At 47.1% G+C, this 142,720-nt stretch overlaps 5 protein-coding genes and 1 long non-coding RNA gene across 15 annotated transcripts; 1 reads left to right on the forward strand and 5 right to left on the reverse strand.

The window, feature by feature from the left end:
* Nucleotides 1-48,100: 48,100 nt before the first annotated feature.
* Nucleotides 48,101-49,320, reverse strand: LOC118475594 (uncharacterized). Its single transcript, XR_004855034.1, has 3 exons — nucleotides 49,250-49,320; nucleotides 48,982-49,176; nucleotides 48,101-48,897 (listed from the first exon to the last, which is right to left on the reverse strand). It is a non-coding gene; the product is annotated as an uncharacterized lncRNA (long non-coding RNA).
* Nucleotides 49,321-62,397: 13,077 nt separating this feature from the next.
* LOC103635275 (uncharacterized) lies at nucleotides 62,398-64,006 on the reverse strand. Its single transcript, XM_008657768.3, has 3 exons — nucleotides 63,733-64,006; nucleotides 63,654-63,680; nucleotides 62,398-62,660 (listed from the first exon to the last, which is right to left on the reverse strand). Exons 1-3 carry the CDS (start codon nucleotides 64,004-64,006, stop codon nucleotides 62,506-62,508), a joined length of 456 nt encoding a protein of 151 aa, XP_008655990.1. The 3' UTR covers nucleotides 62,398-62,505.
* A 5,569-nt stretch (nucleotides 64,007-69,575) lies between these two features.
* On the reverse strand, nucleotides 69,576-93,941 carry LOC100304336 (uncharacterized). 5 transcript variants are annotated; one of them, XR_002261841.3, is made up of 21 exons: nucleotides 93,492-93,941; nucleotides 93,285-93,347; nucleotides 92,800-92,889; nucleotides 92,655-92,714; nucleotides 92,501-92,566; nucleotides 92,266-92,331; nucleotides 92,105-92,180; nucleotides 91,960-92,024; nucleotides 84,885-84,977; nucleotides 84,731-84,811; nucleotides 84,508-84,592; nucleotides 84,395-84,438; nucleotides 84,260-84,322; nucleotides 84,129-84,188; nucleotides 77,786-77,945; nucleotides 77,123-77,529; nucleotides 76,828-76,956; nucleotides 70,542-70,595; nucleotides 70,269-70,328; nucleotides 70,078-70,192; nucleotides 69,586-69,905 (listed from the first exon to the last, which is right to left on the reverse strand). XR_002261841.3 is itself a non-coding variant. In XM_008683165.4 (18 exons), exons 1-18 carry the CDS (start codon nucleotides 93,849-93,851, stop codon nucleotides 69,787-69,789), a joined length of 1,620 nt encoding a protein of 539 aa, XP_008681387.1. In that variant the 5' UTR covers nucleotides 93,852-93,941; the 3' UTR covers nucleotides 69,576-69,786. The 5 variants fall into 5 exon arrangements, 2 of the variants coding, with proteins under 2 accessions (XP_008681387.1, NP_001159247.1); XR_002261840.3 differs by lacking the exon at nucleotides 76,828-76,956 and having other exon boundaries at nucleotides 69,583-69,905; XR_004849346.1 differs by lacking the exons at nucleotides 70,542-70,595; nucleotides 76,828-76,956 and having other exon boundaries at nucleotides 69,583-69,905.
* A 1,180-nt stretch (nucleotides 93,942-95,121) lies between these two features.
* On the reverse strand, nucleotides 95,122-99,440 carry LOC100281158 (uncharacterized). 2 transcript variants are annotated; one of them, NM_001367608.1, is made up of 18 exons: nucleotides 99,054-99,431; nucleotides 98,688-98,750; nucleotides 98,362-98,451; nucleotides 98,214-98,273; nucleotides 98,064-98,129; nucleotides 97,855-97,920; nucleotides 97,695-97,770; nucleotides 97,545-97,609; nucleotides 97,244-97,336; nucleotides 97,083-97,163; nucleotides 96,901-96,985; nucleotides 96,775-96,818; nucleotides 96,638-96,700; nucleotides 96,493-96,552; nucleotides 96,235-96,288; nucleotides 95,970-96,029; nucleotides 95,748-95,862; nucleotides 95,122-95,572 (listed from the first exon to the last, which is right to left on the reverse strand). In NM_001367608.1, the coding sequence occupies exons 1-18, from the start codon at nucleotides 99,321-99,323 to the stop codon at nucleotides 95,451-95,453; spliced, it is 1,533 nt and encodes a 510-aa protein (NP_001354537.1). In that variant the 5' UTR covers nucleotides 99,324-99,431; the 3' UTR covers nucleotides 95,122-95,450. The 2 variants fall into 2 exon arrangements, 1 of the variants encoding a protein (NP_001354537.1); XR_004857504.1 differs by lacking the exon at nucleotides 95,970-96,029 and having other exon boundaries at nucleotides 95,182-95,572; nucleotides 95,748-95,920; nucleotides 99,054-99,440.
* Nucleotides 99,441-100,675: 1,235 nt separating this feature from the next.
* LOC100280902 (uncharacterized) lies at nucleotides 100,676-102,714 on the reverse strand. The gene has a single exon (NM_001153822.2). The coding sequence runs from the start codon at nucleotides 102,654-102,656 to the stop codon at nucleotides 101,016-101,018; it is 1,641 nt and encodes a 546-aa protein (NP_001147294.1). The 5' UTR covers nucleotides 102,657-102,714; the 3' UTR covers nucleotides 100,676-101,015.
* An 81-nt stretch (nucleotides 102,715-102,795) lies between these two features.
* On the forward strand, nucleotides 102,796-108,203 carry LOC100272550 (arginine/serine-rich splicing factor SCL28 transcript II). 5 transcript variants are annotated; one of them, XR_561638.3, is made up of 9 exons: nucleotides 102,796-103,149; nucleotides 104,188-104,265; nucleotides 105,392-105,556; nucleotides 105,674-105,735; nucleotides 105,814-105,853; nucleotides 106,111-106,177; nucleotides 107,172-107,442; nucleotides 107,641-107,808; nucleotides 107,908-108,203. XR_561638.3 is itself a non-coding variant. In XM_035964589.1 (7 exons), the coding sequence occupies exons 1-7, from the start codon at nucleotides 102,944-102,946 to the stop codon at nucleotides 107,909-107,911; spliced, it is 699 nt and encodes a 232-aa protein (XP_035820482.1). In that variant the 5' UTR covers nucleotides 102,796-102,943; the 3' UTR covers nucleotides 107,912-108,203. The 5 variants fall into 5 exon arrangements, 2 of the variants coding, with proteins under 2 accessions (XP_035820482.1, NP_001353432.1); XR_002266916.2 differs by lacking the exon at nucleotides 107,172-107,442; NR_159074.1 differs by lacking the exon at nucleotides 106,111-106,177 and having other exon boundaries at nucleotides 102,859-103,149; nucleotides 107,908-108,202.
* Nucleotides 108,204-142,720: the final 34,517 nt, after the last annotated feature.

Consider the following 142,720-nt stretch of genomic DNA (forward strand, 5'->3'; position numbering starts at 1 on the left):
GCCCTCGGACCCCGTCGCCAGGGGACCGGGTCCGGCAGATCACCCGCAGGTACTTTTGGGCGTGCCTCTGGGCCCCTAGCTGACCCCTAACGAACGGGGCACGGACGTCCACTCGGATTACCCGCTTGCAGCTCACCGGAGACACCATGTTCGGCGCCCATCGGGGGCAACATGGCGCTTCCCCCCTCCTCCTTGCGGAAAGGCGACGCAGGGGCGTATGTAAAAAAGCCGAGTCTGTCCTTGATCACCCTCTTGCCCTGTGTAGAGGCTCGGGGGCTGCTCTCGCAAACCCGGCTCCGGCCGAACCGTTGACAGCGTCAACATACCAGCCCGAGAACTTGGGACCCGACCGTACACCCGGGCTACGGCCAGCTCGCATGAGGGAACAACCAGACCAGCCGAAGCATTACGCAAGGCATTAAGACCTTGAAGGAGTAAAACCACTCCTCCGAGGCCTCGAGGGCTACACCCGGCGGGTGCGCTCGCGCGCACCCACCGGAACAAAATGCAACCGAGAAAGGCTGGTCCCCTTGCAAAAAAGTGCGACGAAAGCCTCCAAGCGAGTGCTAACACTCCCTTCGAGGCTCGGGGGCTACTGTCGGGGACCATAATTAGGGGTACCCTCAAGGCTCCTAATTCTCAGCTGGTAACCCCCATCAGCATAAAGCTGCAAAGGCCTGATGGGTGCGACTAAGTCAGGGATCAGTCCATTCGAGTGACTCGATCACGCCTCGCCCGAGCCTAGCCTCGGACAAGGGCAGCCGACCCCGGAGGATTTCCGTCTCGCCCGAGGCCCCCCTCCAACGGCGAACACATTTCCGGCTCGCCCGAGGCCCTGCCTTCGCTAAGAAGCAACCCTGACCAAATCGCCGCACCAACCGACCAAATCGCAGGAGCATTTAATGCAAAGGTGGCCTGACACCTTTATCCTGACGCGCGCCCCCCAGCCGGCAGAGCCGAAGTGACCGCCGTCACTTCGTCGCTCCACTGACCGGCCTGACAGAAGGACAGCGCCGCCTGCGCCACTCCGACTGCGGTGCCACTTGACAGAGTGAGACTGACAGGCAGTCAGGCCCGGCCGAAGGCACCATAGGAAGCTCCGCTTCGCCCGACCCAGGGCTCGGACTCGGGCTCAGCCCCAGAAGACGACGAACTCCGCTCCGCCCGACCCAGGGCTCGGACTCGGGCTCAGTCCCGGAAGACGGCGAACTCCGCTCCGCCCGACCCAGGGCTCGGACTCGGGCTCAGCCCCAGAAGACGACAAACTCCGCTCCGCCCGACCCAGGGCTCGGACTCGGGCTCAGCCCCAGAAGACGACGAACTCCGCTCCGCCCGACCCAGGGCTCGGACTCGGGCTCAGCCCCAGAAGACGATGAACTCCGCTTCGCCCGACCCCAAGGCTCGGACTCCGCCCTGGCCTCAGCCTACGGCCTCCGCCTCGCCCAACCCAGGGGCTCGGACTCGACCTCGGCCACGGAAGACAGACTCGACCTCGGCTTCGGAGGAGCTTCCACATCGCCCAACCTAGGACGCAGACCAGCCACGTCAACAGGAGGCGCCATCATCGCCCTACCCCGAGCTGACTCGGGCCGCAGGAAACAAGACCGGTGTCCCATCTGGCTCGCTTCGCCAGATAGGCAATGATGGCGCCCCACGTATTTAGTGACGACGGCGGCTCTCAGCCCCCTTACGGAAGCAAGAGGACATCAGCAAGGACTCAACCGCTCTGACAGCTGTCCCTCCGCCAGGCTCCATCGCTCCTCCGACGGCCACGACATCACACCAGCTGGGTGCCAAAATCTCTCCGGCTGCCACAACGGCATGTACTTAGGGCGCTAGCTCTCCTCCGCTAGACACGTAGCACTCTGCTACACCCCCATTGTACACCTGGATCCTCTCCTTACGCCTATAAAAGGAAGGACCAGGGCCCTCTTAGAGAGGGTTGGCCGCGCGGGGATGAGGACGAGACAGGCGCTCGCTTGGGGCCGCTCGCTCCCTCTCCTGCGTGGACGCTTGTAACCCCCTACTACAAGCACACCCGACCTGGGCGCAGGACGAACACGAAGGCCGCGGGATTCCCACCTCTCTCACGCCGGTCTCCGGCCGCCTCGCTCTCTCCCCTTCGCGCTCGCCCTCGCGCTCGACCCATCTGGGCTGGGGCACGCGGCGACATTCACTCGTCGGCCCAGGGACCCCCCGGTCTCGAAACGCCGACAGTACGAGACCAGACTAAGTGGCTACCCAGCTCCGGACCGCCCCTGAGAACATGGACCTTTCCCTTAGACTAAGTTCCTAGTAATCTGATCCTCATTCATCTTCAAGTGGGGGTCCCAAACCAGGTGCAAGGCTAGATACATTGTCCAGATTAATTTCATGATTACAACAGAAAACGAGGCCTGCAAGGGAGGATGATACTTGTAATCTGAACGAAGAATCGAATGCAAATATAGAGTTTGAGAGTAAATTCTTCCTTTATAACAAGATATATAAGAGTTGTATGAGGGCATGCCTCACCGGAGATCTCGTTTATGAGGGCATGCCTCACTGGACTGGTTCACAGGCAGAAGCTATCTTATTACAAAGGAAGAATTCATTCTCATGCTACCTCATGGGTTGAAGATGTGCATGTGCTCCTCCATCTGCTCGAGCGGCGTCGGTCATCAGACTCAAACAATAGTCTATGCTGCCTTTGAGATGGTTAAGGACGGAGCTAGGTTGGGGATGACTACTATGGGTCGAAAAAGGCCTTGGTCTCACCTTTGAAAGGCCACTGATGCGCATGGGGGTGCTCCCACAGCCCGTGGCCGCCTTTGACATTGTGAAGTTGATGAAGGCGTAGCCCTTACTGGCCTTTTTGTTGGACCTTACTGGCCCCCCGTAGCTGACGTTGGGGACTGAGCACACCATAGGGCTTGACCGGCAGCAGATGATGACCACTCCATACGCCAGGGAGCCAGGGCGTAGTCCAGTGCAGTGGACTGCGTGGTCCTTGGTGTGGCCCTTGGGATCCTGCCGATGAATTTCAGGAAGGAGGCCATGTTGACGAAGGCATAGCCCTTGTTGTCATGGCTTCATGAAATCCATTGACAGGTAGAAGAAGTCATCCCCCGAGGCCGGGGGCAACAACTTCACATACCATGGAGCATAGTGGGTTGTCGATGGAGGCAGCCTCGCTTGTGCTTGGCTGTTTACCGACAGTGGCAACCTTGGACGCCACTTTACGTGGTCGGAGGTCAACGGGAGCGACCTCAAACGTGGTGGAGATTATCGGGGGGGGAGGGGGATGGTGGCAACCTCAATCGCCATGGGTGAGGCTCCCATCTCCTTCCGCTTGATGGCGGCTGCATGCCTGTTGAGACGCCATTTGAGATCAACAATGAGCCCCTTGAGGCATTGCTTTTCTACCTTGCGCCAAATGTCGACAGATTCGGCCCGGGCGAGACTACCGGTGGATGAGTGGGATGTCATATTAAGCAAGGGGATAGGCTATGAGCCCGCGCCCCTATCCGGCGTGCCAAATGTCGAAGGTAAACTCTAGCGCGTGGTGGAATGCACCCGCCCTAATCCTAAGATGAGGAGGGGGTTTGAGGTTAGCCTATGGTAGCCCCGGACCTCCACTACTCGAGGATTCAGAAGTCACTTGTGGAGATTCGGGCCTTATTCGAAGTAGCCTGGATACATGGCAACACCGGGTTGCCCTTGATTGGGGGGCCGAATTGCACACGTAGGGGTCCAGGAGCGACATGTGGGGGTTCACCCCTGATTGTAAACCACAGAGTGATTCTTCTCTAGGGACACGTGGCTCCTATGGACCTCCTCTCTCTAGGGATCTCGAGGCCTTATGTGGAGGCCTGAGAGCCTTCTACGAGGCACATACATATGGATGGAGTTATCAAACAACTTTAGCTCTAGGATACCTAGTGACACCGCGCTAGTACAGTGGGGCAAAGACTCGGGAATAGGCTCGACGGCTGATAGCCCAGCCGGTCGGGCCCAGACTCTGAGTCGGGTTGCTTAGATCCTTCACACGTGGCTACAGATCGCCACGCAGGTCCTCACCTGGACCCTACAGTAGTGGGTACCCCAGTTCCAGGGTACCGACACTTTATTCTTTGATTTGTTTTTTTATAAGGTGTTGAATGACCCCTTGGATTTCATAACTCGAGATCGTTTACAACAAACTATTGGCTCGTTTGGTAGATTCTCAACTAGGAGATCAATCAAAGATTCTTGGGCCATGTCCTTATCCATGCTCGGGTGATTGATCTTAGTTTAATTTCATAATTCATTGTTTCAGAATGTGATAATTTCAATGGGTGTTTATGGGTTGTGCAATGTGAAGTCATTCAACACTCTTTGCTCTACCAAGATGCTCAGGACCCAATCCCTAAACTCCCAGCTGATAGAGTTTTACTGTTTGATTTCTTTGGGTTGGGGTAGCAAGGCCATGGCCTCCTTTGAACCCTATCGCCCCGACTCTGGCCTAGCCCATTAACTTTCAACAACAAGGGAATGGTGGGGACATTCAGGAGAATGAGGGATGGGGAGGATGGCTAAATCTTAATGCCCTCGTGGAAAATCATCTGCCTTATCATGAAGATGAAAATATGCGACTTTTTTGATTTACGCCCCAACAATGCCCCCAATAATGTCCCTCTCCCTAATCTCAATGGGGAAGATCAAGTTTTTGATGAAGCATGTAGTTTTGGCCATGTTTCGGATGAGGAAGGTCCTCAACTTTCAGTTAATATGGAGGTTGATATTGCTCTTGACATCCCGGTAGGGGTCCCTCTTAATGGTGTTTCCTTCTTGAAGAATTCCCTCTTGAAGAACTAGATACTATTGCTGAGGCAGAGGAAGTAGATGTGGGGGATAGATATCCCCCGGGTCCACTAAAGAGTAAAAGACCTCACGAAAGGTCCAAGGGCCCAATAAATCATAAGGTCATTCTTTCGTGGGCCTGGGGAGAGACGACCAACAGAGCAGATCGACATGAGGCCAGATTGATGTAAACCCGGACGATCCACGACGTCGAACGACTGACCACAACAGAGATCTGACTTTCCCGCGCTGGAGCCCCCATGCAACGGAGCCGTGCGAGGATAAGTCGGCGAGGGTTATGCGGAGGTAAACTCAAGAAGTTCACTATCTTTTAGCTACTCGTTGTTATCATATCCACATGTATTGCCCCACAGTCGTGTATATAAGGCCTAGGGGGCACCCCTTCAGAACGATCGACACTACTACTTAGCCACCCACTCCAGCTTTCCGCACTCTCAATTCAGAGAGCTTTCTTGTAACCTCATTCACCAGACATACTCACCAGGACGTAGGGTGTTACGCATCTCTAAGCGGCCCGAACCTGTAAACATTGTCCACTGTCCCTCGTGCATCTGGCACGAACCATTTTGCTACAGTTGTCGACACCGTCCTACTCCTAAAAACACCTTGAGGGGCAACCCCGGATGTGCGGTCGGACCCAAAACACCGACAGCTGGCGCGCCAGGTAGGGGGCGTGTCGACGATCCAAGCTAGCTCAATGGCCATCACCTTCTACAGCAAGATCACCCTGCGTCCCGGATCCGTATTCTGCTTCGGAACAATCTCATCTGTAGCGGATGAAGAGGGAATTCTACACCGTATCGCGGATCCGCCGGAAAAGAAGTCTCCTCCAACGAACTTCGAAAATACCGGAGAAACGCAACCTCCAACTCTTCGGAAAAAGATCGTCTTCGGAAAGTCGGGGGCCGAGGGTTCGCTGACCCGGAAAACTCCACTGTCTACTTCCCCGACAAAAGAATGGACATGGATCGCGAAGAAGAAGGAGACCAAGGGGAAGCAAGTTGTTCTTTCCGTTCCTCCGGCCTCAAAGGAGAACGGAAAGAAGATCACCACGACAGCAGCACCATTCTATCCCGACGTCCTCTTCATCGGGAGGGTGGAGTCACCTACCATCTCCGACGATGAGCCGACTGCACCCGGAGAAGAACCGCCTCAACGAGAATCCCGCCGACGGAGGAATCGGCGCAGGAACGTTCGACGACATCACGCAGCCGGAGAACGGGACCCGGAACAGCCTGTCTCGCGAGACGAGGTCTCGGAGATAGGGGAAACTCCGGAAGAATGCGTCTTCAGAGAACGAAGGAACTCCCGATGACGTGATCGCCGACGGGCTCAGGAACAAGCCGAGCAAGACGCAAGGCAACGTCGGGAGAATCCATTCTTCGGGCGCAACCTGAATCCCGACTTCGCCCGAGCTATGAACACGCCGAGCGAAGTCGGAGGGGTACTAGCTCGGATAGCTGATGGACTTCCTCGGACTCCCGACGCTGAGGGCTACCGACGCCTGTTCACCCAGGCAGCCAACCATCTTCTACCGCTTGCTCACCCGCCGAACGATCTACGACACGCCATCAACAGTCGCCGAGATGCGCGAAGCTCCATCAATGCTTCGCGCGAACGGCGGCATGAGAACGAGATTCGCCGTCGGGAGGAGTATGACAGGGATCATGGCATCCCGGCTCAAAGCCAGGCCACCAGAACTGAGTCGGCAACGGCCTCAACTGGCGGAACCACCCGGGGACGGTCGAGGAACCACAACCACAACTTCCCTCCCCGGGACAGACATCGTCCCCGACGACAAGAGGACACGTGCGGAGTATCCGCTCTTACTCCACGCCTTAGGGCCATTCAATGGCCTCCCAACTTCAAGGTATCCAATGTCGACAAATATGAACCTAAGCAGGATCCAGGGGGTTGGCTAGCCGTCTACACCACCGCTGCTCGAGCTGCCGGGGCGTCCGAAGACGTGATGATCGCGTATTTACCCATCGTCCTTGGGCAAGACGCGCTGCAATGGCTGCGACATCTACCCCGGCATTGCATCGACGACTGGGGGGACTTCAGTCGACGCTTCACCGCCAACTTCCAGTCCCTCTCCGATAAGCCAGCGCAACCATGGGACCTCAAATCCATCAAGCGCCGGGGGGATGAGACTCTCCGGTCGTACCTCAAAAGGTTCCAGACCATGAGAAATCATATCCCCGAGGTCACGGAGGCGGCCGTGATCGAGGACTTCTACAGAGGATCCAACGACTCGGCTTTCGTCCGAGCCATACTATAGAAGGCGCCGACTACCTCCGAGGAGCTGTTCCGGGAAGCCGACCTCTACATCACCGCCGACGAGCGGGCCCAGGACCTCATCGGAGGAACGAAGCCCGCACCGGCAGCACCACGACGCGACGCAAACCAGCAACCCGACAAACGATGGGAGAAGAGGCCTCGCGAAGAAGTACACGCCGCCGGACCTCCTGCCTCTCGCGCCCGAGGAGGACCTCGCGGAGGCGAACGCACGCTGGACGACATCCTCGACACCCAGTGCCCGTACCACAAAGACATGCGCCACACTCTACGTAACTGCCGGGACTTCAAGCACTCCATCGGGCACGACCGACCCTTCCAACCTCTACCTCCTCCTCCGCCGAGGGGAGGACCAGATGAACCACGACAACCCCATCAGCAGGAGGAGGGGGGAGGAGGAGGAGCTTTCCCGCGCGCGGACAGAGAAGTCAACGTCATCTTCGGCGGACACGGATCACAGGAGAACAAACGACAACAAAAGCTCAACGACCGCTAGATACTGGTGGCGACCACCGGACCTCCCGCTCCATACCGGTGGTCGGAGCACCCGATCACTTTCACTCGGGAGGATCAATGGCTTAACTTCGACCATCCAGGCAAATACCCGCTCCTCGTCGATCCGGTGATCCGAGAGAGCCGGGCGAAGAAGGTGCTAGTGGATGGGGGGAGCAGCATCAACGTCACCTTCCCCCGAACACTCCAAGGCTTGGGGGTTCACCTCAAAGAGCTCCACGAGTCGGACACTCCTTTCTTCGGCATCGTGCCGACGGAAGGGGAATACCCGCTGGGCCACATCTACATGCCAGTCACCTTCGAAACTCCAGAGAACTACAGAACCGAGTTCCTGAGGTTCGAAGTGGCGAACTTCGACTGCGGGTACAACGCCATCATCGGAAGGCCGGGATTGGCCAAATTCATGGCCATTCCGCATTACATGTACATGATACTGAAGATGCCAGGACCGCAAGGGATCATAACTGTGCGCGCCGACTTCCAAGGCGCCGCAAAGTGTTTCCGAGTGGCCATCGAAGCAGCCCTCACCGCCAAGCCGTCGACGTTTCCTTCTACACTGGCGAACTCTAAGTCTGAGGAGGACCTCGCGGTACCGGCAAACGAAGCTCAGGCCGCGACCTCTATGCGACCGACCGAAAATACTAAGAGGATCAACCTGGGGTTCGCTGATGAACGCAAGACTGCCATCATCAGCTCCAGCTTGGACGACAAATAGGAAAGCGTGCTCGTCTAGTTTCTGCAAGATAACCGAGACGTATTCGCATGGCAACCTGCGGATATGCCGGGAGTCCCAAGAGAACTGGCCGAGCACAAATTAAAGGTCTATCCCCAGGCGAGGCCGATTCAGCAAAAGCTACGTCGTTTCACACCCGATAAGAGAGAGGTCATTCGCGCCGAGTTAGCTCGCTTGGTCGCGGCTGGATTTATTAGAGAAGTATTACACCCCGAGTGGTTAGCCAACCCTGTTCTTGTACTCAAAAAGAATAAAGTGGATTGGCGCATGTGCGTCGACTATACTGATCTCAACAAACACTGTCCGAAGGATCCCTTCGGGCTCCCAAGGATAGATCAGGTGGTGGACTCCACCGCTGGATGTTCTGTGTTGTCTTTCTTAGATTGCTATTCCAGGTATCATCAGATTAGTTTGGCGAAGGAAGACAAGGAAAAAACAGCGTTCATCACTCCGTTTGGTGCTTTCTGTTATACCTCCATGCCGTTCGGCCTCAAAAACGCTGGAGCGACTTATCAGAGAGCCATTCAAACATGCTTAGCCGATCACTGGGGCAAGCGTGTGGAGGCCTACGTAGATGATGTGGTAATCAAAACGGAGAATTCGGAAGACTTCATCGAAGACTTACAGCTGGTTTTCAACAGTCTGAGACGGTATAGATGGAAGCTTAATCCTGAAAAATGTGTTTTTGGGGTACCAGCTGGAAAGTTACTCGAGTTTATTGTCAGCCACCGGGGAATTGAGGCTAATCCAGATAAAATTGAAGCTATCATGAAGATGGAAGCTCCTCGATCACAAAAGAAGGTTCAACGACTTACTGGATGTATGGCAGCTCTGAGCAGATTTATATCCAGGCTGGGAGAAAAAGGTTTGCCATTTTACAAGCTACTCAAGAAGGTGGATAAGTTTCAATGGACTTCAGAAGCACAAGAAGCTCTAGATGCACTGAAAAAATTCTTGACAACACCACCAGTACTGAAACCACCCCGGCGAGCTACGTCAACTCAACCAGCTGAAGATTTGCTGCTGTATATATCTTGCACGACTCACGTGGTAAGCACCGCGTTGGTAGTCGAGCGAGAAGAAGAAGGACATGCCTATCCAGTACAACATCCAGTTTACTTCATTAGTGAAGTTCTAGGCCCCTCAAAGAAAAAGTATCCTCAAGTTCAGAAGCTATTATACGCAGTACTTCTAACTGCCCGCAAGCTGCATCACTACTTTGATGACCACAAAGTCATAGTAGTCACTGGTTTTCCGATAGGGGATATTCTTCACAACAAGGAAGCCATTGGCCGAATAGCCAAGTGGGCTTGCGAGCTGGGATCTCATGACATCGAGTTTCGACCTCGCACTGCTATCAAGACTCAAGCGCTGGTTGATTTCGTATCAGAGTGGACTGAACAGCAAGTACCAGATAACCCAGAGACTGCAGAAGTATGGCGAATGTATTTCGATGGCTCGCTGAAACTGCAGGGAGCGGGAGCAGGGATTCTCTTCACCGCACCTGGAGGCGAACACCTCAAGTATGCCCTCCAGTTGCTGTTCCTAGCCTCCAACAATGCAGCCGAGTATGAAGCTCTGATCCATGGATTGAACATTGCCATATCGTTGGGCGTCAAGAGATTGATGGTCTATGGGGACTCTCTGGTAGTCATCAGCCAGATAAACAAGGAGTGGGATTGTTCAAACGATTCGATGGGAAAATACTACGCTGCCGTCTGAAAGCTGGAAGATAAATTCGAGGGTCTGGAATTCCATCATGTAGAAAGAGATCGGAACACAGCAGCCGATGTACTGTCCAAGCTAGGATCTAGTCGAACTCAGGTCCCCCCCGGAGTCTTCGTGCAAGAAATCCTACAGCCGAGTATCTCAATGGATCAAACAGAAGAGTGCAACATCATAGATCCACTCGAGTCAGACTCTGATGACTGGAGAAGGCCGATCATTAAGTATATAAAGAATGAAGAAGAACCAGACGACAAGAACTCGGCAGAGCGCATCGCCAGACAGTCGGCTCACTACACGCTCATTGGGGAGACATTGTATAGAAGGGGCGCGTCAGGCGTTCTCATGAGGTGCATCCTCCCGTCCACTGGAAAGCAACTTCTGGAGGAGGTCCATGCTGGGCAATGTGGAATACATGCAGCATCCAGAACACTAGTCGGGAAGGTCTTCAGGTTAGGATTCTATTGGCCAACAGCAAAGAACGATGCAGCCGAGTTAGTTCAGAGGTGCGAAGCTTGCCAATACTTGTCAAAGCAACAACACCTGCCAGCACAGCAACTGCAGACCATACCAGTAACTTGGCCCTTCGCGTGCTGGGGACTGGATATGATTGGACCTTTCAAGAAAGCTCAAGGAGGATACACTCATGTACTGGTAGCAATCGACAAATTCACTAAATGGATAGAGTTCAAACCCATTGCTTCTTTAACCTCTGCTAAGGCCGTGGAATTCATACAAGACATAATATTCAGATTCGGGATACCAAACAACATCATAACTGACTTAGGATCCAACTTCACAAGTTCAGAGTTCTTCGACTTCTGCGAGCAAAAGAGCATTCAGATCAAGTATGCATCTGTAGCACATCCAAGAGCCAACGGGCAGGTTGAGCGAGCCAACGGGATGATATTGGAGGCACTCAGGAAAAAGGTCTTCGATAAGAATGAAAAATTCACAGGAAAGTGGATAAGGGAATTGCCTTATGTCGTCTGGAGCCTAAGAACCCAACCTAGCCGAGCCCTGCATGGAAACACTCCTTTCTTCATGGTCTATGGGTCGGAGGCAGTGCTACCCGCTGATCTCAAGTTCGGGGCGCCCAGGTTGATCTTCGAAAGCATAGCAGAAGCTGAGGCCACCAGGCTGGAGGACATTGATGTACTTGAAGAAGAACGGCTAAACGCGGTAATCCAATCAGCACGGTATCAGCAGACTCTAAGGCGCTATCACGACAAGGCTGTGCGACAACGATTCTTCTCAGTAGGAGATATCGTCCTCCGCCGAATTTTAACGGGGGAGGGACGACACAAGTTATCACCCTTATGGGAAGGACCCTTCATGGTAGCAGAAGTCACTCGGCCCGGATCGTATCGCCTCACTCAAATGGATGGCACAGAAGTTGGGAACTCCTGGAACATAGAACACCTCAGAAAGTTTTATCCCTAGCTGTATTTCAAAACTGTTGGGACAACGATGTACTCTGTAAAGTGGAAATATATCATCAATAAAGAAGAGGTTTCAAAGATACTCAGTTCATTTACGATTGACTTGCATTCTTACTTAACTCGGGGTGACCACTATGCCCTACTAACGGAGCAATCGACTTAAGTCGGCGACGACTTAAGGCGGTGCAACATGCTCACGCTTACTTAACTTAGGGTGACCACTATGCCCTACTAACGGAGCAATCGACTTAAGTCGGCAACGACTTAAGGCGGTGCAACATGCTCACGCTTACTTAACTCAGGGTGACCACTATGCCCTACTAACGGAGCAATCAACTTAAGTCGGCAACGACTTAAGGCGGTGCAACATGCTCACACTTACTTAACTCAGGGTGACCACTATGCCCTACTAATGGAGCAATCGACTTAAGTCGGCAACGACTTAAGGCGATGCAACATGCTCACGCTTACTTAACCCAGGGTGACCACTATGCCCTACTAACGGAACAATCGACTTAAGTCGGCAACGACTTAAGGCGGTGCAACATGCACAGGCCTATGCAATTTGGAGGGTGACTTCTATATCCCGCAAACAAATCTCATAATCATCGTGCGTCGTTTCATTACTGTAAATTTACGAACTGATGAATTCTGATACAATAAGAGAGTAATTATATCATTCGAATGCTGAACTGATGTCCTCTAACAAATACTCGATCATGCTAACCGCGCGCTCAAAGCACACAAAATGTTTCTCTATTTCGCAATGTCTTTCTCAGGGGCGACCGACGAAGAAGGGCGACTCGAGGAATCAGGGGCAGCATTCACGTCAGCCCTTATGTCTTCAGGAACAACCACGCCGGGTCTCCTCATCAAGATTCGTCCCGCCCGAATAGCCTTGTCCATGGCTCTGTCGCGCTGGGCCTTGAGAGTAACAGAAGTTTCTTCAGCAACTTTAGCAGCCAGTCGAGCAGTCTCTAACTCCTGGGCAATGGATTTCTTGGAAGCTCGGAGTTCTTTGATGGTGGCATCCTTTGCTGATATCAACTGCTTGAGGCGGGTCACTTCGTCCGTGGATTCCTGCAGCTTACAACGTTGGTTGTCCAATTCCTCCATTGTAAACCGGTGACTCCTCTCCAAGATGGTCAGCGAGTTGCTAGAATCACGATACAATCTGTCAAGATTGTCACGAGAAGCAGCAAGGATACGCTTTTCTTCCTGCGAGCAAAAATCAACTCCTTCAAAAACCAAGCAAGTAATAGGAACACAACAAGGCAAAGCACAATTTTGTAAATTACCTTTTCAGAATCGAGCTGAGCATGAAGAGAAGAACTCAGTGCATTGGCGGCATCCAAGGCAGCAGAAACTTGACCCAGTTCAGTTTGGCTCTGAGAGTACTTCTCCTCGAAGTCAGCACACTGCTGAACCAATTCAGCCTGATCTCGGGAATGTTTTTCCTCAAGAATTGAAATCTGCCGAGTCATTCCTAGCAAGAGATAATCAAACAAAACGGGGTCAGAAGGTAAAGCAGTCCACAACAAAGGAAAAGAGAAGCAAAAAAGCACTAACCAGCGTTGGTTGCCTCCAATTCAGAGACACGATGTTGAAGTGACACTGGATTCCAACACGCAAGAGACGAAGCCACTTCTGGGACGGAAGCACCCTGCAATCTCAGCTGGCTAGCCATCCCATCCACCAAAGCCTGATGAGGAGAACAGACGAATGTAATAACAGCAGTTCAAGCAATGTAAAAATCAAGCTAAAATACGTCACAGTACCTGGAGGTTGGAAAAGAACGAAGGGATCCCCAAATCAGGAGAGATCAGTTGATAACCAGGCGTAAGGCCACCACCCGAAGCAGCTTGCAACGAACCAGTAGGAATCAGCTCGGTGCCTTCAACAGAGCCAAACACCTGATCAGCGGGGACGCTGCCCTCTAAAGCGACTCCCTGGTCCAAGGTTTGAGCTACCACCATACAGCCAGAGTGTGGAGGAGATCCCGCATGAACGTCCATGGAAGTACAGGAAGGAGACCCTGCTCGGGCACCCTCGGGGGCTGGGTCATAGTTTGCACTGCCCGTTTGAGCCGGATCATCCCCGGCAGCACCCTCGGGGGCTGGGCAGTGGCTTACACTCTTCACCCGAGCTAAGTCATCCCCGGCGACACCCTCGGGGGCTGGGCATGTGTTAGCACCATTCTTAAGGTCCAAGCTCTCTGCAGTAACCACCTCTAAGGTTGACGGGCCCTCCGCTACTTCCATAGGACTAGGACGATCCAAGTCAGTCTCCCGGCCCTCGAGATCGCGCTCTAAGGTCGACGAGGCACGGGATGACCTCAACCCAACATCGGGCACGTCAGCGCAAGCCACCGTTGCACCATCATCCACTGGCTCCGATAACAAGTCCTCTGGGACCATATCCTCCAGAGTCTGATCAAAGTTGGCCAGGGACAGTTCTTGCAGACCAATGAGAGCAGACAAAGCAGGAGAGGGAACTCCACTACTTTCACCACTGGCGATGAACTGCCGACTGTTTTTCCGAGTCAAAGGAATCTCATTTTCCTCTTCCTCATCATCCACATTGGCAACACAAGCAGCACCCCCATTGGGATCAGCAACAGACGGAGCACCCACATTGAGATCAACAGCAGATTGGGGACACCCATTGGGGTCAGCATCAATAAGTCCAGTCGCAGACATTTCTTCAGTAGCAGGAACCGAGGTGCCAGCGTCCTGATCAAAGCTGGATACTCGCCGGAGGCGTCTTCTTTTCTTCTTCTGCTCGTCAGCAGAAGGATCAGGCTGATTGGCTCGGCAAGGGCGCCTCGGGCGAGCACTAACAGGTTTTTGAGCATCCAAAGTCGTATCAACCTCTAGGAGGGGCACCACTGCCAATGCCCCAGCAGGAGCAGCATCGGAAGAATCTTCAGCTAGCAAATCAAGCATAGCGCTTATATCTGCATCACTAGGGTTCAGGGGCACCTCAAAATGAACCTGCCGTTCGTCATCAGGAATCTCCCCAAGCGAGGCAACCAAAGCACTGACTTCTTCAGCAGAGGGTCGCACTCTAAGGCCCAAACTGCCATCAGTAACGGGTGGATTCGACACGAAAAGGGTGAAGGCTTTGGGAGGAGGCAAGTTCCAGGCCGAGTACGCCACTGGAGCACCAACATTTGACACCTTGCCCCTGAGGATCATTTCAAGTCGGCTCACCAAGTCTGCAGAAGGAATTCTCCTGTTGGTAACCCGAGTTGAGTCGGCTAGCCCTCGATACAGATAAGCTGGATAGACCCTGTCTTTCAGTGGCTGAATATTCTTGAAAACAAAGTCAGTAACCACAACTTCAGCAGTCAGACCCCTCTCTTTCAGCAGTCCAACTTCAGCTAGCAACACACCTGCCTCAGCTACCTCCTGATCTGTGGGGACTCGGTCCAGCTGGGGGTGCGAACGTCCGGCTGTCTTCCCGACCGGGAGGGGAGAGAATTCCCATAATTCTCAACTATAAACCACTCCAGGCGCCATCCCTTAATACTGTCCTTGAGGAGGATTTCGAGATATTCAGTTTTCCTCCCACGGCGCATCTCCAAGCTGGGACCCCCGACCAACTGATGTTGTCCCCCGGCCATCCCAGGGCGACAATGATACAAGTATTTCCATAAACCGAAATGGGGCAGCACGCCAAGAAAGGCCTCGCATAAGTGAACGAAAATGGAGATTTGCAGAATCGAATTGGGGTTCAGATGGGTCAAGTTAATATGATAGAAATCAAGGAGGCCGCGGAAAAAGGGAGAGATGGGAAGGCCAAGGCCGCGGAGAAGGAAAGGGGCGTAAACAACGGACTCATGGGTATCCTCTGTCGGAACAGTAAACCCATGGCAAATCCGCCAAGAACAGAGTTCTCGCGGAGGAAGAACCCCGATAGATACGAGGTGGAGAAGTTCAGTTTCAGAAATGATGGACATGTGGTTACCTGCGAAAGGCAACTGGCTGTTGGGGTCGATTGGAGGAATCACCACAGCAGACGAGCTCGCGGTCTTCCTCTTGGGTGCCATCTTGATTCTACCAGCGAGCAGAGTGGGAGGCGAATGGCAGAGAGGATTCGGAAGCGGGAAAGCAAGAACTAGGGCACGGAAAGCAAAGGCGGCTAAAAGCGCAGCTCTTATGGGATATTCTCGAGCCAGATACCGTTTCAAAAAGTGCCCAGTCATCACCCGGCGGTTATTTCCAAAACCCCAGCATGCCACGTGGAAACCCGGCAGTTATCTCCAGAACATCGGTGCGCCACCTCATCACTCGGCCATCGTCCTCAAAAGTGGCTCGCTTGGCCTGCTATCACTCGGCGTTGCCTCCAAAACGCCGATTTCGTGTTCAGTCGCTCGGCATTACCTCTAAAAATGCCGACGTCGCCTTCCAGTCAGTCGGCGTTACCCCTAAAACGCTGATATCGCGTTCAGTCGCTCGGCATTACCTCTAAAATGCTGACGTCGCTTTCTAATCACTCGGCGTTGCCTCTAAAACGCTGATATAGTGTTCAGTCGCTCGACATTACCTCTAAAAATGCCGACATCGCCTTCCAGTCAGTTGGCGTTACCCCTAAAACGCTGATACCGCGTTCAGTCGCTCGGCATTACCTCTAAAATGCTGACGTCGCTTTCCAATCACTCGGCGTTGCCTCTAAAACGCTGATATAGTGTTCAGTCGCTCGGCATTGCCTCTAAAACGCCGACATCGCCTTTCAGTTGCTCGGTGTTACCTCTAAAACGCGGACGTCGTCTCAAGTCGTTCGGCATTACCTCTAAAATGCCGACGTTGCTTCCCAATCACTCGGCGTTGCTTCTAAAACGCTGATACAGTCTTCAGTTGCTCGGTGTTACCTCTAAAACGCCGACACCATCTACAAATTACTCGACAGCTATTTCTGGAAGCATCAGTTTGATCCCCAAGTTATTTATCTACTGTCTCAAAGGAATCAGTTTTACAAACAAGCAAGACGAGTCATCAAGTAGAAGCCAAAGTCACTCTTTCATTAAAAGGGAAGATAATAAACTTACAAATCAACTCTTCACGAGTTGATACTCCCCTACTATTACTACATTACATTACTACTACTACTACACTACGCTATACTACTCTACATTACTACTACATTATTCTAACTAAACTATACTAATATCTAAAAGACCAGTGGCATCTAGCCACTGGCCCTGCTGTTGCCGCCGCCGCCGCCCTTGGTGCTGCCCCTACTGCTGCCGCCCCGGTTGCTGCCCCTGCTGCTGCCGCCGTCACCGTCCTTGCTGCTGTCGCCGCTGCTGTCGCCGTCGCCATCGTCGTCCTCGTCCTCGCCGCCGCCGTCCGAGTCCTCATCCGAGGAGTACTCCGACTCATCCGAGCCCTCGAGCCCGGAACGCTCGACGGCCCGGATGTACGTCCAGACCTCCGCCGCGAGCCCCTGGGAGTCATCTGAGTCGTCAGACGACTCACGCAGGGGGACGGGGGCCGGAGACCCCTCAGACTCAGAGGAGAACACCTCCTCTGAGTACTCCGAGTCACCAAACTCCTCCGATGGAGGAGTTAGCTCACACTTGCGCTTGTTGTTCTTGCCCATGGTGGAAGCAGACGGGAGAGAAGAGAGGGAAGCAGCAGAGAACAGCGAAGAGATGTAAAAAAGCCAGAGAAGCAACGACGATATTTATAGAAGGAGAAGGCAACCGCTCACCTCCAACCGCGGTCACTGAACAGTCGCAAAGCATTCAATAAGCACTTCAACTCGTCTGAAGACACGTCAGGCGGCTGACGCCGTTTCACGCAACACTACACCCATTGGGACTCCAGTCAACAGCGCGGAGGATATGATTACACTTGCCGTCACATCACATTACTACTCAGAAGCAGCCGGCTAAAACACTCAGCGTACCAAGCCATCCCTTGCCCACACCCATTGGGGGGGACGCCCAGGAATTATCAGTATATTTTTCAAAACGGTCACATCTGTGCAGGGCATGCAGTGAATGCCTCAAGACAAAAATGAGATATCAGTAAGGATCAGAGGAAAGCCAAAAATAGCCAGCGAAGTACAAAATATGGCCGACAGAAGCGACGTGAAGACTAGACAGAGAACGTCCATCAGATGTCCAATCAGTCGCAGTGCAAATAAATTGCACTACCCAGCAAGATATGGATAGATTGCGAACTCGGCTGCTAAAGACAAAATATGTGCTGACCTCCGAAGCAAAATATTGATGACGTAATGCTGACCTCCAAAGCATAATGCAAATAGCTTCATGCCAATTTCTACAAGCAAAAAGGATAATTTTCAGCAAAGAGGCACGAAAGGAAGACCTTCGAAAGGATTATCCTTAAAAATCCATTTGAAGGTCGGGGGCTACACCCATTGGGTGCACCTCCGGTGCACCCCATGGACTATCATTCCAAGCCAAGATAGTGCGGACTTCTAAGGCGTGGGACAAGATTAAAAGGCCAGCCTTCAACCAAAACGCAGGAGCACAAATGGAAATAATTTCTGGGGAAGACCTTCGAGCAGATTATTTTCTAAAATCTACTCGAAGCTTGGGGGCTACACCCATTGGGTGCACCTCCGGTGCACCCAATGAAGTTCAAAATCCTACAAATTGAAATGCTGACCTCTAAGGCACAAGCACGAAACTAAGCCTCGGTCGACGAGTGATCGAAGCAGGAGAAGACAACAGGAAGTCATTTTCTTCAAAACACCTACAAGCTGGACCTGGGATCTTCGGGCTGATTACCTCTAAATCAACCCAAAGATCAGGGGCTTGTGGGGGATAGATATCCCTAGGGTCCACTAAAGAGTAAAAAACCTCACGAAAGGTCCAAGGGCCCAATAAATCATAAGGTCATTCTTTCGTGGGCCTGGGGAGAGACAACCAGCAGAGCAGATCGACATGAGGCCAGATTGATGTAAACCCGGACGATCCACGACGTCGAACGACTGACCACAACAGAGATCCGACTTTCCCGCGCTGGAGCCCCCATGCAACAGAGCCGTGCGAGGATAAGTCGGCGAGGGTTATGCGGAGATAAACTCAAGAAGTTCACTATCTTTTAGCTACTCGTTGTTATCATATCCACATGTATTGCCCCACGGTCGTGTATATAAGGCCTAGGGGGCACCCCTTCAGAACGATCGACACTACTACTTAGCCACCCACTCCAGCTTTCCGCACTCTCAATTCAGAGAGCTTTCTTGTAACCTCATTCACCAGACATACTCACCAGGACGTAGGGTGTTACGCATCTCTAAGCGGCCCGAACCTGTAAACATTGTCCACTGTCCCTCGTGCATCTGGCACGAACCATTTTGCTACAGTTGTTGACACCGTCCTACTCCTAAAAACACCTTGAGGGGCAACCCCGGGTGTGCGGTCGGACCCAAAACACCGACAGTAGAAGCAACTCTTGCAGCAGCTCAAGACAATTTTGTGGCTGGTAATCCTAAAGGTATCCCTAGTCAGAACCTTGAACTCATACTAGGAAGGTATTGTTCTACCTCTTCCCAGACCCCTGGTTTTCATAGTAAGCAGGCCTTTTGATAGGAACGGGGGTGCCCGATCTTCCGTCAGGTGAAGATAACTATCGATTTGGTGGAGATGTCACACAGACGATTCGGCTTCCAATCAACATGACTAGAACCCTGCAATCGCAGCACCACTTCTCCTCTGGTTATCAACCGTGCGCTGCGCGATTGACCTCGCCACGAAGGCTAATCCTTGCCTGCGAATCGAAGACACAAGCAAGAACAAGAAAGAACACAATCTAGAATATTGCGGATGAACGATTAAGCTCACAAGTTGGGGTCTCACAAACTGATCTACGGCGGCTGTTCTCGACAGATCTAAACTTAAGCAAAACCCAACCCTAATGTGACGGCGGCTGCTGAATAAATAGAGTATTAGGGTGTGCGTGACCCCTGGACTCGCCCCTAATGGGCTCCGACGCGATACACGGCCCAACGACCCAACAGACGGTGTCGCAACACCAAAACAGAATCTGAACTCTGACTTGTTTCGACGATTCCCTTTGACTCCGGATGAATTTTAGGGTGGAACTAGTTGGGTTGGTTAGATAATCTCCGTATCTTTCCAACCATATCAAGTCTGTCACAATCGGAGTCCGGATTCATCTTGGGCGTCCATTTTAGTGCAGACTGGTCCTGGAACCTGAGATGGAGTCGCAGTCGAGTCGGACTTGATCTCCTTCCTGTTGTGGCGCCCTTGCTGCTCCTCCTCAACACCTAGGCCTTTCCCAAGTCCTTGCTGGTCCTCTCCAAGGTTCTTAATCATCAAAACATCCATGGTCCCAAGCGTAAGCTCTGAAACTGAGAGCACCTAGAGGGGGGGTGAATAGGTGATCCTGTGAAAATTTAAAACTTAAAGCTCCAAACTTGATTAAGTGTTAGAGCAATAAAGCCAAGTGGCTAGAGAGGAGTTCTTGCAAAACACAATAACCACAAAGATATCAACACAGAGAGGCACAGTGGTTTATCCCGTGGTTCGGCCAAGTCCAACACTTGCCTACTCCACGTTGTGGCGTCCCAACGGACGAGGGTTGCAATCAACCCCTCTCAAGTGATCCAAAGATCTACTTGAATACCATGGTGTTTCTCTTCCTTTCACTATATCCCGTTTGCGAGGAATCTCCACAACTTGGAGTCTCTCGCCCTTACAAAAGATGATCACAAATGAACACGGAAGTAAGGATGGGATGAGCAACACACACAAGTCCACAGCAATACGCACACACACAGCCAAGACTTGAGCTCAAATGAATATCACAAAAGTTCTCACTAGAACGGAGCTCAAATCACTAAGAATGTCAAACGAGTGCGCAAAGACGAAGTGTGAATGATCAAGAATGCTCAAGGTATGCTTGGTGTACTCCTTCATGGTCCTAGGGGTCTCTTTTATAGCCCCAAGGCAGCTAGGAGCCGTTGAGAGCAATCCAGGAAGGCAAATCTTGACTTCTGTCGACTGGTGCACCGGACAGTCCGGTGCACCACCGGACACTGTCCGGTGCAGATTTCTTTCCTTCTCTGACGCAGCCGACCGTTGACGATTTGGAGCCGTTGGCGCACCGGACACTGTCCGGTGCACACCGGACAGTCCGGTGCCCCCTTCTGACCGTTGGCTCGGCCACGTGTCACGCGCGGATTGCGCGGCCGACCGTTGGCTCAGCCGACCGTTGGCTCACCGGACAGTCTAGTGCACCACCGGACAGTCCGGTGATTTATAGCCGTACGCCGTCGTTCAGTTCCCGAGAGCGGCCTTTTCACCAGGGCCAGCCTGGCGCACCGGACACTCCAGTGCACCCAAACTGAGCAGAGTCTTGGCTGCTCGAGCCAAGTCATTTCCATTTATCTTTTCTCTGATTCTAGCACTTAGACAAATATGTTAGTACACAAAAACCAATGTACTAAGTCTAGAATCATACCTTTGTATTGATTTGCACTTTGTCCACCATTTGGCATAGTTTAATACATAACCATTTGTGTTGGACACTTAATCACCAAAATACTTAGAAATGGCCCAAGGGCACATTTCCCTTTCAATCTCCCCCTTTTTGGTGATTTATGCCAACACAACAAAAAGCAACATATAGAAGTGTAACATCAATGCAAATTAGAACAAGAATTTGTTTAGATTCAAATTTGGCATATTTGGATCATTCTTTGCCACCACTTGGTTTGTTTTTGCAAATCAAACTCAATTTCCTATCTCTAAGTCAAATTCACTTGTTGAGGCATAGCGAGAGGTATTCCAAGAGAAATTGATCAAAGATTCAAAAACTCCCCCTTTTTCCCATAATCAAACATTCTCCCCACAAGAGACCAACTTTTGACAAGAAGAGACATTAAGAGGATTTTGACAAAACAAAAACTCTAACTCTACTATTTTCAAAATTCTCAAGTGGTAGCTGATCCATTTCTTGCTTTGGCCTTATTTTCTCCCCCTTTGGCATCAAGCACCAAAATGGGATCAATCTTGGCCCTTTTAACCTCATTGCCTCACCAAAATTGTCAATTAAGAGCAAAAGGCAATAAGGGACATGGAGATGAACTTGGAGTAAGTTACCCTCTCATCGGAGTGCAGTGGAAGTCTTTCATGGTCCAAGTCCACCTTTCCCTTTCAATTCACCTTTGAGACTCCTTTGTTGAGGTCGACGTGTCCGTCAGTTCCCATTGGAGTCTTTGCGGGTTTGGCGTCCTTCATCCCAAACCGCTTGATCAAGTCTTGTGTGTACTTCGTTTGGGAGATGAAAGTGCCGTCCTTGAGTTGCTTCACTTGGAACCCAAGGAAGTAATTCAACTCGCCCATCATCGACATTTCAAACTTTTGAGTCATCACCCTGCTAAACTCTTCACAAGACTTTTGGTTAGTAGAACCAAATATTATGTCATCGACATAAATTTGGCACACAAATAAGTCACCATCACAGGTCTTAGTGAATAAAGTTGGATCGGCTTTTCCAACCTTGAAAGCATTAGCAATTAAAAAGTCTCTAAGGCATTCATACCATGCTCTTGGGGCTTGCTTAAGTCCATAGAGCGCCTTAGAGAGCTTACACACGTGGTCGGGGTACCGTTCATCCTCAAAGCCAGGGGGTTGCTCTATGTACACCTCCTCCTTGATTGGCCCGTTGAGGAAAGCGCTCTTCACATCCATTTGGAACAACCTGAAAGAGTGGTGAGCGGCATAGGCTAACAATATGCGAATTGACTCTAGCCTAGCCACATGAGCAAAAGTCTCCTCAAAGTCCAAACCTGCGACTTGGGCATAACCTTTTGCCACAAGTCGTGCCTTGTTCCTTGTCACCACCCCGTGCTCGTCCTGTTTGTTGCGGAACACCCACTTGGTTCCCACAACGTTTTGCTTGGGACGTGGCACCAGTGTCCAAACTTCATTTCTCTTGAAGTTATTGAGCTCCTCCTGCATGGCCAACACCCAGTCTGGATCTAGCAAGGCCTCTTCTACCCTGAAAGGCTCAATAGAAGAGACAAAAGAGTAATGCTCACAAAAGTTAACTAATCTAGAGCGAGTGGTTACTCCCTTGCTAATATCACCCAGAATTTGGTCGACGGGATGATTTCGTTGAATCGCCGCTCGGACTTGGTTTGGAGGTGCTTGAGGTGCTTCTTCGTCCATAACATGATCATCTTGTGCTCCCCCTTGATCACACGCCTCTTCTTGATGAACTTGTTCATCGTCTTGAGTTGGGGGTTGCACCATTGTTGAGGAAGAGGGTTGATCTTGCTCCTTTTGTTCCTGTGGCCGCACATCTCCAATTACCATGGTGCGTATTGCGGTCATTGGAACGTCTTCTTCATCTACATCATTAAGATCAACAACTTGCTCTCTTGGAGAGCCATTAGTCTCATCAAATACAACGTCGCTAGAGACTTCAACTAAACCCAATGATTTGTTGAAGACTCTATACGCCTTTGTATTTGAGTCATAACCTAACAAAAACCCTTCTACAGCTTTGGGAGCAAACTTAGAATTTCTACCTTTCTTCACTAGAATATAACATTTGCTCCCAAAAACACGAAAACATGACACATTGGGTTTGTTACCGGTTAGAAGCTCATATGACGTCTTCTTGAGGAGGCGATGAAGGTAGACTCGGTTTATGGCCTAGCAAGCCGTGTTCACGGCTTCCGACCAAAATCGCTCGGGGGTCTTGAACTCTCCAAGCATCGTCCTTGCCATGTCAATGAGCGTCTTGTTCTTCCTCTCTACCACACCATTTTGCTGTGGTGTGTAGGGAGCGGAGAACTCGTGCTTGATTCTTTCCTCCTCAAGGTACTCCTCCACTTGAAGGTTCTTGAACTCGGACCCATTGTCGCTCCTTATCTTCTTCCCTTTGAGCTCAAACTCATTTTGAGCTCTCCTTAGGAAGCGCTTGAGGGTCCCTTGGGTTTCTGTTTTATCCTGCAAAAAGAATACCCAAGTGAAGAGGGAAAAATCATCAACAATTACTAAACCATACTTACTTCCCCCGATGCTAAGGTAGGCGACGGGTCCGAAGAGGTCCATATGCAGCAGCTCCAGGGGTCTTGATGTAGTCATCACGTTCTTGCTGTGATGAACATTTCCCACTTGTTTACCTGCTTGACAAGCTGCACAAGGTCTATCTTTTTCGAAAGTCACATTTGTTAGACCTAACACATGTTCTCCCTTTAGAAGTTTGTGAAGGTTCTTCATCCCCACATGTGCTAAACGACGATGCCACAGCCAGCCCATGCTAGTCTTAGCAATTAAGCATGCATCTAGATCGGCCTCCTCTTTTGCAAAATCAACTAAATAAAGTTTGTCGTCTAGTACACCCTTAAAATCTAATGAACCATCACTTCTTCTAAAGACAGACACATCTACATTTGTGAATAAGCAATTATAACCCATATTACAAAGTTGACTAACGGACAACAGGTTATACCCGAGCGACTCAACTAAAACACATTAGAAATAGAGTGCTCGGAAGAAATAGCAATCTTTCCTAGTCCTTTAACCTTGCCTTGGTTCCCATCACCGAATATGATTGAATCTTGGGAATCCTTGTTCTTGACGTAGGAGGTGAACATCTTCTTCTCCCCCGTCATGTGGTTTGTGCATCCGCTGTCGATAATCCAGCTTGAGCCCCCGGATGCATAAACCTACAAGGCAAATTTAGGCTTGGGTCTTAGGTACCCAACTTGTGTTGGGTCCTACAAGGTTAGTAACAATGGTCTTAGGGACCCAAATGCAAGTTTTATCTCCCTTGCATTTTGCCCCTAATTTCCTAGCAATCGCCTTCTTATCCTTTCTACAAATTGCAAAGGAAGCATTGCAAGCATGATAAATTGTAGAAGGTTCATTAATTATTTTCCTAGGAACATGAGCAACATTTCTCCTAGGCATATGATGAATGACATTTTTCCTAGGCATATCTCTACCATGCACATAGGAAGAACTTGAAGCAAACATGGCATTTGAATCATAAGCATCACAACTCCTATCATGATGAACATTTCTAGAAAATTTCCTATCATAAATAAATGCATGATTCTTTTGAACAATATTAGCCATAGGGGCCTTCCCTTTCTCCTTTGTGAGAGTGGGAGCCCTTTGGCTTGTTAAGTTCTTGGCTTCCCTTTTAAAGCCAAGCCCATCCTTAATTGAGGGGTGTCTACCAATGGTGTAGGCATCCCTTGCAAATTTTAGTTTGTCAAATTCATTCTTGCTAGTCTTAAGTTGGGCATTAAGACTAGCCACTTCATCATTTAATTTGGAAATGGAAATTAAATGTTCACTACAAGCATCAACATTAAAATCCTTACACTTATTACAAATTACTACATGATCAATGCATGAGCTAGATTTATTAGCTAAATCTAACTTAGCATTCAAGTCATCATTAATACTCTTTAAGTTAGAGATAGATTCATGGCATGTAGATAGTTCACATGAAAGCATTTCATTTATTTTAACTTCTAGAACAAGATAATTTTGTGCACTAACAAATTTATCATGCTCTTCATATAAAAGATCCTCTTGTTTTTCTAACAATCTATTTTTCTCATTCAAGGCATCAATTAATTCATTGATCTTATCAATTTTAGTTCTATCTAAACCTTTGAATAAACTAGCATAGTCTACTTCATCATCACTAGACTCATCATCACTTGAAGAAGCATATGTAATAGTACTTCTAGTATTTATCTTCTTCTCCTTTGCCATGAGGCATGTGTGATGCTCATTGGGGAAGAGAGCCGACTTGTTGAAGGCTGAGGCGGCGAGTCCTTCATTGTCGGAGTCGGACGAGGAGCAATTCGAATCCCACTCCTTTCCAAGGTGTGTCTCGCCCTTCGCCTTTTTGTAGGTCTTCTTCTTTTCCCACTTTCCGCTCTTCCCTTGTTCCTGGTCACTATCATTATCGGGACAGCTAGCAATAAAGTGACCAATCTTACCACACTTGAAGCAGGAGCGCTTCCCCTTCGTCTTGCTCTTGTTAGGGTGCTCCTTGCGACCTTTGAGCGCCGTCTTGAAGCGCTTGATGTTGAGGGCCATTTCATCTTCATTTAGCCCGGCCGCCTCAACTTGTGCCACCTTGCTAGGTAGCGTCTCCCTGCTACTTGTTGTTTTGAGAGCAAAGGTTTGAGGCTCGTAGATTGGGCCATTCAATGCCTCATCAACGTACCTCGCCTCCTTGATCATCATTCGTCCGCTTACAAACTTTCCGAGTATTTCCTCAGGCATCATCTTGATGTACCTAGGATTCTCACGAATAGAATTTACAAGATGAGGATCAAGGACAGTGAAGGACCTTAGCATGAGTCGGACGTCGTCGTGGTCCGTCCATCTCGTGCTTCCGTAGCTTCTTATCTTGTTGACCAGGGTCTTGAGCCTATTGTACGTTTGAGTTGGCTCCTCTCCCCTGATCATTGCAAACCTTCCTAGTTCGCCTTCCACCAACTCCATCTTGGTGAGCATGGTGACGTCGTTCCCCTCATGCGAGATCTTGAGGGTGTCCCAGATCTGCTTGGCGTTGTCCAAGCCGCTCACCTTATTGTACTCTTCCCTACACAAGGATGCTAAAAGAACAGTAGTAGCTTGTGCATTTTTATGGATTTGTTCATTGATAAACATGGAGTTATCGGAACTATCAAATTGCATCCCATTTTCTACTATCTCCCATATACTTGGATGAAGAGAAAACAAGTGGCTACGCATTTTGTGACTCCAAAATCCGTAGTCCTCTCCATCAAAGTGTGGGGGTTTACCAAGTGGAATGGAAAGAAAATGAGCATTTGAATTAGGCAGAATACGAGAGTAATCAAAAGAAAAGTTCGAGTTAACCATTTTCTTTTTCTCCTCGTATTCGTCGTCCTTTTGAGAAGAGGAAGATTCATCGCTGTCGTAGTAGACAACCTTCCTGATGCGCCTCTTCTTCTTTCCGTCTTTCTTCTTTTGACTCGAGCTGGAGTCATTGACTTTGTCGTCCCTTGGCTCATTGAAGATGGACTCCTTCTCATTGTCGTTGACCACCATCCCCTTTCCATTAAGATCCATCTCTTCGGGCGATTAGTCCCTTTCTTGAAGAGAACGGCTCTGATACCAATTGAGAGCACCTAGAGGGGAGGGTGAATAGGTGATCCTGTGAAAATTTAAAACTTAAAGCTACAAACTTGATTAAGTGTTAGAGCAATAAAGCCAAGTGGCTAGAGAGGAGTTCTTGCAAAACACAATAACCACAAAGATATCAACACAGAGAGGCACAGTGGTTTATCCCGTGGTTCGGCCAAGTCCAACACTTGCCTACTCCATGTTGTGGCGTCCCAACGGACGAGGGTTGCAATCAACCCCTCTCAAGTGGTCCAAAGATCTACTTGAATACCATGGTGTTTCTCTTCCTTTCACTATATCCCGTTTGCGAGGAATCTCCACAACTTGGAGTCTCTCACCCTTACAAAAGATGATCACAAATGAACACGGAAGTAAGGATGGGATGAGCAACACACACAAGTCCACAGCAATACGCACACACACACAACCAAGACTTGAGCTCAAATGAATATCACAAAAGTTCTCACTAGAACGGAGCTCAAATCACTAAGAATGTCAAACGAGTGCGCAAATACGAAGTGTGAATGATTAAGAATGCTCAAGGTATGCTTGGTGTACTCCTTCATGCACCTAGGGGTCTCTTTTATAGCCCCAAGGCAGCTAGGAGCCGTTGAGAGCAATCCAGGAAGGCAAATCTTGCCTTCTGTCGACTGGTGCACCGGACAGTCCGGTGCAGATTTCTTTCCTTCTCTGACGCAGCCGACCGTTGACGATTTGGAGCCGTTGGCGCACCGGACACTGTCCGGTGCACAATGGACAGTCCGGTGCCCCCTTCTGACCGTTGGCTCGGCCACGCGTCACGCACGGATTGTGCGGCCGACCGTTGGCTCGGCCGACTTTTGGCTCACCGGACAGTCCGGTGCACCACCGGACAGTCCGGTGCACCTAAACTGAGCAGAGTCTTGGCTGCTCGAGCCAAGTCATTTCCATTTATCTTTTCTCTGATTCTAGCACTTAGACAAATATGTTAGTACACAAAAACCAATGTACTAAGTCTAGAATCATACCTTTGTATTGATTTGCACTTTGTCCATCATTTGGCATAGTTTAATACATAACCATTTGTGTTGGACACTTAATCACCAAAATACTTAGAAATGGCCCAAGGGCACATTTCCCTTTCAGAAACACAACTGACTAGGGTAGAACGTACCTGGAGATTTAGCTGTCATGCACGCGATCGTGTTATCGGTCCATTCATTGTATGTATAGAAGTGATGTCCACATCATCCTCCTCCTCTTGAATTGGAGTCGTCCTCGACTCGATCTCATCTTCGTCACCCATATATGGCTTCAAATCTGAAATGTTAAAGATGGGACTAACCCGAAAATCTGGAGGCAACTCAGGTGGTAATCCAGGGGGTATCTCAGAGGGAAACACATCCATGTCCTCATCATCCTCCCCCTCTTGAAGTGGAGTCGTCCTCGACTCAAGCTCATCTTCTTTTCCCAAATATGGCTTTAAATCTGAAATATTAAATGTTCCAACAGCACGGTTGGGCAAGCTCGCTCCAGGAATCAAATCAATCTGGTGCTCAATCCCACGAATGGGAGGAAGTCCTGGAGGTAACTCAGAGGGGAAAACATCTCGGAACTGCTGCAAAAGGTTAGTCACAGATGCAGGCAAAGTGCTAGCAATATCATCAATAGAAAAGAAAGCATCTTTGCAAACCAAGGCATAGCAACAAGCATTAGTAGCATGAGGTTCAAGAAGATCAGATTTAGTAGCAAGCATGACAGTAGCTTTCAATTTAATTTGTTGCTGAATTTTTGTCTCATTAGTTGGATTCTTATGGGTACTTGCAGCTCTATCTTTATCAGCTTGTACAATTTCAGTTAGAGTCAAAGGTAGCAAAATAATGTTTTTATCTTTATGCCTAAAAGTGTATGTATTACTCCTACCATGGTGACATGCATCAGTATCATATTCCCAAGGTCTACCCAACAAAAGAGAACAAGCTTCCATAAGTACTACATCGCAATCCGCATAATCGGAATACATACCAATGGAGAAATGCACTCGTACCATGTGTGTTACCTTAACCTTGTCTGAATCATTGATCCACTGAATGTGGTATGGATGTGGTCGTGTACGTGTGGTCAAGCCAAGCTTCTTGACCAAATCTGAACTCACCAAATTATTGCAGCTTTCACCATCAATAATAACATGTGCATGCCGATTCTCGATGGAGAAGAAAGTCTGAAACAAATTATGGTGTTGCTGCTTCTCTGATGATTCAGGCTCAGAACTAAGAACACACTGCACCATGATGCTTCGAAGGTTCACCGTAGCATCAGCAACAAGCATGGCATCATCATTAGCAGCAACATCACTGGAGTCATCATCGTCACCCTCACCCTGCACCATGAGCGTCTTGTTCTTCCTCTCTACCACACCATTTTGCTCTGGTGTGTAGGGAGCGGAGAACTCGTGCTTGATTCCTTCCTCCTCAAGGTACTCCTCCACTTGAAGGTTCTTGAACTCGGACCCGTTGTCGCTCCTTATCTTCTTCACTTTGAGCTCAGACTCATTTTGAGCTCTCCTTAGGAAGCGTTTGAGGGTCCCTTGGGTTTCTGTTTTATCCTGCAAAAAGAATACCCAAGTGAAGAGGGAAAAATCATCAACAATTACTAAACCATACTGACTTCCCCTGATGCGAAGGTAGGCGACGGGTCCGAAGAGGTCCATATGCAGCAGCTCCAGGGGTCTTGATGTAGTCATCACGTTCTTGCTGTGATGAACATTTCCCACTTGTTTACCTGCTTGACAAGCTGCACAAGGTCTATCTTTTTCGAAAGTCACATTTGTTAGACCTAACACATGTTTTCCCTTTAGAAGTTTGTGAAGGTTCTTCATCCCCACATGTGCTAAACGGCGATGCCACAGCCAGCCCATGCTAGTCTTAGCAATTAAGCATGCATCTAGACTGGCCTCCTCTTTTGCAAAATCAACTAAATAAAGTTTGTTGTCTAGTACACCCTTAAAAGCTAATGAACCATCACTTCTTCTAAAGACAGACACATCTACATTTGTGAATAAGCAATTATATCCCATATTACAAAGTTGACTAACGGACAACAGGTTATACCCGAGCGACTCAACTAAAAACACATTAGAAATAGAGTGCTCGGAAGAAATAGCAATCTTTCCTAGTCCTTTAACCTTGCCTTGGTTCCCATCACCGAATATGATTGAATCTTGGGAATCCTTGTTCTTGACGTAGGAGGTGAACATCTTCTTCTCCCCCGTCATGTGGTTTGTGCATCCGCTATCGATAATCCAGCTTGAGCCCCCGGATGCATAAACCTACAAGGCAAATTTAGGCTTGGTCCTTAGGTACCCAACTTGTGTTGGGTCCTACAAGGTTAGTAACAATGGTCTTAGGGACCCAAATGCAAGTTTTATCTCCCTTGCATTTTGCCCCTAATTTCCTAGCAATCGCCTTCTTATCCTTTCTACAAATTGCAAAGGAAGCATTGCAAGCATGATAAATTGTAGAAGGTTCATTAATTATTTTCCTAGGAACATGAGCAACATTTCTCCTAGGCATATGATGAATGACATTTTTCCTAGGCATATCTCTACCATGCACATAGGAAGAACTTGAAGCAAACATGGCATTTGAATCATAAGCATCACAACTCCTATCATGATGAACATTTCTAGAAAATTTCCTATCATAAATAAATGCATGATTCTTTTGAACAATATTAGCCATAGGGGCCTTCCCTTTCTCCTTTGTGAGAGTGGGAGCCCTTTGGCTTGTTAAGTTCTTGGCTTCCCTTTTAAAGCCAAGCCCATCCTTAATTGAGGGGTGTCTACCAATGGTGTAGGCATCCCTTGCAAATTTTAGTTTGTCAAATTCATTCTTGCTAGTCTTAAGTTGGGCATTAAGACTAGCCACTTCATCATTTAATTTGGAAATGGAAATTAAATGTTCACTACAAGCATCAACATTAAAATTCTTACACTTATTACAAATTACTACATGATCAATGCATGAGCTAGATTTATTAGCTAAATCTAACTTAGCATTCAAGTCATCATTAATACTCTTTAAGTTAGAGATAGATTCATGGCATGTAGATAGTTCACATGAAATCATTTCATTTCTTTTAACTTCTAGAACAAGAGAATTTTGTGCACTAACAAATTTATCATGCTCTTCATATAAAAGATCCTCTTGTTTTTCTAACAATCTATTTTTCTCATTCAAGGCATCAATTAATTCATTGATCTTATCAATTTTAGTTCTCTCTAAACCTTTGAATAAACTAGCATAGTCTACTTCATCATCACTAGACTCATCATCACTTGAAGAAGCATATGTAATAGTACTTCTAGTATTTACCTTCTTCTCCTTTGCCATGAGGCATGTGTGATGCTCGTTGGGGAAGAGAGCCGACTTGTTGAAGGCTGAGGCGGCGAGTCCTTCATTGTCGGAGTCGGACGAGGAGCAATCCGAATCCCACTCCTTTCCAAGGTGTGTCTCGCCCTTCGCCTTTTTGTAGGTCTTCTTCTTTTCCCACTTTCCGCTCTTCCCTTGTTACTGGTCACTATCATTATCGGGACAGTTAGCAATAAAGTGACCAATCTTACCACACTTGAAGCAGGAGCGCTTCCCCTTCGTCTTGCTCTTGTTAGGGTGCTCCTTGCGACCTTTGAGCGTCGTCTTGAAGCGCTTGATGATGAGGGCCATTTCATCTTCATTTAGCCTGGCCGCCTCAACTTGTGCCACCTTGCTAGGTAGCGTCTCCCTGCTACTTGTTGCTTTGAGAGCAACGGTTTGAGGCTCATAGATTGGGCCATTCAACGCCTCATCAACGTACCTCGCCTCCTTGATCATCATTCGCCCGCTTACAAACTTTCTGAGTATTTCCTCAGGCATCATCTTGATGTACCTAGGATTCTCACGAATAGAGTTTACAAGATGAGGATCAAGGACAGTGAAGGACCTTAGCATGAGTCTGACGACGTCGTGGTCCGTCCATCTCGTGCTTCCATAGCTTCTTATCTTGTTGACCAGGGTCTTGAGCCTATTGTACGTTTGAGTTGGCTCCTCTCCCCTGATCATTGTGAACCTTCCTAGTTCGCCTTCCACCAACTCCATCTTGGTGAGCATGGTGACGTCGTTCCCCTCATGCGAGATCTTGAGGGTGTCCCAGATTTGCTTGGCGTTGTCCAAGCCGCTCACCTTATTGTACTCTTCCCTGCACAAGGATGCTAAAAGAACAGTAGTAGCTTGTGCATTTTTATGGATTTGTTCATTGATAAACATGGAGTTATCGGAACTATCAAATTGCATCCCATTTTCTACTATCTCCCATATACTTGGATGAAGAGAAAACAAGTGGCTACGCATTTTGTGACTCCAAAATCCATAGTCCTCTCCATCAAAGTGTGGGGGTTTACCAAGTGGAATGGAAAGAAAATGAGCATTTGAATTAGGCGGAATACGAGAGTAATCAAAAGAAAAGTTCGAGTTAATCATTTTCTTTTTCTCCTCGTATTCGTCGTCCTTTTGAGAAGAGGAAGATTCGTCGCTGTCGTAGTAGACAACCTTCCTGATGCGCCTCTTCTTCTTTCCGTCTTTCTTCTTTTGACTCGAGCTGGAGTCATTGACTTTGTCATCCCTTGGCTCATTGAAGATGGACTCCTTCTCATTGTCGTTGACCACCATCCCCTTTCCCTTAGGATCCATCTCTTTGGGCGATTAGTCCCTTTCTTGAATAGAACGACTCTGATACCAATTGAGAGCACCTAGAGGGGGGTGAATAGGTGATCCTGTGAAAATTTAAAACTTAAAGCTACAAACTTGATTAAGTGTTAGAGCAATAAAGCCAAGTGGCTAGAGAGGAGTTCTTGCAAAACACAATAACCACAAAGATATCAACACAGAGAGGCACAGTGGTTTATCCCGTGGTTCGGCCAAGTCCAACACTTGCCTACTCCACGTTGTGGCGTCCCAACGGACGAGGGTTGCAATCAACCCCTCTCAAGTGATCCAAAGATCTACTTGAATACCACAGTGTTTCTCTTCCTTTCACTATATCCCGTTTGCGAGGAATCTCCACAACTTGGAGTCTCTCGCCCTTACAAAAGATGATCACAAATGAACACGGAAGTAAGGATGGGATGAGCAACACACACAAGTCCACAGCAATACGCACACACACACAGCCAAGACTTGAGCTCAAATGAATATCACAAAAGTTCTCACTAGAACGGAGCTCAAATCACTAAGAATGTCAAACGAGTGCGCAAAGACGAAGTGTGAATGATTAAGAATGCTCAAGGTATGCTTGGTGTACTCCTTCATGCACCTAGGGGTCTCTTTTATAGCCCCAAGGCAGCTAGGAGCCGTTGAGAGCAATCCAGGAAGGCAAATCTTGCCTTCTGTCGACTGGTGCATCGGACAGTCCGGTGCATATTTCTTTCCTTCTCCGACGCAGCCGACCGTTGACGATTTGGAGCCGTTGGCGCACCGGACACTGTCCGGTGCACACCGGACAGTCTGGTGCCCCCTTCTGACCGTTGGCTCAGCCACACGTCACGCGCGAATTGCGCGGCCGACCGTTGGCTCACTGGACAGTCCGGTGCACCACCGGACAGTCCGGGGATTTATAGTTGTACGCCACCGTTCAGTTCCCGAGATCGGCCTTTTCACCAAGGCCAGCCTGGCGCACCGGACACTGTCCGGTGCACCACCGGACAGTCTGGTGCACCCAAACTGAGCAGAGTCTTGGCTGCTCAAGCCAAGTCATTTCCATTTATCTTTTCTCTGATTCTAGCACTTAGACAAATATGTTAGTACACAAAAACCAATGTACTAAGTCTAGAATCATACCTTTGTATTGATTTGCACTTTGTCCACCATTTGGCATAGTTTAATACATAACCATTTGTGTTGGACACTTAATCACCAAAATACTTAGAAATGGCCCAAGGGCACATTTCCCTTTCAGAAACACAACTGACTAGGGTAGAACGTACCTGGAGATTTAGCTGTCATGCACGCGATCGTGTTATCGGTCCATTCATTGTATGTATAGAAGTGATGTCCTCATCATCCTCCTCCTCTTGAATTGGAGTCGTCCTCGACTCGATCTCATCTTCGTCACCCATCTATGGCTTCAAATCTGAAATGTTAAAGATGGGACTAACCCGAAAATCTGGAGGCAACTCAGGTGGTAATCCAGGGGGTATCTCAGAGGGAAACACATCCATGTTCTCATCATCCTCCCCCTCTTGAAGTGGAGTCATCCTCGACTCAAGCTCATCTTCTTTTCCCAAATATGGCTTTAAATCTGAAATATTAAATGTTCCAACAGCACGATTGGGCAAGCTCGCTCCAGGTATCAAATCAATTTGGTGCTCAATCCCACGAATGGGAGGAAGTCCTGGAGGTAACTCAGAGGGAAAAACATCTCGGAACTGCTGCAAAAGGTTAGTCACAGATGCAGGCAAAGTGCTAGCAATATCATCAATAGAAAAGAAAGCATCTTTGCAAACCAAGGCATAGCAACAAGCATTAGTAGCATGAGGTTCAAGAAGATCAGATTTAGTAGCAAGCATGACAGTAGCTTTCAATTTAATTTGTTGCTGAATTTTTGTCTCATTAGTTGGTTTCTTATGGGTACTTGCAGCTCTATCTTTATCAGCTTGTACAATTTTAGTAAGAGTCAAAGGTAGCAAAATAATGTTTTTATCTTTATGCCTAAAAGTGTATGTATTACTCCTACCATGGTGACATGCATCAGTATCATATTCCCAAGGTCTACCCAACAAAAGAGAAAAAGCTTCCATAAGTACTACATCGCAATCCGCATAATCAGAATACATACCAATGGAGAAATGCACTCGTACCATGTGTGTTACCTTAACCTTGTCTGAATCATTGATCCACTGAATGTGGTATGGATGTGGTCGTGGACGTGTGGTCAAGCCAAGCTTCTTGACCAAATCTGAACTCACCAAATTATTGCAGCTTCCACCATCAATAATAACACGTGCATGCCAATTCTTGATGGAGAAGAAAGTCTGAAACAAATTATGGTGTTGCTGCTTCTCTGATGATTCAGGCTGAGAACTAAGAACACACTGCACCATGATGCTTCGAAGGTTCACCGTAGCATTAGCACCAAGCATGGCATCATCATTAGCAGCAACATCACTGGAGTCATCATCGTCACCATTACCGTCGGAAGTACTAATGTAGCCATCATCTGTAGCAATGTATGTTCGTTGACTCGGGCAATCCTTCTTCACGTGACCAATCCCATGACAGCGGTGGCAAACAATACCCGAAGAACGACCATTGGAAGGTGCTGCAGGTGCTGGTGAATTCTGTTTCTTGGTGGGCACCTGCAAAGGAAGGTTACCAACATGTGCAACAGGTGTCGAGGGAGTATGACTCGAGGTAGGTGTGTGCGTCCGTGATGTAGAGGAGGCACCAAAAGTAGTCCTAGGTCGATGTTGGTGTCCCTGCAATTCCTTCTCTGCAAGCATAGCAAACTGGAACAACTTGTTGATAGTGTTAAATTCTTTGTAATCCACAATGTCCTGAATGTCACGCCACAAACCTGAATAAAAACGGCAAAGAGCGTCCTCATGTCCCTCTACTATCCCACAACGCTGCAATCCCTTCTGAAGCTCAGCATAATAATCTTGAACAGATTTATCCCCTTGCTCTAAACGCATCAATTTCTTACGCAATTCTCTATGATAAGATGGGGGAACAAATCTATCGCGCATAGCTACCTTAAGTTCTTCCGAAGTCGTAGATGTTCTACCATCCCCAACTAGACCAGTCCACCAGACAATAGCAAAATCTTTAAATTCACTAGTGGCTTGTCTAACTTGATGTCGTTCAGGTACAAGGTGGGCAGCAAATTTCTGTTCTATCATCATCTCCCAATCAAGATATCCCTCAGCATCATAATGACCCGAAAAAGATGGTATAGAAAATTTAATCTTAGCATAAGGGTCATCAAGAGCACGATTGTTATTACCTTGCTAGCGGTGTGGCATACCTTCTGTGTTTTGATGAAGACGACGATGGAGGCGCAAATCTCTGCTGGCCGCTTCATCATAATTACCTTCTTCATCAATCACCGCATCATCGGGAAGACGTGGACGAGGAGGTGGTGGTGGCGGTGCTTGTTGTTGCGTCTCCAACACAACAAGTTTGTCGACGATCTGGGACAATCGTCGATCCAACCCCTCGTAAGTCCTGCCAAGGTCCATGTTAATGAAGGCAGTATGCACTGACTTGTGTACCGTCTCCTCCATTTGCTCCTTCAGGAGCTTGTTGTTTGCCTCAAGATCTTAGCGACTAACACATTCATCGAATGTAGGGATCCTTGCTTCCTCGTCGTCGCCTGCCATCGAAACACAAAAACAGGAAACAAACGGTGTCGGTTATCCCTAATAATCTCACTACACGCTCCTCTCAGGTGGAACACAGGAATACGCTCTAATGTATCTTACCAAGCTCTTACAAGTGTCTGACAAAATACAAGCAAAGAATGGTACAATCGGAGGCTGGTTCGTGATACTTACCAAGAGGTAGTGAAACCGCGATTGCAAGGTCAAATCTGTATTGATCAGAAGATAGTATGTGGAGCTTGGAAGGCCAAAAATTAATATCAAGGATTAGCAAAAATCGAGTGCAGATTAGTGAAGTTCAATAAGTGTCCAAAGCACAAGTCAAAATTGCTGGCTAAGACGTGTCCTATCGAAGCACAACAAGGTAAAGGTAACAAGGAATGGTGGACAAAAACTTAAATAACTAGCAGAATGGCAGTTCTGTAAATAGCGCAGATTTTTCAGCACTAGTAGAAATCAAAGGCGCGTTTCCAAAGGAGTACCAGCAAAAGAGCTCGAAATATTCTGAATTTTTTATCACTGATCCAAAATCACAAATGATGGAAGCACACAAAATTTCACTTGAAACAGAGTTGTATTGTGGCCTAGAGAAAATCACAAAGGATCTCTGAAATTCCTTAAAACACTTTAACAATTTTTTTTAATTATCTTCCAGATTTTTTTGAATTTTTTGACCGAACCAAATAGGCCCTAGGCCAGTTTGGATCACCCCAGAATGGAGTCAGGAATCTGCTGTAAAAATTTGAGCTCAAACGGAGCACCGAGCGAAAAGTTATGCCCGTTTTATGGAAGGTACCTCAAGTTATGGTTTTCCAGGGCACAAATTGGTAGAAACCGTAGCGGCGGCTATAGAACACAGGGGCACAAACCTCCCTGGTATAAGCAATAGGTAAGCTCCAGATGATGAAACAAGGAGAGGCTGCAATGCAATGCAATGCGGCTTGCAACCTAATGTAGGGCTAGCGTGGCGAGAGTTCACACAAGGCGGCTAGCGAGGGCAAATCGAGTAATGTGGTGTCTCGACTTGTAATTTGGGAAAGGTGTATGGGTTAGCGGCGGAAACAACTAACAGCGACGGAGCGGTTGAACTACGATTACGACACAAATTCAAATTTTTGCTAATACGGACGGTGATACTTTCTCACTAGCAAAAATTTGGGATTTTCTTTATTTAGAATGGCAAGCTTTGTGGTTTTCGTATATTAATCATCTTGGGCAGTCCCTTAATTCTAAGGACTTCATACCATCAACACCAGTTTCTAGAAAGAAAAGTCTAATACCTTATGAAAGTGCATTCATCCCTTTTGTGGGTTTTGGTGATTTCGATAACAACACATTTAAAGGTCTAACAAGTTTGCTAAGTGTTGGACAAGAAATTCAATATGATGAACATACTTGAATAGTGTATAATGATCAGTGAACAAAGGTTCAACACAACGTTAAATAACCAGTGAGACAATGCAAATGGTTATAATATGGTATCTATATTGGTTTGAATATATGGACAAGACCTGAGAAATCAATGTGCATAAATATGATCATAATATAGGTTGAAGTGATTAAGAGGATTGATCAAGCCAAAGTGAATAAGATATGAGAAATCGTGAATTGGCTTGACCATATTACTATTAGTCCATATATGCTTCTACGAGAATCAAACTAGAGCTTGATTGATCTTAGCATTTATATCTAGATGACATTCAAGCAAGGTTCAAAATATCGAAGAAATGATTCTCTCAATGGATGCTCAATATGATGTGACTCAAGAATGGCTTCATAGGGTGAGGATAGCAAGGAAAGGACTTCGAGGAACTAAGCGAAGGTGAAGGCCAAGCGATGGCTTGTGGACCGAGGTACCATGGCTAAGGTGAAGAAGAGAGTACTTGCACTAAGTCACCAAATTTGATCTAATATGATGTATCCCATGATATACATCCCAAATTAGCCAAGTCACCAAATTTCCCGTATGACCTTCGGTCCACTCACTTCCCTTTCGGGATCCAAACCTTCTTGGTGCTTTTCATGGTTGAAATTATTTCCTTTGGCACCCAGATGCGTTTGGCCCCCTTTCCTTTGTTGGCTTGCTTGTTGGCCTTGATTGCTATCACCTTTCCATTATTTTTCTTCTTGATCAAATATGGTGTAGCAGCCTTTTTGTCCACCTTTTTGATGTAGGTGTTGGAGATTTTGCTTGATGGCTTTTGCTTGAGCTTTTGCCTTTGCTTATCCCCGGTCATCGCCATGCATTGGAAAGACTTGTGGCCTTCCTTGTGGCATAATCTATAAATCACATTTTCACCCTCCATAGGCTTGTTCACTCCCGTAGTGGTGTTATCCTGTGGAGGTTGGATTTGTTTGGCTTTGCCTTCCTTGTTATACAAGGCTTTTCCAAGGCGAGCCACTTCTTGCTTTAATTGCTCATTTTCCTTTGCAATCTCGTCAGAATAGGTTTCTATAATAACATTCTTAACAAGAACTTGATTACAGGGGTTAGAATCATCAATTAAATCAAAGCAGGAAGTAGAAGCATCTTTCTTAATAATTTCAGGTATTTCAATCAAAGATACTTCTGGGGTGCTACCAATGTTTTCTAGCTTAGTAGTTAGCTCATTGTTGTGTATGCTAAGAATTTCCATTTTCTCTAGCAAATTTTCAATAGCTTCTTGAGAGCTAGCTAACTTAGCCTTAAGTTTTTCATTCTTTTTAATAAGGCCATCATCGGTAGCAGTGGATGGAGCACTAGACTCTAATAGCTCAATTTTAGTTGACAGCTCACTATTTAAATTTGTAAAAGTTTCAAATTTTTCTAGCAAATCTTTATAATCATTTTGGGAGCTAATCAACTTATTTTTCAAAGTTTTAAGTTGAGTTTTTTGCTTAGTGCAAACATCCTGAAAAAATTTAACGGCTTCCGCAAGCTCATCTATAGAGGGCTTTCCCTCACCTTCATCATCACTACTACTTTCATCACTAGAGAATGGAATGCTTTTGTTACCTCTTGCCATAAGGCATTTGTGTGATGACCGTGATGAGCGTGATGAGGATCGGTGGCCGCGCGTCCTTGGAGGTTCATCATCACTTGAAGAATCATCCCAAGTTATGACACTTGTTAGCGCCTTGCCTTTGCTCCTCTCCTTTTTGGGTTCGGCCATAGTTGGACAGTTGTCCATGAAGTGGCCCTTCTCCCCGCATGCGAAGCACCCTCTCTTTCTTTGCTTTTTCCTGTCAATGTTAAAGAGAAGATCTTCGACCTGCAGAGGCACGGCCATTAGATTAATCTTGCGGATCATCCCCATTACCTTTCCGACGCGTCGGATTGTTTCTTCGTCCTCGGAGGATGATGTGCACGGTCGATTATCTTCATTATCATCACTTTCTTCTTCCTCCTCTTCTTCACTTGAGGAACTTGGAGTGGGAGCCTTCTTTTTACCCTTCCTTTCATCACATGCAAAAGCATATGGCCTTGAGGAAGTTGGCTCCTCTCCTCGACACATTTTTCGCGACATCTCAAAAGCCGCGATTTTCCCAATCACAATGGTTGGGGTCATGGTACTCAAGTCCTCCATGTTGTGAAGAATGGTGATGATGCTCCCATATCTTTGTTGTGGTAGTAGGGAGATAATCTTCCTCACAATGTCTGCATCACCTAGCTTACTTATTCCAATAGAGTTGAGCTCATTGATGATTAGATTTAAACGAGAATACATATCTCTAACAAGCTCATCATCTCTCATAGCAATAGAATTATACTCATTTAAGACTAGGCAATGTTTTTGCTCACGGACATTGGATGTGCCATCATGGAGCTCATGCAATTTTAGCCAAATCTCATTAGCATTTTTCAAGGTAAATACTTGATTAAAAATATCCATGCTAAGAGATTCATACAAGCAATTTTTGGCTCTAGCATTTAAATGAATTTCTTTTTCCTCACTCGTGGTAGGTTTCTCGGGATTCTTGGGGGGTTTCATCCCGTCACGAGTGACTCTCCAAACACCTAGATCAATGGCCTCTAGATAACAAGCCATTCTAGCACTATAATATGGGAAGTTAGTGCCGTCAAAGTGTGGAGGCCTATGGGTGTCCATCCCTTCCTATAAAAAAGCATCGGCTCTTTTAGCGGTGAAGCTAAAACATTTCAAATGAGCCAAACCAGGCTCTGATACCACTTGTAGGAAACGAGTGACGCCTAAGATGGGGGGTGAATTAGGACTTATAAAACTTTTACTTAACTAGGCCACAAATAAATCCCTAGAGCAAAACCTATGCAAATAATCAAACTAGAATGTGCAAACTAGGTTTTTTCTTAGTGTTGCTATCTCTACCGCAATGGCTAAGTTTCAATCTACATTATATAAGTATGAAAGGAAAGATTGAAACTTAAATGCTTAATATAAATGTAGAAACTTAAAGAGCAAGGTAGAGATGCAAACTCTCGTGGATGATGCCGCTATTTTTACCGAGGTATCCGGAACCACACAAGGTCCCGACTAATCCTCGTTGGTGCCCCTACGCAAAGAACCGAGGGGTTGCGAGGGCCAAGCACCTCGGTCAAGCACAAGGTCGCGAGGTCAAGCACCGAGGTATCCGGAACCACACAAGGTCGCGAGGGCCAAGCACCTCGGTCGAGTAACTCCGTAGAGAGCCGCGGGCCTTCTCCACGCGCAAGTGATACTCCGCTTCTGGCTCCTCTCGGACGCTCCCTGCTGTCTCCACTATGGAGCTTCCGGCCGAAAACGCCGCGGGCCTCGTTCCCTCCGGTACACGGTGGCGGCCGTGACACAAACAAAGTTGTCACGGTCTCGCAAGACTCTCGCCCCACTTGGTACAATTACAACAGCTCGCGCAAGAACCGAGGGGTTGTGTGGTTTTACAAAACTCACTCAACTAACTAGGGTTCACCTAGAGCAAGCGCTAAAGCGGTCTAATTAACTAACCTAAGCACTTCGCAAAGCACCTACGCTAATCACCGAGTGATTCTATTAAGCACTTGGGTGTTTGATCTCTTGGAAATATGCACTATATGTCTTGGTATGTTGCTTGGGCTCCCACACCTCCAAATGGCCGGTTGGGTTAAGTATATATAGGCCCCAACTCAAATATAGCCGTTGGAAAGCAGTTCTGCAGCTTTCTGCGGCGCACCGGACAGGTGCACCGGACTGTCCGATGGTGCACCGGAATGCCACGTGTACTAGCCGTTAAAAGTAGCCGTTGGAGCTTTCGAAGATGGCGCACCGGACGGTCCGGTGTGCACCGGACAGCCCGTGCTCGCTTGTCGTATTTTGGCCATAACTTTTAGCTCCGAACTCCGATTTCGATGATCTTGTACTTTTTGGAAAGCTTATGAAATTCTCTACATCGCAGAGTTGAAGCCATACCAGTTTGAGAAAATTTGGCACACCGGACAGTCCGGTGTGCACCGGACATCCCATATGCTGCTCTTGTTTTTCAGCAATTCCGTCTTCGTATTGTGGGCATAACTTTTAGCTCCGAACTCCGATTTTGATGATCTTGGACTTTTTGGAAAGCTTATAAAATTATCTACATCTCAGAGTTGAAGCCATGTCAGTTTGAGTAGATTTGAGTTTGTGAAACACTTCCAATTCAGTCAGCCCTTCCTCTCAACTTTGTCAAGTTCACTTTTGTTTTGCATCTTTGTATCTCACTTCTACTTCTTGATGTGTTGGACTCTTAGCATGTATAAAGTGTCTTCAATATGACTTTGCAATGTCTTATATGGGTATTATAATGTCTTATTTGAGGTGTTGCATCCTCAGAGCCTCAGTCCAATCCACTTCGCATCCTATGAACTACAACACACAAACACTTGGAAAATACATTAATTCATAGGTTGTGTTAATCATCAAACACCAAAATCTGTTAAGCCAAATGGCCCGGGGTCCATTTTCCTTACAGACCTAAGCTTACACAGAATGAAGCAGAAAAGAACTTTCCCTAGTGCTACTCTTTGGAGAGATCTTCTTTCTTGATATCTTATTTCCTCTCTTAATTTTCTTTTTCTGTTTCTAACCTATTGTAAATATAGTACCTTTCAATCTTTTTAAATAATTTTAGCAAGGGCTTTTGCCACTCCTATTCCTTCAAAAAAATATGCATGTCCTTTCAATGGACACGATGGCACCGACACAGACTTGCGCTGTGCTGATGCTGATCATGGAGGGAGTGGATCAAGAACACCTCGTAAGGCAAGGGCCAGTAGATCGTACATATAACCGTGCAAAACACCGTTGTGCACTATAGACGGTACTTTTTGTATAGTGGAGTTTGAAATGAGAAATAAAAATAAGTAAACTACTAGAGATAGCCTAATGTGGGGACATGGTAGGATTGTACACAAGGTATTTGGATTCGGTCGAATGCTTACTATTTCTCACCCCCTTCAACTTCCAACCTTCCCATTCTCCAACACCGTTGGTCTTGGTCGTCGGGGCAGTCGTGCCCACTACCGCCTCACAGATAAAGCTCGTGTGGGTCTAGTGTAAGGAAAATGGATCCTAGGCCATTTGGATCAATAGGTTTTGGTGTTTGATGATCAACATAATCTGTGGACTAATGTGTTTGCTAGTGTTTATGCTTGTAGTTCATAGGATACGAAGAGGATTGGACTAAGGCAATAACGATGCAACACCTAAAAAGAAGACATAAAAAGAGCTTAGAAGTTCAAGACTCAAGATCAAAAGAAGCCCAAAGAATCAGTGAAGAAATCCATGAAGTGGGCAGCCAGCCAGCACCCTGGTGGCGCACCAGACAGTAAACAGTACTTGTCCGGTGTGCACCAGACTGTTTGGTGGGACACCCGGACAGTCTGCACAGAGAGGACCACAACGGGCGCTCTCGGGCTGTAGCACTGGACTCTCCGGTGTGCACCAGACAGTCTGGGTAACGGTCGGATCCAACGGTCGACTGCTACAGACCCCAACAGTCGGCTGACATGGCAGGCACCAGACAATGAACAGTGTATATCCGGTGCGCACTGGACTGTCTGGTGTGCTCGTCGACAGAAAGTTGCTGCTTTCTGTTCAATGGCTAGAAGTGAGGGGGAGGCTATAAATACCCTCAACCAGCCATTTGGAGGGGTGGGAGCCCAAGCAACATACCAATGCATAGTATAGACATTCCCAAGTGCTCATACACCCAAGTGCTTAATAGAATCACTCGGTGATTAGCATAGGTGATTTGCGAAGTGCTTAGGTTAGTTAGACCGCACTAGCGCTTGCTCTAGGTGAATCCTAGTTAGTTGAGTGAGTTTAGAAAAACCACACAACCCCTCGGCTCTTGCGTAAGCCGTTGTAATTGTACCGAGTGGGGCGAAAGTCTTGTGAGACCGTGACAACCGAGTTTGTGTCACGGCCGCCACCGTGTACCGGAGGGAACGAGACCCGCGACATTTCAGCCGGAAGCTCGATAGTAGAGACAGCGGGGAGCATCCGAGAGGAGCCGGAAGCGGAGCACCACTTGCAATTGAAGAAGGTCCACGGCTCTCTATGGAGTTACTCGACCGTGGTGCTTGGCCCTCGTGTGGGCTTCCCTTTGTGTAGGGGCACCAACGAGGATTAGTCAGGACCTTGCGTGGTTCCGGATACCTCGGTAAAACTACCGGTGTCATCCACAAGAGTTTGCATCTCTACCTTGCTCTTTAGCTTCCGCATTTATATTAAGCATTTAAGTTTAAATCTTGTCTTTATACTTAGATTGTTTAGGATTGAAACTTAGATATTGCGGTAGAGATAGCAACACTTAGACAAAACCTAGTTTGCAAATTCTAGATTGTTTATTTGCATTGGTTTTGCTCTAGGGATTTATTTGTGGCCTAGTTTAGAGAAAGTTTTAGAAGTCCTAATTCACCCCTCTCTTAGGCGTCACATGTTTCCTTCAATTGGTATCAGAGGCTGGTTTGGCTCAATTGAAACGCTTTAGCTTCATCGCTAAAAGAGCCGAAACATTTTAGAGAAAGGGGATGGATACCCATAGGCCACCACACTTCGATGGCACTAACTTCCCATATTATAGTGCTAGAATGGCTTGTTACCTAGAGGCTGTTAATCTAGGTGTTGGAGAGTCACTCGCGATGGGATGAAACCACCCAAAAATCCCGAGAAACCCACCACGAGTGAGGAAAAAGAAATTCATATAAATGCTAGAGCCAAAAATTGCTTGTATGAATCTCTTAGCATGGATATTTTTAATCAAGTTTTTACATTAAAAACTGCTAATGAGATTTGGCTAAAATTGAATGAGCTCCATGACGGCACATCCAATGTCCGTGAGCAAAAACATTGGCTAGTCTTAAATGAGTATAATTTTTGCTATGAAGGATGATAATGAGCTTGTTAGAGATATGTATTCTCATTTGAACCTAATCATCAATGAGCTCAATTCTATTGGCATTAATAAGCTAGGTGATGCGGATGTTGTGAGGAAGATTATCTCCCTACTACCTCAACAAAGATACAGGAGCATCATCACTATTCTTCACAACATGAAGGACTTAAGTACAGTGACCCCAACCATTGTGATTGGCGGCATTTGAGATGTCATGAAAAATGTGTCGACAAGAGGAGCCAACTTCCTCAAGGCCATATGTTTTTGCATGTGATGAAAGGAAGGGTAAAAAGAAGACTCCCACTCCAAGTTCCTCAAGTGAAGAAGAGGAAGAATAAGAAAGTGATGATGATGAAGATAATCCGCCATCAACATCATCCTCCGAGGACGAAGAAACAATCCGATGCGCCAGAAAGGTAATGGGGATGATACGCAAGATAAATCTAATGGGTGTGCCCCTCCAGGTCGAGGATGTTCTTTTTAACATTGACAGGAAAAAGCAAAGAAAGAGAGGATGCTTCACATGTGGGGAGAAGGGCCATTTCAGGGACAACTGTCCAAATATGGCTGAACCCAAGAAGGGGAGGAGCAAAGGCAAGGCGCTTACAAGTGTCAAAACTTGGGATGACTCTTCAAGCGAAGATGAACCTCAAGGACGCGCAACCACCGATCCTCATCACACTCATCACAGTCATCACGCAAGTGCCTTATGGCAAGAGGTAAAATGATAATTCCGTCCTCTAGTGATGAAAGCGGGTGATGATGAAGGTGAGGGAAAGCCCTCCGTAGATGAGCTTGCAGAAGCCGTGAAATTTTTTCAGGATGTATGTACTAAACAAAAAGCTCAACTTAAAACTTTGAAAAATAAGTTGATTAGCTCTCAAAATGATAATAAAGGTTTGCTAGAAAAATTTGAAACATTTGCAAATTTATATTGTGAGCTATCAACTAAAATTGAGCAATTAGAGTCTAGTGCACCATCCACAGCTACAGATGATGGCCTTATTAAAAAGAATGAAAACTTAAGGCTAAGTTAGCTAGCTCCCAATAAGCTATTGAAAATTTGCTAGGGGAAATGGAAATTCTTAGCATACACAATAATGAGCTAACTATTAAGCTAGAAAACATTGGTAGCACACCAGAAGTATCGTTGGTTGAAATAACTGAAATTATTAAGAAAGATGCTTCTACTTCTTGCTTTGATTTAATTGATTATTCTAACCCCTGCAATCAAGTTCTTGTTAATAATGTTGTTATAGAAACATGTTCGGGTGAGATTGCAATAGAGAATGAGCAATTAAAGCAAAAGGTGGCTTGCCTTGACAAGGCCTTGTATGACAAGACAGGCAAAGCCAAACAAATCCAACCTTCATAGGATAACACCACTGCGGGAGTGAACAAGCCTATGGAGGGCGAAACTATGATTTGTAGGCTATGTCACAAAGAAGGCCACAAGTCTTTCCAATGCAAGGCTAAGACCGGGGATAAGAAAAAGCTCAAGCAAAAGCCAACAAGCAAAATCTCCAACACCTACATCAAAAAGGTGGACAAAAAGGCTGCTACACCATACTTAATCAAGAAGAAAAAGAATGAAAATGTGATAACAATCAAGGCCAACAAGCAAGCCAATAAAGGAAAGAGGGTCAATTGCATCTGGGTGCCAAAAGAAATTATTTCAACCATGAAAAGCACCAAGAAAGTTTGGATCCCAAGAGGGAAGCGAGGAGTTCGAAGGACTATGGGGAATTTGGAGACTTGACAAAATTGGGATGTATATCATGGGATACATCATAAAGGATCAAGTCTATTGCCAAGTGGGTTAGTGCATATTTTGGACCTAAATTTCCCCACCCGTGATTAAGGTAACTAGATTTATTGTATTTCTTATTCTTAGACTAGGTGAGTACCCGTGCGTTGCAACGGAAACATATAGTAGTATAGATAACGTATATACATGTGTGTTATATTGCCAAAAGGACGTGAGTTTGAAGTAAATTCTAAGCGAACAAATATGTGAGAAGAACAAGTACAAAATGACGAGCAAAGCCAGACAAACTAAAACCTAGGTAAGTGGCCTGCTTGGAGAGGATGTTCTTGAGGGTGGCCTCCTTGGTGTGGCCCTTGAAGGGCGTGTGGCCGTAGACGAGCTCGTAGAGGAAGACGCCGAAGGCCCACCAGTCCACGCCGTTGCCGTGGCCGCTCCCGCTCACGAGCTTCGGCGCGAGATGGAGAGTTTGCAGACCGAGATTTCTGGAGGCAGAACACGCGCATGTGGACACCTACACTGAGTACTTAATTAGTTGTAAATAAATCTATGTTGCTGATGTGAGATAAAATTAAGGATGATACCTTTTCTTCTTTTCTAACATTTTGGAGTAGACATGAAGCAATCTGTGGTTGGACATCCTCACTCTCCTCAATTACCAATCTCATTATTATTGTTTCCATGCAGCATATGACGGCTTCTGAATGCCCAGAACTGAAATAAGACATAGTAAAGTTCAAAACTTGTAGAAATAATACAAAATACAACATACTTCTGAAACCAAGAGATCTGGCCTATTTAACAAATTTAGCAGCAGGACATAGTAAACCAAAGATTAAGAACAAAATAAAAAAAGATTCATTTATCATTATTCAATAAAATATTGGGCGTCTTGCGGAGCAATGACGAGTTTAGAATTGAAATTTCAACATTAGCAGTTAAGTGAGAAGGTTCCACTGATAAAGGAAAAGCCACTAACTACAATGGCTCATGTCTATTGTAGTTATATACTTATATTTATATAAATGTGCTTGCAATATAATGCAAACGGAGGCCAAACTGGATCAAGATAAAAGTCAGTGTACCTTGTCAAGATTTTGTATTGCTCATACATCCAGGATAACACTAAAGATATACAACAACATTAGTGATAAATATTTTCACCTACCTACAACAATATCCCCTTGTAACCAAAATTATTACTCTGTTAGGCATCAACTGCAGCGATAAATGACAAAATTATATTAGCAGGTTTAGCCATTACGTTGTGATAGTCAGGAAGCTGTAGAGTTACAACATCCACCGGCTCCAGAAATGGCCATGCATCTTTATGAGAGGTGATCTGGAAGAATGAAAATCAAGAAGACTGAGTGCAAATGGAAAAGAGATGAATGGAAACTTTCATATGGCAAACCAATCACACACTTTCTGATTCTCCTATAATGATTGAATGAAATAACAGGAGGGGTGGAGCAGCGTTAGGTGTGAGCGGCATGGGGGAGGCGGGATGGACAGAGTGGGGAGGTGATCAATGCAATACCTTACCTTCTAAAACAATGAGTTACTCATGCATCAATTCTCTGTCATCTTCGTCAACAAATGACTGCAACCTGATATTTTTGAAGTGACAATAAAGTCCATTAAAATTCCAACTAAACTCCGAGCAAATAAACAAGTACAGACCAATAAGTTTATTTCAGGTAATAAAATATTCAACAATCAGTTATTCCTTGCCATTAGTCACGTACAAAAAATGAGTTGTAATCACATAACAAAATATTCAATAGAGTAGAAGTGACGGGTAATGTTAACAGAACAATAAAAATAACTGGAACTCTGGACATAGATATTTCAGACAATGATCTATTCAAGAAACAATTATTCTTTGCAAACAATCACACAAGAAAACGAATCAAACCCTCTCTGTCATGCTCGAGGCCTTGGTCCCGCGCTTCAAGGCCAGTGCCCTCCTGCCAACCAGACTTCTTCAGCAGCTCAAACAGGTTCAACGACAGAATGCATCGTGGTACTGAATGCCAGAAACCTTTCTAGTTGTACCTGTACAATTTACTTAGAAGTACTGAATGCTTTAAGCCATTACCACGTATAGACTATAAAGTGAACTCGGGCCTAAATGTCAAGATGGTGAACCTAGCTAAAGATCTAAAAGCATGCTACAGGAAAAGAAAGTGATCTATGTCTTGAAGCCGACTCATATGTGCCATGCCTGGTGGAGTAGTGAGACCGAGCTCAGCAAGCGTGGGGATGTCTCTAGGCTCGAGCACATTCTTCATGGGCACGCACTTGACCTCCTCGGGCGCCTCCAGCACCTTTCTGATGTCCAGCCCCTTCATAGCCTCCCTGAAGCCACCATAGTTGGACGGTATGTCGTCAAGGCGGAAGGGAAGGTCTTCCACATGGTACAACGTGCTACCCAGAAGTACTTCACATTGATACCCTCCTTCTCCACAACCTTTTGCACCCTCTCCTCGGCGCGGACTTCGTCCCGTGATACCTCCCCGTGAATATAAGGAACCTACCTGGTTTAGAAATATCTGCTACCCTGTTTGCACAAGCTCTGCCAAAAACAACTATGTCAAGAAGTGAATTTGCGCCTAGCCTATTTGCACCATGGACAGATGCACAGGCTGCTTCACCAGCAGCCATTAGACCAGGGATAACAGCATCTGGATTATCACCCTTGATATCCACTACCTGTTATGCAGAATAGCAGAATATATTTCTATTACAATATGCAGGTTTTGACCCATATTTGTTTACTACATGCTCAATACAAACCTCCCCATGGTAGTTCATTGGGACATGGGATACCACCCATATTGTAGTGCACAGTAGGCAAAACTGGAATGGGCTCCTTGGTGACGTCAACACCAGCAAAAATAGCAGCAGTTTCAGAAATACCAGGGAGCCTTTCTTTGAGAACCTCAGGCGGCAGATGGTTCAGATGCAAATAAATGTGGTCCTTCAATGGCCCTGTAGTAATCAGATCAAAAGATAAGTTCCAAACAGAGGAAGAAAAAAACAGGCACCTAGCACGAATACATACCTACACCACGTCATTCTCTAATTTCCATTGTCATTGATCTTGAAACAACATCACGAGAAGCAAGATCTTATTGTTTTATATATAAGCGGTCATACTTAAAATAGTTTTAAAATAGTTTGACTCAAGGTGATTCTAGTACCAAGGATTGCTTTATTAGGAATTTAGTTCACTAATAATCTTCATTTCACTCAGTGGTTATAGGTTTTGTGCAAGAACAAGTGGACTCATTGCCAGGGAAAATACAGATAGAATGAATCTAAAATGCAAGTATTTTTCCACTCAACCTTCCCCAAATAAAATTCTTTGTTTTCTTTAAATTTCAGTGCAACTTCTGAAAGCATCTAGGCCCCTGGTTGGTTTTAGTGATTAATGACAACGTAATATTATATGTGACTAACGTGTGTTTTGCAGAGACAAATGGTAAGTTAGGTCGCATGACAGGTAGAAGTACTACAACGGTGAAAACAATCCCGGAGATAAGAACTCGAAGCGACGGCTAAAACGACGAAACAAAAGGTGAAGGTCTATGGAGTCCGAGTGTCAAGGAGATGTGGACACTCGCGATTTAGTTAGGTCTTTTATTCTCTTTTAGCCGTACTATAAAGAGGGGTTGTCGATGAGTAGTTTGACCAAGAGAGTTCTAGTGTAGTGTTGGTGCACAATCACACTCACATACAGTGCTAGGTGTCACTCTAGAACTCACTCACAAGTTAGAACGAAAACCGATTTGAAAATCAGCTGAAAAACAAGAAGTAGGGTTTCTGTCCCTAGGGGCACCGGACTGTCCGGTGCACCCTCTGCCAGGTGGGGCCAGGCTGGTCCGGGGCAGAGGCTTTCCCTCCACAGAAACCCGAGAGCGCAGGTTTGAGAGTTGAATTTTAGTGGCGCACCGGACATCGCACCGGACTGTCCGGTGTGCACCGGACAGTGACTGTTCACTGTCCGGTGTGCCATGAGTCCAACGGCTAGCTGTCAGAACTAGCCGTTGGAATCGACCGTTGGCGCACCGTTGGCGCACCGGTGGCGCACCGGACTGTCCGGTGCGCCATTGCGCAGTGAGATGCCTGTAACGGCTAGTTGGTGGGTGAGGGCTATTTATACCCCTTCCACCCACCATATTCAATGTCTTGCACTCCACATTTATTCCAGCACATTGCTAGAGCATTGCAAGCACCAAAAGCCTAGTGAGGAGATTAGAGAATCTTAATCCGCGTTTGTTCCTCATTAGCGCTAGCGAGAGCCACCTAGAGCACACACCACTTGCATTAGGCTTCTCTTGGTCAAGCGAAAGTCTACGACTTATTACTCTTGGTGATCGGCATCACCTAGACGGCTTGGTGGCGTTGGGAGCTCGGTGATCACCGTGAAGATCTTGTTGGTGACCCGACTCAAGTTTGTAAGCGGTCTCGAGGGATCCACCGCGCCGGAGTGGCAAAGGATCATCTCGTAGTGAGCACTTGGTTCTTGCGAGGACCAAGGGGGAGCGATACCCTTGCGCGGGTGCTCCAACGAGGACTAGTGGAGAGTGCCGACTCTTCGATACCTCGGGAAAAATTGGAGGAGTCTTCTAAACTTTGCTTTACATTCCGCACTTAATTCAAGCACTTTACATTGTGTATTTGTTTAGCAAGTATTTTAAGTATTGTCTTAGCATTGTTGCATTTCTAGTATTATATTCTTAGTGCTAGTTGTTGGGGTGAAGTTGGGCTCTTGCTTAGCTCTTGCTTAGTCTTTAATTAGTGTTGATTTTTAGAAAAGCCCAATTCACCCCCCTCTTGGGCATCGTGATCCTTTCAATTGGTATCAGAACCTTGTTGCTCATAGATTAGCTTAACCGCTAGAGTTACGATGTTCGGTGGGGATGGACCTCCTCCCGTTTTTGATGGTGACGATTTTCCTTATTGGAAAATTCATATGGAAGCATACTTAGAGGCTATAGACATTGGTGTCTATAAAGCCGCCACACAAGGATTCCCCGAACCTAGAGATCGCACAAATCTTGTAGGTGATGAGTTCAATTATGAGAAATGGAATGCTAAGGCCAAAAACACCCTTTTTAGAGGCCTTTGCAAAGATGTGTTCAATAGAGTAAGAAATCATAAAAATGCTCATGATTTGTGGATGGACATTTGTGCTCTACACGAAGGAACTAGAAGTGAGCGTGAGGAGAGATATCACATAGCCATGCGAAAGTTAAATTCTTTTGAAATGCTTACTAATGAAAATGCAAATGCTATGTACTCACGTCTCAATATTCTTGTAGAGGAAGTTAATGGATTGGGGCTTACTCAAATCTCACAACCGGATGTTGTGAGGAAGATTCTCAGTGTCCTCCCAATAGATAAATATGGACACATTGTCACTGTGCTACATCAAATGGATCTTTCAGTTACCACACCTACACAAATTTTGGGAAAGATCAATGCGCATGAAATGTACATGCACATCAACGACAAAGAAGAATCATCTTCCAAAAGAAAGGATTTGGCTCTCAAAGCAAATCATGAAAGAAAAGGAAAAGCAAAAATACAAGTTGAGGAAGAATCCTCAAGTGATGATGACCTTGATGCAAACATTGCCTTGATGGTAAGGAAGACCACCAAGATGTTGAAGAAGCTAAATAGAGAAGGCATCAAATTTGATTCAAGAAAGAAGAAATTCTTTTCCAACAAAAGAAAGCCCATTTCTGAGATGGACTGCTACAACTGTGGTGAGCTCGGTCATCTTGCTCATCAATGCAACAAGCCCAAGAAAAATAAGTTCAAGGGCAAGAAAGAAGATGACAGCGATGATGAAAAGAAGGAAAAGAAATTCTTCAAGAGGAAGGATGGAAAGCAAAAGAGGTTCCACAAGAAGAAGAATGGAAAGGCATATATTGTTGGCGACTGGCTCACCGACATCGAATCATCAAGTGGGTCTTCTTCAAGTGAAGAAGAGAATGATGAAAAAGTTGCCGCCATCGCCGGGGACTTCTCTTCACCACCACCATCGCCATCATCAACTTCTCACCTGTGCCTCATGGCTAGGGGTGAACGGAAGGTACAAAATGATATTAATACTGCTGATGATAGTGATAGTGATAGTGATGAGGAATTTGCTTCACCTTCATATGATGAGTTAGCTGACTTGCTTAAAGAATATACTCAAATCATTAGAAAGTCAAAAGCTAAATGTGATAGGTTGAAAAATGAAAATGAATCTTTAAATGCCAAATATGACATAGTTATAAAGGCTAGTGATGAAATAAAAGAAGAGAATAAAACTATGTCATCAACTATAAATGAGCTCACAAACTCCCTAAAAGATGCTAAGGAAAAATATGACAAATTAAATGAAGCTAATAGGGAGTTGCAAAATAGACTAGTAAAGATCAAGGAAGACTATACTCAAATTAAATTTGATCATGACAATCTTCTTGTTGAAAATGAACTTTTATCTTGCAAAACACATGAGGCTATTAACCCTGTTGTTAAGTTTGATGTAGCAACCTCATGTGATGATTTGAGTCAAGAAGAGCAAACTAGTCTACATGCTGAATTGACTGAAAAAGTTGAAGTCCTGACTTTAGACAACCAAAAATTGAAGAATTACTTGACTGATGCAACTACTAGAGGAAAGGTTGCTATTGAGAACAATGATTTCAACAATGAGTTGGCAGTGGATAATCAAAGGCTTAAAAATGAGGTCAAGAAACTAAAAAGTGAAAATGAACATCTTGCAACAAGTGTGCAAAAGTTCAACAAGGGTCAATACCTCCAAAATGAGCTGCTTATGAACACAGTTATGAAAAACAACAAGAGTGGTATTGGATACAATGCTTTTGTGCAAAAGAAAGCTACCACTCAATACAAGCCAAAGCAGACTCACAAGCCTATCAAATGCTTTGAGTGTGGAAATGAAGGTCATTTTGCCCACAACTGCAAAGCCAAACCACCAACTCCCTTGCCTAAGCACTCAAGACCATTTGCTTTCAATGCTCATTATGTTCTAAGAAAGGTTGCAAATGGAAAGGTTAAAGTTACATTCCTAGGTCCACCAAACAAGAGTAGACCTAGACAAATCTGGGTGGCAAAGTCCTTAATTGAGAGAGTCACTGGTCCTATACAATATAGGGCCCTCAAAACTCAAGCTTGAATTGGCTATGGATGTAGGTGAACTACAAGACCGGTGGGAGCCATTGGGTTATTGACAGTGGATGCACACAACATATGACAGGCAACCCACGGATGTTCACCTCACTGGATGAGAATGTTGATGGTCAAGATAAAATCACATTTGGAGACAATTCAAAAGGAAAAGTGCAAGGACTTGGCAAGGTGGCAATCTCAAATGATTTATCAATATCAAATGTTCTCTTAGTTGCACCTTTAAGCTTCAATTTATTATCAGTGGGTCAACTCTGTGATCTTGGACTTCAATGCTTATTCACTCCAACAGAGGTTATTGTAACAAAGATGGATGATGAATCAATGGTGTTCAAAGGTTTTAGGTACAACAACCTCTACTTAGTGGATTTCACTTCAGAAGATGCAGACTTAAGAACTTGCCTCTTCACCAAAGCTTCACTTGGATGGCTCTGGCATAGGAGGCTTGCACATGTTGGGATGAGCACACTCAAGAAGGTATTAAAGAAAGATATGGTTAGAGGATTAAAGGATGTGGTGTTTGAAAAAGACAAGCCATGCAGTGCATGTCAAGCTGGAAAGCAAGTTGCTAATACACATCCTACTAAAGCTTTCATGTCAACATCAAGGCCACTAGAACTACTTCATATGGATTTATTTGGACCTACAAATTATGTAAGTGCCGGTGGCAACCTCTACTGTCTAGTGATTGTTGATGACTTCTCAAGATACACTTGGGTGTTCTTTCTCCATGACAAATCTGAAGTTGCATCTATATTTAAGAAGTTTGCCAAGAAAGCACAAAATGAATTTGATTGCAAGATCAAGAAGATTAGAAGTGACAATGGCAAAGAATTTGACAACACCAACATTCATGAGTACTGTGATGAAATTGGGATCAAGCATGAAGTATCTGCAACATACACACCTCAACAAAATGGAGTTGTTGAAAGAAAGAATAGGACCTTGATCACTCTTGCAAGAACCATGATTGATGAGTATAACACACCGGAGAGGTTTTGGGCCGAAGCTGTCAACACTGCTTGTTATGCATCAAACAGGCTATTTCCTCACCGGCTACTTGCGAAGACTCCTTATGAACTGCTAAATGGGAAAAAGCCATACGTCTCTTTCTTCCGGGTGTTTGGGTGCAAATGCTACATCTACAAGAAACGCCATCACCTAGGGAAGTTTCAAAGACGTTGTGATATTGGTTTTCTTTTGGGTTATTCATTAAAGTCCAAAGCATATCGAGTATTCAACCATGCCACTGGCGTGGTAGAAGAAACATATGATGTGGAATTTGATGAGACTAATGGCTCCCAAGGAGCACTTGAAAATCTTGATGATGTAGGTGATGAGCCACTTAGGGAAGCAATGAAGAACATGCCTATTGGAGCTATCAAACCAAAAGAAGATGAAGAAGAGGTGCAAATCATTGACAGGCCTTCTTCATCAAATGTACCACAAGATGATGAAAAAGATGAGAGGCATGCAAATGAAGATACATTTGTCTCTCATGAACAAGCAAGGGTACAAGCCGAAGATGTTGATGCTCCAGGATCTTCTTCCCAAGTGGTTGACAGGAGAAACTCATCACTACTTCAAGCTCATCCTCAAAACCAAATCATCGGGAGTCCTTCACAAGGGGTTATTACTCGATCATATAGACATGCTTCTTTTATTGAACATCACTCTTTTGTTTCTTGTGTTGAGCCTACTTGTATAGATGAGGCGCTACAGGATCCGGACTGGGTGAATGCCATGCATGAAGAACTTAACAACTTCACCCGTAACGAAGTTTGGACCCTGGAGAAGCCCCCACAAGTTGCAAGAATCATTGGAACAAAGTGGGTGTTCAGAAACAAACAAGATGATCAAGGTGTGATTGTAAGGAACAAGGCAAGACTTGTCGCAAAGGGATTCTCTCAAGTTGAAGGCTTAGATTTTGGAGAGACCTTTGCACCGGTTGCTCGACTGGAAGCCATCCGTATCCTACTTGCATATGCATCATGCTATGATATAAAACTTTATCAAATGGATGTAAAAAGTGCATTTTTAAATGGCTTCATAAATGAACTTGTATATGTTGAGCAACCGCCTGGATTTGAAGACCCTAGATATCCTAACCATGCTTACAGGTTGTCCAAGGCGCTATATGGGCTAAAGCAGGCTCCAAGGGCTTGGTATGAGCGCCTTCGCGACTTCCTCATCGAAAAGGGCTTCAAGATCGGGACCGTCGACACAACTCTCTTCACAAAGAAACATAACGGTGATATTTTCATTTGTCAAGTATATGTTGATGATATAATCTTTGGCTCGACAAATGACTATCATTGCAAGGAATTTGGTGAGTTGATGTCGAAGGAGTTCGAGATGTCAATGATTGGTGAGCTAACGTACTTCCTCGGCTTTCAAGTCAAGCAAATGAAAGATGGTAACTTTCTCTCACAAGAGAAGTATACCAAAGACTTGTTGAAAAGGTTCAACATGGAGAAGTGCAAACCAATCAAGACCCCCATGCCTACAAATGGACATCTCGACTTAGATAAGGGAGGTAACCCGGTTAATCAAACTCTCTACCGTTCTATGATTGGTAGTTTATTGTACCTTACCGCATCTAGGCCCGATATTATGTTTAGTGTCTGCATGTGTGCTAGATTTCAATCTAATCCTAAGAAAGCTCATCTTCGCGCTGTTAAGAGAATTCTTAGGTATCTCAGGCACACCACAAGCGTTGGTCTGTGGTATCCCAAAGGAGCTACTTTTGATTTAATTGGCTATTCCGATTCGGATTATGCCGGTTGCAAAATTGATAGGAAAAGTACTTCTGGGGGATGCCATCTGCTTGGTAGATCACTAGTTTCATGGACATCCAAAAAGCAAAATAGTGTTGCCTTGTCAACTGCCGAAGCGGAATACATTGCCGCAGGTGCTTGTTGCACACAAATTTTATATATGAAGCAAACTCTTCTAGACTTTGGCGTAGTTCTAGAAAAGGTACCTTTGTTGTGTGATAATGAGAGTGCTGTTAAAATTGCTAATAACCCTGTTCAACACTCCCGCACCAAGCACATTGATATCCGTCATCACTTCCTTAGAGATCATGTTGCTAAAGGAGATATCATTTTAGAAGGAGTGAGGTCGGAAGATCAATTAGCGGATATTTTCACTAAGCCACTTGATAAGACCCGCTTTTGCATGTTGAGGAATGAACTAAATATTCTTGATCTCAGAAATTTTATGTAAAATGTCAAATGGTGTTGTCAAGCTTGCATTGCATGTTTAAATTTCTTGTATTGCATCTAGGGCTTGTCTAACCTAGTTGAGATAACCGCCAACAAAGCGAGTGAAAAAGCTTAACTCGGGTCAAACTTGACAAGTCCTAGTTTTAAGCTTTTAGCACTTAAATTCTTACTTCTTATGCAATTGTTGGTTCTTGAAATATGCATGAGGTACTGCACTTAGGGGGAGTATTCAAAACTCAAATCACTCATGAAAACCCCTAGTGCAAGCCAAAATGCAAATTTCACCATTTGCCTATTTTCTCTAAAAATTATCTAGCCTATGGAAAAATATTTTGAAAAATATATGAGGGTACCAATACCTGTCCCAACAAGTGTTATTTTGTGTGATTATAAGTTGGGATTTGGTTTGGTTGGAAGTTAGATAGAAAAATTCAAAATTTTCCAATCTTCCCTCTGTCTAGGCTCACCGGACAGTCCGGTGTGCACCGGACACCGCACTGTGCAATGTCCGGTGCACCGGCAGCCGCGCGCTAAAAATCCTTTTTCCTGTGCGCTGTCCGGTGGTTCACCGGACAGCTACTGTGCGCTGTCCGGTGTGCACCGGACAGGCACTGTAGACTGTCCGGTGCGCCCATATCGCGTTTTAAAAAAAGGCCTCCAGCCCGAGACCGAGCCAGAGGCTCATCTCTTCTCACTGCCAGCGCTATCTCTCTGTGTCCCTGGCGATTCCTCCTCTCTCCGGCAATCTCCCACCACCGGCGGCCACCGTCTCCAACTGTGCTCCGGCGACCTCGTGCCCCTCTCCTTCCCTCCTCGGTGAGCAGCCCATCTCTCCCTCAGTTCTCCTCTCTCTCTCTGTTCTGGTGAGCAGAGGCTCCCATTTCTCCCTTTTGTGCAAAACTCCAAATCCTGTGAAATCTTGTGAATCCCTGTTGTGGTATGTGTGTCTCTGTGTGTATTGAGTATCCCTGCAGGTTCTTAGCTCCTTCGGGAGGGTTTTCCCACCTCAAATAGCCGTTTCACCGAAACCCTAATTCCTCGCACGCCACGTGCTCGGTGAAATGCCCAAACCAGCCAAAAATGCTCCAATTGAACCCAAATTTTTCAGGCACCTTCACAACACTTCCAGCAACATACTTGCCAAATTTCACGCCAATCCGAGTTTTCAGGCTTCAATTTCACTCAATTCCCCGTTTCGAGCGATCGTTTCCGAGCCGAGTGCCCAAATCTCTTTTTCTTCGCCTAAATTCAAACCAAGCACACACTTCACTCATATTCACCTATATAAACCTATTCGTGAAGTATCAGCTCAATTCCATGTCGTTTCGTGCCTCAATTCGAATTCCAAACCTCCTATGGCACTATTTATCGTTCAAACGTCGTTTTCACGCCGTTTGACCTATCGATCGTCTCGTCTCGTGTTTTCTGTGCCATATCTCTCTGTGTGTGTATTTATTCACATTTCATATACTTATGACTATGTGACTAATACGTGCTCACCTCTTCTGTCATTTCAGTGACCTTGATTGCCCGTGTGCCGTCTCCCGTCCTGCCTGGATCGTCACCTCTCGTGTGAGCTTTCCAGGTAGTCATCTCATCTTTTGCTAATCTATCGGACATTTTCGCTCTGTGCTTAGTCACTCTCTCTCATTTGCAGACATCAGTTCAGGATGCCGCGCACGAAGAATGTGTCGGCGCCAGGGGGAGGCGATGATGAGGATCCTCATCGCCCCTTCAGGCAGGTCAAGGGCAAGACCGTTTACTTGGAGCAGCAGGAAGGCCGCAAGAAGCGGCGTACGGACAGAGCAGCCCGTGCAGCGGCAGCGGCTGCAGCAGCTGCTGCGCAGGCCGAGCTTGGAGATCAGCCGCAGACTCCGTTAGATCAGATCGCCTACCGTGTTCGTCGTCTCGCCTCCCGGCCTCGCTCCTCCACTCACACCTCCGCTTCCACTCCGCCACCCACTCTGCCTGCTCCCGTCACTCCTATTGCTCCATCCACCTCCACAGCCATACCCGCTACCTCCACTACGCCAGCTTCCACTGCTCCTCCTCCTCCCGCTCCCGCTTCAGCTCCTCCTGTCCCTCCACCTCGATTCCGGGAGCGCGATGAGACTGAGGTTCGACCCCTGGCTACGGATCCTCGACTGTTTGACCTTCAGCGTGCTACAGCGGCACGGGTACGTAGGTTCAGATACGTACCCGTGGAGTCTTGGCTACCAGCTCAGAGAGATCCTGCAGCAGGTGACCTTTTCAGCACACGTATTCAGGAGTCGTTTTTCAGAGCTCAGATGTCTGCTCAGATAGCTCTGCGAGTGCACCAGCTTTTGGATCTTCCAGCCTTTCTGCTTGCAGCCGGTGCTGACTCTGAGGCGCACCTCACTTATCTGCCTGGCCTTCAGACCCTTTTGACTACCAGCGGCAGGTATGTTGAGGAGTGGGTACGAGTCTTCTACGCCTCTGTATGGATTGACCCGGATCATCACTGGATGAGGTTCCGTTTTGAGCGAGAGGATGTCACCATCACTGCCAGTCAGATCCGCCAGCTCTTTGGATTCCCCGAGTCGACGACTCGTCTTCACAGCCTCTGCTACGACACTTCTGACCCTCCTCGTCGCCCTCACGGCGGTGTGGCTCCGGGTACAGCTCACGTCGCGGCTCTGTTCCGCCCACCCTTCTCAGATGGGTCGCGACGTTCACCGGCAGATTTTACTACAGCAGCCAAGTATTTATATGAGCTTATCAGACGGACTCTTCTGCCGAGGATGGGATACAGGGAGGCTACCACTCATATTCAGCTTTGGCTCCTTGGTGCCCTGGTCTCTCACTCTGAGTTTGACGTTGTGGACTTCCTGATTTGTGAGATCGAGGACACCATTTTGGATGGGATTCGTGCTCGTCGGCAGTTGCCCTATGCTCACTACTTGTGCCACATCTTTGCGCAGCTGATTCAGCCTCCTCGGTTTCAGGGCACCCTTGAGGCCTCTCGCCTCGTTTTTGGATCCTACCGTCCTGCGGCTGAGATTCCTATGTCAGCTTCTGCTCCTGTTTTTTACTCTCAGGCCGAGGATGCAACTCTTCGTCAGTTCGACACTCAGGGTACAGCTGCTGATGATGATGATGATGATGATGATGATGATTTTGGGGTTCCTCCTCCGCCTCCGCCTCCTATGCCTCCACGCTCACATGATCATGAGGCTGGGAGTTCTAGTGCTGCCCCTGCTACTCCTCAGGCTATGGACCCTACTCTTGCTTCGAATCTCCAGACTCTCACTCAGCAGCAGGCTCACCTGGCAGCCGAGCAGGTCCGGTTATCTGAGAGGATGCTCTCGATGTTTCAGAACATGCAGGACAGGCAGGATGCGCTTCAGCAGCAGCTACTTTAGGATCGGGCTGAGAGTAGGGCATTTATGGCTCTTATGCTACAACAGTCTGGTGTCTCAGTACCTCCGGTTCTGTCTGCTCCACCTCCTCCGCTTCACGCTCTAGTTGTGCCATCGATTTTGTCAGGACCGCCTGTTGGTACCTCTCCGCTCCGGCCGGTCACTTTGGCGTTCACCTCTCCGGTTCTCAGCTCTGTCTGCCCGCAGCCGCCAGTGCCACCAGCATCTGCTGTTACCACTACTGCTGTGGCAGTATCTGTGACCTCTTCTGTTCCGGTAGCTCCTGCAGCGCGGCCTCAGTCCGAGTCAGTACCAGCTCCAGCTTCTACCGCAGATCCTGGATCCGAGACTGACTCTGACCCTCTGCCAGCGTTCGCTCTGCTGCCTCGACCGCGACCGGATGCGCCCCCGCCGCCTCCTCCTGCTTCAGATGTTTAGGTTTGGGTGCCCTTTTGGTGTTTGACGCCAAAGGGGGAGAGATATGAGTTGTGAGAGCTAGGGGGAGTTAGAGAGTTAGTAGAGAGTCATTTTTGATGTAATATATGTGCTTGCTACTCTCTGTACTAGCTTGATGTTTTTGGCTCACAAACTCGACATATACTCTCGTTGCTTATGATTGACTGTGTGTATTATGTTTTCACCTTATATTTTATCACCAGTCTTCTAGTTCTTGTTTCATTGATTTAACTTCACTTTTATATGAACAAGAATCTTATGATGTGTATGCGCTCACTCTTATTATTATGGTACACGTTCTTTCTGTCAAAAATTACTGAGTATAACTAACCATTCTTTCTATTGACAGAAACTTCAAAACAAACTACTCTCACAAAACTTGTAGGGTTGTCATCAATCACCAAAAAGGGGGAGATTGAAAGCATCTAGGCCCCTGGTTGGTTTTAGTGATTAATGACAACGTAATATTATATGTGACTAACGTGTGTTTTGCAGAGACAAATGGTAAGTTAGGTCGCATGACAGGTAGAAGTACTACAACGGTGAAAACAATCCCGGAGATAAGAACTCGAAGCGACGGCTAAAACGACGAAACAAAAGGTGAAGGTCTACGGAGTCCGAGTGTCAAGGAGATGTGGACACTCGCGATTTAGTTAGGTCTTTTATTCTCTTTTAGCCGTACTATAAAGAGGGGTTGTCGATGAGTAGTTTGACCAAGAGAGTTCTAGTGTAGTGTTGGTGCACAATCACACTCACATACAGTGCTAGGTGTCACTCTAGAACTCACTCACAAGTTAGAACGAAAACCGATTTGAAAATCAGCTGAAAAACAAGAAGTAGGGTTTCTGTCCCTGGGGGCACCGGACTGTCCGGTGTGCACCGGACTGTCCGGTGCACCCTCTGCTAGGTGGGGCCAGGCTGGTCCGGGGCAGAGGCTTTCCCTCCACAGAAACCCGAGAGCGCAGGTTTGAGAGTTGAATTTTAGTGGCGCACCGGACATCGCACTGGACTGTCCGGTGTGCCATGAGTTCAACGGCTAGCTGTCAGAACTAGCCGTTGGAATCGACCGTTGGCGCACCGTTGGCGCACCGGTGGCGCACCGGACTGTCCGGTGTGCCATTGCGCAGTGAGATGCCTGTAACGACTAGTTGGTGGGTGAGGGCTATTTATACCCCTTCCACCCACCATATTCAATGTCTTGCACTCCACATTTATTACAGCACATTGCTAGAGCATTGCAAGCACCAAAAGCCTAGTGAGGAGATTAGAGAATCTTAATCCGCGTTTGTTCCTCATTAGCGCTAGCGAGAGCCACCTAGAGCACACACCACTTGCATTAGGCTTCTCTTGGTCAAGCGAAAGTCTACGGCTTGTTACTCTTGGTGATCGGCATCACCTAGACGGCTTGGTGGCGTTGGGAGCTCGGTGATCACCGTGAAGATCTTGTTGGTGACCTGACTCAAGTTTGTAAGCGGTCTTGAGGGATCCACCGCGCCGGAGTGGCAAAGGATCATCTCGTAGTGAGCACTTGGTTCTTGCGAGGACCAAGGGGGAGCGATATCCTTGCGCGGGTGCTCCAACGAGGACTAGTGGAGAGTGCCGACTCTTCGATACCTCGGGAAAAATTGGAGGAGTCTTCTAAACTTTGCTTTACATTCCGCACTTAATTCAAGCACTTTACATTGTGTATTTGTTTAGCAAGTATTTGAAGTATTGTCTTAGCATTGTTGCATTTCTAGTATTATATTCTTAGTGCTAGTTGTTGGGGTGAAGTTGGGCTCTTGCTTAGCTCTTGCTTAGTCTTTAATTAGTGTTGATTTTTAGAAAAGCCCAATTCACCCCCCTCTTGGGCATCGTGATCCTTTCAACTCCTATGTTTGACACTGGGACAGGGGAAGATTTGTTATCTCTGAATGATGTCGGTGAGTTCCTAATATTATGCCTTGTGAGAAGAACTCAAGTTCCCCTGTTGAATGGAATCAACTGCGCTACAAAAGGTTGTGTTCTGACAGGTGAGAGTCGAAACCAATTTATTTGAATTATACATTTTAAGAGGCACCTTTGTCTGGTAACTCACATGCAGCCATGCGATTCGTTGGCTTCACCTGCCCGAGCACCTCGGCTACTATTCTGCAGCGACATTGCTTCCCTGGACGAATGACGTCCCCGTACACAGCCATCTCAATTATATCTAGCTCCTTATCTGTTCAGAGATTGAGTAGTAATACAATTACAAATCAGACTGGATATACAAGAACACTTCATCACATATAAATTGAAGCTTCGGATTGAGTGCCCAATATGGTATATAACAGTTGGCGATACAAACTAAACAAGGAGTTGAGATCAGTCCAATGATCCAATCTGTTGGACCAATGAATTTGTTCCAGTCAGTGGAGCAGATACTGGCACACAAACTTTAGAAGAAAACAAAAAGATTCCTCGATAGAAACTGTCTTACATCAATGCTCAGTCTATCCGTGAAATACATCAGCATGCTTATGGCCACAATGAAGCATAAACAAGATCCTAATTATCGACATCTAAATCGAATAGAAAGTACTAACGGCACTGAAATACAAAAAAACAATGTAAATTATGACATTCAACTTGGGTACATACACTGTCCTCTCTCAAAGTCGCACCTTAGAATGAGATAGCAAATATGAAGACAGGACAAGGGCACAAACAGAACTGGAAAACTACATACATAGATTAACTACCAGGTAAACAAACAAAGCTGTGGATGGTAATATATGTATATTATATGTGACAATTTCCTTTTAAATATCTCTAAATCACCTAACCAGTAATGAGATCCCTTATCTGTAAAAACGAAGCTTCCGTAGTTCCAGGTAAAGAAAAATAAAAAGTAAGGCATCATGTGAACTTAAACAGAAATACTACCATTTAGCACGGCTAACACGTTTTCAAATATTAAATATTTGAATTCAATGTTTCTACCCTGCCTCTATTATAATCTTTTCTTCTACCATAGTACCATGTCCAAACTATATGCCATATATTTCTCTGCCATCGACAGATTAAATATAAAACATAACTATAAACTAATATGCAATTTATTGCCAAAAAGATATGCTAATGCTAGTACTCAAATTATTGTTGTTTCTAGTCGTGCTCAATAGCAAGCCAATATTTCAAGACCACGGTTGAAACAAAAAAGTTATTTACTCACCAGTAAACATAATATCGCAGGAAAAACCTTGCATATCTGCTTGCGCTACCCATGCTTTATCAGATTTGGAATGGTTCACCCTGCATCTCTGCTTGCGCTACCCATGCTTTATCAGATTCACAGGAAAAACCCTGCATCTCTGCGGCGGCCTGGGAGAGCGCCTCCTTGCTCCACGCGGCGAAGTCCTCGGCGTCCTCGGGATCAGACGTGAACGTGGCCGGATCCGCCTGGAGCGCGTGCAGCTGCGCCTCGAAGCAGCAGTGCCGCCTCACATCAGGACCTGCACTGCACGATCGATCGTGCTCGTGCTTCCAGATCTGGAAGTGAAGCGAACCCGCCCGGCAGCCCGGCATCCTCCTCCTCCTCCTCCTCGACAGCCATCACCTCCTCGCCATTCCCTTCGCCTTTGCCTTCGTCGTCGTATTCTTCTTGTGCTGCTTCTTATTGGTGTAGAACTCAGAGGAGTCCAACGAGAAGCTTCGCGACGAGGAGAAGAAGGTCTCCGCCGCCGACTCGCCCGACCTCTTGCTGTCGCGGCCGGCGGCGCGGTCGTCGTCCTCGCCGTCGCTGTTGAAGACGTCGGTGTAGGGGTTGGACAGCAGCAGCTTCATCCTGCTGTCGTTCTTGCTCCGGCCACCGAGCCAGTGGCCGTCTAGCTCCTCTATATGGAGCGCGAGGCTAACAGCGCGGCGGTAGGTGGAGCGCAGGCGCATGAGCGAGGCCGGGTGAGGCTTGGGGTGGAGGTCGATGGGAGGGAGAGGTGGGAGAGGGCGGCAGCGAGGGAGGAGACGAAGAGCGCCATGCTTCGGACGGCGGGGATGCGGGCACCAATGCTGGAATCACAGGGGAGGGTAGAGGATGGGGAAGGGGCCTCCTCGCTCTCGGCCCCATCGCCGCCACCGTCTACCGCTGTCAGGGAGAAGCCTGGCGGGTGGATTCCCCACATGATTTGCCAGGCGAGGCCCCGACGGTCGTCGTTGTTGCGCGGGATGGAGGGAGCAGAGGCGGCGGTCATGGCGCCAAGGCTGCGCGAGGGGGCGGGGGCTGCGGGATGCGCGGGGTCGGGCGGGGGCGCGGAGGTTTCGGGATGGGCTGCGGCGGCGGAGGCGCTGATTGCGGGCGAGATGCGGGGCGGGGTGCGGCCGCGGCAGCGGCAGAACCATGGAGTGTGCACGCCTACAATAGCTACATAATTAGTAGTAGAGATATGCGCATCTATTTTCCAATATCTAGTTGTTACCTTTCATACCTAGTGCTACATTTGTTATTTACTTTTGATGCACGCATACTAGGTAAATCATATGGTAGGATTGCTCACTTTAAATTCGTATTCTTGAGCAAACCTACATGGTTTAAAATGATAAGCACGGCACATAGCTTATTTAACATTCCTAAGAAAATGATACACCAATTGGTATTTTCATATGACATATACTAAAATTGATATACTACAAGTGATATAACGCTTCAATTGTGTTTCAATTGGTATCATTTAACTTATATGTGCAAAAGCTCGGATTATAGATAATTTACCCCCTCTTGATATCAAAATCAAAGTGCATGTCTCCTACAAGTATTCAAAACTTGTATGCACACTTTCAGGGCAAGGTTACTCTATAATCTAAGTCTTTAAGACTAATACCTGTTTCAAGTCTATTATATGTAGTAGTCTCATTGAAAGGAAAATGGAGTCCCCGGAGAAAGACAATAAGCTTCTATTGCAAATCTACAAGTATTCCTATGTCTCACAAGTCTACAATTAGCTTTCATTTGGCCTTCAATTGGTATCTTTGAGACTACATTTAGCATCATTTACATGTCTTCTCCAATATTTGATTAGATTATATTTCACATCCTATACTTCCCATGTTGCAATAAATGCATATGCTGCCAATTCATATTTTGTTACTAGGGATGAAAACGGTCGGAAACACTAAAACCATTACCGTTTTCATATTTTTTATCGGAAACAAAATCGGAAACGATAACTCCGGAAACGGAAACGATATCGGTATTTCGGAAACATCGGAAACGAAAGTTCGGTGCGGAAAATACACCGGTAACGGTCGAAATCTAAAATACGATCGGTAAACGTATCAAACTTCACAATAAAACAAAATTGACAAAAGATCACAAATACCACAAGTTCACAATTCATGATATAACAAGTTCACAATATAATAAGTTCACAAGGATCACAAATTTATAATATAAAAAGTTTACAAAGATCACAAGTTCACAATATAACAAGTTCATAAAGATCACAAGTTCACAGACTCAAAGTTCACAATTCACAATATCCACTCGATTTAGTTGAGATAGCATGCTTACTCATGAAATATTTTTTCCTCACATAAAGGGTTTTTTCATAGCCTCACAGGAAAACCCTAAAATCTAGTGTGTGAAAAAGACAGACTGTCGGCTCTCTATCATTATATATTACTAATACATAACATGTGCATAGAAAATGATGGATTCGTTCGAGAGACCAAATCGTTAATCTCAATTGCCTTCCAACACCATCTAACCCCAAAAAAAATCTTAAAGCGTCCAAAAAATACAAAAATAAGCAATCCTTATCCAGAAATGTACAGGCGATGCGAAAAATCACATGCTGGAAAATTCCGAAAAAAATTCCGAAAAAATTCCGAGACACAATTTCGGAAATTTCCGAGACACAAATCCGGTAATTTCCGACAAAAACCGGTAACCGATAGAAACGGTCGGTAAAACACCACGCCGATTCCGATACCGATTCCGATAGAAAATTCCGAAAACCGATTCCGTTTTCGAAAAATACCGTTACCGGTGAATCCGATCGAAAAATTTCGAAATCGGTTTCCGGAATTCCGAAAAATTCCGAAACCGTTTTCATCCCAATGTTACCTATGCACAAGGGAAGTTAGTCTATTCAAATCATGTCTTGCACCTCTATTTCTCACATGCTTTTTCTAAGTAGAAGATCTCTGTCAGGGGGAGTATTTCTACATCTCTAAAGGGGGGGAAAATTCTTTCTAAAGGAGAGCACTCATTTAGGGGAGTAATAATTTTTACTGCTTCAATCAGTATCATTGATAAATCTTTTATGAGGGCAAATCTTATTTGCTTCCTGCATGCTTTTAATGTCTTCCTTTTCAGTGGTTGATGCCAAAGGGGAGAAGCTTTAGAGACCACAGCAATGGAAATTATATCAAACACCAAACACCATCAAATTAAAAATTTTATCTTGCAAGTGGTTTTTGTCTTTTGGTCTAAAATAGGAAGTAAGTGAATTATGGAGTTAGGGGGAGGCTTAAGTCCATAATATCACATTGTGGGGACACTTGTGCATCCTAGCAAGTAGATTGCATATTTTCATTTAAATGTTTGTTATATTTGCTTGCTTTGGTTGTGTTGTCATCAATCACCAAAAAATGAGAGATTGTAAGGAAAATGGACCTCGGGCCATTTGGCTCAATAGGTTTTGGTGTTTGATGATCAACATAACCTGTGGACTAATGTGTTTGCTAGTGTTTATGCTTGTAGTTCACAGGATGCGAAGAGGATTGGACTAAGGCACAAAGGATGCAACACCTCAAAAGAAGACATAAAAAGAGCTTAGAAGTTCAAGACTCAAGAATAAAAGAAGCCCAAAGAATCAGCGAAGAAAACCATGAAGTGGGCAGTCAGCCAGCGCCGTGGTGGCGCACTAGACAGTGCACAGTACCTGTCCGGTGTGCATCGGACTGTCCGGTGGGACACCCGGACAGTCTGCGTAGAGGCCCACAACAGGCGCTCTCATGCTGTAGCACCGGACAGTCCGGGTAACGGTCAGATCCAACGGTCGACTGCTACAGACCCTAACGGTCGGTGACGTGGTAGACACCGGACAATGAACAGTGTATGTTCGGTGCGCACCAGACTGTCCGGTGTGCCCGTCGACAGAAAGGTGCTGCTTTCTGTCCAATGGCTAGAAGTGAGGGGGGAGGCTATAAATACCCCCAACCGACCATTTAGAGGGGTGGGAGCCCAAGCAACATACCAAAGGCATAATATAGTATTCCCAAGTGCTCATACACTCAAGTGCTTAATAGAATCACTCGGTGATTAGCGTAGGTGCTTTGCGAAGTGCTTAGGTTAGTTAGACCGCATTAGCGCTTGCTCTAGATGAATCCTAGTTAGTTGAGTGAGTTTAGAAAAACCACACAACCCCTTGGCTCTTGCGTAAGCCGTTGTAATTGTACCGAGTGGGCAAGAGTCTTGCGAGACCGTGACAACTGAGTTTGTGTCACGACCGTCACCGTGTACCAGAGGGAACGAGGTCCGCGACGTTTCGGCCGAAAGCTCGATAGTGGAGACGGCGGGGAGCGTCCGATAGGAGCCGGAAACGGAGCACCACTTGCGCATGGAGAAGGTCCGCGGCTCTCTATGGAGTTACTCGACCGTGGTGCTTGGGCCTCGTGTGGGCTTCCCTTTGCGTAGGGACACCAACTAGGATTAGTCGGGACCTTGCGTGGCTCCGAATACCTCGGTAAAACTACCGGTGTTATCCACGAGAATTTGCATCTCTATCTTGCTCTTTAGCTTCCGCATTTATATTAAGCATTTAAGTTTCAATCTTGTATTTATACTTAGATTGTTTGGGATTAAAACTTAGACATTGCGGTGGAGATAGCAACACTTAGACAAAACCTAATTTGCACATTCTAGATTGTTTATTTGCATAGGTTTTGCTTTAGGGATTTATTTGTGGCCTAGTTTAGAGAAAGTTTTAGAAGTCCTAATTCACCCCCTCTTAGGCGTCACCCGTTTCCTTCATCTAGCCCGGCACAATCGAGATGTGTTTCGACAAGTTGATAGCTCTTTTTTGAAACTAATACAATACTCGTGCGTTGATGGCCTATTGATCTCATGCGTCTTCTCCAAGCAGTTTTTGTTTCTTTGGTTAAGACAAGTTGGTCTCCAGTCCTTATCTCCCAACCTAATGCTCCAAGTTTCTTGGAGTGGTGGAGGTCTGTTTCGATTAACGGACAAGCACACAAGGAGTTAACTCTCTTATCATCCTGGGCACTTGGATTATCTGGAACCATCGTAACCGATGGGCTTACTCCAAATCTCGCCCTTCTCTTACTCAGGCTGGATACAAGCGCTGTCTCTGGTAATTAGCTGGGCCAAAGGGATCTCCTATCTCCTTGCCTCGTTTGAGAATAGCAGGATGTGGTAGTTTTACAGTTTTCTTATGGATAGTTTTTTCTCTCTATTTCTAGCCTCCATGGCTCCATGAGATGGATGTTGTATTCTGGATCTATTTGGGTCCCTTTTTCTCTTAATATATTATGATGTGTAGCTCTCCTGTGCGTTTAAGAAAAAAAATACCCATGCGTTGCAACGACACATAAAACCAAATATTACACTTTATTTTAGCCAAAATGCCTAGGAAGGAATGAGTTGAAAATGAGTTTAACCCCCCTTTTATCCCTTTTTTATAGCTCTGTTGTCCTCCTTTAGCTTGAGAGGTGGCATAATGTGAGAGCGCTGTCACACTTGTTGCTTTCTATCGTGTTGAGCCTGGGTGGTTTCTCACGGTTCATCTGTGGAGTAACAACCCATTAAGGGCTTGTTCGGTTATTTTGAATCCATATGGATTGAAGGGGATTGAGAGAGATTTTGACTTACTAGAGATTGAATCCTTCTCAATCCATATGGATTGGGGTAAAACCAAACATAGCCTAATAGGGGTTCAAGTGGTTTTAACTTACTAGAGATTGAATCCCCCTCAATCTATATTGATTGGGGTAAAACCAAACATAGCCTAATAGGGGTTCAAGTGGTTTTCACGGCCTATCTATGAGGTAACATCCCACCAATAGAGAGAAGAGAATAGACCTACACTTTGCGTGTGTGATATAAGACAACCGTCGAAACTGATGATGTATAGTAGCAGAGAGAAAACTCAGAAAATGAAATAGTTGAAGATAAGCATATGTTGTAGACCGTATCTTTGTCCTAAATAACATATATCAAAGAGACTAAAATATAGGAGAATCGACAAGAGGCGAAATCATTCACCTGCCATGCACAATAATTTACAAGAGGCGAATATTTACAGCATTTTTTTAACTGGATCTTTACCTACTGAGCGAATGGAAGCCACTCATGTGGCTTTGAGCAATGTTTGGATCTCTTCTAGTGTTCTTCCTTTAGTTTCAGGCACGAGCTTTGCCACGAACAGCACAGTGACCAGGCTCGCTGCAGAGAACAGAAAGAATGTGCCTGCATACAGAAGCAGACAGCTTCGAATCAGATACTTTTGAGGCTAAATTATCAGATATACTACAAGTTTCCTTTCGAAACGTATGTTATCAGTCAACTGGCCCTTGAACAGCAAATAACTGTCCTATTGCTCGCCTCACTCTCCAATTCTAGCAATGGTGAAGAACTTTACCTGCGGGGTTCCAATCCATGAGGAAGTTGAATGAGTATGAAATCGCAAAGGAACCAATCCAACTGGCCAGGGTTACAAACCCTCCGGCGATTGCTTTCATGTCGATTGAGAATATCTGTGGCAATAAGTCACGAGATATCCTGAAACAAATGATCATCACTTAAAAGTAACTTCACAGGATACTTTCTTACCTCTGACATGATAACCCAAGGAACTGGGCCCATTCCAACTGAGTACGCCGCATAGTATACCTGTTTTAGGAAGCAGGATTACAATGTAATAAATTCTCCAAAAGTTCAGTGGTACCATTGTCGGAAAGCGCCCATTTCAAACTGTATTGGGTTGATCTCAATCAGATTTCAAGAGACTGATAACAAATTTAGCTTATAGTCATGGCATACGCAAACAAGTTTACATTTGAAGTTACATGATTGCAGGAATTTCAATTATAGCAATTTCTATACCAGTATGCCACAAAGAGCCAAAGTAGGAACCAGCTGTGTGCACAGTCCTTGTGCCTGTAAAATCATGGTACAGAGAAAAACAAAAGAGGAGGAACAGTAAATACTCATTTTACTGCATTATTTTCCGACAGAGATACACTGATATGCCATAGAATTCAACAAAAATTATGTACTTCAGATGTTTTAATTATCTGGTTATGTTGATTTAGTCAGTTCCATTTTGTTGATGTTTCCAGATTTCCATCTGGTTATTCAGTGGAGCCTCACACGTGTTAGTGTCCTTGTACCATTTATCTCATCGTCATTAAATATAAGATGCATAAAATCTGAGGCTCCAGTTGGATTTCAGGGGGGGAAAAGTTTTCTAATCCCCGAGGAAGGAATTCCTCCTTTAATAACAGCGCTTCAGCAATCCGAAGCGTCCAACATTCGCAACTGCAGCTACCTTGTAGTTTGCGAGCAGACACTACTACTCTCAGATAACTAAAATGACAAAAGGAATCAAAATCAATTAAGTCGAATGAGTTGGAGAATGAAACCCTAACTCAGGGTTGGAAGTTGTATTAATAGACCAAGGTTGGGCCTGTCCCATTACACATGGGTATGAATATAATTACAAGGGGCTAACCCAAAACTCTAAACAGGTACTCTGCCTCCCACAGTCTCAACTGTATCCTGCATAGATGTTGAGACTAGATCGAAAATCAGCGAATACACTCGAAATAGTCCCTTGGTAAAGATGTCGACGAACTGCAGCGTGGTGGAGATGTTGAGAACCCAAACGTCACCGGCAGCGACACGCTCGTGGACGAAGTGCAAGTCGATCTCCACGTGCTTCGTACGCTGATGTTGCACGGGATCGGTGGAGAGGTAAACCGTGCTGACGTTGTCGCAGTAGATGAGGGTGGTGTGCTGAAGGGGGCTGTGGAGCTCCTGGCGCAGCCAGGAGGCCTCGGCCACGCTGTTGGCCACAACATGGTACTCGGCCTCTGTGCTGGAGCGGGAGACGACGGGAGCGGCAGCCCAAGAGACGAGGTTGGCGCCCAGGAACACAGCGTAACTGGAAGTGGAACGGCGTGTGTCGGGACAGCCAACCCAGTCAGCGTCAGTGTAGATCACGAGCTCCGACGTCGAGGAGGGTCAGAGTAGATGGTCGTAGTTGAGGGTGCCGCGGAGGTAGCGCAGGATCCGCTTGAGAGCGATGATGGGGCTCCCTCAGGGTGTGCATGTGCAGGCACACCTGCTAGATGGCGTAGGCGATGTCAGAACTGGAGAAGGTCATATAATAGAGGGTACCGGTCAGGCTCCGGTAGGACGTCACGTCGACGACTGGGGGCCCATCGTCCTCAGAGAGCATCTCCTAAGTGTCGACAGGCATGGAGCAGGGCTTGCAGTCGAACATGCCAGCCCGCTCTAGGATATCGATGCCGTACTAGCGCTGGTGGAGGAAGAGACCCTGAGGCTGACGCTCGGCGGTGATGCCGAGGAAGTGGTAAAGAGGCCCTTGGTCCTTCATCGCGAACTCCCGTTGAAGGGCGTCGATCGTGCGCTGGAGAAGGTCGGCGATGGATGTCGTGAGCACAATGTTGTTGACGTAGAGCAGGAGTTAGACGGTGTCGTCGCCACATCGGTAGATGAACAGGGACGTGTCCGACTTGGCCTCAACGAAATCGATGGAGGCCAAGTAGGAGGCGAAGCGACTGTACCAGGCCTATGGCATCTGCTTGAGGCTGTACAGGGAGCGGTTCAGCCGGCAGACCAGATCTGGACGAGTTGAGTCGACGAAGCCGGTGGGCTGGCTGCAGTAGACAGTTTCTGTCAGAGTGTCGCGGAGGAAGACATTCTTGACATCGAGCTGATGAATCGCCTAGTCCCGAGAGAGGGCGAGAGTGAGAACAGCCCAAACGGTGGCGAACTTGACGACGGACCTGAAGGTTTTGTCGTAGTTGACTCCGGAACGCTGGGTGAAGCCCTGAAGGACTCAACATGCCTTGTAGCGATCGAGGGAGCCATCCGAGATCAGCTTGTGGCGAAAAATCCACTTGTCAGTGACCACATTGGTTCCTGGTGGACGCGGCACTAGGTCCCAGGTTTGGTTGGCCAGCAGGGCCACGTACCCCTCCATAGCGCGACGCCAGTGGGGGTCAGCGAGGGCGGCGTGAACAGAGGAGGGGACCGGAGAGGCGTCTAGAGGAGCGTTAGCCGTCAGGATTAGCAGGTCGACGAGGCGGAGAACGTCGGTTGCGCGACGAGTCACCATCGGGTGGATGTGCCCGGGATCACGGTGGATGGCGACCGGGTGGTACATGGGAGGCTCGATGCGGGTCGGCGGGTCGTCGGGAGCCGAGGGAGTGGCCCGCTCGCGACGGTGGTAGACGAGGGCGGGGTCGACGAAGCCAGTTGTGCTTGTCGACGGGGCCGGTTCGGCGGGGGCTCAGGGAGTGGCCCGCCCGTAGCGGTGGTAGACGAGGGCGAGGTCGGCGAAGCGGGCCGCACTCATCGACAGAGTCACGTATGGCGCGAGTGGGGTCGACGGGGCCGCGCGTGATGCAGGCAAGGTCGACAGGGACGCACGTGGCGTGGGAAGAGACGCGAGCGGAGGCGTCGAGGCCGCGCATGGTGCGGGTAGAGGCGCGAGCGTAGACGTCGAAGTCGTGCGTGGCACGGGTAACGACGCAAGGTGAGGTGTCTGGGCTGCACGTGGTGCGGGTAGAGGCACGAGCGATGGCATCTGAGCCTGTGGAAAGCAGGCGGGAGCGGCCGATGTGGAGGGGGAACCGGATCGGACTCAAGAAGAGAGTCGAGATTGGTGGGTGGGGAGGAGTCAGCAAGGGGAAACACATCTTCGTCGAAAACAATGTGACGAGAGATGAGTATGCGGTGGGTGACGAGGTCAAGACAGTGATACCCCTTGTGGTCAGGGGAGTAACCGAGGAAGAGGCAGGAAGTGGAGCGAGGAGATAGCTTATGAGGAGCAGTGGCAGAAGTGTTGGGATAGCAGGCACAACCAAACACGCGAAGATGGTCGTAGGAGAGGGTTGTGCCATACAGGGCGAAGTGGGGAGACGGGTGGCTCATCGCCTTTGAGGGGAGGCGGTTGAGGAGATGTGTGGTGGTGTGCAGGGGCTCGGCCCAGTAGCTGGTAGGGAGAGACTCCTGGAAGATAAAGTAGCGGATCATGTTGGTGGTGGTGCGAATGATGCGTTCGGCCCGACCATTATGGGGAGTGGTGTAGGGGCACGAGAGACGCAACTGGATGCCATGAGTGAGGAAGAAGGAGTGAGAGGCGTTGTTGTCGAACTCACGACAATTATCACACTGGAGGGCATGGACCAGGCGACGAAACTGGATAGAGACCTAAACGAAGAAGTGAGTGAGGGTGGCGAACGTGGCGAACTTCAACCGAAGCGGGAAAGTCCAAAAAATGAGAAAAACCATCCAGAATGAGGTGCCTGAGCAGCCTTGGACGTGGAAGTGGAAAAAGGAAGACGAGAGTGGTGGCCGAGCTGGCAGGCATGGCAGAGGTGCCTAGAGGAACCCCGACTACAAGAGATATCGGAGCGACTGGAGACCTGGGACATCACGTCAAGTCCAGGGTGACCGAGGCGACGATGCCAAACGGTAGAGGTGGTGGTGGAAGTAAGAGCATGGGGGGAGGATACACTGGTGGGGGAAGTGGAGGGCAAATGAATAGAGTAGAGGGGGCAAAGCTGTTACAGCGAGCGAGCGAGCACGACACGAGTGGGAAGGTGATGTATGATGAGCCCCTAGGGATCGAAGTTGGAGAATGGAACCCTAACCCTAACTCAGGGTTGGAAGTTGTATTAATAGACCAAGGTTGGGCCTGACCCATTACACAGGGGTATGAATCTATACTATCTATTAAGAACGCAAGGGGTAGGCTGCCTTCCCTGGTTCTGCCTCCGGGTAATCTGGACCGTTCGTTTGCCTCCGGGTAATCTGGACCGTTCGTTTCATCCAGGCGATCCGACCCGTTCTGCCTCCCAACCGTGGACTGCCTCCCAACCGTGGACGTACATCCCCGCGCCAAAAAATACATCTTAGTGCGGTACCAGAGGAATTAGTCTGAGCAACAAACAATCCACGCCAACGTTTATAAGCCACGTTTGGTCTGTCTTAGTGGCCGGTATGGTACTAATCTAATAAATCCCATAACAGTGCCTGCGTGCAGCCCAGTGGTTCGTGTGGCCCAACCGTTGGTGCGGCCCATTATGCAGCCCAGCCTACAGCGTCTGTCATCCTCTTCGGCAGCCCTAAACCTCCACGATGGCGCGCCGCACGCAGAGATGTGCCCACGTCCTCAATCTGCCTCCACGACGGCGCGCCGCACCACGACTTCAATCTCCCCCCCCCCCACGACCTCAACCGCTCTGCCAGAGTCAACACCGTCCAGCTCCGGTCACCGGTTCATGGAGGCGGCGGCGGTACTCCTTCGGCAGGCAAAGGAGCAAAGTTGGAGGCGACGAGGGTCCAGATCCGGTCGCCGGCGTCCATCCGGGGTTTGGAAGCGCCGCGGCCAGCTGGAGATGTCGCCAGCCAACTCTCGGGCTTCCTCTCCTCCATCCCCGAGATCGTCGCTCGTGGAGATCTCGCCAGCCAATGCCCGGGTGAGAAACAGGTGCGTCTGCTCATCATCTTTGTGTAGGCACCCTTCGTTCTCCACGGATGCTCGCGACACAATCGAAGAAACTACTCTCCCTCTCCACGACCACGTCCTCCACTCCCCCCCCCTCAATCACGAGTTCATCGTCGTCCACAACCTCCCCTCCTCAAAGACAACTGACTTTGTCGGCACCCCTTCTACAGGGTCCTCAATCCCCACGCCGCCATTGAACCCGACTCCAAGCTCGAGTTCGATATGCCCGATGCCTTGCGTGTGTACAAGATCGACTGTGTCGAGCGCTTCGACGACACCAAGTCCGTCCCGTCGTCCCCCAATGGCAATTCCACCAACGGCGTCGCGTCCAAGGACTTCGCTACAGGCATCTCCTCCCGACTCTACCTACCCGCGAGAGTGGATCCCGAGAAGAAGCTCCCCATTGTTGTGTTCTTCCACGACGGTGCATTCATGGTCCACAACGCCTCCTTCCCGCTGTACCACATCTACATCGCATCTGTCGATGTCGCGGTGCCCGCTAGCCGCTGATCGTGCTCCCTCACTCGCGATGCTCCCCCCTGACTGGCCTCCCCTTTGTTTATTGAACGATTCTTGTATATTATCAGGTGAGGATTGGTAAATTCATTGACTGATCTTGCCCCCTCTCTTAGGTTCAGGTGTTGTTGTTGCGTGCACAGGTTCAATTGTCTACACTTGTACAACAATTTAGTGAGGTTGATACTAACTGTATGCTCGCTTTGCTTTCTTTTGTGTCACAGTTCTGTACAAGATTATGCTTAATATGAAGAACTAAGGAATATAATTCAGAGGTAAAGGTTGTAATTGTTTTTGCATGTTTCGTCTTCTGTATATGAAATTTGTTTTTACATTATGTGTGTAATTGGTGTCGTTTCTGATTATTGATTGTGCCTCTTACCAGTTTGATATGTTGTCTACACTGCAACTTATCCCAACAATAAGAGTGAAAATGTGCCAATTTTATAATCTTAAATAAACATGAGACCAAGGTGAGCTGTTGTTTTTTAAAAACTCACCCTCACTATTTGTTTCCATATGAGCAATTTGCATTTTAATAGCATTTTTGCATCACACTTTATTACAATGTCTTGTGTAAGGCTCTAATTGTTGTTAAGTGTTCGTGTATGCCCAGGTGATTTTTTGTTATCATCTTGTATGTGCAGGTTTAGTGTTCAAAATGGCGGCCTTAGGCAGGCTTGGTGGTCTTCTAAGTTAGGTTTAGGGCCACTGGTAGCTTGTCTCCTTCAGTGTTCAAAGCTCCTCATGTCCACCAGGCTATTCATTGGTGGTGAGTTTTTGTTGTCTTGTTTCCTCTAATATACCAACAGCCTTCCATTTTTATGTTTATTAGTGTTCTTTGGTTAGGTCTTGACGTGAAACTAAGACAAGCATTCAGTTAGTTTGGACATGTTACTAAAGTTTGTATACACATTTGAATGCTATTATGATGTGTGTTAGTGGCTCACTGAATGGTATTGATCCAATTTCCTCTACTGTTGCGTAATGGTAGATTACGAACAGCAAGCTAACAACTTCGATCATTGGGCTTTTGGTTACCGATATAGTAACAATTCCAACAACAAGGTCTGGGGTATGCTGTTTTGGTAGCTCAGGAGATGCAATGCTTACAATATTGTCATCTTCCTCATCATCCGAATAATCAAATACCACTGTTCTCTTTCTGTTATTTGCATTAGTGGATCCCCTCTTGTAGTTTATCCCATGTTCATCATCGCTGCTATTTCCATCTGCTTCTTCCTTCGCACAAATTTGTGCATCAGCAGTAGCTAAAAATACTAACAGCATTAGTTCTATATTAGCATGCTTGTAAAGGGTTGATATACAGGACTAGATATGTGCTGAGAGTTATAGACGAGAAAGTAAAGCACAAAGAATTTGAATATGAACATTTGTGAGATAATACCTGCAACACTTGCTACAGCTGTAGAATTAGTGGTACTTGGAGGCATAGGTTTTGCTGATGCACGACCCCACATGTTAGCCAGCGATCCACCATTACTAGGCATGGCCTTTCCATTTTGAGCTTTACTTTTGCTTGCATAGGCATCAACTGATTGTTCTTTGTCAACAGGACCATTGCCAGCCTTATCTAATATTGTGGAATTATCCTTCTCGGACTTAGTGTCTGCTCCCTGCTTTGAACTTACAGGCAAATCTTGCCGCCGAGCAGTAACAAACTGCTCCTTTGGAGTAACACTAGGCTTAGACTATGCGGCGGCTGCAGCACTATTCAAGGGCTTTGGTGGCAATGAACTCACATGCTTTCCATTGGATGTTCGCTTGACAAAAGAATTCAAAACACCACAAAACCTGTGCATGATTGTGAAGTGACGAAATTGAGAATACTGATCAGGGATAAAAGTTGCATAAATATACATGCATATGAACACAGGTTTGCATCAAGGTATTATCTTTGACAAATTTCACTATTTTATATATAAATCTATCTCCATCTATATGTGTGTTTGGTTATGTATATTCTCATCTGGTTATGTCTTTGCTTACAATTCCTTCGTGGGCATGCCTTAGACTTGGGAGAAAACCAAATGGGCTAAGAGAACAATACCTATTATCTCTCAAACAGTTCTCATAATCAAAAGGCTGATTGAAAAGCTCCTCTGCCTGCACAAATTCATGATTCCAAAGTATAGCTGTATCTTTTGGAATACAGGCCTGGATACTGTAGATCTGAACCGAACAAGAATCTTTGAAAATTTGCCTTGCTTCTGCATGGAAGACAGATTAACTTTTCACATAAGAAATTTGACACTAGATAAAAGAAACATATCGCTGGGAAGTGAAATGGTTGTTTTCCTTTTTTGCTACTGACTAAGAAGAGATCCAGATGTTCTGATATTCACAGAGGTAACTGCATGCCGGACAGCCGGAGTAACTAATATTGTTGGCCTCCAACTGTATACATTTTGTTAGCTATTTATGTTTGCATTTTAGCTGGTGATATGGGTTAATAAGCTGATCAGATCCCTCCCTCTGTTTGCCATTATTATACTTTCATATAATGCATAGTACTACATGTTTTCTTTGACCTTCATTTGATTACTGACCATTGTGTTATAAAGCTACTTCTAACTTGTGTGCCAAATTACATGTTACGACTATTCATTCGATTATCTGGCCATGATGGATTACCCACTTCCATCAGAACTTCCCATGCCTTTGTCAGCCAATCCTATTAAAGAAGTTAGTCCTTAAACATCAATTTCCATGCATCATGTCGCTCTGTATATCATGTCTTGCTAAGTTTAAGCATTTATGAATCTTGTCGCTGTGTATATCATGGCTAAGTGGTAATTGCCCTTATGTTTACATGAGCAGTGCGTACAACATATATGCGCAGATTGTAAATGAATGACATAATGTTAGTTGTGACATAAGATGAGCAACACTAACTCCTTTGTTTGGCCATTGGTCGATGTTCAAATATATTTGTACTTGACAAAGGAAATTGTTATATGGTGAAAGTTGTGCTGACCTTTTTTTTAGTTATAGCAAAAGCTTCTTCTGAAAGGTGCAACTCTGACTAAATATTTCATTTTTGGTGAAAATTGTTATATGGCTTGATTATCTGAATGGGAAATACATTAGTTGAAACTGAAAAACAAAATTGAGTATACACAGTAACATCCATATTTTTTGGGATGCAGATTGGGCCACTGAATTCATTGTGTTTTGGGCTTTCTTTTAGATATTTTATTTCTTGCATTTCTGGAACTAAATTGTGTACGACAAACTGTATATATTAATAAAAGGACTTCCCTTATATTTCATTTATGCATTGTCCTTACCCCGGTACCACACATGAAACTAAACGGTAGGAGTATATTTGCTATGTAGACCAAATGGCTAAAACCATCCAATATTTTCATAAACTGAAAATGCAGAGAAAGCAATAAAGTTGTATCAATACAACCGTACAGGCTTAGTAGGAGCTTCTAATATCTAGCACTAATAATATGTAGAATGACATATGACTGAACAAACAATATGAGGACTGGTAACAATATTGATTTTGCTAATAGGGCTTAGATTGGATACTATGATTTGTTCCCATGTGATTTTTCCAGTCCTCTGTAGGGCTTGAAGATCATCCTTTGACTCATTTATGATATATTGGCCCATGATCTACATGTTAAGACACCTTTGTTTTACCACCTCAATATATTGTTTCCTTGGTTTTGTATTCTTTTAATTTAAAACAACCTACCCTGCTGCCTTGCCGGGGAGTGGCCAGCGACCGCTCCACATGACCACATCGGCTGAGGACATGAAGGAGGCACCGACAGTCACAGAGGTGCTGTACAAGTGGACAAACATCGGCAAGGGGTGGCAGTCGCGCTGGTTCGCGATCCACGACGGAGTGCTCTCCTACTCGAAGATCCTGCCTCTAAGGACGCTGCCGCAGGGAGGACCTGGGCGCGGATCTTGAACTAAAACTAAAGGATGCCTATGTAAGTTATATTTTCTCTCACATTTACATCAAAACTTATTTTCCAATAATCAGCAGACCTTGACATGTTTCTATATACTTTCTCTCACATTGACAAGTTTTTTAGATTTATTGCAGGCCACCTTTATTTGCTTAATGAGTCGTCGATCTTCACACATTTTTTTAGATTCATCGTAGTTTTTATGCATTCTTTACATGTTTTTGTCCTTTTCAGATTTAGTATAGGTAAGCTTTTTTTGCTTGGACAGTCTATTTCTCTTTGCTTCGACAGTTTCTTTTAGATTCAGGTAGGCCACCTTTCTTTGCTTAGTGTGTGGTCGATTTTGACACGTTTTTCAGATTAATCATAGTTTTTATTCATTCTTGGCATGCTTTTGTCTCTTTTTTCAGATTAGTCTTTATTCATCCTTGACATGTTTTTGACTTTTTTCAGATTTAGATTCAGTACATCTAAGCTTTCTTTGCTTGGACAGTCTATTTCTCTTTGCTTGGATAGTTTTTTAGATTCAAGTGACTTGGTGCGGTTCATTTTGTTCTTAGTATGTTTAGATGTTTTTGATTCTGAACTTTCCATGGTGCTATTCGTAGAAATCCTGGATTAAACACCATGATGGTGAATTTCTCGGGGGGGGGGGGGGCATCAATTGGACCACCTGATTTTCTCTTCTTTGATATCAAGTTTTACCATGGAAAAAGTTCAAATGTTTTTTATTCTTGTGCAAAGAGTTGTTGTGACAAAGTGCTCTATTAGTATTAGACTATTAGTACAACATAGGCATCTTTTGCTCCTCCCCTGTTCTCCCAGCTCCAAAGCTCAGAATTCTGCTAGCCAGCTAGGAATAGTTTAGGAGTGTCGTCCAAGTAACTTAAGCATCATTTCCTACTCCTCGGAGGCATGGAGTCTCCAGAATCGTGTACCATTTCTATCTAATTGTTTAGTGAAGTTGCTTCTGATAAGCGTGAACAGCAAAAAAGTACTCTTGTGGTTGTAGGTGCAAGACTCGAACGCCGCGCTCTACAGCCGGCAGAAGTCTGCGCAGGTGAAGCTGTACGAGACTTGAATGATGTCCACCATGTGTTCGTTCAAAATCCCCTCAAGGTAACAAGTTTTGATTCTTGATGATTTCAGCTGCTAAAACTTGAGAGTCACTTGCAGATCTCATAGTTGTTGAATTCTAATGTTGTCTTGTAGAAAAAATTGAAGCCATGATCTCATGCTTTGGTTAAGATTAGCTCTATCTTTTCGCTTTCTATCCAGGGAGCCACAATTTTTACCTTACTCAATTATATTCATGTATTTAGATCATATGTTTGATTTTAGAGCCGCCATCCCAGGTGGGTTTGGCCTTCTGATCCTGACTTACATTTGAGTTGTAAGAAAATAGTTGCACGTTTAGCAGAGCTTTTTTGTACACCAAGTTGCAAAGAAGTATATTTTTCTCCCCACTCTGGTTTGATTTGACCAGTTTTTTGCTCGCTATGTGTTACTTTTTGTTGAGCAATCTGCTATTTGCTGATTTATTATGCATACAGATCGGATGAGGAGGAAGGGCTCAAAGCCAGATGCCACTACCGGAGCGCTAAGGTGGACAACGTTGTCTACTGTCTTGAGGATGACGTCTATGTCAAGGTCCTTGTTCATTGCTTTTTGTTGCTTCTGCTCTCATTTTCCAATTGCCATTAGGTATCCTGCACACATAACCCTTCTACGTGGAAATCATGAAAGTGGACATTTGACACATGTATGTTCTAATATGTGAAAAATTGTGTCAATTGTCTATCACCGAGAAAACGAATAAGGTGAGCCTTTTTCCCTTTTCTTACTTTGTTTCTCTCTTTTCCCCCTTTTTTGGTAGCATGATGATGAATATTTCCCCCCTTTCTTACTTTTTATCTCTCTTTTTCTTTTTTTGGTAGTACTATGTGTTGGCCCAATAAGAGATCCGCTTTCTTCAATTCTGAGATGGAATTCTATCGATTCTTACTCCAATTTCCCTAACTACCATACTCCATCTAATCTCCAGATTCTGGATGTTGCCATAGCAGAAGACGCTAGCGAGAAGAAACTTTGAATGTAATTGCAAGGAAGCATGACGTGGGCCGACTCTCCATCCCAGATCTTCCTATCATCATCATCACATCATTATCTTTTTCCTTGCCAGGTCAGTGGTGCTGTCGACCCATTCATCCATGAACCACCGTCTGCATGTCCTGTTCATATTTTTCGTCCCTCTGTGTTATATAGATAGTCGACACCATCCATTTATATCCTTTTTATAGAGCTAATCATTGAGATATCTCTTCCTCTTGGTCCTGATGAATTTGTTCGTTCTATGACGAGAAATGCCTGTATACCTATGGTATCCTTCGTAGTTCGTGTTGCCATGGCCCTTCTTTATCATGTTGCTCATCTTCGATAGATGCCATGATTCAGTGAATTAAGCATTTATATTTGAGAAAAGGGGACCAGTTTTATGAATAAAAAAATGACAGGATTGTAAATTTGTATACGCAAACCGCTTTAATTCTTCTTTAGACGGGCTAGCGACATCTAAACGGCCGAAAGCAGCAGCAGAAAAAGGTGTGACTAAGAGTCCATATTTTGAATTTGGGAAATGCGGATCCTCCCTCTTTTTTTTTGTCATTTTCGCAACTGTAGCAGAGTCAGATAGTCTTAATTTGTGCACAGTTCACTACTTCACTCGAACAGTTGTGTCTTTACTTGAGCTGATGATGTTGAGTTGGAGTTGAGCAGATTATACAACACGCTTTTGCAAGGCAACATTCTAATGAGTTGTGTAGCTTTGGAAAAAGCTAAGGAACCTGACAAAGGATGCAAAAATGTGACTGATTTTACAAATAATATTGTTCAATGCAGAATTCTGGTAGCTGCCCTCCCTGATTTTAGTAACATGTTGCAGCTCGTCAAAGTTTAAGCAAACCCAAGGCATAACCAGACTCTCGACAGGGACACAAGTACACAAGAGAAACTTGTAAGAGAAATAGAACATCAAACAGCAAGTTCTTGGTCCTGTGCTACCGAGACGAGAGAAGCATGCGTGTATTGATCACCTCCGTATATACACCTGACACATCATCATGCACTACTCATCAAAGGCTTGATTTTTTTTCAGCTGCGTCAGATGGGCGGCGCCTTCCGCGACGGGGCGGCGCCGGACTTGTGCGCCAGGAAGAGCTTCTTGAGCAGCCTGAGCATCATGAGGAGGCCCATCCTCCGCCGGCGGACGACGGCGTGCTTGCGCGTCTCCAAGGCGCCGTCGAGCCAGGGCTCCCTCACGGCAGACAATTATAAGCACTCCAGCTTATTGGGCGTCATAGTTAGTCAGACAATTATAATAGCGTACAAAATTTACGGAGTGTCTATGACGCCCAAGAATTGACACATGTTGGATATTGGACTTGTGCTATGACGCTCCAACTTATTTTTAAATCTCAAGGTGTTTGATGTTCTATTTCAAAGCATGTTTGATGCGAGCCAGCTGTTGGGTTTATTTACTCCTTGTATGACCATTAGTAAAAGGGAAAACTGACGTTTCTGCTACATGTTTCAGGATTTCCTTAGCCCCGGCTGTCATTTGCCTTGTGTCGAAAATAAGTATGCTATAAAGCGTACTGTCTTGATGGGAACTTGCTGAAATACATAAAGTAAGTAATCATCTTTTTTATTTTGCAAAGAACCTCGTAAATACTACAATTCTGTACAGAGTAAGCTAACACTTTTTTTTATTCTGATTCTCCCAGAAATCTGACAATGCGGTCCTTGGGCTTCCTTATGCGTTGGCCAACCAATCATTCTGCAAATCATTCAACTTGGATCTGCTTGAAGCCTCAGCTACACTTACTCTCGCTGAGTTGTGGCTGGCTCTTGGATCAAGCCATGCAAAGAAGGCACTGAGTCTTGTCTACCAGAGCCTTCCCATGATTCTTGGTCATGGTGGGCTTGAGCTGCGTGCTCGAGCTCACGTTGTTTTAGCAAAGTGCCATTTATCCGATCTGAAATTCTCAAGTACTTTGCAACACTTCGTGTTACATTAAGTGGACAACCTATTGCTGATCCTTTAATGTGTAAACCTCTCAACATATTGGTCTGCTCGACACATCCACCTAGACGCTAGAAGCTAGACCTGTTATGCTTGTCGAAACGCCTGGAGCGGCACATATCTATAATATATATTGTTATCGTGTTATTATACGGTTCCGTTGCAACGCACGGGCACTCACCTAGTGTAATTATAAAGGGCTAACCCCAAAACCCTAAACGGGTACTCTAACAGAATGAAACAATAGGCAGAGCCAAAGTAGAGCATGTTTTAAAAGTTCAGTGATTAATCATATTTTCCATAAATATTTATACCATTTGCTTGTTAAGCTCAGACATTAAACCATATGGTAAATTCACGAGCTAAAATGCTCATGTTACCTTAAAATAGAATGATAGTCCAGTCAGAAAGCAGCCAAGAAATGTTCCAGATGAAGAGACCTGAAAACCAAAGACACATAGAACAATGCTTTTCTTTTCTGTAGATCAACTCAGATTTAGAGTGTTCATACCAAAAGAAGGGCTCTTCTTCCACTCCTATCCATCAGAAGGGCCCCAAAGAATGTGATTGGAATCTGGAAAAAAATAACAATTATAGAAAACTCCTATGACTAGTAGTTTTATTGAAAAAATGTCTAAATCTGAACCTGAATAACGCCAATCAAGGTGGTCCCAAGTTTTCCAGAAAATCCTGAAGTTTTTAGAAAGAGCTGTAGATACCTCGTTTTTTAAGAGGACAAAATTTATCTAGCTTGGATACCTGCAGAGGAAAAAATATAGCTTGTATAGAAACCTAAGGCATTAATTCCTCCCAGTTGCTGAAAAATCATCAGGCCAACACCCACCTGAATATCAAAGTTACAGAATTAGTTCTGAACTTCTTTTGTACTTTTCAGGAAACAATAACTGGCACCATTAATTTCTGGGTTTTTGTTAGCTAACAAGAAAGCAATAAGGTATTTTTAAGAAAATAAAATTCTTACCGTGACTGCATACATATTTTTTCTCTGAAATAAATCTTGAATCTTGGCCTTAGGCAATCGACGAACTGATTTTATATAATCCTGGACAGAATGTTTAGTTTGAATATCGGTCTACATTGTTTGATAAATGGAAGCTATGTTCAGAATAAATAACTTTGATCTCAGTAGCCTCTTCAGAAATGTCAGAATCTTCCCCCCTAAACTCCTGTAATGAAGCATGAAATTCTCTTTCTTTCCCTATGTTGGCCTGCCATATTATCAAACTGAGGTTTAGAAAGAAGTGTATAATTTTTTTTTCTCGAACACGCAGGAGAACTGCGCGTCATTATATTAAGAGGAAAAAGGTCCCAAGTGGACTAAGAAAACAAAGTGCCCGAGAAGGCAGCAAACGAGAAGAGGGGGACAAAAAGAAAAAAAAGAAAGAAACCAAAATAAAAGAAAGAAAAACTAGAAACTAGAAACAAGGGGGGGGGGGGTGCAACCCCCACCACCCCACTTAAATTAAGGCCACAATTGTCTAATATCTTTTGCTCCTGCCATTCCCCAAAGCTTAACCTCCTCATGAATCTCTTGCAACATGCTGCGGATACTCGGGGATACCCCATCAAACACACAAGCATTCCTTTGTTTCCACAACCTCCAAGACACCAAGATAACTAGGGAATTAAACCCCTTTCTTTTACTATTTGGCACTTTCTGCTCAGCCTTCCTCCACCATTCTTGGAAAACCACATCTGTTATTTCTGGAGCCAAAGGCAGCAATCCCACCTTGTTCAAAGTCTGGGCCCAAATGTCTCTAGCAAAAACGCAAGCCACCAGAATGTGTTGTGCTGTTTCCTCTTGCTGATCACAAAGAAGACATTTGTCAGGATGGTTCAAACCCCTACGAGCCAGTCTATCTGCTGTCCAACATTTGTTAAGGGATGCAAGCCAAATAAAGAATTTGCATTTCTGAGGTGCCCATGTCCGCCAAATTCGCTCGGACGGTTCAAAATAAACGGAACCAGCGAAGAAACGATCATAAGCTGACTTAGATGAATACTGCCCATTGGCCGTTGGCAGCCATTTATGCTGATCTGAAATTCCAGGTTGCAAATGAATTCCCCGAGTGACATCCCATATATACAAGAAGCCCATAAGCACTTCGGCCGGCAAACTACCAGTAATGTCCGACACCCATCTATTATTTAGCAAAGCCTCGTACACAGATCTGCTCTTCTGAATTTTCATGGGGATGCGACTCAGGAGAACTGGAGCAAGCTCACCCACAGATTTCCCATGTAACCATTTATCAGTCCAAAACAAAGTATTCTGGCCATCTCCCACAATAGAGCAAACAGAGACTGAGAAAAATGCTGCTGCATTTGGATGCACCTGAATGTCAAAATCTGACCATGACCGTTCAGGCTGGGTCTTTTTAAGCCACATCCAACGCATATTCAGAGACCAGCCAAGCACCTCCAAATTGTGGATTCCGAGGCCCCCCCTACTGATAGGCCTGCAAACCTTGGACCAACCGACAACACAATGGCCTCCTCTAACATCTGTCCTTCCCTTCCATAAAAACCCCCTGCGAATCTTATCAATAGCTCTAATTACCCATTTGGGGCAGTTAAGGGCAATCAAATGATAAATAGGGATTGCAGTGAGAACCGACTTAATCAAGGTAGCTCTCCCAGCCGGGCTAATAATAGCAGCCTTCCATCCCGGAAGCTTGTCAGCAATTTTATCAATGAGCTCATTAAAGGAGGATCTCGGGAGTTTCCTAATTGACAGAGGCAAACCCAAATACTTACAGGGAAAAGGCATAACCTTGCAAGGAAAAATGCTCCTAATCTCCACAAGCTCTGGATCGACACACTGAATAGGAGTCATACTGCACTTGCTCAAGTTCGTGACCAATCCCGAAGCTTCTCCAAAAATTCTAAGGATTTCTTTCACCATAAACACTTCCTCATCTCTTGGCTGCATGAACAGCACTACATCATCTGCATACAGGGAGACTCTTTGCCCATTTCTGTTTCTCAAGAGAGGCTGCAGCAGGCCCAAATCGCTAGCCCGCGAGAAAAGTGAATTCAAAACATCCATAACTAGGATAAACAACATAGGAGATAAAGGATCCCCTTGTCTTAATCCTCTTTGGTGGCAAATAAGCTTTCCAGGTTCACCATTCACCAGCACCCTAGTCGAGGATGAGCATAATAACTTGGAGATAAGATTGCACCAAACTGGACCGAAACCAAGATGCCCAAGAACTTCCAGCAGAAATGGCCAAGAAACAGAATCAAATGCCTTGCCAATATCCAGTTTGAGAAGCACATTGGGGATTTTTTGTTTGTGGATTGCTCTGGCTGTTTGTTGCACCATAATAAAGTTGTCTTGTATGCTTCTCCCTTTTACAAAAGCACTCTGGTTTGGGGATATCAGCTCAGGAAGCGTGGGAGCAAGCCGGTTTGCCATTAACTTGGTAACAATTTTAGCAAAACTATGAATAAGGCTGATAGGCCTAAAATCTTTTATCTCTGCAGCATCAGATTTCTTAGGAAGTAAAGTCACCAAAGCTGAGTTAAGAAGGTGCAAATTCGATACATCACCCAACAAAATCCTCCCCATAGCTGCCATGAAATCCCCTTTAATGATTGGCCATGCATGCTTATAGAAGCGCCCCGTGTATCCATCAGGCCCTGGAGCTTTGTCTGAAGGGATAGAATTAATAGTGGCCCATACCTCTGCCTCAGTGACGTCCCTTTCCAACTGCTCAAGGTTTCGGGTTGGAATATGAAAAGCAGCCAGGTTGAGAGAGCAGTTCCTTTGCACAGCAGTCCCCAAGAGATTATTATAAAAATCCCACACAACTTCTTGTTTTTCCTCCTGCTCTACCAAGATTCTGTCTGCTACTTTCAATTTTGCAATGAAATTTTTCTTCTTTCTATATCGTGCCTGTTGGTGAAAAAAAGATGTATTAGCTTCGCCTTCTTTCAACCAGCGAAGTCCACTTCTTGTTCTGGCCATAGTGCGCTCCAGTGAGGATAAAGCTAAGGAGTGGAGCTTCAGCCGTCGTCGAAGCCACTCCTCCAGAGGCGACAGAGCCCTAGAATCCCCTGCAATTTCTAGCTGGTGCAAGATTTCCTTAGCTGCTAAGAGCTGATTCTTAACATTGCCAACACTCCGCTGACTCCAGGACTGCAAGTGTTTTGAAAGCCTTTTTAACTTCACTGCAAAACGTTGCAGTGGACAAAAGGAACCCACTGGCTGTAACCAAGATTCTTCCACCTTCTCCATAAAACCTTCCAATTTTGGCCAATAGCTTTCAAAGTGAAACCGTCTTTTGCCTTGGGAATACTCATGCAGCCCCAACAGAAGAGGACAGTGGTCTGAAATGACTGTTGCCGAACTTTGCAAAACGCAGTCCGGGAAATAATCCCCCCAATCTGAAGTGTGAAAGACTCGGTCTAAACGAACAAGCGTGGGACTTGCTCGTTCATTGGACCAAGTAAATTTGCGCCCCATCAATGGCAGTTCCGACAGATTTAACTCATTAAGAATGCGACGGAATCTACCCATCATAGCCCTGTCAAGGTTGCCATTGTTCTTGTCTTCTGCTCGATATATAAGATTAAAATCCCCACCAATAATCCAAGGTCCGAAACATGCCGAGCGAATTGAGCGCAACTCATTTAAGAACTGCAACTTCTGATCATCTGGTTGAGGGCCATACACCCCAGTAAACCACCAAGGAGTACCGGAAATATGATCAACTTGAACAGAAACTGAAAAAAAGTCTACTCTGGTCTGAAGAACCTTACAAGTGCCCCCCTTCCAAGCCACCAATATCCCCCCACGCGTGCCCAGTGCAGGGAGACAAATGAAATGGTCAAACTCACTTCCAAGCAAAGACATCACCATAAAACGGGAGATAGAGGCCTTCTTTGTTTCTTGCAAGCAGACCAAATCTGGTCGAGCGCTAACAATTGTCTGACGAACTGCATCTCTTCTGGCTTTCTTATTAAGACCTCTTACATTCCAAATGATGATTTTGGACAAATCCATTTAAACAAGCGACTAACAACAAAAAAACTGGAAAAAGGAGAGAATTATGCGCCCCCTAAACAGAATCCGTCGGGGCATCTCCTGCGAGGAGCTGAATGGTCTCCAAGTTCTCCACGTTTTCAGGAACAGTCCAACCAAATAAAGCTACCAGAGCCTTGATGTGGGACTCCGATAGTGGATTGGAGAAGAAACGTCCATACTTATCAAGAGCTTCAGTGGTAACAGCCTCATTTCCACTAGCAATACCCAACCTTCTAATGAGATCCTGCTGGATATGTCTGATAGGCGCATCTTTGCTGGATTTAAAACCCTTGCTTGCCAGGCGGCTGCTACGACGAGGAACAAAATCCAGAGGCAGCTGCGCAGACTTTCTCTTCTGTGGGGGCGGATGGGGAAGAATGCAAGAGATTGGTCTTGTAACACTAGCCACAAACGATTGCACCGGTGTGATACCTTGCTGAACCAAAGCTTGAGAGTTGTTGCTGTGATCGGATGTAGGATCAAGCTCATCTTGCACCTGATGCTGGCTCCTGATCCGCCTTCTAGAATAATACTTCAGTGGGGGAGCCTGACCATGGACCAGCTCCAGCGACCCTGCAGCCTGATGAGGCCCTTCATGCGGACTTGATGCATTCCTCTGCTCCAGTGGCCCAACACACATAAGCAGGGACGAAACCTGAACAGGCCCCTCACGCGGACAAGATGCACCTCTCTGCAGAGGCGTTCCCGGCCGCACCAAGTCCAGAGGCCCACCGCACAAAAAAGGTCGGGGCAAGGTGGGAACGGGCCTCTCCAGTGGCCCAACAACCTCCGCCCGGACCCCATCAACACGCGTGGACGGCGATGTCCCCCAGAGATTTGCTGTCCTGTTAATCTCCCCCATGCACTCCTCGAATCCTCCACCCCTGGCTGCCGCACCAGCCAGCAATAACTGTGGATCCGAAGACAGCTCCACCGTCCCGACACCCGAAGCACACAGCATCGGTTCGCCTGCCCCAGGCGCCGCGGCTCTCCTCCCTTGACGGACCGAACGCTGCGGGCCCAGTCGAAGGTGAACCGGGCGCCTCGAAAGTTGCGACGGGGATCCTGGAGGCTGGCCATCGTCGCCGCCGGGAGGGTTGCCGTCCGTCGATGGGGGAGGGAGAGGGTCCCCCCCCGCCGCCGAAAAGTCCACCGGGAAGGCCTCCAAGCTGATTTTGTATGACAGACAACGTATCTCAGTTGCTACTGGCCCAGGTTCCACGATGAGGAGATCCATGTCACGATGGAGAAGAGCCGGGTTGAAGCACCATGCCCTTAACATGAAGGACGAGAGGTCAGACTTCTCCACCGTCGCCGGGTGCAGTTCAGAAATAAGGCATGAGCCATGCAGCAGATGTTCCGCCGTAGAGCGTGCCCAAGCATGAGGCGGTATACCCCGGATTTTTACGTCCACCAGGGCCGGGAGGTTTGCTGCCGACGCATGAGCACATCTCGTCCATCTCTTGAAATGTAGATTGAAGCGCGGACCTCTGAAAAGCCTGCCTCCCCCGTGGACCCTCGAAACTGTGTCCTCATCGGGGAGAAACAGGAGGAAGTCTTCCGGCATGGCCTGATGAATCGCCATAGCAGCCACATCGATGCCGAAACTGAGAGCAACTTCTTCCAGCACCTCAACGCCCTGAACTTCAGGCCTGGTGCCCACCACCGAGACGAACAGGGCTTTACGCAATGCTGCTTCTTCACGCGCCATTTCCGTCGTAAACGCCAAGACGCAAGAAGACCTCATGGACCTCGCCGGCAGGCAAGCATCCAGCAGGCCTTCATGTGTAGCAGGAACCCTCTGTTCCAGAGCTGAAAGATGGGCAGGGACTTCAGCAGAAACCGACCCAGAGGACATCTGCTGCAAGGCAGGTGAGACCGTCCCCAAGGCCGGTCGACGCGTGGCCCTACGCCTCTTCCTCCTGGAGCCATGAACCGGTGGAGCAACCAGTCCGGAGCCCGACGCCATTGGCAGGGGGGGCACAGGCTCCACCCCGCAGGCCGGCTGCGACGGAGTGATCCGCTGCCACACCGATCCCTTCCGCATGATGTCCGGGGCTGCCCTTCCTGGTTGCCTGGGGCCATGCATCCCGGAAAGGCGCTGCCACACCGGAACTCGCACACCCTGCTGCTTCAAAGGTTTCCACACAGCCTTCTTCTCCACGGACTTGATGGGGCACTCAAGAGCACGGTGGCCAAGCCCCCTGCACCCAAAGCAGCGAGTAGGCCGCCGACAAGCAGCAGCAAAGTGGGAAGGGGAGAAGCAATTAAAGCATCTACCCCGGAGATCCACAGGGGGGGAAAGACGAGGAACAGTACGGCGCGCGCGCCTCCTCCCGACCACCTGCCAACCGTCGCCTTCTTGACACGGGCGCGCAGTGACCCTACTCAGGTCCGCCGTGCACCCACAGTCCGCTTCCTTCACCACCTCGGACGAGCTTCCAACGTTAAGCAGCACGGCCTCTTTAAAGGAGCGAGGTGCCCGCTGGGAGCCGCCGGAAGAGGACGAGACGGGACTTTCATTACTCCATCGCTGGAACTTTGACCGTCCTTCCAGAGAAGCCGCAGGGTAGCGGGGCTCGATTCCCAGCGCCGCACCGGAGGGGTTCGAGGGGGTGGTCGCCGAGTTCGGAATGAATTCCGGCGAGGGGCTGCGGAGGGTGATGGCGTCAGGGCGGGTGGGGCTGGGGCTGGGAGGCGAAAGGCTGGGAGCCATTAGGAAGACAATTGACTAGGAACAATTCAGAAGTGTATAATTAGAAACTAAAATTTTAGTCAAGATTTTCTATGCACAAAAGAGGTTATATTTCATATTTTCAACACTATTACTTTGATATAGATAACCATGTGTGGAAATGAGGAATAAGTCATGAATGTAAAATAATGTTGTTGTTGTAAGGTAAAATGAAGGAGTGCAGAATGTGTAATTCATATATTCTATGAAACAAAACGGTTTAGAATAATCATCTGTCACAACAATATATGAAATTATTTTGCTATAATAACAAATCAAATGGGAAAAACATATTTCCTCCAACAATATATGAAAAATGATGGTCAACAGAAAATGGTGCTATTTTCCTCTAACAATATATGAAATTATAAAAAAATACATCACAACACAACCATGTTACATGCAGAGTCAGTTACCATCTCACCAGCCACCTTGGAGACTCTGGAATGAAGAAAAGCCCAACAAGTAGGACAGCACAAGGTATCAATCCTGCATTAAATGCTATATTAGTTTCTCTTGATGCTCAATTTGTCAACATACATGATACATGTAAATATATTTGTGATTACCTACTACAACCAAACAGCGCCATGAAACAAGTGCTCCAATAATGTAAGCAGCCGAACACCCTGAACAGATGAATAACTGCATATTCAAAAGAGCCCATATTAATTACTAAGATTCACTACATAAAAATAATAAGAGGCACTTCAGATCCAATTTCTCTGACCTGGTTTGAGGTTGCAAGGCCTCCTCGGATACCCTTTGGTGCTATTTCAGATATATACACAGGCACCTGTGTTATTATAACCCCAGGAGTTGTTAGTGCATAGAATGTGGTGTTCATAAATGAAACTTTTTTAAGAATGTTTGAGAGTGGGACATGTTTCCATTGCTTAAACAAAAGGTTTAGAAACATAAGAATGAAGATTTAGGTACATATATTGAGAACTATAGATGTTCACCACATAGGAAAGAACTCCAGTACAATACCCCAGCAAAACTCTTCCAGCATAGAGCATCATAGCATCCTTCATGTCAGTAAATGAAGAAAAGTATTACAGCTAGAAAATGGCAGTCAGCAGATGAAGGAAGAAAATAGCTGATGGAGGAGCATACCTTGGCAAAATATACAGTAAGCCAGCCAAAAATGCCTACAACTGCTGCAAATCGCATGGTCTGTGATAAATGCAAATGGAAGAGATGTGAGGATGAATAATGGTAACCATTTTACTTATCAACTGCTGCAGCTGAATTACTTAACCATTTTGCGTCCAAGAATGTCTGCCAGGCTGCCGCTAGTCACAGCACCAATCATTGCTCCAATTGTCAAAACAGATCCAAAGACACCATACTACAAGGACATGAATCAAAATGATTTCTTGTCGAAACCAACAGGGGGCCTTCTGTACAACATTATATTTTGTAAACGAAGAATTGAATTGAGAGAGAGAGAGAGAGAGAAGATCAAAGGGTGACATCAGTAGCTTGGTTACCTTTTAGATCACAGTATCTAGTTATCTACTTAACCAACTAAACTTTTATGAAACAGTCACAGTTAATTAAGGGATTCTGCTTTGATCAAATAAAATGATTTTTTGCTGCTATGCATCTAGCCTGTTACCACCTACCATTAGTTTACACAAAAGTTAATTTAATTCACAGGAAAAAGAGATAGGATAATTAGTAACCGTGCGCTAGAAGAATGACTTTTATATGTATATACTCCAATGTCAAGTGTCAACCAACCTCGGAGTTGGACAACCCAATGTCGCTCACAATTCCAGCTTGAGCCGGCGCAGAATACCCGACCTGCATACCATGTGCTCTATATTTGAATCGAATCAAGAGCATTCCAAGGTCATGCTTCCTGGATTTTCTTTTAGACCGAATGATTTTTTCCTGTTTTTTTTAAAAGAGAAGGAATTATGCTTATAAAGAAATCGTAGTTCTCACACAGGTGCCGAACTCGAAGGAGCCGCACACGACCACCGCCGTGGCGAGGAAGACCATCCACAGCGACCCCTGCCCCTCGTTGCCTCTGTACGGCGCCTCCCCAGCCACTGCCCCTGCCCCTGACCCCGACGCCGCAATGCCTCCGCGCGCGCCATTGACTCCGGGAGGCGCTGCTGCCGGCAGCCAGCGGCGCGCGACCGGCAGCAACAGCTGCGCGACGCGGCCATCGTGCCGTGTAGCAGCCGGCCGCTGCCAACGCCTGCGGTGGCGGAAGGAGACGGAAGGGGCGGCGTTGCAGTGGAGCAGCAGCGGCGATGCTCCTGCGGCTGGTGAAGGGAGCGTTGCAGCCAATCCAGCCATACCTGGCGGAACAGAGAGGGTGTCTGATTTCGCCACATGTTATTTTCCATTTCTAAAAAATCCTAGGTCGGAGCATGGGCCACCCAACCAACTCCACCTCATCCAAAAAAGACGACAATGTATCGAGTAGATACGAGCTATTTTTTTTTTTGACACACAATAACCTACAAACTTAGGCCATAATTTTGATCCAAAACCTAACCCAACCTAAAAGAACTGAATCTATGTGGTGTTGTGACTCTTTGGTTCAAAGTTTATAATTTTTTAACACGGTTTGATAGGATTTTAAGATTTTTGTTGGAAAACCGCTCGTGCTGAAAAATGGCTGAATTCTTATACTGAAGGGTCTGGTATTCATGTCATGCCGGAGAGGTCCATTTTGCTCAATATTTTGTGAGCTTTTTCTATGGTTCTTTCCTTTCCGATTCTAGCGTTTCCGCTGTATTCTGTGGACCTTTTAAGTGTATCTAGTCATCAGTTAGCGTGTGTACTCGCCGTAAGATTTCTGTACATGTGATCGGTCGATGATATCTTTAAGTAAAAGATTTAGAGTATTTATTGGCTCTCATTTATCCTCCACTAGTCCTGGTCGCCTACTTGGTACTTCAACTAAATTTTGCCATGGGCAAATTTCGATTTTTAACAGGACGACGATACGTAGTTGTTATACTAGCGCAACAACTATAAAACATCAGTGGTATTTGCTGATCATGAATATAAAAACGAATTGCTGATTGATCTGCAGGCACATGATACATATATGTGTCCTTTCAGTACGAAATGCTGGAATTATATGAGTTTCCTTTGGAATTATGACCTTGACTTATTCTCGATGATTCAAGATGCTAAGGATGTTTTTGGTCACAGTTTTTTCATAAAAATTCTGGACCTGACGATATGGTGCATTTGGAAGCAGAGAAATGATCTCATCTTTAGGAATGAGACTTTTCTTCTTGTCGTTGAAGCAACGATATGTTGAAGTTGCAAATACTGAGATTTAGTTCTCTTAAATCTAGAGTGCTATTTTGGCTAAATTTTCGATAGCTTCTTTTTTTTTCTTTGGCTCCTGTAACCTCTTCATTTTAAAAGTTTTAATAAAATCGCGCTCGATAGCTTCTTTCCTGTTTTCTTTGGCTCCGCCTGTAACCTCTTCTTTTTAAAAGTTTTAATAAAATCATGCTGAGCCTTTTCCCTAAAAAAACATGATACATAAATGTTGATCCTGAATATAAAAAATGTACTGCTGGTTGATCTAGAGGGACATGGTACATAAACATAATGTCGGTTCTGTCGCTGCTCATGCTCAAACAATCTGGAGGGGCACGGTACATAATGCGTAATCTGAATCTGCAGCATTCCTTAACCTACATAGGGTACACAGTACACTACGTATTACACGGAGGTGGTGCGGGAGAGAAAGGGAGGGGAAGCGGGAGGACGTGAGAATTATATATATTGTTTCTTGTATACATATCTATCGATGAGCAGAGGTCTGACGGTACATTCGTTTTCCATCTTGGAATTATTCTGCTGTGTCCTGTAAATTCCCATTTTTCCATCTTAGAATTAATTATTCTGTAGTGTGAAGTAAATTCATTACTATCTTCTGGTGTTTAGTGAGTCCTGGATCTCCTCTAGTGTCCTTCCTTTGGTTTCAGGGACCAGCTTCGCCACGAAGAGTACAGTGATCAAGCTGGCTGAAGAGAACATGAAGAAGGTACCTGTACACAATAAAAAAAATGTAAGCAGGAAGTATACGTTACTGCATTACAGTTCCATGCCTCTTCTGTTAGTAGAGCTGAAAGTTTACTTCTGACTAGGCAGATTTCATAGACATTGTTTTATTTTTACCAAAGAGGAAAAACAAGACGTCAAAAACTGTAGGTCAGCAATTACCTGCAGAGCTCCAGTCCATAAGGAAGCTGAACGAGTAAGAAATCGCGAAGGAGCCCAGCCAGCTAACAAGGGTCACCAAGCTCCCACCAGTTGCTTTCATGTTGATTGAGAATATCTGCCGGCAGTCAATATGAGCAATGGTAAATCTCCAGGGAAACTTAATATTTGCCCACCTGTCATAAAAATCATCAACAAACAAATGGAATCATGTTTGCATTTTACCTCAGACATGACAACCCAAGGGACAGGACCCATTCCAATTGAGTATGCCCCGATGTAAACCTATTTAGCATCATAAGACAGTTTCAGACTACAAGAAATAGAACGCATAACTTGTGCATACGGGAATATATATATAGATCTCGACAATTTGCCATGGTACTAGATATAATGATTTTCAGGAGGCTTGACAAATAGCTTATTGTCCTTGGAAGTTTCATGCTGTAACTGAAAGAGAGCAAAAGCACAGGGACATTGTATCTCTTACCAGTATGCCGGAAAGAGCCAGTGTGGGAACCCATTCTGAGAACAGTCCTTGTGCCTGACAGATGATGAAGCATTCACTATTACATATATAACATACATAAACATCATATATGCCACGTCAATCCTCTTTAGAATAAGCTGGAATTTTTACCAATTGGTTCCAAGTGATTGCCATCATTCTAACTTATGATTCTATCGTATATTATGTCAGTTTCATAAGTATTTTTTTTTCATACCAGGTTAGGAAAATTATAGTTACCTTCAGATAGAATGATACTCCTGTGAGGAAGCAGCCCAAAAATGTTCCAGATGCAGAGACCTATATGATAAAAGGATCTCACAAAACATTCTACCTAACAATCTTTCTTTGTATGCACATCAGCTCAGCTTTGTAGCGTTAATACCATCAGGAGAACCCTTCTTCCACTCCTATCCATGAGTATGGCCCCAAACAATGTGATTGGAATCTGAAATGATCATGGTTATAAACAAAGTGTTCTCATTGGTAACTTTTACCAGCCGAAAGCAATTTATCTCAAACCTGAATAATGCCAATCAAGATGGTTCCAAGTTTTCCAGAAAATCCTGAAGTTATGATAAAATCAAAAAAAAAAACCATAAAGGGCTGTAACAAAAGGACAACACAATAGTACAGACATTTGATTACCAGCAGAACTGAAGATATAACTTGCATAGAAGCCAACACCATTTATCCCTCCGAGTTGCTGAAAAACCATCAAGCCAACGCCCACCTGTGCATATAAGATCAGCTCAGTTATATACCTGGCAAATATTCTGAAATGTTCCATATGATCAAATTCCAGATTCGGTGACCAAATGATTCCTTACAATGACTGCATATATATTTTTGCTCAGAAATAAGTCTCGAAGCCTGGCCTTTGGAAGGCTATAGAGTGATTCAATATACTCCTGAAAAACGATCTTTGTAAGCATATCATTCTTTACATTACAAATTCCAACATATATAGCCTATTAAGAAAGAAACCAACTTTGATCTCAATTGCCTCTTCTGATACGTCAGCATCCTCTCCACGCAGCTTTTGCAATGAGGCGTGGAATTCCTTTTCCCTTCCGACATTGGCCTGTAGTTCAAATGCATTGTAAAGCTCACAGCAAAAGATTCGTCACAATACATACGTACTAATCATTGGGTGATTGGTGAATTTGTTTTGTATGGCCTACTGACACCACCATTGTTTGAATAAGTTAAAAACTAGGTTCTTTTTCCACCACACACATCCAAAAAACCACATTTCACAGAACATTTAGCTAAGACGGGAAGTGCCTTACCAGCCATCTTGGCGACTCTGGAATGAAGAAAAGCCCAGCTAGCAAGAGGACACAAGGCACTAAACCTGGACCAAATTTTTTCACTCAGTTCCCTCCGGTCTGAATTCGAAGAACAACAATGTATGAAATGTTGATGCGAACACAACATACCAACAAGTACCAAATTGCGCCATGCAACCAGGGCTCCTATGATGTAGGTAGCTGAGCTTCCGGAACAGATCAAGAGCTGCACATGCAGCCAGTGGACCATCATATCAGCTGTTAAAACTATCATGCGCGTTACAGGACTCTTGAGCTCTACTTTCCAAACCTGGTTTGACGTTGCGAGACCCCCGCGGAGATTCTTTGGCGCTATTTCAGCTATGAACACAGGCACCTGTGGATCAAGCACATGGTCAGAACACTAAAACATGATAGCTTTCAGCTTTGCATCATGAATGCTGGAAATAAACTAGACAGAGAGCGAGCATAGAGTAAGCAATGCAGTACATAAGAACTAGTAGTTTAGGAGATGTTTACCACATAAGAAAGAACTCCAGTGCTGAAACCCAGCAAGGTTCTCCCAAAGTAGAGCATGATAGCGCTCTGTACATTCAGGATACTTCACGGTTACGAAAACAGGCAGTGGGCTGGAAACGTAAGAGCGATAATCATCCACAACGAACAAACCTTGGCCAGATGTATGGAGAGCCAACCGAATATACAAATAGTAGCTGATATCCGCATGGTCTAACACAAGTCAAAACAGAGGATATGTGACGGCGATCATCAGTAAAACTAAGAAAATTGGCCTCAGTTGACAGCGTAGTGATTTTACCATTTTTCGTCCGAGAAAATCAGCCAAGCGCCCACTAGTAACGGCACCAACCATTGCTCCGACTGTCAGTACAGATCCAAAAATTGCAAACTGCAGATTGAGATGCATAGACAGTCTAAACTCTGTGGGGGTCATCGATATATATATTTTTCGTACACTGGGATCGAACATCTCAGCACGATAGAAGATTAGAAGTAGGTAGATCCAACCATTACAGCAATCCTATGCTTTGCACTATATCATAACAGATTTTAGTAGGAAAAGAAACTTTGAGTGCGCAGGGAAAGAACAAATTATTTTCCCAAGACAAGGATGGTGCGACGGACCTCGGAGATAGATAGCCCGACTTCCTCTACAATCCCTGACTGCGTCGGCGCAGAGTAGCCGACCTGCAAGCAAATGAATCATGTAGGACCTTGGGCGAAGGTGCGAAGCTTTGTCTGCTTCATTCTACTACTTCTTCTTGAGACACGCGTGCATTACAGATTGACGGTAGTAAAACAAATGGCGACAACTCGCAGAACAGAAGGAAAAGTACGGTAGTGACGAAGAAAAGGCCGTATATAGCTGCATGTCATCAGTAACGTCGAACGCGAATCAGCGAGCGTGTTGTTGCATTTCCGCGAAAGGTGAGGGATGGAAGGAAGGAATGCATTTAGGGATAGGCGGCGGCGGCAGCGGCGTCTTCTTACGCAGGTGCCGAACTCGAAGGAGCCGCAGACGGCGACGGCGGTGGAGACAAGGACCATCCGCAGCGAGCCTCCGTCCGTCCTCCCGCAGTCGGACGCCCCCTCCGCCTCCGGGCTGTCCCGGATCTTAGACCCCTGGTCGTCCTCCTCCTTGCGGCCGCCGTGGCAGTGGCGGAGAAGCGGCTCCGTCGTGGTGGTGGCGGTCCCGCCGCCGCCACCTGCCCCGACCACCAACCTGGCCTCCACATCGTCCGCGACTCGCATTATACCCATTGTTCTTCTTGTTCCCACGATGCAGATGGATGGATCGGGAGCTCGGGACAGAGACAGACGCAGTGGACAGTGGTCTCCGGCCTGGGCTGGGCTCTGAGCCTCTGACTCTGAGCCTCTAACGATGAGTGGACGGGGCAGTGCGATACGTATTTATACACAACACGCCCGGCGCGGGGGCCACATGAGAGTCGGTGCGAAAGAGAAGCGAAAATATCTCCGGCACCGAAAATGGCCAGGAGAGCGCCGTTTTGTCTCATCTCATCTGGTCACGCGACGCGATAACAAGTTTGGGAGACGAACGGCAAGGATCCTCCTGGCTTAATTATGTGTGTGTATGAACATATAATGCTAACTAATTAATCTGCATGGTTGGTGACAGCTAGCCAATCGATCAAAGGCAGATCTCATCTGCACCATCAGATGTACTTGTATCGAATACAATCTGAGCCCCTCACCAGTCACCGCCGATAGGTAGATGATGACAGATAAGGAGCAAGGATCATCACATGCATGGCAAATTGGCAAGTGCAGTGATGGCCAGCAGTCAATAAGTCGAGGCGAGAGAATCCAGTCGTCCATGTTCTTGCTGAAAAGAATGCATGTTAGCTGCCACGGCAGGCCGACGTCGGATCTATTCTGTCTAGAGTACTACTCGCTCCATTCTATAATATAAACTACTTTAAATTTCTTAGAAGGTCAAAGTATCTCAGACTTGATCAGAATTATAGATTTAACCAAAATTTCCAAATCTCCACACGCACGCTTCCACAGTTCCGCGTCACTGTGACCACGAGCTGCTTGCTATTCCCGCTGCCTGGGCTGCCGACCTCACATTCCCCAGTTTCTCACGCAGGGATGACTTGAAGGTTGTTAGTTCAGTATGTATATGAACAATGTGGTATTGTGCTATGCTTAACAATGTGATGTCTGGTGTTTTGTGTGCTATGATAATGAACAATGTATAAGCTATGAACCACTCGGTTGGGCATCCGAGTGGAACAGATTCTGACGTGAGATATATAACAGTTAGGGCTAGTTTGACAACTTCATTTTTCTAAGAGATTCTCATTTTCTCAAAGAAAATGAATTAATTTTCCTTGAGAAAAAGAATAGAAATCCCTTGTAAAAAATGTGGTTGTCAAACTAGTCTTTAATGGTAAAAATATGAACGACAAAAATGCGTTGAGCAGCAAGGCTGTGATATTATTAGGACTAGTTTGGAAGCTCAAATTACCTCCGGGATTGCTCAAATTACCTCCGGGAGAGGTATTGGAAGCCGAAAACCGCCAGAAACCGGTGAGGCAAGTTTTCCATCCCATGAGTACTGGCAGTATGAAATGTCTCTCAAAGCATTACTCAAAGAGCCTTGGACATTATTCTCGAACTGAATGGTACAAGCTGACAACTATTTTGACTCTTCACCAAAAAAAAAATCTACACTGACCTATAGGAGCCACAGCACTTTGATAAGCTCCACCACAACTGCAAAAAATGCTAGAGTAAGAGCCGATTACAAGCCAGCAATAACATTAAAATTGTCTCATCTCCAAAATCTTCTGCTGGAAGGCATTTCAGCACTTGAAGACAGCACCCACAAAAAAAATGCCTTGATGAACGCATGTCTTGGGGGAGCCAAGGAAACATAACATCATTCGCAAGGCAATTGATTGCTACTGGTTGCTGACCAAAATATTATCCAGTTGGTGGGAGTAAAGATACATTGCTTGTGCACGGCTTCTCGGCAAGTACGGTGCAAGCAAATGTGCCTATTTCAAATCCAACCTTGAACATTATATTCAGGACCAGCAACACATCGTCCAATCGCCCAGAGGTGCTCAACGACTCCACCAAGTAATCAAATGTCTGTCTTTGGGGTCTTATGTTGTCCTTCAACATACCTGCCAACCATGCCATGCCCTCATCAGACAGATTGATCTTACAAAAGCCACTGATGATGTGATCGTTTGTCCACACCGGTGGCTCCAAGCCCTTGGTCCGCATCGACTTGATCAGGTCTACTGCAGCATGCACCTGTCCGTTCTCACACATGGCACATATAAGACGACCGAAGGTTGACGATGTTGGCTCCAAACCAGATGATAGCAACCACTCGTACATCCGCATCGCCAAGTCCAACTTCCCAGCTTTGAATAGGCCATTGATCAATGTGTCGTACGTGATCACATCATGCTTGATTCCCTTGATGGACATTTCCTCGAACACCTCAAGTGCGTCGTACACCCTCCCATGAACACAGAATCCTTTGATGAGAATGTTACAGCTAACAGTAGTCTGCTTGAACCCCTTCTCAAGCATTTCATCATATACCTTGCGGGCCTTGTCGAGATCACCAACTCTGCAATAGTAAGTGACAAGGGAGCAGTAGGCATACTCATTGGGGGCGATGCCCCTGCCCACCATCTCATCCCACATCTGCTGTGCAACTCCAATCAGCCGCATTTCGCATAACCCATGGATCACCGTGGTATATGTAACTCCGTCAATGTCATAGCCACGCTGCTTGATCTCTCTGAACACACGCAGGGCCTCTCCACCCATCCTCCGCCTGAAGAGCCCGTGTATGACCCGCTGGTAGATCACCTTGTCCGGGGTGCACCCGGTGGCAATCATGAGGTGCAGCGTGTCGGAGACCTTGCCGAAGTTGCCCTCGGCTGCGAAGGCGCCGATGAGGTCAGCAACTGCGTCGGCGGGCGGAGGGGACCCACGGCGCGCGGCGTCGCGGAGGAGGCCGAGGCCGTCGAGGGGGCGGCCCTCGGCGGCGTAGGCCCGGGCGAGGCAGCCGACGGTAGTGGCATTGCCGGGGAATTCTGGCGAGGAAGAGAAGGCGGAGAAGAAGCGGAAGACGAGGTCTGGGCGGGCCGCGCGGAGTGCGGAACAGGACGCGACATTGAAGGCACGGAGGGAAAGGTGGATGCGGAGGTAAGAGCTGAGGAGCTCGGCGACGTCTGCGGCGAGGTGCGGTGGGAGGCGGAGGAGGAACTTGTCGACCCCGGGCAGCGGAGGGGAGACGTTCACCGGGGCGGTGTCAGGGGCGGGGCCGGGGAGGTGTGGAGACAGAGCGCGTAGGAAGCGGAGCGATGGAGCCACGGCCGGAAGAAGGCAGGAGAGCGTGAGGCGAGCAAAGTCTGGATGGAGGAGGACGGCGCGGGGGACCAAGGAGAGGAGGCGGGGCTCGAGCCGCGGCGTGCGGAGGGCGGCGGCCGCGGCGAGGGCAGCAGCGTTTGAGATCGTGGACGAAGTCGGAGCGCCGGCGGGATCGGATGCCGTGGCGGAGCATAAGTGCCTGGCGAAACGGAGTCGAGGCGGGGGCATGGCGGTGCCGGCCGGGCGGCGGCGGCAGAGCTGACGCAAGAGGCGGGGTAGACTGTTGGAGGCGGTCTGAAGTCTGCGGTGCGCGCAAAGTTTGGTCGTGGGCCGTCGGCAAAAAGGCCCATGGGGCTTTCAATTTAGCGGGTGCTCCCATCTTTCGTTAGGATAAGAGGAACCCTAGTCCCTAGCAACGCCTACAGCGTCACGGAACACCGGCGAACCAAACCTCGGAGAAACCCTAGCAAGGCCGCTTGCCCCTCTCAGGCGCGACACAGCATCGGCGACTAGCGATGACAGGATATCGCAGCCGCAGTCCGAGCCGAAGCTACAGCCCACGGAGGCGGTACAGCCGGAGCCCTCCTAGGCGCAAGCGCTACGACGATCCACGCGACCGCTACCGCTGGGCCGGGGCCGGCGGAGGCGGGGACCGACGTGGTTACGGTCGGCCGTTGGCGCAGTCCGGTCTCCTCATCCGTAATATCTCCCTCACAGCCAGGTGAATTATCGCTGTACCCCATACATGTGGCTGCAGTTCTGTCTCGTATGACCTATGGATAACGGGCGTGGCGCCATCTGGTTTGGTCAATGTCAAGAGCCGTTAATTCTGTGATTTTTTTTGTCTGCTGCATGCAATTATATATTGTCGATTCGATTGTATGCTCAATCCTCTACCCATCTGATCGGCCTCTAATGTGTTATTTGATGGTTGTTAAATGCTATGCACAAAATAAAAGCAAACATTGAAGCTTGTTTTCAGCATTTGATATTTGCACGTAACTGTGTTTTAATTTTTCACATGGTGATTAATTGTTTGGTGGTTTGCACGCTAACAAATGTTTGATTGTAAAATGTGCTGCAACGGGATATTTAACAATTGATGTTTACTGGAAGATGTGTGCATGAATAACTGATGGAACTGCTTATCAGAATTTCTTATGAAAAAAGATAAGTTCATCTGTCATGGCAAACACATTGGGTTTTGAAGACATTCACTAAATGGGTTGATGGTGTGCATCCTTAGTCTTCTCAAAGCAGATTTGTATATCAATGTCATATATCCTTTATAGAGTGGATCGATCATGTTTAAGCCATTGTCTAGTCTTTGACAAACCTAGAGTCGGTCTGGGTTTCTATTCAATGTCTTGGTATGAGAGTTTGCCAATCACTTTAGATCATTATGAAAATATATGACTCGTTTGTTTAGGAAGTTGGTGGTCATGGTTATTTGTACTCAAGGAGCATTGGCTCTTTCACATCAAATAATCCAATCCTCTCATGTCAGATAAAAATTTGGATGTTTCTGCATCTTATTGCCACTGTATGACCCTTACGGTTTGATGGACTTTTTAACCTTGCAAACAGTTCCAGTCTATTTCAACTGCCAATAAAATGTTATAGTAAGTTGCTGCAAAGTAATCATTATGATATACCTATGTTATGTATTATTGTGATGCAGTCTGTTTTTGTGCCCTCGGATGGCTTTACAATGTAGTTAACTGATTTTGTTCTGTTATTGGATTTTCGTTGTCTGCAGGCCAGAAGATATTCGAGCTACATTTGAGCAATTCGGCCCTATCAAGGATGTTTACCTGCCAAGGAATTTCCACACGAGGTAATAATTGCTTTCTAAAGTTTTTTTTTGCCTTATGTCAAACTTCAGTTCAACCTCATGCCAACCCTGCCTTAGACTGCTTTCAACGGTTCCCGCCGACCTCCCCTACCCCTGTAGCCGTTTAGGCCAGGGGGTTCAAATCCCTACAACGGTGCCCCCTTTGAACTCCTCTACACGCTACAGTTTAAGTGGAGGCTACAGGAAACAAACAGATGTGGGGGGTGCGGCAGTGAGCCCCCTGCCCTCGGTTTACGTGTGCGGCAGTGTTTTTTAGTTGGGAAAAAATGATAATAGATGGTGAATAGGTATGAAAAATGATATTTTATGATTATAGTGGGGTATAGGGGAAGGATTTAGGGGGAACCGCTGTACAGGGTGGAGATATAGGGGGAAAGAGAACGCTGACGTGGCACGTGAGTGGGATATAGGGGGAGAAATTTAGGGGGAACCGCTGAACACAGTCTTAAGTAAGTGGTGTTTGGATTATGTGCAAGTCAACAATTTCAACTTTGATTAGATGTTACTTTTTATGAATTGCTTTATATTTCTTGGGTTTGAATATTAAAAAATGATATCGGTAGATTTGTCTTGAAGTAGTCACATAAAAATATACTTAGTATAATTTACAAGCATTGAAATGTGTTTTGGGTATTATGTTGTTGTCCAAACGACACTTATTTATGTCCGGAGGGAGTATGTGCATAGCTGGCAAACAAAGTTTTTTGAACACTGAAAAAGCGCTTAGATGAATTAAGTTGCACACCAATAATAAGGAGACCGATACACTGTTGCTTGAGTGGTCATTCCGGTGTTCATTCCAAGACATTATATTTGTTTCATCCATTTGGACATATGTGATAATGTGATAGAAATGTCAAATGGCCTGGAATTATCTCATTAAAAATTATGGTTCTTTTGGCAATAAAAAGAATCATGTTTAATATGAGGGCAAACTTTTGTTTTATCTATTCCCTGTTTTTGATAAATAGTTTCTAAGTGTATTTACCGGTTCTTTATTAAATTTGGATTGGAATGAACAGCCAGCTGTTGGAACATGGAGTATATTTGTTGAATTACAATGATTTTTTCCCTTCTTAATCCTTGGTTGAATTGGTCAATTTTACAGGGAACTTCGTGGTTTTGGATTTGTCAAATTCCGCTACCCTGAGGATGCTGCAGTTGCCAAGCGTGAGATGCATCATCAAGTCATTGGTGGGCGAGAAATTTCAATAGTTTATGCTGAGGAGAATCGAAAAACGCCACAAGAAATGCGCATGAGAACAAGAACTAGGTTCATTATTTGTTTCTTTATCCTTTGCCATGTGCTCTAGGTTGTCCTTAGCAACACTGTAGTAAACTTATACTTGAAGTAATGAAAAGAAATAAATCCGTGCTTTCATTGATGTAGTGGTAGGTACATGGATGAAAGATACACAAGACTGTCAAGATCTCCAAGGTCTCGTTCCCACTGTAAGTGTGAAGCGATTTACAAAAATTAAATGTTGCATTCTTTTGTTTTGTAAGTAAACGCTATCACTTTTCTGGCAGCTTATTCACCACCGCCTTCTCCAGTTAGGCGTGACTTCAGGTTTGAACTCAATTTTTTATTTCAAATAGACTAGTATCTTGAATTGTTGGTTGTTCTTCAATCCTATATGTTCTTTGAATGCCTCTGCTATTTTCAATTTTTAGGAGCAGTTGCATTTCTTTCCAGTTCATATGGATATAATTTTATCATGATCAAACCATTAGAAGGATGTGCCAAAGTGGTTGCATTGTTCCAAGTATACTGTTTAATTTTTCATGAACAATATTTTCATAACATGGTAATCATGGTTTTTAAAGTGGTAAGGCGAGACAAGGCGTTGGACCACCGCCTGGACGCCTAGGCGTCACCTTAAGAACAGTGATGGTAATTTTAGAACTTGTTGCTTTTATTAAAATCGGCAGTTGGAGTTGCATACTTGTGATTGCGTCAATGTTCAAAATATTATATATGCTAGAAGCAAGGGTGGATATTTAATGTATTCACAATGTATTTATTACTTGTTTATTATACCCCTTTTATGATTTAAAGGTAATACACCATAAGAAAAAGGGCAAACCCAGTGTGGGTGGCTCCCACATGAGTGGGGTTTGGGGAATGGATAAACCGAGGCAAGCCTTCCCCCGCAAATGAGGAGAGGCTGCTTAGTGAGTCAGTGAGACAACTCTCACCATCACACCTGGCCTGCCCTTCTAGATATATAATGCTCCATCCATCCCTAAATAAATCAACTTCTAGAGTTATCTTAAATCAAACTTTTGTAAGATTGACCAGCTTAATAGGAAAGAATATCAACACCTATGGCACCAATTAAGTAGACTATGAAAGTATATTACATGGTATATCTAAAAAATGATCTAGTTTTGTCATATTTCTCTATAAAATTTGGTCAAACTTACATGACTTAGGGCAATTCTAGAATTTGATTTATTTGGGAACTGAGGCAGTAGGTAGGTGTCAAATGGGTTTGTTTATCTCATTGCTGTCATCAATATAAATGAGGATCAAGCCTCTATTCTTGTCAAATAAATTGGAACTTCAGTTCCTCGTTACGTCTTGTTGAGTTCTCCAAATATATATCATAGTTTGATTGCTAAAATGTTAATCTCCCTGTATGGTTATTTTTCAATATTATATCCTTAGACTTGCTCACAAAGAAGTACTTTCAAGACTGAAAATGATTGTGGTGCTCGTCCAGATTGGTAATTTCATTTGGTTTTTTTTATATTTACAATTGGATGTGAATGACAACAATGTGGTTTTGTTAGATTATTTGATAACTGTTGATATCATGTGTTCTTGAAACAAGGCCTTGAATTTTGCTCTGAATTGTGTTGCTTTGGTTATGTCTACTATCCAGTCAACAAAGAATATAGAGTATCTAAAAGACCAAAAGACAACCATAATGTTTGGAGATTAAAAGCCAAAGTGAAAGTACCATGGCTTCCAGGGTTGAGCATGTGAAAGGCATTATTGTTAAAGATAAAGTGGTGCTGTCAGTCAAGAGTTTAATGATAATCTTGGCTAAGATACCTGACGGAAAGAGTATGTTGAAGTTGAGCCAGCGCCTTAATGCATTGCACAATTGCATGTTTGGATCAAAGTGGGTAGCTTTTATTGATATGGGGCAGGTAAAAAATGATATCTTGCTTTATATTTCAAATTGTCTTTGGGATAAGAGTGGTACTTTACCGCTAGGTGCTGTAAATAAGTGTTCAGTTATATAAATGTAGTTTGTTAATGTTCTAGCATGCCCCCTTATACTTGCCCGCCATATTGTGTTGCTCCTTGTCTTTCGCATGCTCAGGAATTTAAATAACTTTTTGCAGGGGCAGGGAGCGCCCGGATAGTTATTCCCCTCAGTACTCGCACTCTCCACGCCCTCGGGACAGCAGGCACCACAGGTCAGATGGTCGCTCTCCAACTCCAAGCCTAGATGACCACAAACCTAAGGCGACACCAGTCAATGGTGGACATGGTCCAGCAGTTGCATCCAGGTCTATAACTCAGCCCTAAAGGTTTCCTTTTTTCGTTTGCTGTGTACATTCTATGCAATGGTCCCATATTTACGAGATGATGATGTTTCTCCGTTCCAGATAGTATGATGCCATTATGGATGCCTTGAATTGTGTTCGGAGGCTGGAGACTGCAGACTATCTTTTCACCAATCTTCTCTAAGAGATGAGTAGGGTTGTAGTAAACAGATACTTGGTAGTTGTATTACAGGTGATGGTTTCGGTTATGAGGTGCGCTGTTGCTTTTGTGACGCTGCTTTAATGCTTTCCCAACCGAGGGTAGTAGGGTACCGTCGTGGAATTTTGCGTGTTTGTTTTTTGGCTACAATATTACTAATACTAGTAACTTGCTCGCTTCGAGCGCGAGTCTTTATCTATGTGTCTACACATCCAAAAGATCGTTGTTGTAGATTATATAGAATCGGCACATTCAATAAAAATTAGGAAGGGAGATATAAGTTAATTAGCAATATCTAAGTAGCTTGTAAAATCAGACGTTACATAGCTTACTAATTACGTGGTAATTTGTATAAACAAAATTTAAGATGTGTCTTATGAGGAGACTAAGCTGAAGGAACTCTGCTTCATTGAATTTCAGTCCAATGGCCAAAATATCGTCCGAGGAAAAAATGGTGAAATCAGGGTTTATATGATCTCGAGGATGGGGACAAACGCATCCCGGCGCGCCTCGATGGTAACACCCAGTTTGTAACATATAATAAAAGAGGAGAAATTAATTCCTTTATCTATATGTTTGTGTTATTTCTATTTACTATCATATGTGAACTCCCCACTTACACAATTAAATAAATACCCCAAAAACACCTAAATAAATCTTGCATCATGCTGAGTTTTACTTGATTGTGCATTTGTGGTTAATAAAATAAATGAGTCATTAACAACATATCAATGGACCCATAAAAAATTTAAACTCTAACTTGGAAATAAAACCATGAAATAGAGGAGAGAAATGAATAATAGTTAATATAAAATAATATTATAACTAAATAATTTCACCATATGTTGATGTGACCAAATTGCATGGTTAAAACGAATTTGAATTTGCAATTAAGTTAATTCAAAATTTGAATTCAAATGAATTATAAATAAAGAAAAACATAAAATAGAAACAAAAAAAGAAGAAAATTAGTTATGGGCTCGCGCAGGCGCATTTCGGCCCATCTCCACTACTCCTTTCCTGCTTGGCCCAGCTACTCCCGCTCCCTCTGTCTCGCGGGGCCCACATGTCATACCGCGCGCGCCTGCGAAATCCACTGACCGCGTGTCACCGATTGGCGGGGCCCGCTTGGCAGGCTCATCCTCTCCATCGAACGGATTCCGCGCATGGCGCACTGGTCGCCTGAAATCCAGCTCATTCTGGTGGGCGTGGGGGCATGGCCGGAGTATAAACCAGTCCCGGGTAATCTCCCTCCTAGCTCACCCGTGCCAATTCCCCTGGGAGCCACCACCGCCGTAGAGTTTGTGCGCGCGGCGGAAGAACCTTCGCCAAACACCATTGCCGCTAACCCAAATTCGCTCTACCGCCGTTGCCATTGTCGTGGTACTGGTCCCTGGAGCTTCGCTGGTCTTGAAGGAAGGTGTCTGCGACTGTGGTGCTGAAGATTGGCCACCAGCGTCGCCTGGATTCGTCACCAATCAAATCTGCATCACCGTCGTCCGCGCGTTCTGGTCCCTGGGGTCCTCTGCACCGGCACCGCGGGTGAATCGTCCCCCATAAGGTCCGCCTTGCCCCAACCAATGTACAACGTCATTTTATTCCGAGATTAACGCGTTCGCGATAGGATTTAGCCCGACTCAGGCGATGCTCCGCCGCAGCCTGGTGGGCGGCGCCGCCATGCGTGTGTGCCCTGTTGGGGCGGAGATCGTGCGCCGTCGGATCGGCGCGAACGGTTGTGATTAGTCCGCGCGTACCCTTTCACCACGTTCCGATCTGGTTCGTCAATCTGGATCGGACGGACAGAGATAGATCTAGAAGTAATAAAACCCTCACCGTTTGATTCGGATCCAATGGATGCGATTCCGTACCGGTTCGCAGGAATAATGATTTAATCTGGCACGCCCGTATCTAATCCAACGGCTAGGATCTCGCCATACCCCTTTGGCCGTGGCTTTTTGCTAAAGAGACCCCAGGGAAAGACATAATAAACCCGCCGTCCTATGCGTTGTTCCCTGTGTCTTAGGGGTTTTACTCCGTAGCCCCTGCGTGTTCTAGGAAATGGGGCGCAGTCCAGATTATTAGGAAATCAGGAAAAAGAATTAGAATATGAGTTTTTAATATGAAAATAATTGCTAGAATTGGTATAATTCATAGAAAATCCATTTTTAGTCCAACTTAATCCGTTCCCGTTTCTAATTTTCTTTTAAAATTATTCTCTACCACTTAGAGTCTTTGTTTTGTCATGAAAACAATATTAAAATTTATTTATCACTTAATCCTATTTTAAGCACATAAAACCTTTGGAAATTCATATCTCAAAATCTATAACTCCAAAAACTATGATTCCTGTTCCTAGGATTTTATTTTAATGTGTAGATTTTTACTGTGTAATTTGTTTACATGTTTGGTATGATGTTAATTTTCACTATACACTGTGCTTGTTTGTATTGTGGCGAGTAGAAGAACCCGTTACTGAGGATCCTGGTGAGCAGCAAATAGAAGTAGCTGAGCAGGAGCTCATTGAAGGCAAGTTGTGCCCTTGACCACTTTTTACCCAATAATGTTCATTAATATCATTTATTTATGCGTAGGTTAATTTTGATGGGACCCAATAGGTCACCCTAGATTGTTTATCTCATTACCTTGGATACCCCTGAATCACTTGGGTAGTTTGCTATTGCTTTACATGGTTTTGGGATAATCATTTATTATATCTATGTTTCAATTCTTTTGTTATTCTATTTATGTTCATGTCAAGATCATTAATGTTAATTGGAACATAGAGCTTAACTTGAGAAACACGTGCCACCACAAGGGTTTAATGGGACGCCCTTGGCTGACTAATTAGGAAAGCTAGTGGAAGACTACCTTACCCGAAAGGGGCAAGTGCAGTAGGGGAGTTGCATGCAAGGAGGTTCTCGGGTTGATTTTGCTGCGATGGCGGTCAGACGGGGATTCTTGCAAGTGCTTTTCCCATAAACTGTAACAGGTACTCGAAAGCTAGCGGAACTTTGTAAAGGCCTCGTAGTGTTGTACTGCCTCGCCTCCTAGGTAGAGGTGTATGGGAGTCACGACCCCTTGGCAGATGGGTAACATGACTTGTGGGTAAAGGGTACAACCTCTGCAGAGTGTAAAACTGATATACTAGCCGAGCTCACGGTCATGAGTAGCTCAGGACTATCTGATGATTAAATTATGGAACTTAAATTCAATTTTGTCATTTGCATATGCATAGGTTTATTATTAATTTTGTTCTATTACTTTACTTAAGGTTTGGTATTTACTTACACTTAGTAACTGCTAATAAAATTTTGACCAACTACTTAAAAGCAATGCTCAGCTTTAACCCCTGTCATTGATTAGCCTTACACATCACATGAACTCCCACCTTTGTGAGTTCATGTCCACTGGTTTCCCACAACTTGTTGAGCTATGATCATGTGTGAGCTCACCCTTGCTGTCTCACACCCCCACAGGAGAAGAACAGGTGGTTCAGGAGGAGCCACAAGGCGAGGAGTTCGATCTGATCTAGGTGGCGTTTCCCTAGTTGACTTCTGCGCCAAGGACGATCCTTAGTTCGTTTTATATTTATCTTTTATTTTGTAATAAGACTTCCGCTATGTAATAATACTCTGATGTTTTGTGACATTTATCTCTATACACTCTGTTATTATATATGTTGTCTTCTTGGCGCATGTATGAGATGCACCTGGCTTTGTTCCTTAAAGCCGGGTGTGACATCGATGGAGGGAATGAGGCAGTGGAGGAGGTAGAGGAGGCGGAGCGCGTCACCACCATGGTCAAGGATGTCGGGCAAGCTAGACGGCGAGGGTGCTAGACGGCGAGGGTAGGCATAGGACAAAATAATAATGAGGTATGGCTGAAGAAAGACAAAAAAGAGAAAAATACAATGCAACACATAGGATTCGGTAAGGGTAGGCACCAGTGGTGGAGGACAAAATAATAATGAGGTATGGCTGAAGAAAGACAAAAAAAGAGAAAAATATGATGCAACACATAGGACTCAAACCTAGAACCTATTGATCACAAGCAGTATGAACTTGCCACTACACTAAACATGATTTTTAGGTATGGCTCAAGATATAGTTGGCCATAATGGGTGTTCCGACACTGGTGGGCACATGAGGTGAAGGAGGCGAATACGAAGTTAGGGCTTTAGATGTATTGTACTTGAGACTTATCCGATAAGCTAATGATACAGAATTATCATTAGGGCTTTAGGTGTGGGGTCCCAACCTGGGGTGGGCCCATACACATCCTTCTGTCTAGAGACAAGATTACACTTAGGATGTGTTTGGCATGGCTCTGCTCCACCCCAAAGCAGGTTTACTCCAAAACTCTGGGTGGAGAAAATCTGCTCCAGAGATTAAATTGTTTCTCATAACTGAGGTCAGTGCGAGTAAATAACTCCAAACTCTATGACTAGGTTGCCTCTTTAGAGTTTTCGGAGCAGCAAAAGAGGTACTTCAAAAAATTATACTGCAGCTCCAAAAATTCTATAGAGTTTACAACTCTGGAGTTAGGGTGTTTGGCAATGCCCTGGCCAACTCCTCCTTGGAGTTTTGCTCTGGAGCCATGCCAAACACGCCCTAAATCATGCTAAGTGTCTTGTTCCTGTGGAGGCTTTAGTCCACAAACGTTTCTGGCTAAATGAAACTTGCAATGTGAGGTCGGGGACCTTAAGGACCTTAGGGCCAGCAGGAGACCCTAATTCTAAGTGTTGTTGAGTGCCCTAGGGTCCAAACTCCTGAAAGCGCTTATACTCTTCATAGTTTCTAGACTACACAACATAGTTTCCCAATGTGTTGTGGAAAGTGCAGTTGTTTTAGATGCAGTATCAACTAGCTTATGATCCATTTGCACTATAGTTTTATGGGTTTGGTTGTAACTTATAATTCATCTTATCTTTATATTACCAAATGAATATAGGAGATCTACTTGAAAATCGCCAAGAGGGGGGGTGAATAGGCGAAACTTGAAAATTATAACTTTAAACCCAGACTTGATCCCTTGATTAGTGGTTAGAAAAAGATGTACAATTATCGGAGTGTAAAACTAAGTCCTTTGCTTGCAAAGAGTGTTGCTTTCAAAGAATGCAGAATTGACAAATCAATACAACTAATAAGTTTATGGAGAATGAAGCAAGAGGGCTTAGATAAGAAGAGCAATAACACAAGTTCTTTCTTGCAAGGCGTTGCTTCTCTAAATGAAAATTTAACTTGAAGCAACACAAAATAAGATTAGCAAGGAATAGTGCAAGATAACTTAGAGAGGAAGAAAACAAACAAATCACAAGCAATAAACACAAGAGACACATGTGATTTGTTTTACCGAGGTTCGGTTCACCAAGAACCTAATCCCCGTTGAGGAGTCCACTAAGGACGGGTCTTTTTCAACCCTTTCCCTCTCTCCACCGATCACCAAGACCGGTGAGCGCTTCTTCTTTATCTCAAGGATCACTAAGACCCGCAAGGATCACTACACTCTTAGGTGTCTCTTGCTAGCTTTGAAATGGAAATGTGCTCGTGGGCCATTTCTAGTATATTTTGGTGATTAAGTGCTCAACACATATTGAGTGAGTAATTATGTGCCAAATAATGAATGAAGTGCAAATCAACAAGAAGGTATGTTTCTAGACTTAGTACATTTGTTTTTGTGTACTAATCTATTTGTCTAAGTGCTAGAATCAGAGAAAAGAGAGAAAGGAAAAGAGTTGGCTGGAGCTGCCAAGACTCAGCGCAGTCTAGCACACCGGACTGTCCGGTGGTGCACCGGACAGTGTCCGATGCGCCAGGCTGGCTTCTAGCGAACTAGCCACTCTCGGGAATTCGTCGGCGGCATACAGCTATAATTCACCGGACTGTCCGGTGGTGCACCGGACTGTCCGGTGAGCCAACGGCCGCCAGCGCAACGGTCGACCGCCAAATCCGCAGGCGACGCGTGGCTCGCTCCAACGGTCGGCAGGAGGCACCGGACTGTCCGGTGTACACCGGACAGTGTCCGGTGCGCCATTGGCTACAACTCTGCAACGGTCGGCTGTGCCATTTCAGGAAGGCGATCTGCACCGGACACTGAACAGTGCCTGTCCGGTGGTGCACCGGACTATCCGGTGCGCCACCCGACAGAAGGCAAGAATTGCCTTCCCAGATTGCCTCCAACGGCTCCTAGCTGCCTTGGGGCTATAAAAGAGGCCCCTAGGCGCATGGAGAAGATACCCAAGCATTCTTTGATCATCTCTAAGCACCAAGACTCCATTCTCGCGCATTCGATTCTTTGAGATAGTGACTTGAGCACCATTTGAGTATAGAACTCCTCGAGTTGTGTTGTGAGCTCAAGTTGTGGCTTTGTGTGCATGATTGTGCTCGTGCTTTGAGTCTTGTGTGTGTTGCTCTTCGACTCTTCCCACCCTTACTTCCGTGCTTCTTTGTGATCATCAATTGTAAGGGCGAGAGGCTCCAAGTTGTGGAGATTCCTCGCAAACGGGAAAGAGTATAAGAAAGAAAAATATCGTGGTATTCAAGTCGATCATTGGATCACTTGAGAGGGGTTGAGTGCAACCCTCGTCCATGGGGACGCCACAACGTGGAGTAGGCAAGTGTTATACTTGGCCGAACCACGGGATAATTCACCGTGTCTCTTGTGCTTGTTTTCTTTGTGACTATTGTGTTTCACAAGAGCTCGGTCCTTAGCCACTTGATTCCATTGTGCTAACACTTAACCAAGTTTTGTGGCTACAAGTATTTGATTTTTACAGGATCACCTATTCACCCCCCTCTAGGTTCTCTCAATTGGTATCAGAGCCGTTCTCTTCACGCAAGGGACTAATCGCCCGAAGAGATGGATCCTAAGGGAAAGGGGATGGTGGTCAACGACAAGACAAAGGAGTCCATCGTCAACGAGCCAAGAGATGGTAAGCCCTCGGACTCTGTCTCGAGTCATAAGAAAAGAGACGGGAAGAAGAAGAGGCGCATCAAGAAGATCGTCTACTACGATAGCGACGAGTCTTCTTCTTCCCCAAAAGACGACGACGACGAGAAAAATAAATCGGTTAACTCAAACTTTTCTTTTGATTATTCTCGCATTCCGTTTAACTCCAACGCTCATTTACTTTCAATTCTACTTGGGAAACCTCCGCACTTTGATGGAGAAGACTACTCATTTTGGAGTCACAAAATGCGCAGTCACCTATTCTCTCTCCATCCAAGTATTTGGGAGATTGTTGAAAACGGGATGCTTTTTGATAGTACTGACAATCCCGTTTTCATTAATGAGCAAATCCATAAAAATGCACAAGCTACCACTGTTTTGCTAGCACCCTTATGCAGGGACGAGTACCACAAGGTGAGTGGCTTGGATAACGCCAAGCAAATTTGGGACACCCTCAAGATTTCTCATGAAGGGAACGACACCACTATGATCACCAAGATGGAGTTGGTGGAAGGCGAACTGGGAAGGTTCGCAATGATCAGGGGAGAGGAGCCAACGCAAACGTACAACTGGCTCAAGACCCTGGTCAACAAAATCAGGAGCTATGGAGGCACGAGATGGACGGACCACGACGTCGTCCGACTTATGCTCAGGTCCTTCACTATTCTTGATCCTCATCTTGTGAACTCAATTCATGAGAATCCTAGGTACACACAGATGACGCCCGAGGAAATACTTGGAAAGTTTATAAGCGGGTGTATGATGATCAAGGAAGCAAGATACGTTGATGAGGCATTGAATGGCCCAATGCCCATCTACGAGCCTCAAACCGTTGCTCTCAAAGCAACAAGCAGCAGGGAGGCGCTACCTAGCAAGGTGGCACAAGTTGAGGCGGCCAGACTAAACGAGGATGAGATGGCCCTAATCATAAAGCGCTTCAAGACCGCATTGAAAGGACGCAAGGAGTACCCAAGCAAGAACAAGGCAAAGGGAAAGCGCTCCTGCTTCAAGTGCGGTAAGACTGGTCACTTTATAGCAAATTGTCCCGATAACTCTAGTGACCAGGAACAAGGAAAAGGCGGGAAGAAAGAGAAGCAAAAGAGCTATAGGAAGGCAAAGGGCGAGGCACACATCGGAAAGGAATGGGACTCGGACTGCTCATCTTCTGATTCCGACGACGAAGGACTCGCTGCCTCAGCCTTCAACAAGTCCTTTCTATTCCCCAACGAACGCCACACCTGCCTCATGGCAAAGGAGAAAAAGGTAAGCGTTCATGAAACTCCTAAGTATACTACTTCAAGCGATGATGAATCTAGTGATGATGAAGTAGACTATACTGAATTATTTAAGGGTTTAGATAGATCAAAAGTAGATAAAATAAATGAATTGATTGATGCCTTAGATGAGAAAGATAGACTACTAGAGAGGCAAGAAGACATTCTGTATGAGGAACATGACAAGTTTGTTAGTGTTCAAAAGTCTCTTGCCTTAGAAATAAAGAGAAATGAATTACTATCTTCTGAGTTATCTACTTGCAATGAAACTGTGGCTAGCTTGAAGAGTATTAATGATGATTTGAATGCCAAGCTAGAAGTAGTTAACAAATCTAGTTCTTGTTAGAGAATGTTGTAATTTGCAATAGATGCAAGGATTTTAATGTTGATGCTTGTGATGAACATTTAATTTCTATTTCTAAATTAAATGATGAAGTAGCAAGTCTTAATGCTCAACTTAAGACTTGCAAAAGTGATTTTGATAAATTAAAATTTGCTAGGGATGCCTACACTGTTGGTAGACACCCCTCAATTAAGGATGGGCTTGGCTTTCGAAGGGAAGCCAAGAACTTAACAAGTCAAAGGGCTCCCATTTCCAACAAGGAGAAAGGGAAGGCCCCAATGGCTAGTAGTAGTCAAAAGAATCATGCTTTCATGTACCATGATATAAAATATTCTAGAAATTTTCATTATAATAGGAGTTATAATGTTTTTGACTCACATGCTATGATTGCTTCGAGTTCCAATGTTAATGGTAGGTCTAGGAGAAATTTTGTGTCTCATGCTCCTCGGAAAGTCTGTAATAAACCTACCACTGTTTTTCATGCTTGCAACACTACATTTGTTCTTTCATGTAAAAATGAAAAAGTGGTTGCTAAAAAGATGGGGGCCAAATGCAAGGGAGACATGACTTGCATTTGGGTCCCTAAGGCTATTGTTACTAACCTTGTAGGACCCAACAAGAGTTGGGTACCTAAAACCCAAGCCTAATTTGCCTTGCAGTTTATGCATCCGGGGGCTCAAGCTGGATTATTGACAGCGGATGCACAAACCACATGACGGGAGAGAAGAAGATGTTCACCTCCTACGTCAAGAATAAAGATTCCCAAGATTCGATCATCTTTGGAGACGGGAATCAAGGCAAGGTTAAAGGACTAGGAAAGATAGCTATTTCATCCGAGCATTCCATATCTAATGTGTTCTTAGTTGAATCGCTCGGGTATAACTTGTTGTCCGTTAGTCAACTATGTAATATGGGTTACAATTGCTTATTTGCCAATGTAGATGTGTCTATCTTTATAAGGAGTGATGGTTTATTAGCTTTTAAGGGTGTACTAGACGGCAAACTCTATTTAGTTGATTTTTCGAAGGAGGAGGCCGATCTAGATGCATGCTTAATCGCTAAGACTAGCATGGGCTGGCTTTGGCATCGCCGTCTAGCACATGTTGGGATGAAGAACCTTCATAAACTTCTAAAGGGAGAACATGTGTTAGGTCTAACCAATGTAACTTTCAAAAAAGATAGACCTTGTGCAGTTTGTCAAGCAGGTAAATAGGTGGGAAGTACACATCACAACAAGAATGTGATGACCACATCAAGACCTCTGGAGCTACTTCATATGGACCTCTTCGGACCCGTCGCCTACCTCAGCATCAGGGGAAGTAAGTATGGTCTTGTTATTGTTGATGATTTTTCCCGGTTCACTTGGGTATTCTTTTTGCAGGATAAATCAGAAACCCAAGGGACCCTAAAGCGCTTCCTAAGGAGAGCTCAAAACGAATTTGAGCTCAAGGTGAAAAAGATAAGAAGCGACAACGGGTCCGAGTTCAAGAACCTTCAAGTGGAAGAGTTTCTTGAGGAGGAAGGAATCAAGCACGAGTTCTCCGCTCCATACACACCACAACAAAATAGTGTGGTAGAGAGGAAGAACAGGACGCTTATAGACATGGCGAGGATGATGCTTGGAGAATTCAAGACACCCGAGCGGTTTTGGTCGGAAGCTATGAACACAGCTTGCCACGCCATAAACTGGGTCTACCTTCATCGCCTCCTCAAGAAGACGTCGTACAAACTTCTAACCGCTAACAAACCCAACGTTTCATATTTTCGTGTATTTGGGAGTAAATGTTACATTCTAGTGAAGAAAGGTAGGAATTCCAAATTTGCTCCCAAAGCTGTAGAAGGGTTTTTGTTAGGTTATGACTCAAATACAAAGGCGTATAGAGTCTTCAACAAATCATCGGGTTTGGTTGAAGTTTCTAGCGACGTTGTTTATGATGAAACTAATGTCTCTCCAAGAGAGCAAGTTGATCTTGATGATGTAGATGAAGATGATGTTCCAATGGACGCAATTCGCACCATGGCTATTGGAGATGTGCGACCACAGGAACACCAAGAGCAATATCAACCTTCTTCCTCAACGATGGTGCATCCCCCGACTCAAGATGAAGAACAGGCTCCTCAAGAGGAGGCGTATGATCAAGGGGGAGCACAAGAAGAACAAGTTGTGGAGGAAGAAGCACCAATGGCCCCTCCAACTCAAGTCCGAGCAACGATTCAAAGGAATCATCCCGTCGACCAGATTTTGGTTGATATAAGCAAGGGAGTAACTACTCGCTCTAGATTAGCTAATTTTTGTGAGCATTACTCGTTTGTCTTTTCTATTGAGCCTTTCAGGGTAGAAGAGGCCTTGCTAGATCTGGACTGGGTGTTGGCCATGCAGGAAGAGCTCAACAACTTCAAGCAAAATGAAGTTTGGACCCTAGTGCCACGTCCCAAGCAAAACGTTGTGGGAACCAAGTGGGTGTTCCACAACAAACAGGACGAGCACGGGGTGGTGACAAGGAACAAGGCTCGACTTGTGGCAAAAGGTTATGCCCAAGTCACAGGTTTGGACTTTGAGGAGACTTTTGCTCCTGTGGCTAGGCTAGAGTCTATTCGCATTTTGTTAGCCTATGCCGCTCACCATTCCTTCAGGTTGTTCCAAATGGATGTGAACAGCGCTTTCCTCAACGGGCCAATCAAGGAGGAGGTGTACATAGAGCAACCCCTGGCTTCGAGGATGAACAGTATCCCGACCAGGTGTGTAAGCTCTCTAAGGCGCTCTACGGACTTAAGCAAGCCCCAAGAGCATGGTATGATTGCCTTAGAGATTTTCTAATTGCTAATGCTTTCAAGGTTGAGAAAGCCGATCCAACTCTATTCACTAAGACTTGTGATGGTGACTTATTTGTGTGCCAAATTTATGTCGATGACATAATATTTGGTTCTACTAACCAAAAGTCTTGTGAAGAGTTTAGCAAGGTGATGACTCAGAAATTTGAGATGTCGATGATGGGCGAGTTAAACTACTTCCTTGGGTTCCAAGTGAAGCAACTCAAGGACGGCACCTTCATCTCCCAAACGAAGTACACGCAAGACTTGCTCAAGCGGTTTGGGATGAAGGACGCAAAGCCCACAAAGACTCCAATGGGAACCGACGGACATGTCGACCTCAACAAAGGAGGTAAGTCTGTTGATCAAAAGGCATACCGGTCTATGATAGGTTCCTTGCTTTACTTATGGAGAAAATTCCTGGTATGCCATCAGATTTTATACTCATTCCTTGTGTGCCATTGAGTGGCATATAGGTATATTTTTTGGTGTCTATGACATGTGGGGTCAGTGGCATACAAGGAACGAGTATATTTTCCAGTGGCATACAGGGAATTGGCCCTTACTTATGTGCTAGTAGACCAGATATTATGCTTAGCGTTTGCATGTGTGCTAGATATCAATCCAACCCAAGGGAATGTCACCTTGTGGCCGTTAAGTGGATTCTTAGATATTTAGTTGCTATGCCTTGCTTCGGGATCTGGTATCCAAAGGGGTCCACCTTTGACTTGATTGGATATTCAGACTCCGGTTATGCCGGGTGCAAGGTTGATAGGAAGAGTACATCAGGGACATGCCAATTCCTAGGAAGGTCCATGGTGTCTTGGAGTTCAAAGAAACAAACTTCCGTTGCCCTATCCACCGTTGAGGCCGAGTATGTTGCCGCAGGACAATGTTGCGCTTAACTACTTTGGATGAGGCAAACCCTCTAGGACTTTGGCTAGAATCTGAGCAAAGTCCCACTCCTATGTGACAATGAGAGTGCAATCCGCATGGCGGATAATCCTGTTGAACACAGACGCACTAAGCACATAGACATCCGGTATCACTTTTTGAGAGACCACCAGCAAAAGTGAGATATCGAAGTGTTTTATGTTAGCACCGAGAACCAGCTAGCCGATATATTTACCAAGCCTTTAGATGAAAAGACCTTTTGCAGGCTGCGTAGTGAACTAAATGTCTTAGATTCGCGTAACTTGGATTGGTCTATAGCATACATGTGTTTTATGCCTTTGATCATGTAATTTATGCATTTCAATCTATTTTGTTCATTTGTGGTGCTCAAGTTGTACACATGATCCCTGGACCTCACAAGTCCATTTGCAAGTGATGCACTTATTTAGGGGGAGGCATGCTACAACTTGACACTTTGAGACTAACCTTGTGTTTGAGTTTACTTGTTTGAGTCTCAAAAGTGGATTGAAAGGGAAAGGTGGACTTGGACCATGAAAGACTTCCACTGCACTCCGATGAGAGGGTAATTAACTCCAAGTTCATCTCTATGCTCTTATTGCCTTTTTGCTCTTAATTGACAATTTTGGTGAGGCAATGAGGTTAAAGGGCCAAAAATGATCCCGTTTTGGTGCTTGATGCCAAAGGGGGAGAAATTAAGGCCAAAGCAAGCAAATGGATCAGCTACCACTTGAGAATTTTGAAAATAGTAGAGTTAGAACTTTTGATTTGTCAAAATACTCTTATTGTCTCTTATTGTCAAAAGTTGGTCTCTTGTGGGGAGAATGTTTGATTATGGGAAAAAGTGGGAGTTTTTGGATCCTTGATCAAATTTCTCTTGGAATATCTCTCTTTATGCCTAAACAAGTGTGTTTAACTTAGAGATAGGAAAATGAGGTTGATTTCAAAAAACAAACCAAGTGGTGGCAAAGAATGAACCAAATATGTCAAATTTGAATCAAAAACAATTTTTGATCTCAAGTATATTAATGTTGCACTTCTATTGGATGCTTTTTGATGTGTTGGCATAAATCACCAAAAAGGGGGAGATTGAAAGGGAAATGTGCCCGTGGGCCATTTCTAGTATATTTTGGTGATTAAGTGCTCAACAAATATTGACTGAGTAATTATGTGCCAAATGATGAATGAAGTGCAAATCAACAAGAAGGTATGTTTCTAGACTTAGTACATTGGTTTTTGTGTACTAATCTATTTGTCTAAGTGCTAGAATCAGAGAAAAGAGAAAAAGGAAAAGAGTTGGCTGGAGCTACCAAGACCCAGCGCAGTCTGGCACACCGGACAGTGTCCGGTGCGCCAGACTGGCTTCTGGCGAACTAGCCACTCTCGGGAATTCGTTGGCGGCGTACGACTATAATTCACCGGACTGTCCGGTGAGCCAACGACCGCCAGCGCAACGGTCGACCGCCAAATCCGCGGGCGACGCGTGGCTCGCTCCAACGGTCGGCAGGAGGCACCGGACTGTCCAGTGTACACCGGACAGTGTCCGGTGCACCAATGGCTACAACTCTGCAACGGTCGGCTGTGCCATTTTAGGAAGGCAATCTACACCGTACACTGAACACTGCCTGTTCGGTGGTGCACCGAACTATCCGGTGCGCCACCCAACAGTAGGCAAGAATTGCCTTCCCAATTGCCTCCAACGGCTCCTAGCTGCCTTGGGGCTATAAAAGAGGCCCCTAGGCGCATGGAGAAGATACCCAAGCATTCTTTGATCATCTCTAAGCACCAAGACTCCATTCTCGCGCATTCGATTCTTTGAGATAGTGACATGAGCACCATTTGAGTAGAGAACTCCTCGAGTTGTGTTGTGAGCTCAAGTTGTGGCTTTTTGTGCGTGATTGTGCTCGTGCTTTGAGTCTTGTGTGTGTTGCTCTTCCCACCCTTACTTTCGTGCTTCTTTGTGATCATCAATTGTAAGGGCAAGAGGCTCCAAGTTGTGGAGATTCCTCGCAAACAGGAAAGAGTATAAGAAAGAAAAATATCATGGTATTCAAGTCGATCATTGGATCACTTGAGAGGGGTTGAGTGCAACCCTCGTCCATTAGGACGCCACAACGTGGAGTAGGCAAGTGGTATACTTGGCTGAACCACGGGATAAATCACCGTGTCTCTTGTGCTTGTTTTCTTTGTGACTATTGTGTTTCACAAGAGCTCGGTCCTTAGCCACTTGATTCCATTGTGCTAACACTTAACCAAGTTTTGTGGCTACAAGTATTTGATTTTTACAGGATTACCTATTCACCCCCCTCTAGGTTCTCTCAAACTTTACAAGCCTCCAGAAATTTGGAGGAAGATGAATGGGAGTCAAAACTCCACGCTCAAATGATCACAAGATGTAGCACACACTTTCTCTCAATGATTCTCACAAGGCACTATTGCTAAACTCACACAAGTAGCTCTCTTTTGCTTGATCTCTCTTTTGTGGCATTTGTGTTGCTTGTGGTGGCCTAAATCTTGTGTATGAGATAGATCAATTAATGGAGGTGGTTGGGAGGGCTTGGATATATCAACTATATCTTTAGCACTTCAACCACAAACTTGCTCAGTGTGAACCGAAGACCTGCCTTTAAGAAGCTTTGGTATATAACAACTTTGTTTTCCTCCGGAGCAGGGGAAGTACTATCTCCTCCAACTCTGATAATAGACATGTCAAGAAAATACCTCCCCATCATGGCGTCAATATGACTTTGTTTGATAGTCGACTTTCTAAAGATAGTATGGCTTGGGCGCCACGGCCGGTCCTCAGAGTCTTCATCCCCACTTTCCACGTCATAACTATCACTGTCACCAGAATCTTTGGATAAACCCTCTATGATCTCCTTAGTAATTTTCTCTGTGTTTGTTTTTGCCATGGACTCAATAAATCCAGCAATGAAAGGATCTGCAACCTTTTTCTCTTCATACAACTTCGTCTCCCCGGTTGTTTTCTTCTCTTCAGTCATCTTCTTCTCTCCACTCATCTTCTTCTTTTCAAATTTGGAGCAAACACGTCTTTAAACCGAAGCTCTAAAAACTCGAAAATCAGGCAAGAGCTAGTGAGCAAGAGCTAAAAATTTGAGACAATAACACAAATGGCAGAAATGGCGTATCAAATGTTGCCGCTATGGTTCATATTTATACGCCCAGTGCTTTGCAACTTGGTGGACCCCATCTGTCATTGACTGTTGCTATTCTAGCAAAGGGAAGGTGTTTTTTCGGACCTTCGACTTAAGGCCTTCGTTCATGTTGCAGTCTAAATTCGTTATTATAACAAATTAATACTGCGAGGGGCTACTGTTGGGGGCCTTCGTCTCCCGAAGGTCCTCAAAAACATGATTAACAATGTTTCCCAAGTGTAATATATGTACAGGAACCTTCGGACTCAGAACGAAGTTGTTCACAATATGAAAAGCATGGTCGGGACGAAGGTCGAATCAACTCTAAAGCTACGCTCAAGGAAGCTTCGGCTCAGCAGCATAAAAAGGAACCGACTTAAAGAGGAAAAGGCTATCTAGTCCTCGATAGATTGTCCTTAAGTCAATTGTAAACATGAAGGGCATGAATGTAATTTTACACAGGCTGCGCCCTGTGCCTATAAATAGATGAACAGTACCCCCGTACTGTTCACGCTGACTTGTACTCACTCGTGTGTCACGCTTGGACTTTTTCCTTCTGTCAAGCCGAAGGTATAAATGTAATTCAATATTGTTCATATTTATTTATGATGATATAAAAAAGATATATTAAGGATGTCATAAGATTATTCACATTATTTCTCATATTTTATATGCTTCTTCCTTCATTAATCTATACTGCTATGATGAAGGTACGTTTTTCATGACCTTCGTCTGAAGATCATTATATCCTATGGGAGATAATGCTTCGAAGGACGAAGGACTTTAACCATTAACATTCTGTGTTGCCTTGTTCTTAACTCATAGCATTTGAGAACAAGTCCCCAACAGACACCTTATTCTTTTAAGAACTTGGAAAATGTCTCTATGTCTAGACCATGGCAATAATGGGATGATTAGTGTAAAACATGCCATATGGTACTTACAATAATTTAAAGCATGTAGATTGCCATAATGTTGAAATGATGAAAATTCAATCTACCATATAAGAGGAACTTTCTCCAAAGAACGGTGACATAATTTGATAATATTCTTAAGTGCTTCCTTTTTCTATGTGACTACACAAGACACAAGAGAAATGGTAATTAAAGATACTTGCACCTAAAGACATAAGTGTTACCATCCTTTGGCTTTCCTCCATGTTGTAGGCTTTGGTTTTCCACACATGATAATCCTTTAATTCCTACAACTGCAATATCCTGCTTGAGATGATATGAGTTGTAGATATAATAACTCAAAAATAACTTTGGGTCAATCTTAGGGATATAGATCATTGTAAGATTGATAGCTTGAGTTAATATTAATTTAATTGATCCTCTCAAGCACTTCCAAAGCTTCATATCATCTCCTTCCCCTGCAAAGCTTTTCATGCATATTTTGGTCCCCATCTCTTGATGGGTCCATCAAGGTTAGTCAACAAAGATCTAGGAACCCAGATGTCCTTTGTGCTATCACTTGGTAAACTCATTACCTTTCTAGCACAAGTTGCAATTTTGGATTGTCTAGTTACATATGAATCAATTGACAAGTTAGGGGCGGGATAGTTACCAATAGGACAATCCTTACATTGATGTCCTTTCTTTCGGCATATGTAGCAAAGGCGATCTTCATGTCTTGAAGATTTCTTCTTTCCTTGTTTCTTTCTTGCTACATGGTTAGTAAATATTTTCTTTTCTAAAACTATGCCTTTTTGTTTTACATAGGGACATGACTTAACTAAATGTCCCTTCTTAGAGCATCTAAAACAATGTTTATCATCCTTGTTAATAATCAAGCCATTTTCTTTAATATAGGGACATGACCTAATCAAGTGCCCATTTCAAAGCATTCACTACACTTCTTACTTTGCTTAGTGTGAAGTGTGGCTTGATCATTACCTTGGATCTTACCTTGCATGGAGGCATGGTTGAGGCTTTTGGCAGAGGTATTGATTTTCTTCTTTTGTTCCTTTCCCTTGACAATCCTCAAGACCTTGACTTTTTCTTCAAGGGAGTTTGTGCATGCCACGGTTGTTCCTGTCTCATGCTTTTTCACCATGTAATCACGGTTATCTTGAGAAGGTTGGACAGTGCACTTCCCTTTTAGTTGTGTCAAGCTCGTTCTTAGCCTCTCATTTTCTTCCTTGAGCTCTTGACATGTATCATCTTTTGTTCCTGAAAATTCTAGCTCAAAGGAGGATTAGCACATGGTGATATAGTTTCAATTTGAATACATGTGCATGAGTGAGGTTGTTGGGATTTTAAGTTTTCTATCACAACCTCATGAGCAATGTTTAACATGATATGATCATCCATAAGATTTTCATGAGAACATAGAAGTATATCATGTTTCTCTTGAAAGGCTAGATTTTCAATTTTTAGCCTTTCTACTTGGTCCTTAAGCAAGGCATTCCTATTTACTAATTGAGCGACACAAAATAAGGAGTTATCTTCCTCAATTGAAATAGTTTCATACCTTTGGACCATATCAACATGAGAGCACTTTAGCTCCTCATGTTCTTTAGTCAACTCTTCAAAGCTTTGCATTTTTATGGTGAGAATATCTTCTAGCATGTGAAGAGCTTCGCTTTGCTCTCTTGCTCTTTTTAGAAGTTTGAGCATGACCGCCTTATCTTCTTGGCTTAGATGAGCGTAGAGTTGTATGAAGCTTCTTTCATCCTCCTCATCCTCATTAGTGCTTCCACTATCACTTTCATTAGCCACACAACATATGTGGGAATCGAAATGGGAAGACAAACCTTTTGGAGAGGTGGATTCATCGTTTGGTCTCCATCGTTCATTTTCTTCTTCCTTTAAAGGGTTACTTTCACAAGGACTAAAGGAAGTAGAAGCATCATATGAACTAATATGTTTGGACTCATTAAATTTACTTTTAATTCTAGTCCAAATACCATGCACATCAGAAATATGTTCATTATAATTCATTATGGAGGCACGATAATCTTCTTTGCTAAGAGATTTACTTAAGATGTCATAAGCTAGATAGTTTAAGTGTTTACATTTTTTATCTTCCTCGGAAGTGTTTTTCCCATTATAACTAGAGGGTATGATACTCTTGTCTAAAATTTGTTCTAATCGTGAGTCTATGGTTCTAAAAGCATTTACTACACTAGAGACCATAAGCATAATTAGAACAATTGGAAAGTAATATTTCAAGAGTTACCTCCTTGTTTTCCTTCGGAGTTGTTTTCTTGTTCTTTTGGGATCTTCTTCGAGCCATCACTTCGAGCGGTTAGACTCAATATGAAGTGCCTAGCTCCGATACCAATTGAAAGTCGCCTAGAGGGGGGTAAATAGGCGAAACCTGAAAATTATAACTTTAAACCTAGACTTGATCCCTTGATTAGTGGTTAGAAAAAGATGCACAATTATCGGAATGTAAAACTAAGTCCTTTGCTTGCAAAGAGTGTTGCTTTCAAAGAATGCGAAATTGACAAATCAATACAACTAATAAGTTTATGGAGAATGAAGCAAGAGGGCTTAGATAAGAAGAGCAATAACACAAGTTCTTTCTTGCAAGGCGCTACTTCTCTAAATGAAAATTTAACTTGAAGCAACACAAAATAATATTAGCAAGGAATAGTGCAAGAGAACTTAGAGAGGAAGAAAACAATCAAATCACAAGTAATAAACACAAGAGACACGGGTGATTTTTTTATCGAGGTTCGGTTCACCAAGAACCTAATCCCCATTGAGGAGTCCACTAAGGACGGTCTTTTTTAACCCTTTCCCTCTCTCCACTGAAAGGGAAATAGGGTCAAACCTCTTCCTAAATGATTTTGGTGGTTGAAATGCCCAACACAAATAATTGGACTAACTAGTTTGCTCTAGATTATATGTTCTACAGGTGCCAAAGGTTCAACACAAACCAATAAAAACATCTAAGTTAGGGTTCAAAAGAAAGGAGCAAAAGAAACCGAAGAGAACCCTGGTCTGGCGCAGCGGACTGTCTGGTGCATTAGGGGCAATCGACTCAAACTCTTCACCTTCGGGTTTCTGGAGAGCCGCTCTGCTATAATTCACCGGACTGTCCGGTGTGCCAGCGGAGCAACGGCTAAGAAGCGCAACGGTCGACTCCAACGGTCGACTGCAACGTGAACAGTGCGCAGACAGTTTGCGCATAGTCAGAGCAGCGCAAAAAGGCACACCGGACAGCGAACAGTGCTTGTCCGGTGGCCCAAGCTGTCAGAGCTTCAACGGTCGAAACCGTCAGAACTCTAATGGTTGGGTGACGTGGCTAGCGCACCGGACTGTGTCCGGTGGCGCACCGGACTGTCCGATGCGCCCATCGACAGACAGCCTCCCCAACGGTTGGTTTGGTGGTTGGGGCTATAAATACCCCCAACCACCACCACTTCAAGCATCCATGTTTTTCAGACATCTCATTCAATACAAGAGCTAGTGCAATTAATTCAAGACACAATTCAGTAGAATCAAAGCCTCTCTAAGTCCCAAATCCACTCCAAATAACTAGGGACTAGAGAGAGTGTTTTGCTCGTGTTCTTTGAGCTCTTGTTCTTGGATCGCTTTCTTCTTCCTCATTCTCGTTCTTCAAGCAACTTGTAATCAAAGCAAGAGACACAAATTGTGTGGTGGTCCTTGTGGGGTCTAAGTGACCCGTTTGACTAAGGAGAAAGCTCACTCGGTCTAGGTGACTGTTTGAGAGAGGGAAAGGGTTGAAAGAGACCCGGTCTTTATGACCACCTCAACGGGGACTAGGTTCTCAAGAACCGAACCTCGGTAAAACAAATAATTGTGTCATCCGCTTCATTTGCTTTTGATTTGTTTTCCCCCTCTCTTTCGGACTTGATCTTAATTCTAACACTAACCCCGGCTTGTAGTTGTGCTTTAAAGTTATAAATTTCAGATTCCGCCTATTGTAACATCCCAAAATTTAACCCGAGGTTTGGAACCCTAATCTCCTAACCCCCCCTTAATCACTCCATAAACTCCACCTCATAGGACATCTCATCATATGCATACACTATGATTGTTAGAAGCACCTCACATAGAATATATTTTTAGCACCTAAGATATTTAGCTAATTATTTGTTCAAAAGAAAAGGAGATGAAAGAAATAGAAATAAGAAATAGAAAATAGAAAAAGAAAAAGGAAAAACCTCCCCCTCGGTTGGGCCGTTTCCGGCCCAACTCTCCCCCGCGTGCCTCGCCCCCGTCCGGCCCACGCGGCCCGTTTCCCCCGCGCGCTCGCCCGCGATGGCGCCGCGCCCCCTCTCTCGCTGCCAGCCCGGCCCCACCCGTCAGCCGCTCTCACCCTCGCTCTCTCTCTCTGGCAAGCGAGCCCCGCTTGTCAGCGCCTTCCTCGTGCCCATGACCGGGATAGCGACACGATCGCCGTCGGCCACTGCCCGCCCCGTCGCCTCGCCATTATCGCGCTCACCAGCTCGGTTTGGCGCCTTGCGTCTGCCCGAGCCATCTCGTCGCCCCGTCTGTCCGAGCCATCCCGTCACCATCCCCGCCGTGGCAAGCTTGCCGATGCTCGCCACCTCTCGCCACCTCTCGCCCCCTTCCCCGCCCCGGGTGTCTATAAAAGGACCGCCCAAGCTCCCTCCTTCTCCACACCGGCCTCGACCACTCCCTCTTCCCTCCCCCGAGCTCAATTGAGCCAGCGCCACCGCGCCTTCCTCCGCTTTGGTGAGTCCCGCCCTCCCCTCTTCGTTGTATTCTAGTCCAATTATTGTAGCTCTTGAGCTTCACCATGTCCTCGCAAGCACAACGCACCCACCCCCTTCTCCTATTGCGCCCGGCAGCCTCACCGGCGATCTTCCTCGCCGCGGGCGCCCGCCACCTCACCGTGGACCGGCCATCCCAAGCGCCCTCCGACCAAATTTGCCCTACCACCGTGATCCCCTACCCCGCCCGTGCCTTGCCACCACTCCACTGTCACAGAACCGGGACCCCGGCGGAGAACCGCCGCGGACCTCACCGGCGGTCGGGCCCGACCGGTTCGCCCCCTCCGTCACCCCCTCCTAGCGTCGTCAGCCTCCCCCTCCCTCTGGCACGTGGGCCCGCGCCCACAGCGCTGTCCCCGCGCCGTCCCCCCCCCCCCCCCCCCCCGCTGGCGGGCCAAGTGGGCCGCCTGCCCGCGCGCGCCCGCGCTCGGCTGGGCCGAATCCCCCCCCGGCCCAGCTAGCTGAGGAAATATCTTTTCTTTTTCTTTTTCCTTTTTCCTTTCCTATTTTTATATATATGTATATATATTGATATTTTATGCACCAAAAATAGTCTAAATAAATTTTAGGGCACAAAATAATAATGTCTAAAGAATGGCACACCCCACCAAGTCACCATGATTGATGTACTGTTCATTATCTATTTTTGGCTAGAAGAAGAGGGATCCGATCCTTCGGAATTTGTAGCTCCGGAAGAAGGGCAAGAACCCGACCCATCCGGGATAGATCTTTTGTGCTAAGAGAGCTTCGACGAAGGCAAGTCCATTCTTCCCTTAATGCATAAATTACCTATTCTTTCTACCACTACCTAAGCCGGGATTAAGGGATGGATCTTTTGCATTGTGAGCAGAGAGATAGCCCGCATTAACAAACATCTTTTGGGTACAAAATGTGGAATGGGAAAAGGGCATGTTTTTATTAAACGATGTTTTCAAAAAGTGTATGATGAAGGGTATTCACCCTCATCACCTTGTGAGTGGGATGATCAGGGACTCCCTGGTTTAGGGGAGGGCCTAAGGTGATGGCTTAGCTGGTGTCGGCGTTTCGAGACCGGGGGGGTCCCTGGACCGACGAGTGAATTGTCGCCGCGTGCCCCAACCCAGATGGGTCGGCGCGAGACGGAGCGCGAAGGGGGGAAAGGCAGCCGGAGGGAGACGGGCGTGAGAGGTGGAAATCCCGCGGCCTTCGTGTTTGTCCCGCGCCCAGGTCGGGTGCGCTTGCAGTAGGGGGTTACAAGCGTCCACGCGGGAGGGAGCGAGCGGCCTCACGTGAGCGCCTGTCCCGTCCTTCCCCGCGCGGCCAACCTTCTATAAGAGGGCCCTGGTCCTTCCTTTTATAGGCGCAAGGAGAGGATCCAGGTGTACAATGGGGGTGTAGCAGTGTGCTAACGTGTCTAGTGGAGGAGAGCTAGCGCCCTAAGTACATGCCATCGTGGCAGTCGGAGAGGTTTTGACACCCGGTTCGTGTGATGTCGTGGCCGTCGGAGGAGCGCTGGAGCCTGGCGGAAGGACAGCTGTCGGGGCTGTCGAGTCCTTGCTGACGTCCTCTTGCTTCCGTAAGGGGGCTGAGAGCCGCCGTCGTCATAGAGCGTGCGGGGCGCCATCATTACTTGTCTGGCGGAGCGAGCCAGATGGGACGCCGGTCTTGTTCCCCGTTGCCTGAGTCAGCTTGGGGTAGGGTAATGATGGCGCCTCCTATTGACGTGGTCGGTCCGTGCCCTGGGCTAGGCGATGTGGAGGCTCCTCCGAGGTCGAGGTCGAGTCTGTCTTCCGAGGCCGAGGTCGAGTCCGAGCCCCTGGGTCGAGCGAGGCGGAGACCGTCGGCTGAGGCCAGGGCTGAGTCCGAGCCCTGGGGTCGGGCGAAGCGGAGTTCGTCGTCTTCCGGGGCTGAGCCCGAGTCCGAGCCCTGGGGTCGGGCGAAGCGGAGTTCGTCGTCTTCCGGGGCTGAGCCTGAGTCCGAGCCCTGGGGTCGGGCGAAGCGGAGTTCGTCGTCTTCCGGGGCTGAGCCCGAGTCCGAGCCCTGGGGTCGGGCGAAGCGGAGTTCGTCGTCTTCCGGGGCTGAGCCCGAGTCCGAGCCCTGGGGTCGGGCGAAGCGGAGTTCGTCGTCTTCCGGGGCTGAGCCCGAGTCCGAGCCCTGGGGTCGGGCGAAGCGGAGTTTCCCATGGCGCCTAGGGCCGGACTTGGCTGCTGTCAGCCTCACTCTGTCGCGTGGCACAGCAGTCGGAGCGGCGCAGGCGGCACTGTCCTCTTGTCAGATCGGTCAGTGGAGCGGCGAAGTGACTGCGGTCACTTTGGCTCTGTCGACTGGAGGGCGTGCGTCAGAATAAAGGTGTCAGGCCACCTTTGCATTAAATGCCCCTGCGATTTGGTCGGTTGGCGTGGCGATTTGGCCAAGGTTGCTTCTTGGTGAAGACTGGGCCTCGGGCGAGCCGAAGGTATGTCCGTTGTTGGAGGGGGGCCTCGGGCGAGACGTAGATCCTCTGGGGTCGGCTGCCCTTGCCCGAGGCTGGGCTCGGGTGAGGCGTGATCGCGTCCCTCGAATGGACCGATCCTTGACTTAGTTGCACCCATCAGGCCTTTGCAGCTTTGTGCTGATGGGGGTTACCAACTGAGATTTAGGAGCCTTGAGGGTACCCCTAACTATGGTCCCCGACAGTAGCCCCCGAGCCTCGAAGGGAGTGTTAATACTCGCTTGGAGGCTTTTGTCGCACTTTTTTGCAAGGGGACCAGCCTTTCTCGGTTGCATTTTGTTCCGGTGGGTGCGCGCGAGCGCACCCGCCGGTTGTAGCCCCCGAGGCCTCGGAGAAGTGGTTTGACTCCTCCGAGGTCTTAATGCCTCGCGCAATGCTTCAGCTGGTCTGGTCGTTCCCTCATGCGAGCTGGCCGTAGCCCGGGTGCACGGTCGGGTCCCAAGTTCTCGGGCTGGTATGTTGACGCTGTCAATGGTTTGGCCGGAGCCGGGTTTGCGAGAGCAGCCCCCGAGCCTCTGCACAGGGCGAGAGGACGGTCAAGGACAGACTCGACTTTTTTACATACGCCCCTGCGTCGCCTTTCCGCAAGGAGGAGGGGGGGAAAGCGCCATGTTGCCCTTGGAGGGCGCCGAACATGGTGTCTCCGGTGAGCTGCTGGCGGGTAATCCGAGTGGACGCCCGTGCCCCATTTGTTAGGGGTCGGCTAGAGGCCCGGAGGTGCGCTCAAAAGTACCTGCGGGTGATCTGCCGGACCCGGTCCCCTTTCGACGAGGTCCGAGGGCTCGATGCCTCCCTCTGATGGGATTCCGTTACAAGATCGTTCCCACTGGTCTCGGAAATGTCCTAGGGTACCTCTGGAGCGTAGCCCAAGCCTTGGTTATGTATCGAACGTACCCAGGGTCATCCCTCGCTCTGTGTCTGAGGCGGCTGTGAACCCTTCGAGGGCCAGCCTATGAACCCCTGATCAGTAGTGGGCGCGGAGCCCGAGTGGCCTGAGGCGGCCGTTGAACCCTTCCAAGGGGCCGGCCTTCGAACCTCTGACCAGTAGTGGGCGCAGAACCCAAGCGCTCTGAGGCGGCTGTTGAACCCCTCCGAGGGGCCAGCCTTCGAACCTCTGATCAGTAGGAAGGCTCGGGGCCTGTTTCCTTCACGGAGAAGGATCCTTTTCGGGGTATCCCCCTTTCCCGGTCCCTGTTGTAAGAGAGAGAGAGGAAAGAGGAAAAGGAAAAGGATACGAAATCGAATGATGTGGCGTACCTTTTTTGACGCGGTCATTATGGCGAAGGCGAAGCGTCGCTCGCTTCCCCTGCCAGAGGCGCCGCCTGTCCCGCCGCGGAGTTAATGCGACGGGGCGAGTGGTTCGCGGGGAGGCCGTTGCGCGTGCACGAGCCGTTCGAGGAACGGTCGTTTCGCTTTGAGTTTTTGAAATCCGCGGCGGGTCCGGGCGAAACGTTGAACGGGTCTCGCCTTGGTCTTTATATACTCGGGGGAGGGTCTGGCGATGGCTCTTTGCTCCACTTTTCGCCTCCTTCTTAGGTTTTCGCAACCTGAGAGGTTTAGCCAGAGAAAAGGAAACCGCCCACCCAGTCCTTTCCGCCGCCACCCCTTTTGCTTGGTGATGGCCGACCGGGTGACCATCGTCTCGCCGCGCGACCCATGGCCTTTCTCCACAGTCACGGCGGATGACTTGGAGGATCTTGTTGCTGAGGGTTTACTTCGCCCTCTCTCTGATGAGAGGCAGCCGGAGTGGATTCCCCCCGCGAGCGGAGCCGCTCCGTCCCTGCCGCCGGGGTACGTCGTGAGCTTCGTCTCCTTCCACGAGCGGGGATTCGGTGTGCCGGCAAGTCGCTTCATGCGGGCGATCCTGCACAACTATGGGGTGGAGTTGCACAACCTCAGCCCCAACTCCATCTCGCAAGCCGCCATCTTCGTAGCGGTGTGCGAAGGATACTTGGGGATCGCCCCCCACTGGGACTTGTGGACTCATCTCTTTTCCGCGGAGCTTTTTGCTTCGCTGACGGGGGAGAGAAGGGTCCGCGCGGCAGTGCGGGCCGGCGGCTGCATCCTCCAGCTGAGGCAGTCGCGGGCGTCGCAGTATATTCCCGCCATCCTTGCGTCCTTGAATAAAGGGTGGCAGCGCCGGTGGTTTTACCTCCAGAATGACGGCGAGATGCTCCCGCCGTTTTCTCAGCGAGTGGTCACCGTCACCGCCGATGCTTGGCGCTACGGGACCCCGCACGACAGACAGAAGAACCTCGAGCCCCTTCTCAAGGCCCTGGAGGCGTTGCGGAAAGGAGGGCTCACCGCCGCGGGAGTGATTGCCGCCATTCACCGCCAGAGGGTGCTTCCCTTGGCGGAGCGGCGGTTGCCGCTTTGGGAGATGACACCGGAGGCTGACTTGGAGGGCTCGCAGATGTCCTCGGATCCCCTTCCCATCGACGTTCACGGGCGGGTGGCCGTCGCGTTGGGAAAACCGGACGCCAGCGCCTTCTCTCAGCCCTTGATGCGCCCCGACCACGGGTGTGTGACCCTAGTGAGTGCCCGCTCCTTCTTTCTCCTTGCGTCGGATTGCCCTTGGTCCTTACGGTCGAGACTTTTCATCTGTCTCCAGGAGGTAGGGTGGCACAAGCCTTCCCGGCCACGGGTCCCGGAGGACGCGGTGGACCGAGCAGCGCGGCGGGTTGCCGCGGAGAAGAAGAAAAAGAAGAAGGACGTGGAGAAGGCTCGGGCCCGCGAGCGGACGTGGGCCCGAGATGCCTTGGAAAAGCTCCGTCGTCGGCAGGAGAGGGATGGACTCCCGAGGGAGCCGTTGCCGAAAACGCCTGACGACGACGACGATGATGAAGACGATGACGAGGATGACGACATGGCTGCCCGCCTCGGCCTCAGCCCGGGTTTGAGGCTAGGCCAGGAGTCGTCAAGCCAGCCCCCGAGCGGGCTGGCGCCGTCAGTTCCCGGAGTCGGGACGCCGAGGTCCCGGCCCGAAGAGCGGGGGCAAACCGAGGGGGTACTTGACCCCTCGGCCGGGGAAGTTGAGGTGACCCCGGGGAGTCAGGCCGAGGCGTCTGTTCCCCGAGAGTCGTCGCCCACGCCGGCAGCACAAGAGAGCGACCCTCAGGTCGCCATGGCAGCGCCTAGGCAGTCCGTCTCCCGGGCGTCCAAGGTGCCCAAGGCGAGGATGGTACCGAAGCTGGCAGCGAGGCGGACCTCGGCGGTACCTTCGGGGGTCGAGATCCGAGAGACCTCTCCTCAGGCGCGGCTGATCATGGCCCGGAGCGGGTAAGTACCTTGGAACACCTTCGTCCTGGCTCCTCATTCGTATGTCCCGACCGCGACTTTCCTTTCTTCCTCAGCAAGCGAAGCCATGGCCTGACCGATCTGGCTCCCCGGAAAGCCCTTAAGACGGCGTCGGCTTCAGCAGCCGGTGCCGCGCCGGGCCTCGCCGTTCAGCTGACCTTCTCGCAAGGCGCTCCACAGCGGGGGGCTCAGGCGGCACCAGTCGCCGTGGAGCGAGTTCCTGAGGCCGGCTCTTCTATCGAGGTGGCCGTCACGCTAGGGGAGGCGGCTGGCGTGGTCGTGGCCTCGGGCCCACCGGACATGCCGCCGGCGCTGGCGCCAGCTGCTGCTGAAGCCGCTGCTGTCCCAGTCGGGGAGCGACCTGTCGCTGCCGACGCTGAGATGGCCGAGGCGTCGGCGCTCGGTGCCTTGGAGGAGGGGGGCGTGGAAACGCGATCCGTCCCGCCGAGCGGCAGCCTTGTCCCTGCGCGGCGGAGCTCCGAGAGGCAGTGCTAGTTGCTCCGGTTCCAGACCCGTGAGGCTTCGGATCCCTTCTTCGTTCTTGACGATGAGCGGGAGGAGCAGTCTTGGGACGAGCTCCGCGAATGTGCCGAAGCAACGGTGGGGTCGCTCCGGTCATCCTTGGAGGTCTTTTGCAGGGACGTCCCCAAGATCCTCCAGGTAATGATTTCATGCATACCTTTTTTGTGACCAAGGCGTCTTTTGTGATGCCCCGCTTCCTTCCCTCAGGATCTGACGGATCTGAGCGCCGCCAAGTCGTCGTTCATCCGCCACGAGGTCGATATCTGGGGTTCGCTGCGATCCCTGAGGACCTCGCTCGCCGAGGCTACTGCGCGCCTCTCCTACCAGGGCGCCGAGGTGGCGGACCTTCGGTTGCTCTGCGCCGATCTGAGAGCAGAGGCGGTAGCGGCACGCGCAGAGGTGCAACGACAGCAGTCGGAGTTCGACCAGGTCGTCGATGAGCGAGATCAATCTCGGGGCCAGGCTGCCGAGGCCGAAAGCCGGGCCAGAGCCCTTGCAGCAGACCTAGCCGTAGCCCAGGCCGCAGCCTCGGAGCAGTGTGCCCGAGCCGGAGGTATGTCCTCGCTGTTTTTGGTTTTCGTTTCATCTTGTTTCCTCCATTTTTGTTTGAGGCTTTGCGCTCTGGCTGCTCGCAGAGCTCGAGTCTGCCCTTGATGAGTCCACCAGGGTGCTTGCCCAGGCGGCCGAGCAGAGGGAGGCCGACCACGCGGCCATGTCCGAGGCCATCTCGGACTTCTGCTGGGTCTTCGGCTTCGGCGACATCCCCTCAGGAAGCTCCCCTCAAAGTCGCCTGCAGGCCTTGGGTGACCACGTGCGCGGTAGACTCCGCGAGGCGCTACACCACGGCGTCAGGCGGGCCTTCGCCGTGCTCGCTTCCCACTACGTCGTGGATCTGGAGTGGGTCAGCGAGGGGTATTGCCTCCATGACGAAGATGATGCCGCTCTGGCTGAAGTCCAGAGGCTCGACGCAGCCGCCGCGGGCCCGAGCGTAGTGCTGGCGACCACCTTCGAGGCAGAGATCCTCCCGCCTGCGCCATCGTCCGAAGCCGAGGTGGATTCTGTCAAAGGCGGGGACGAAGCCGAAGGCGCGGCTCCTTCCCCGGGCGACGCCTGATTCTGCCGGAGCAGTTTCCTTTGAATGCACGTGTGTCTGTCGTGGCTGCTGAGGCCCAAAACACTTTATTATCGTAGCATAAAGTCGTGCCCCTTTTCCTTTCATTTTGCGTGTCCAACCCCGTTCGTCAGTAGCAGGGTGCCTTGCCCAAGTAGGAGTCATATTTTGTGGCAGGTGACGAGTGAGGTATCCGTAACCTAGAGGCGTAGGAGTCCCTCGGCTCAGTCAGCCTTGCCACTTACATGCACCTGCGTTCGCTTCTTGGGGTTCTGCTACCGACATAACCGAGGGAACGCAGAAGCCTTTTTGATTGAAAATTTTGACGCAGGGGGGTTCCCCCCTTTTAGCCCCCGAGGGAGGGTCAGGCTTTGCCGAGGCAAGGCTGACCCTTCCTTGATGACTAAACTTTGCGTGAAAATGAGGCATACGAAAAACATGAAAGCATCTTAAGGGTAGAAACGACGTAGTTGTTGGATGTTCCAAGCGTTGCTGTAGACCTCGCCTTGACTGTTGGCCAGCTTGTACGTTCCGGGCTTCAGAACTTTGGCGATGACGAACGGCCCTTCCCAGGGAGGCGTGAGCTTCTGCCGCCCTCGGGCGTCTTGTCGCAGCGGAAGCACCAGGTCGCCCACCTGGAGGTCTTAGGACCGGACCCCTCGGGCATGGTAGCGTCGCAGGGACTGCTGGTACCGCGCCGAGTGTAGTAAGGCCATGTCGCGAGCCTCTTCCAGCTGGTCCAGCGAGTCTTCTCGATTGGCTTGGTTGCTTTGGTCGGCGTAGGCTCTCGTCCTCGGGGAACCGTATTCTAAGTCTGTGGGCAAGATGGCCTCGGCCCCATAGACTAGAAAGAACGGCGTGAAGCCCGTGGCTCGGCTTGGCGTTGTCCTCGGACTCCAGACCACCGAGGGGAGTTCCTTCATCTATCGCTTGCCGAACTTGTTGAGGTCGTTGTAGATCCGAGGCTTGAGTCCTTGTAGAATCATGCCGTTGGCACGCTCTACTTGCCCATTCGTCATGGGGTGAGCCACGGCGGCCCAGTCCACCCGGATGTGGTGATCCTCGCAGAAGTCTAGGAACTTTCTGCCGGTGAACTGGGTGCCGTTGTCGGTGATGATGGAGTTTGGGACCCCAAAGCGATGGATGATGTTGGTGAAGAATGCCACCGCATGTTCGGACCTGATGCTGTTTAGGGGTCGGACCTCGATCCACTTGGAGAATTTGTCGATGGCGACCAACAGGTGCGTGTAGCCCCCGGGTGCCTTCTGCAAGGGGCCGATGAGGTCCAGACCCCACACAGCAAAAGGCCAGGTGATGGGTATCGTCTGCAGGGCCTGAGCGGGCAGGTGGGTCTGCCTTGCATAGAACTGACACCCTTCGCAGGTGCGGACAATTCTAGTGGCGTCGGCCACCGCCGTCGGCCAGTAGAAACCTTGTCGGAAGGCGTTTCCAACAAGGGCTCGAGGTGCGGCGTGATGACCGCAAGCTCCCGAGTGTATCTCTTGTAGGAGCTCCTGGCCTTCAGCGATGGAAATGCATCGCTGGAGGATGCCTGAGGGGCTGCGGTGGTAGAGTTCCTTCCCGTCTCCCAGCAGGACAAACGACTTGGCGCGCCGCGCCAACCGCCGAGCTTTGGCTCGGTCGAGGGGTAGCTCTCCTCGGTGGAGATATTGCAGGTATGGGGTCTGCCAGTTTCGATTAGGCGTGACCCCGCTTTGCTCCTCCTCGATGCACAGTGCCTCACCCTCGGGGGCCGAGGGTACCTCGGGCTGAGCTGAGGGTGCCTCGGGTTGAGCCGAGGGTGCCTCGGGTTGGGCCGAGGGTACCTCGGACTGTGCCGAGGGTACCTCGGACTGGGCCGAGGGTACCTCGGACTCGGGCGTGTCGTCGATCTTGACGGAGGGTTGATGCAGGTCTCGGGAGAAGACGTCCAGGGGAACCGTTGTTCGCCCCGAGGCTATTTTAGCCAGCTCGTCCACAGTCTCGTTGTAGCGTCGGGCGATGTGGTTGAGCTCGAGCCCGTAGAACTTGTCTTCCAGGCGCCGAACCTCATCGCAGTAGGCTTCCATCTTCGGGTCACGACAGTGGGAGTTCTTCATGACTTGGTCGATGACGAGCTGCAAGTCACCACGAGTGTCGAGGCGTCGGACCCCTAGCTCGATGGCGATGCGCAAACTGTTGACCAGAGCCTCATACTCAGCCACATTGTTGGACGCCGGGAAGTGGAGGCGTAGCACGTAGCGTAGGTGCTTTCCGAGGGGCGAGATGAAGAGCAGGCCTGCGCCTGCCCCTGTCTTCATCAGCGACCCATCGAAGAACATGGTCCAGAGTTCCGGTTGGATCGGAGCTGTTGGGAGCTGGGTGTCGACCCATTCAGCCACGAAGTCCGCCAAGACCTGGGACTTGATGGCCTTCCGAGGGGCGAACGAGATCGTTTCGCCCATAATTTCCACCGCCCACTTTGCAATTCTACCCGAGGCCTCTCGGCACTAGATGGTCTCTCCCAGGGGGAAGGATGACACCACAGTTACCGGATGAGACTCGAAGTAGTGTCGCAACTTCCGCCGCGTCAGGATCACCGCGTACAGCAGCTTCTGGATTTGTGGGTAGCGGATCTTGGTCTCGAACAGTACCTCGCTGATGAAGTAGACTGGCCTCTGGACGGGCAATGCATGCCCCTCTTCTCGTCTCTCAACCACAATCACGGTGCTAACCACCTGAGTGGTCGCGGCGACGTAGATCAAGAGGGCTTCTCCGGCAGCGAGAGGCACCAAGATGGGCGCGTTCGTGAGGAGCGCCTTCAAGTCCCCGAGGGCTTCCTCGGCCTCAGGGGTCCAAGTGAAGCACTCGGCCTTCCTTAGAAGGCGGTACAGAGGCAGGCCTCTTTTGCCGAGGCACGAGATGAAGCGGCTCAGAGCCGCAAGGCATCCTGTGACTCTCTGTACGCCTTTCAAGTCCTTGATGGGCCCCATGCTGGTGATGGTCGCGATCTTCTCCGGGTTGGCCTCGATGCCCCGCTCGGAGACGATGAACCCCAAGAGCATGCCTCGAGGAACCCCGAAGACACACTTCTCGGGATTAAGCTTCACGCCTTTCGCCTTGAGACATCGGAATGTCACTTCAAGGTCGGAAAGGAGGTCGTAGGCTTTCCTCGTCTTGACTACGATGTCATCGACGTAGGCCTCGACCGTCCGGCCAATGTGTTCACCGAACACATGGTTCATGCACCGTTGGTACGTTGCACCCGCATTCCTCAAGCTGAACGGCATGGTGACATAGCAGTACATGCCGAAGGGTGTGATGAAAGAAGTCACGAGCTGGTCGGACTCTTTCGTCCTGATTTGGTGATACCCTGAGTAGGCATTGAGGAAAGACAGGGTTTCGCACCTAGCAGTGGAGTCCACGATTTGGTCGATGCGAGGCAGAGGGTAGGGAACCTTCGGACATGCTTTGTTTAGACCAGTGTAGTCTACACACATCCGCCATTTCCCTCCTTTCTTTCTCACAAGCATAGGGTTGGCAAGCCATTCGGGATGGAATACCTCTTTGATGAACCCTGCCGCCATTAGCTTGTGGATCTCCTCGCCTATGGCTCTACGCTTTTCTTCGTCGAATCGGCGCAGAGGCTGCTTCACGGGTCGGGCTCCAGCTCGGATATCCAGCGAGTGCTCGGCGACATCCCTCGGTATGCCGGGCATGTCCGAGGGACTCCACGCGAAAACGTCGGCGTTTGCACGGAGAAAGTCGACGAGCACTGCTTCCTATTTGGGATCGAGCTCGGAGCCGATCCGGATCTGCTTGGAGGCGTCGCTGCTGGGGTCGAGGGGGACGGATTTAACCGTCTCGGCTGGCTCGAAGTTGCCGGCATGGCGCTTCACATCTGGCACCTCCTTCGAGAGGCTCTCCAGGTCGGCGATGAGGGCCTCGGCGTACTCCACGCACTCCACGTCGCATTCGAACGCGTGTCGGTACGTGGGGCCGACGGTGATGACCCCGTTGGGGCCCGGCATCTTGAGCTTGAGGTAGGTGTAGTTGGGGACGGCCATGAACTTCGCGTAGCATGGCCTCCCCAGCACTGCGTGGTAGGTTCCTCGGAACCCGACCACCTCGAACGTGAGGGTCTCCCTTCGGAAGTTGGAGGGTGTCCCAAAGCAGACGGGAAGATCGAGTTGTCCGAGGGGCTGGACGCGCTTCCCGGGGGTGATCCCGTGGAAAGGCGCAGCGCCTGCCCGGACCGAGGACAGATCAACGCGCAGGAGCCCGAGGGTCTCGGCGTAGATGATGTTGAGGCTGCTGCCTCCGTCCATGAGGACCTTGGTGAGCCTGACGTCGTCGATGACGGGGTCGACAACGAGCGGGTATTTCCTCGGGCTCGGCACGCGTTCAGGGTGGTCGGCTCGGTCGAAGGTGATGGGCTTGTCGGACCAGTCTAGGTAGACTGGCGCCGCCACCTTTACCGAACAGACCTCCCGACGCTCTTGCTTGCGGTGCCGAGCCGAGGCGTTGGCCGCTTGCCCACCGTAGATCATGAAGTAGTCGCGGACCTCGGGGAACTCTCCTGCCTGGTGATCTTCCTTCTTGTCGTCGTCGCAAGCCCTGCCACCCTCCGCGGGTGGCCCGGCCCTGTGGAAGTGGCGCCGAAGCATGGCGCACTCCTCAAGAGTGCGCTTAACGGGCCCCTAATGATAGGGGCACGACTCCTTGAGCATCTTGTCGAAGAGGTTGGCACCTCCGGAGGGTTTCCGAGGGTTCTTGTACTCGGCGGCGGTGACAAGGTCCGCGTCGGCGGCGTCGCGTTTCGCTTGCGACTTCTTCTTGCCTCTCTTCTTGGCGTCGCGCTGAGTTGACGCCTCGGGGGCATCTTCCGGTGGGCGGCCCCGGGGCTGCTTGTCCTTCCGAAAGATAGCCTCGACCGCCTCCTGGCCAGAGGCGAACTTGGTGGCGATGTCCATCAGCTCGCTCACCCTGGTGGGGGTCTTTCGACCCAGCTTGCTCACCAGGTCGCGGCAGGTGGTGCCGGCGAGGAACGCGCCGATGACATCTGAATCGGTGATGTTGGGCAGCTCGGTGCGCTGCTTCGAGAATCGTCGGATGTAGTCCCGGAGAGACTCTCCCGGCTGCTGTCGGTAGCTCCGGAGATCCCAGGAGTTCCCAGGGCGCACGTACGTGCCCTGGAAATTGTCGGCAAAGGCTTGGACCAGGTCGTCCCAGTTGGAGATCTGCCCCGAAGGCAGGTGCTCCAACCAGGCGCGAGCGATGTCGGAGAGGAACAGGGGGAGGTTGCGGACGATGAGGTTGTCATCGTCAGTTCCACCCAGCTGGCAGGCCAGCCAGTAGTCCGCGAGCCACAGTTCCGGTCTCGTCTCCCCCGAGTACTTTGTGATAGTAGTCGGGGTTCGGAACCGGGTCGGGAACGGCGCCCGTCATATGGCGCGGCTGAAAGCCTGCGGACCGGGTGGTTCGGGCGAGGGACTCCGATCCTCCCCGCTGTCGTAGCGTCCCCCACGCCTGGGGTGGTAGCCTCGGCGCACCCTCTCATCGAGGTGGGCCCGACGGTTGCGGTGATGGTGCTCGTTGCCGAGGCGACCCGGGGCCACAGGCGCTGTGTTGCGCGTGCGCCCGGTGTGGACAGAGGCTTCCCGCATGAATCGGGAAGTCGCGGCGCGATGTTCCGAGGGATACCCCTGCCTTCGGGAGGCGGAGCTTTCAGCCCGTCGGACCGCGGCGCCCTCCAGGAGATTCTTGAGCTCTCCCTGAATTCGCCGCCCTCGGTGGTTGATGGCTCCGGCATCGCGCAGAGAAGCATTGCCGCTGCAGCCAGGTTCTGGTCGACTTCACTGGAAGTGGGTGGCGGCCTTACTCTGACATCGTCGGCGATGCGGTGCTGGACACCCTGGGTTGATGACGCACTTCTCCGGCCGAAGGTTGGCCCGCCCATTCCTGCCCGACGTCCCAGTGGATCGGCTCAAGTGTTCCTGCTCCCTCGTCGAGCCTGGCCCGCACCCCGCGGATTTGCTCGAGCTGTGGGTCATGACCCCCCGCCGGAACGGGGACCATAGCTAGCTCCTGTAGGATGTCAACGTGAGGCACAGGCCTAGGGAGATCACCGTTCTCCGGCATGCCAAGATGGTTGCCTTCGGAGGGACCCCCTAGATCGACGTGG

This window comes from Zea mays, chromosome 1 (genome assembly GCF_902167145.1).
Source record: "Zea mays cultivar B73 chromosome 1, Zm-B73-REFERENCE-NAM-5.0, whole genome shotgun sequence".
Lineage (NCBI taxonomy): Eukaryota > Viridiplantae > Streptophyta > Magnoliopsida > Poales > Poaceae > Zea > Zea mays.

Bases quoted from the DNA above. Each gene is read 5' to 3' on its own strand.
- LOC100280902 (NM_001153822.2), bottom strand. From the start codon at position 102,656: ATGCCCCCGCCTCGACTCCGTTTCGCCAGGCACTTATGCTCCGCCACG.
- LOC100272550 (NM_001366503.1), top strand. From the start codon at position 102,944: ATGACAGGATATCGCAGCCGCAGTCCGAGCCGAAGCTACAGCCCACGG. The intron at 105,557-105,673 runs GTTCATTATTTG...TCATTGATGTAG, and splicing joins CGCATGAGAACAAGAACTAG to TGGTAGGTACATGGATGAAA. The intron at 105,854-107,640 runs GTTTGAACTCAA...AACTTTTTGCAG, and splicing joins CCAGTTAGGCGTGACTTCAG to GGGCAGGGAGCGCCCGGATA.
- LOC100281158 (NM_001367608.1), bottom strand. From the start codon at position 99,323: ATGGGTATAATGCGAGTCGCGGACGATGTGGAGGCCAGGTTGGTGGTC. The intron at 98,452-98,687 runs GTCCGTCGCACC...CTCAATCTGCAG, and splicing joins TCGGGCTATCTATCTCCGAG to TTTGCAATTTTTGGATCTGT. The intron at 97,610-97,694 runs GTATGTTGTGTT...AATTTGGTCCAG, and splicing joins GCGCAATTTGGTACTTGTTG to GTTTAGTGCCTTGTGTCCTC.
- LOC100304336 (XM_008683165.4), bottom strand. From the start codon at position 93,851: ATGGCTGGATTGGCTGCAACGCTCCCTTCACCAGCCGCAGGAGCATCG. The intron at 84,812-84,884 runs GTTATTTATTCT...CATTCTGTCCAG, and splicing joins AAGAGGCTACTGAGATCAAA to GATTATATAAAATCAGTTCG. The intron at 70,596-84,128 runs GTAACATGAGCA...ATGATTTTACAG, and splicing joins GACTATCATTCTATTTTAAG to GCACAAGGACTGTGCACACA.
- LOC103635275 (XM_008657768.3), bottom strand. From the start codon at position 64,006: ATGCCGGGCTGCCGGGCGGGTTCGCTTCACTTCCAGATCTGGAAGCAC. The intron at 63,681-63,732 runs GTGAACCATTCC...CAGATATGCAAG, and splicing joins AGCGCAAGCAGAGATGCAGG to GTTTTTCCTGCGATATTATG. The intron at 62,661-63,653 runs GTGAGTAAATAA...ATCTCTGAACAG, and splicing joins CTGCGATATTATGTTTACTG to ATAAGGAGCTAGATATAATT.